The sequence below is a fragment of the Brassica napus genome, chromosome C3, assembly GCF_020379485.1.
Source record: "Brassica napus cultivar Da-Ae chromosome C3, Da-Ae, whole genome shotgun sequence".
Classification (NCBI taxonomy): Eukaryota; Viridiplantae; Streptophyta; class Magnoliopsida; order Brassicales; family Brassicaceae; genus Brassica; species Brassica napus.
In genome coordinates this window covers 34086796-34227249 of record NC_063446.1, presented here as the reverse complement: position 1 = coordinate 34227249, position 140454 = coordinate 34086796, and the positions used below count along the sequence as shown (strand labels likewise).

At 38.6% G+C, this 140454-nt stretch overlaps 17 protein-coding genes, 1 long non-coding RNA gene and 1 other non-coding gene across 22 annotated transcripts; 14 read left to right on the top strand and 5 right to left on the bottom strand.

Moving 5' to 3' along the window:
• The first annotated feature begins 11960 nt into the window (after positions 1 to 11960).
• Positions 11961 to 12067, top strand: LOC125584795. The gene has a single exon (XR_007321703.1). It is a non-coding gene; the product is annotated as a small nucleolar RNA R71 (small nucleolar RNA).
• Positions 12068 to 13746: 1679 nt separating this feature from the next.
• Positions 13747 to 16451, top strand: LOC106393282. Its single transcript, XM_048749562.1, has 3 exons — positions 13747 to 15890; positions 15977 to 16371; positions 16410 to 16451. The coding sequence occupies exons 1-3, from the start codon at positions 13769 to 13771 to the stop codon at positions 16449 to 16451; spliced, it is 2559 nt and encodes an 852-aa protein (XP_048605519.1). The 5' UTR covers positions 13747 to 13768.
• A 5-nt stretch (positions 16452 to 16456) lies between these two features.
• LOC125583700 lies at positions 16457 to 17554 on the top strand. Its single transcript, XM_048751115.1, has 3 exons — positions 16457 to 16513; positions 16611 to 16710; positions 16779 to 17554. The coding sequence occupies exons 1-3, from the start codon at positions 16479 to 16481 to the stop codon at positions 17355 to 17357; spliced, it is 714 nt and encodes a 237-aa protein (XP_048607072.1). The 5' UTR covers positions 16457 to 16478; the 3' UTR covers positions 17358 to 17554.
• A 1858-nt stretch (positions 17555 to 19412) lies between these two features.
• Positions 19413 to 21774, top strand: LOC111204595 (actin cytoskeleton-regulatory complex protein pan1-like). Its single transcript, XM_022699695.2, has 6 exons — positions 19413 to 19577; positions 19905 to 20323; positions 20419 to 20545; positions 20638 to 20943; positions 21059 to 21272; positions 21347 to 21774. Exons 2-5 carry the CDS (start codon positions 19905 to 19907, stop codon positions 21083 to 21085), a joined length of 879 nt encoding a protein of 292 aa, XP_022555416.2. The 5' UTR covers positions 19413 to 19577; the 3' UTR covers positions 21086 to 21272; positions 21347 to 21774.
• A 3644-nt stretch (positions 21775 to 25418) lies between these two features.
• On the top strand, positions 25419 to 28833 carry BNAC03G44070D. Its single transcript, XM_048751113.1, has 2 exons — positions 25419 to 26116; positions 26488 to 28833. Exon 2 carries the CDS (start codon positions 26589 to 26591, stop codon positions 28659 to 28661), a length of 2073 nt encoding a protein of 690 aa, XP_048607070.1. The 5' UTR covers positions 25419 to 26116; positions 26488 to 26588; the 3' UTR covers positions 28662 to 28833.
• A 9567-nt stretch (positions 28834 to 38400) lies between these two features.
• LOC106426704 (putative F-box protein At3g23420) lies at positions 38401 to 39987 on the top strand. Its single transcript, XM_022699693.2, has one exon. The coding sequence runs from the start codon at positions 38679 to 38681 to the stop codon at positions 39807 to 39809; it is 1131 nt and encodes a 376-aa protein (XP_022555414.2). The 5' UTR covers positions 38401 to 38678; the 3' UTR covers positions 39810 to 39987.
• Positions 39988 to 50072: 10085 nt separating this feature from the next.
• On the bottom strand, positions 50073 to 55589 carry LOC106426726 (zinc finger CCCH domain-containing protein 18-like). 3 transcript variants are annotated; one of them, XR_002657088.2, is made up of 9 exons: positions 54010 to 55589; positions 53769 to 53812; positions 53566 to 53642; positions 52280 to 53150; positions 51470 to 51894; positions 51228 to 51377; positions 51063 to 51165; positions 50838 to 50989; positions 50073 to 50748 (listed from the first exon to the last, which is right to left on the bottom strand). XR_002657088.2 is itself a non-coding variant. In XM_022699692.2 (8 exons), exons 4-8 carry the CDS (start codon positions 53116 to 53118, stop codon positions 50893 to 50895), a joined length of 1614 nt encoding a protein of 537 aa, XP_022555413.2. In that variant the 5' UTR covers positions 53119 to 53150; positions 53566 to 53642; positions 53769 to 53812; positions 54010 to 55511; the 3' UTR covers positions 50073 to 50892. The 3 variants fall into 3 exon arrangements, 2 of the variants coding, with proteins under 2 accessions (XP_022555413.2, XP_013722915.2); XM_022699692.2 differs by having other exon boundaries at positions 50073 to 50989; positions 54010 to 55511; XM_013867461.3 differs by having other exon boundaries at positions 50073 to 50989; positions 51240 to 51377; positions 54010 to 55505.
• A 6022-nt stretch (positions 55590 to 61611) lies between these two features.
• Positions 61612 to 62805, bottom strand: LOC106426709. Its single transcript, XM_013867447.1, has one exon. The coding sequence runs from the start codon at positions 62803 to 62805 to the stop codon at positions 61612 to 61614; it is 1194 nt and encodes a 397-aa protein (XP_013722901.1).
• Positions 62806 to 67507: 4702 nt separating this feature from the next.
• Positions 67508 to 72482, top strand: LOC106426761 (nuclear pore complex protein NUP133). Its single transcript, XM_013867492.3, has 8 exons — positions 67508 to 67805; positions 67899 to 67999; positions 68092 to 69864; positions 70087 to 70808; positions 70897 to 71049; positions 71197 to 71533; positions 71609 to 71676; positions 71766 to 72482. The coding sequence occupies exons 1-8, from the start codon at positions 67615 to 67617 to the stop codon at positions 72294 to 72296; spliced, it is 3876 nt and encodes a 1291-aa protein (XP_013722946.1). The 5' UTR covers positions 67508 to 67614; the 3' UTR covers positions 72297 to 72482.
• A 556-nt stretch (positions 72483 to 73038) lies between these two features.
• On the top strand, positions 73039 to 74132 carry LOC106426758 (chlorophyll a-b binding protein 2.1, chloroplastic). Its single transcript, XM_013867487.3, has 2 exons — positions 73039 to 73289; positions 73384 to 74132. The coding sequence occupies exons 1-2, from the start codon at positions 73144 to 73146 to the stop codon at positions 74033 to 74035; spliced, it is 798 nt and encodes a 265-aa protein (XP_013722941.1). The 5' UTR covers positions 73039 to 73143; the 3' UTR covers positions 74036 to 74132.
• Positions 74133 to 74974: 842 nt separating this feature from the next.
• Positions 74975 to 76469, top strand: LOC125583699. The gene is made up of 2 exons (XR_007320747.1): positions 74975 to 75382; positions 75509 to 76469. It is a non-coding gene; the product is annotated as an uncharacterized LOC125583699 (long non-coding RNA).
• Positions 76470 to 88669: 12200 nt separating this feature from the next.
• On the top strand, positions 88670 to 91876 carry LOC106426695 (altered inheritance rate of mitochondria protein 25). The gene is made up of 12 exons (XM_013867430.3): positions 88670 to 88919; positions 89154 to 89546; positions 89852 to 89938; positions 90129 to 90170; positions 90274 to 90318; positions 90648 to 90713; positions 90811 to 90867; positions 90947 to 91008; positions 91097 to 91217; positions 91333 to 91410; positions 91487 to 91593; positions 91695 to 91876. Exons 1-12 carry the CDS (start codon positions 88812 to 88814, stop codon positions 91723 to 91725), a joined length of 1197 nt encoding a protein of 398 aa, XP_013722884.1. The 5' UTR covers positions 88670 to 88811; the 3' UTR covers positions 91726 to 91876.
• Positions 91877 to 94317: 2441 nt separating this feature from the next.
• On the top strand, positions 94318 to 100330 carry LOC106439797 (histidine kinase 2-like). Of its 2 annotated transcripts, XM_013881312.3 has the most exons (12): positions 94318 to 94873; positions 94968 to 95304; positions 95387 to 95941; positions 96361 to 96621; positions 96698 to 97080; positions 97171 to 97357; positions 97444 to 97495; positions 97594 to 97823; positions 97909 to 98007; positions 98311 to 98942; positions 99280 to 99759; positions 99852 to 100330. In XM_013881312.3, exons 2-12 carry the CDS (start codon positions 95023 to 95025, stop codon positions 100063 to 100065), a joined length of 3375 nt encoding a protein of 1124 aa, XP_013736766.2. In that variant the 5' UTR covers positions 94318 to 94873; positions 94968 to 95022; the 3' UTR covers positions 100066 to 100330. The 2 variants fall into 2 exon arrangements, with proteins under 2 accessions (XP_013736766.2, NP_001302892.1); NM_001315963.1 differs by lacking the exon at positions 94318 to 94873 and having other exon boundaries at positions 95023 to 95304; positions 99852 to 100065.
• A 345-nt stretch (positions 100331 to 100675) lies between these two features.
• Positions 100676 to 103032, bottom strand: LOC106440932 (WRKY transcription factor 1-like). The gene is given in 5 exon segments (NM_001316238.1): positions 100676 to 101181; positions 101268 to 101423; positions 101492 to 101669; positions 101991 to 102604; positions 102994 to 103032. Coding segments are annotated over 4 exon segments (1311 nt in total). The 5' UTR covers positions 102547 to 102604; positions 102994 to 103032; the 3' UTR covers positions 100676 to 100760.
• Positions 103033 to 105538: 2506 nt separating this feature from the next.
• Positions 105539 to 108894, bottom strand: LOC106439799 (protein MAIN-LIKE 2). Its single transcript, XM_013881314.3, has 6 exons — positions 108658 to 108894; positions 108240 to 108345; positions 107504 to 108148; positions 107256 to 107423; positions 106789 to 107181; positions 105539 to 106424 (listed from the first exon to the last, which is right to left on the bottom strand). The coding sequence occupies exons 2-6, from the start codon at positions 108333 to 108335 to the stop codon at positions 105729 to 105731; spliced, it is 1998 nt and encodes a 665-aa protein (XP_013736768.1). The 5' UTR covers positions 108336 to 108345; positions 108658 to 108894; the 3' UTR covers positions 105539 to 105728.
• An 80-nt stretch (positions 108895 to 108974) lies between these two features.
• On the top strand, positions 108975 to 111264 carry LOC106426707 (pentatricopeptide repeat-containing protein At2g04860-like). Its single transcript, XM_048751111.1, has one exon. The coding sequence runs from the start codon at positions 109149 to 109151 to the stop codon at positions 111222 to 111224; it is 2076 nt and encodes a 691-aa protein (XP_048607068.1). The 5' UTR covers positions 108975 to 109148; the 3' UTR covers positions 111225 to 111264.
• A 287-nt stretch (positions 111265 to 111551) lies between these two features.
• Positions 111552 to 113607, bottom strand: LOC106439801 (cytochrome b561 and DOMON domain-containing protein At2g04850). The gene is made up of 2 exons (XM_013881316.3): positions 112822 to 113607; positions 111552 to 112349 (listed from the first exon to the last, which is right to left on the bottom strand). The coding sequence occupies exons 1-2, from the start codon at positions 113420 to 113422 to the stop codon at positions 111739 to 111741; spliced, it is 1212 nt and encodes a 403-aa protein (XP_013736770.1). The 5' UTR covers positions 113423 to 113607; the 3' UTR covers positions 111552 to 111738.
• A 111-nt stretch (positions 113608 to 113718) lies between these two features.
• On the top strand, positions 113719 to 115524 carry LOC111204594 (N-acetyltransferase 9-like protein). The gene is made up of 6 exons (XM_022699690.2): positions 113719 to 113975; positions 114280 to 114351; positions 114607 to 114694; positions 114826 to 114958; positions 115064 to 115102; positions 115194 to 115524. The coding sequence occupies exons 1-6, from the start codon at positions 113777 to 113779 to the stop codon at positions 115296 to 115298; spliced, it is 636 nt and encodes a 211-aa protein (XP_022555411.1). The 5' UTR covers positions 113719 to 113776; the 3' UTR covers positions 115299 to 115524.
• A 1008-nt stretch (positions 115525 to 116532) lies between these two features.
• Positions 116533 to 119798, top strand: LOC111204593 (threonine--tRNA ligase, chloroplastic/mitochondrial 2). The gene is made up of 7 exons (XM_022699689.2): positions 116533 to 116922; positions 117178 to 117324; positions 117405 to 117552; positions 117654 to 118285; positions 118694 to 119002; positions 119073 to 119273; positions 119355 to 119798. Exons 1-7 carry the CDS (start codon positions 116662 to 116664, stop codon positions 119613 to 119615), a joined length of 1959 nt encoding a protein of 652 aa, XP_022555410.1. The 5' UTR covers positions 116533 to 116661; the 3' UTR covers positions 119616 to 119798.
• The last annotated feature ends 20656 nt before the right edge of the window (positions 119799 to 140454 follow it).

The window sequence follows — 140454 nt, the reverse complement described above, 5'->3', positions numbered from 1 at the left end:
TTGCAGGCACGCCAGGGCTTCCTCCTACACCCTGAAACACAAAGAAAAACAGAGAAAAAGAAAGAGATAGTCGGATTGCATGATCCAAGACCAAGAGTGGTTTGAAGACCATAAAAAGGCAGTTTTGGGAGAGGTCAAAGAGGCTGTTCATGATCAGGATCCATATGATCCGGGTCGATTCATTGGATTCTGATTATGGGAATCTCTTAGTTGGGATTTATCATGAGTTTTCATGAATTTTAATTAATTTTTGGAGCATGTTTGCTTGAGGTCGTTTTTGTAGCTGCAAACTTCCCAAAGGTGCTTGGTCTATGGGGATGGTTGGCTAAATGACTAAGTACCAAAGAGAATAGTTTATGCAGGTATAAGAGAGCTGTACGAGTAGATGGGGAGCTGGTTGAAGCTACCTCGCATCTCTATCAGCTGGAAGAGAGTAGATGGAACCTCAAGTGAAGTGGTTCAGCTCAGCTAGCTGGATGAGCTAGCTAAACAGCTAAGTTAGCTGGGGAATGAGCTAACAAGCTCCGTGGATGTGGCAAAGGTAAGATCTAGCAATGTTGCATCGATCTAGATAGAATGGTTAGGGGGATGGAACCTCAGATTTGTATGACTTAATTTGGGTTCAGGATCAACCTTGAAGCTAGCTGGTAGTTGAGTATACTAACCATTAGCTGAGGTGATTCGACCAGACAAGTATTATATTGGTTGTAGACCAATGGTTAAGTAGAGAATATCCACTGCGTATGAGTTGAAATGATCTAAGCTAGGAATGACTAAGGTAGTCTTAAGCTAAGGTCTAAGTTAGCCTCGCCTTACGGGCGACATTATAATAAAGCGCAAAATTTTGAGAAGTTCGGTCAGTGTATGGACCGAACGACGTTAGGTATCGACCACGGCTTAGGCAGCCGGGTCGGGACCTTACATGGACTAACCTAATATCAGATTCAACACATCACGAATATAAAACATACTTTATTTCATATATATAAGACATGAAGTTCACAAGCCCAAAATATTATACATAGGGTCCATGGACTCAGCCGAAAGTAAAACATACATTCATATATCTTGAAAACGAGTCTTTAGCAAAAGATGTCAAATCTACACGAGTTCCTACAGTTCCGCGAGCGCTATGGTCCTTTCTACTGGTCACCAGTAAAATGATGTGAAGAGTGAGTGAACTAGTTTCACTCAGTGAGTCAGGGTTCCCTATCTAGCATATACAACTACCCGTCATTCTAAACCCAACCCCAAACACAAACAAGACGGGTAGTTCAACAATCAATATTCAAGATCATAATGCAAGACCGATTTAAGCAATAAATCATTAAACCATAATAAATCAAAACACTCTTTATGAGTGTCAGCACATCAATCAAACATATATATATATATACTCCTAGGGCCCAACAAAATCATTCTTCCTCCACATAAGGGACACCGGCAATCCCTTCACTATTACACCACATAGGCGTAGGCGCTCGGGAATCGCTCGATCACGGTCCTCAATCGGAATCGCCATGCCCTGGTCCACTCTCAGACTCGCCGGGGGCTGACACATCCACGTGTGACACTTGGCCTTGGTGATCAAGCCAAGTTAAACCGAGCCCACCACTTTCCGAACCACGACCGGCTTAGTGGTACCATTTGAGGAAGCAATGACCTGAAAACTACTACTAGAACCACCACGAGGTTCTCACACAACAGTACCAACACGAGGTACAGACTATAACAACATATAATAATCACACAATCACAATAATCCGGGTGCTTAGACTAGTTTTGCTATCCACTTAGCCCAGACATCGTCTCAAGCCTCGGATCTACAAACTGACACCTAGACTGGTCCGGCTATCCTAGCTCGGAAGCCGTCTCCGATGTCAGGATCCTACATTAGAATTTCGTTAACAAAAAATTAACTGTGACTCACAGTGATTAACCGACGTGGCTTGACTTTCTGATTCCGGAAGTTGACCAAACACTTTTTATCCCCTCCAAATCTTCGTCTTGGTACCGTGATGTTAAATCCCAAAACCCAACACCAATGTCTTGAATGGACTAGTCTGGGCCGATCAGAACTCAGAAAGAACCTTCTTTCACTTCTGGACAGTCTTTCGGAACTTCCCGGCAGTTTATCAGTTTTCGGAAATGTCTATACTTCTAAAGCACATCACTTCTCTCTCTCCTCTCTCTCTCTCTCTCTAACCCACGTTTTGGAGTGTCCTTGGTTTGACTGAATGAGTAAAAATGAACCAAGGTAGCTGGGTATATATAGAAGTTGCCGGCCAATAAGAATGAGCCACCCGATCACCTGTGTGTCGTCTTGCATGCTTCTGGTCGCATGCGTGGCAACACATGGGCGTTCACATGCCCTGTTGCATGCTCTCTAGCCATTCCAGAAGACACCTCCACGTCCACTTGCCCTTCAGCATGTCTGGTGTTCATGCATCGCGACACACGGGCCTCTGCATGTCGGTTTCCATGCGCAGATCGCAGGTACTACGACACCTCGTGCTTCTGTGTGTCAAGCTGCATGGAACTGCTTCATGCACTACTACACCTCCTTCTTGTGTTGAAACTCAGGAGGTTAAATGGTTGACACCACGTCCTGATCCCTTAGATCAAGCCACCTCGAGCTTCTCGATCGATTTGCGCGATTTCGGTCCTTCTGGTGAATTTTCGTCCCGCGATCAATCCCGAATATTTTTCCGTTCCCAATCTGATGAGCTGAATATTTTTAATAAACTCCAGACTGACTTTAACCTTGAGGATAAATATTTTCCGAGCCCTCGGCTTCCCCGAGAAATTCCATAAAACCGAAATTAGGGGTTTTTTTAAAGACGGGGTATTACATCCTCTTCCCCTTATTAGAATTCGTCTCCGAATTCTCTAAGGATCCGGTGACCCCCCTTCTTCCATCACTACATCTTCGTGGAAGAACTCTGAATGCAACGCTTTGAATCTTGATTCATCCTCCCAGGTCACAACTACACGGTTCCGCTTACCCCAGAAAACTTGGACTTGGGAAATTTCTCGATTCTTCAATCTTCGTATCCGACGTTCACCTATTCGGATTGGTCCCTCTGGATAAGTGAGGTTAGTTTGCAGGTTTTCGATTTGTTCTGTCTCAATAGCGTTGGGATCATGAACATTTTTCCACAGCATTGATACATGAAATACCGGATGTATTTGCATCTCTCCAGGTAGGTTTAGACGATAAGGTACCTCTCTGATTCGTTGTATAATCTGGTAAGGCCCAATGAATCTTACCGCTGGTTTTCCGACCTTCCCAAATCGGTCTTTTCCTTTTTGAGCTGACACTTTCAGATAAACCCAATCACCAATACTGAACACCATTTCTCTCATTGATTGATCAACGTACTTCTTTTGTCTATCATGCGCTTTCTTCATATTGGTTTGAATGATCTCCAACTTTTTCATCGTCTCTTCTACAATTTCGGGTCCAAACTCTCTTCTTTCTCCAACTTCGGTCCAACATAAAGGTATTTTGCATGGCCTCCCATAAAGCGCCTCATATGGTGCCATACCTATGCTAGAATGAAAGTTGTTGTTGTAGGAGAATTCGATTAATGGTAAATGCTTTTCCCAGCCTCCCGCCCAATCCAAGATACACATCCGTATCATATCCTCTATGGTGCGAATGATTCTTTCGGTTTGGCCGTCCGTCTCGGGATGATACGCAATGCTTATGAATAACTTAGTTCCCACTGTTTCTTGTAACGCCTTCCAAAAATTTGTGGTGAATCTATGGTCTCGATCGGAGACTATATCTGTTGGCACACCATGCAACCTTACAATTTGGTCCACATACATCTCTGCCAATACTTCTACCTTATCGGTTTCCTTCATATGTAACAAGTGCGCCACCTTCGCCAGTCTGTCGAAAATCACCCATATTGCGTTATTTGATCTACCTCGAGCCGGGGGTAACCAAGTGATGAAATCCATGGATATGGAATCCCATTTCCACTGAGGTACTGGAAAGCTTTGTAACAACCCTCCTGGAATCTGATGCTCGACTTTGACTTGTTAACAAGTTTGACATTGAGCCACCCATTGCGCCACTGATTTCTTCATTCCTGGCCAATGATAATACCTTCGGATATCTTGGTACATTTTCGTACTCCCGGGATGGATCCTGAGTAACGAGTGAAGCGCAGACTTCAAAATCTCATCTCGTAGCCCTTCTCCTTGTGGTACTGATATCGTCCCATTAAGTAATAGTCTATCATCTGCCGTCACATGATAGCCACTTGCGTTTGGAGCTTCTTGATTTTTAACTTTTGCGATAATCCCTTTTAACTTTTCATCACGTTGTTGCTCCTGCCTGGTTTACGGTACGTATGCCTAAAGACTCACTTGGCTCCCCTTCAATTGCCCATAAAGTCATCAACTTGAGTTCACTTGATAAAGCTTCCACTTCCTTTCCAACATCAGATGCCAACTTTCTACTATTTAGTGCATCTGCGACCACATTAGCTTTGCATGGATGATATTGAATCTTCAGGTCGTAATCTGCCACAAACTCCATCCATCGCCTTTGTCAGAGGTTCAAATCAAGCTGTGTGAACAAGTACTTGAGACTCTTATGATCTGTGAATACTTCCACGACTTCTCCATATAAGTAAGATCTCCAAATCCTTAACGCAAACACCACTGCCGCCATTTCTAAATCGTGTTGGGTAGTTCTCTTCATGTTTCCTGAATTACCTTGATGCATAAGCAATTACTTTGCCTTCCTGCATCAACACACAATCCAACCCAACCCTAGAAGCATCTGCGTACACAGTGTAAGGTTAACCTTGTTCAGGTAATGCCAATACCGGTGTTGTGGTCAAAGCTTCCTTCAGTCTCTGAAATGCTTCCTCCTTTTCTTTTCCCGAGATAAACGGAACTCCTTTTCCAGTCAACTTCGTCAGGGGCTTAGCGATCGAAGAAAATTTCTTGACGAACTTTCGATAATACCCGGCTAAACCGAAGAAACTTCTTAATTACCTCGGTTACCGTTGATGGCCTTTGCCATTCCTCGATGGCTTTCACCTTTTCCGAATCTACGGAAACTCCTTCTCCAGACACTCGATGCCACAAGAACCCGTCTTTCTTTTCCAGAAAGAACACTTGTTGAACTTGGCATACAGCTTCTGGTTTCTTAACCGTTCCAACACTAGCTTCAAGTGTGCTTTGTGCTCTACCTCTATCTTGGAATATATTAAAATGTCATCGATGAAAATTATCACGAACTTGTCGAGATAATTGTGGAAGACTTCATTCATCAATCTCATGAAGGCCGCACGTGCATTAGTAAGGCCAAAATACATTACTACGAACTCGTATTGTCCATAACGAGTTCTAAACGCAGTCTTCATGACATCACCTTCTGAAAATGTAATTTGATGATAGCCCGACGCCAAGTCGATCTTCGAAAACCAACTTGCTCCTCTTAGCTGATCCAACAACTCGTCTATCCTCGGAAGAGGATACTTATCTTTGATGGTGATATTGTTGATTCCTCGATAATCAACGCAAAGTCGCATGCTACCATCCTTCTTCTTGACAAATAAGACCGGAGCTCCCCATGGTAAAGAGCTAGGTCTTATGAAACCTTTCTCCATTAAATCTTCAAGCTGTTTCTTCAACTCTGCTAACTCTGCAGGTGCCATGCGGTAGGGAGCCTTTGCCTTAGCTCCAGGTTCCAAGTTAATTGTGAAAGGGTTACTCCGAGGTGGAGGTAACTCTTTTAACACCGCAAACACATCCACAAACTCTTGTACTACCGTAATATCCGTAATTTCAACTCCATTGCTAGTGGGTCCTTCACTAGCAGTTACTGTTACCAGATACGCTTCTCCATCCTTAAGAAAATCTTCCACTCTCAAGGCAGCTGCTAAAGACACTGACTTGCTTGGACTGATCCCGTAGAACACTATTTGCTGTTGCCCTTTCTCCTTGAACAAAATACGACCTTTTCCACAATCTAATTGTGCCCGAAAGCCTGATAACCAATCCATGCCCAAGATAACTTCATATCCTTTTAAGGGCACCACCAACAAATCTACCAAGAACAACAATCCTTTTAATGACTAACGGAACTCTTCTGAGGCATTCTTTGGCTTGGAGGGTTTGGTCTCCGGGAGTCATCACAGCCACATCCATCCTATCAATCACAAATGATCCCACAAACTCGGCAGCTACCTCAGGCCACAATGCTATGTGTTGCCCCCGAGTCGAACAATACATGTGTGGGACTCCCCGCAACATGTAAAGTTCCTGCCACAACATCAATATATATCAATAACATAAAAATTATCCAACAGAAATTAACCAATTCATCACAAGCAATCACACGACACAAAATCAATCTAGTAAGGTTAAAGAACCCAAATACATGTGATGGGACCCTTAGATGGGCCTGGAGGTTTAGTATCCTCTAGTTCTAAAGCGTAAACTCTACCTCCTATAGCTTGCCTTTTTGGCGCTGGTGCGATTGAGGAGGATGAACAGTGATTGGCGTAGCTGGGATAGGACGATTGACGCTGCACTGGGTAGAGATGTGTCCTTTCTTTCCACACGTGTAGCATGTAAGATTGTATGAGTTAGACTGAAAGGATCCAGGTTTCTTCCTGAAGCATTCACTTGACTTATGGCCTATCTTGCCACAGTTAAAGCACTTTCTTGTGAAAAGAGATCGTCGACTTGGCCCTCCTGATTCCTATTCCTTATCTTTACCCTTAAATGATCTTTGGTTTCCACCATACTTTCCTTCTTGATGTTATTTGGATTTCTTACTTGCCGCCTTCTCAGCTTCTAATCCGATCTCTACATTCACAGCCTTTTCCACTAGCTCGGTGAGACTCTCGTAGTTCCCGACTGCCAATCTATTTTCTAACTCAGGTTTTAGACCAAACATAAAGTTAGATATCATGGTTTCTTCATCATCTTGTCCTTGCAGCATGTGTCGTCGCAGTCGCATGAACTCAGATTCATATTCTCTAACTGTCTTGTCTCCTTGTACTAGGTTAGCAAACTGACGTTGAAGCCTTCGCTTGGAATCCGGAGTGAAGTACTTGCGTTCAAATTCTTTTTTGAATGCCGCCCAAGTTGTGACCAGATGTCACACTTGGCGATCCCTACTCTCCCACCATTCTGCCGCGTCTAAGTAATATGATATTACATGTATACGCACACAAATTAACCTAATGTGCACACTACCACAATCGAATGGTATGTCGATGTAGCACTATAGGATCGAATCTACAGAGACCAACGATTACACTTTGTCTTTATGGGATCAATACTTAGCTAAAACAATGATGGGGTTTTGAGATTAAGGTTTCGTAACAAGCAAGTAATAAGATTAATTAAAGCTTTCAGATTATTAAAATGCTAGCCTAGGGTGGTTTGGTTGGGTGTTAAACAAGTGTGAGCCAACACAATTATTCAAGTTCGATTAAAGACCAGTCTAGAACTCGAATCACTTAAGATAGATCAGCCCACTGTCGTGGTGTTTCACCTTTTGTCAATCGATCTCAGTACCTAAACTGTCGTTTGGACTGAGATGCGATGACAAACATTAAGATCAAGTCCGATCTGTTCACAAAACACCCTAACATCTACTTTCGCTGGTTAGGGATATGATGCTCATTCAAGTTATGTCTAGCAACCTATAACACTTTTGATGAATAGATTAAACCTAGAATCAGGCACTAAGTGGTTAACTTAATGCAAGCCTTAAGAACAACAGTGAATGAAGACAATCGATTTATAACTTATTTATGTCAAGCTCACAGATCTAACACCCTAACACCCTAGACTAAGCAAGCTGACTACTCAGCCATGAAACAAGAAAACACAGAGACAGAGATATAAAGCAACATGAAATATGACTGAAATAAAGTAATAGGGTTCAGGGGGTTCTTCTCTAAATCGAGAGAGATGGCCTTCTCCCTTTACAAAGTAGCAAAATCTCAAGTATCCAACTCTAAGGTCTGGTTCCTTGTGTAAAAAGTAGCGTAGAATAGTCAGGAGAAACAGAAAAAGAAGATATATCAAAGCCACATGCGGCTGGGAGAGAAAATATAGAGATTAGGGCAAATCACGAAATAGGTTGTAGTTTCCTTAAAAATCTCTGCCGCTGGAACAGGCACTCGGGTTGTTCCGCTCTATCCAGAACAGTCACTAGGGTTGCTCCGCTATCCGGAACAGTCATCAAGACTGTTCTGCGTGAAAATCACCAAATTGCATTTTTTCTGCCTCTTTTGTTCCAGCTGGTGCATCTCCCATCCAATGCAACTCCAGACCTGTAATGACTCGAAAAGGACTAGGAAGACTCGAAAAAGATTTGAAAACCAATTGAAAAGCATATATACAAGATGTATAAAACACCATATATAAATTCCTCCAGACTTAGATCCTTGTTTGTCCTCAAACAATGTCAAGTATCAAGAACAGGGAGAAAGATTTGAAAGTGTGGGAACTCTCCTATTCTCAGCAACCATACTTTAACCACGAATCTCTGAACCATACAAGCAGTAAAACTAGGACAACACACCCTTACCGGAACCCCACTGACTGTTGTTCGAAAATCAGTTCCATACTCTACATCTCAAACCTGAAAAAGCAACACTATCGAGACAGAACTCCCTATATTCATTTAAGAGTAGCGTGAGCTTCTCATCACATGCACTATTCAGGGTAAACGGTCTAGGTGTGGAACAAGCTATTTAATGGTGGAGTTAAGAGTGTTTAGGGGCTACCATTTCATTGTAGAGGATGCAGGATATCACACAAAATGGCAAGAGAGGATAGATCCATTGATGTCCACAGCCTCTACTCGTTTTTATATCTGGTGCGACTGTTCTGATGACGAAGCAGGCGACTGATTGTTCTGCTTTCCACTTTCCTCTACATACTCTTCAATAATTGGTACCAATTTCTTGCTCGACCTTTCCAGTGGCTCCATGTTTCTTTTCTTTCTTCCCCTTCTCCATCACATTATTCTCGTTTTTTCATATCTTTTTTTCTCTCTTTTTTTTTTTTTTTGAAGACTGATATGGTGATGTGACGAAGAAGGAGGTAATACATGATCGTTCTGAGTGCCACTGGTGGTTCTGATTTCACGACCATTCTGGTTCTCCACCCCTGCTCTTGCGCAGTTCATTGGTTATGGAGCGGTTGCTCCCTTAATCTGCTTGTTCTCCTTTCTGACTGAATTTCTGCAGCAGTAACGAGTAAGAGGCTGCGTTGATCCTTTCCTCTCCAACCTTTTTGCACATATCTGCACATATGACACTGAAAAACAAATGCATGAAGGTGGAATAAAGGCTAAGGTGCAGGGTGGGAACTAGCTAAAGATGAGCTAGCCACTCAGGATCAGCAAGATGGACAAAAAGGATAAGAAGTCCTGAGTGTGTTCTCATTTCCCTGATCTAATGCCCATAACAAGAAGAATTTCAGTCAAGATTAGGTTCAAGTTAGGTGGAGTTAAGTCTACCCAGTGTAACCTGATCAGCTGAGAACTTCTGGAGAATCAAGTGAGGTATGTCAGGGTGTTCCAGGTCCACATGTGTGTCTTTCATCACTGCTAAGGTCACTGAATAAGATAACTAAAGCACGAGGTGGTCAGTGATCAACACGGAATAAGGTCCTAATTCCCACAAAGTTTTGACTGACTCGATCATAAAAACTGACTCAAATTGACCCAAAAGAAAAACAAAAGAAAGAAACGAGTTAGTAAACGACGAAAACCCTCCCCCAGACTTACTTCACAACGTCTCTGATGTGAAAATAAATCAGAGAGAAGGTGAAAACAAGAATAAACATTTTTTTTTTACTGAATTTTTTTTTTTTGGTTGAGATACTTACCTGAGTGGAGCGGGCACTCCATGAAAATTCTGGGTGTTCTATCGTCAGATGGTCGCCTGGAACAGACGCTCTTTTCAGAGGGCAGGTTGTTCCATTGCTGCAACCCAGAATTTTTGAAGTTTCTCGGGTTTTTCTGCTTTGTGATCTGAGACTCAATAAACTAAAACAAAAAATAAGTAAACAAAAACAAAACGAACTTATATGTACACTTACCAGTGGGTTGCCTCCCACCAAGCGCTTGGTTTAAGTCACTAGCTTGACTTGGTGATAAGGATCAATATGGTTGAGCAAGAGGGCCTGTTCCAAAACAAGCTCCACAATCAGACATGTTCAGCTTCAAAACCCTGCTCAACAACCCTTTCACAGCAGCTTTTCCTTTCTCCTTTAGGTCATGTGTGAGAATGGCTCTAACTTTAGAGAACGGTTTGGAGGTACCCTTGCACTTTACCTCATACTCGATGGAGTTCTCATCACACTTGAGAGGTATCAAAGTCATTGTAGGATCTCCCTTGACCCTTTTCTTCTGGACTTTCTGTTTCACCCTTGAATTCCCTCTGAATTTAGTAGGATCAGTGCTAGGATCTTCATCAGAGAACATCCTTCTCTCACCCTTATCACCATGCTCCTTCTCTGGAACAACCTTCAGCTTTTCTACATCAAACACTGAGATGCAAGAGGCATGTGATGAGGAAGATCTGGTGGGTACAGCCTTGTAGAAAACTTTCTTGTTGATGTTGGAGAAGCAGACTCTCTCGTTGGGCATATCGATGGTTGTTCCAACAGTAGCCATGAATGTCCTTCCAAATATCAAAGGCATCTCATGATCCTTATTCATCTCAACAACTTGAAACTCAGCAGGAACAACGCATTCTCCTACTTGAACATGAAGGCTGCGGATGGTTCCATATGGAACTGCTCTAGAAGAGTTTGCAAAGGTCAGGGCCAGCTGAGAATGCTCAACATCAGCAAGACCCAAATCGTCTACAATAGCCTTTGAGACGAGATTCACATAAGAACCAGAGTCACAAAGAGCGTCCTTGAAGGTTGTTCCTGCGATGGAACATGGGAAAACAAATTTTCCAGGATCATCAACCTTAGGCAATACCTTCAGTGCTGGTGTAGACAGTGCTTTGGTATAGAGGACCTTGATCTCCTCTTGAGTCTCTCTACAGTTTTTAAAGAACTTGAGCAATGGACGAATCTGCAGAGCATCTTCGAATGCAAGTTCTTTAGGAAGCTTTCTCACCATCTTGTTAAAACCTATCAGCTGCTCTTCACTAATGGGATCCATTAGATGTCTAGGTGGAATTGGATAGGGAACCTTGGGAACATAGACTCGAGATGGTGGAGTCTCAGCAGATTCGTCGGGAGCAGTTACTGCAGAGCTAGTAGGCTGCTCTGCTTTCTCTTCTGCGCGTGGAGCAGTCTCACTGAACGGCTGCTCTATTGCATTACAGTGCTCAGTCTTAGGATTTTTATCAGTTTTTCCAGGGAGCGTCCCTTGTTGCCTCTTGACACTCTAAGCTGTTTGAGCAAGCTGAACATCGATCTTTCTTATGTGGATCGTAAGAGTGTCATACTTGTTATTCAGCTCAGTGAACATGTTGCCCATCCTGGTGTCCATTTCCGTGGTTACCTGATTCAACGCCTTGGCCTGAACCTGCTGACCCTGCAACAACTGTTGCATCATCATACCCAGACCCTTCAGCTCATCTGGTTGACTGTTCCCGGTAGCTGGAACAGCTTGCTGATTGCTCTGCGGTTGTCGCTGGTTCTGGTTCTGAATATGCCCGGCCGTAGCTTGCTCCATGCTGATGATGTGCCCTTGGTTGTTCTTCAGTAGCTGATCAACCTTGGCAGTCAGCTCATCTATTTTCTGGGTATCGGAGCTGTTCCCTTTCATGGAGCAATCACTCTCCTCTTTCTTATTAGCTGAGCTAGCAGCCATGTTCTCAATCAGCTTAAACGCTCCATCAGTGGTTTGAGTCATGAAGTCTCCATTGCTCGCAGAGTTTAGAGCACCTTGGTATTTCCAGTCCACTCCATCATAGAAAATGTCCAGAAGGTAATCATCATCAAATCCATGGTGAGGACATTCTCTGCGATAGTCATTGAAGCGCTCCCATGCGTCGTAGAAAGGCTCATCAGTGAGCTGTCTGAAGGAGGTGATCTTGTTCCTCAATGCAGCTGTTCTCGCCTTAGAGTAGAAATGGCTGAGGAACGCTGATCGGACCTGTTCCCATGAAGTGAGAGAGCCGGTAGGGAGAGAGTTCAACCACCGTGCAGCTTTTCCATCAAGAGAGAATGAGAATAACATGCACCTGATGTAATCTGGTGGAACACCATTCGCGCGAGTGAGACTGCAGACTTTTTCGAAGCTCTCAATATGCTCCATTGGAATTTCTGTAGAGAGACCAGAGAACACCTTTCTCTGTACTAGACCGATCAAAGCAGGCTTGATCTCGAAGTCATGCCTGGTGCAGGGTGGAGGAACAATGGCAGAGCGCGTAGTAGGGATGTTACGCGGAAGGTTTCTCTCACCGATCGGAACAGTCTGTGCATGTTGTTCCTGCCGCGTGAGAGCAGCCTGTTCAGCAGCATCCTGCTGAGCTTGGATGGTCTGCTGCATTTGAATCATCGCTGTTGCATCAGTTGCATTGCTGCAGCGAGATCATCTTGATGGCCTTGATCACCCATGTTGGTGTTGTTTGGCCTTTGCTGTTGTCGATTTGTTCTTTCTAACCTTGCTAGCTCCTGGTTGGTAAGTGTAACCAATTCTACTTGTGCGTTTCTCCGAGTATGTCTACTGATCATACACCTGGAACATTAGTTACAACAAAAAAAGATAGAGCAAGTTAGAGGTCTTAGACTAAATAAATAACCGAAAAATAAAGGTAAAAAATGGTCCCCGGCAAAGGCGCCAAATTGATATTACGTGTATACGCACACCAATTAACCTAATGTGCACACTACCACAATCGAATGGTATGTCGATGTAGCACTTTAAGATCGAATCCACAGAGACCAACGATTACACTTTATCTTTATGGGATCAATACTTAGCTAAAACAATGATGGAGTTTTGAGATTAAGGTTTCGTAACAAGCAAGTAATAAGATTAACACTACAAGAAAACATGCCTATTGCAACATAAATTTGCAACAGAAATATTCCCTCGCAAAATTGCAACGGAACTACGAGTGAATAGCGACGAGAAACAATACCCTCGCAAAACGCTTGCAAATTTGCAACGAAATAAGTTCCTCGCAAATTTGCGACCAGTTTGCGAGGGAAATATGACAAACCGACGCAAAGCCGACGCAAATTTGCGATGAAAAGTCTTGTCGCAAAACCGTTGCAAATTTGCGAGGATTTTGCATTCGAAGAGCATTTCAAATTATTCTCCTTGCAATTTTGTTGCAAAACAGATAGGTTTTATAATACACGTTTTTTTTTCGTGTAACTAATTTATTAACCTCGCAAATTCCGTCGCAAAACGGATAAGTTGGTGATACACGTTTTTTATATGTGTAACTAATTTTTGCAAGGGAAAGAATGCCCACGCTAATCCCTTGCAAAGTTGTTAGAATTCCCTCGCTAATCCCTTGCAAATTTGTTAAGCATTGCAAAACCGTTGCAATATCTGTTGCAATTCACTCGCAAATCCCTTGCAAAAACCTTGCAATTATCTTTTAAATGTCTATATATAGCAGCTGTGATCAGTTAGTAAAACATAGAAGAAAAAAAACGAAAAAAAGTTGTGCAAAGAAGGAATTTTTTAAAAAAAAAAAAAAGAGTTGAGAGAAAAATATATTAAGAAAGAAAAAAGAAAAAAAATTGAGAGAAAAATGGGTCCAGAAATGATATATATGCGTTACGGGCATGGATGTACAATCATAGAGATCCGGATACCGGTGAAGTGACGAGAGAATATCGGGCGGGGCTACGGGGTTTCTTACAACAGGCAACTAACCAACCATTTGCAAGGGAAAATGGTAAAATATTATGTCCCTGTGTAAAATGCAAGAACGAACCATATTTAGAAATTGATACTGTGAAGAAGCATCTATATAATAGAGGATTTAGACCACAGTACTACATATGGTTTTTGCATGGGGAAGGTGCATCAAGTAGTAGTACGGGTCAGGGATTTGAACTACCAAGTTATAATGCTAATTATTATGATCCTCGTGAGTCAAATATGTTTGGAAATAATGCGGGTGATGGGTATGAGCAAAATATGTTTGAAAATAATGCGGGGGATAGGTATGAGCAACATGGAAATAGATATCACAATATGGTTACAGATGCATTGCATGAAGCTGCTATTCCTGATAGTAGTAGGGAAGAACCTAACATAGACGCACAAAGGTTTTATAATATGTTAGATGCTGCCAATGAACCTATCTACGAAGGATGTAGAGAAGGGCTTTCTAGATTATCACTAGCATCTAGGATGATGACAATTAAAAGTGATCATTCTCTAAATGAGAAGTGCATGGATTCGTGGGCTCAACTCATTAATGAGTATTTACCGGAAGGTAATCTTGCTGCCGATAATTTTTATGAAATTCAGAAGCTAGTTGCGGGTCTTGGTCTACCATCTGAAACAATTGATGTGTGCGTTGACAACTGCATGATTTTCTGGAAAGATGATGAAAATCTGGAGGGATGCCGATTTTGTAAAAAGCCAAGATATCAAGAAACCACAGGAAGGAATCGTGTGCCTTACAAACGTATGTGGTACTTACCGATCACAGATAGATTGAAGCGTTTATATCACTCAGAAAGGACAGCCGCGTGGATGAGATGGCATGCCCAACATTCGGTGAAAGATGGCGAGATTACACATCCCTCAGATGCTAAGGCATGGAAACACTTTCAAACCGTATATCCCGACTTTGCGAGTGAGTGTAGAAACGTTTATCTTGGTCTATGCACGGATGGATTTAGTCCATTTGGTATGTCTGGAAGACAATACTCTTTATGGCCTGTCATCTTGACGCCATACAATCTCCCTCCGGATATGTGCATGCAAAGAGAATTTTTGTTCTTGAGTATTCTAGTGCCTGGTCCAAAACATCCAAAGCGAGCACTTGATGTATTTTTGCAACCTTTGATCCATGAGCTGAAGCTGTTGTGGCATTTTGGCGAGGAGACATGGGATTATTCGCAGCAGCAGAACTTCAATATGCGTGCAGTGCTTATGTGGACCATAAGTGACTTCCCCGCATATGGAATGTTATCGGGGTGGACCACACATGGAAGATTATCATGTCCATATTGTATGGAGAAGACAGATGCTTTTCAGCTGAAAAATGGGAGGAAGTCATGTTGGTTTGATTGTCACCGTAGGTTTCTTCCGCCGCATCATACATATCGTAAGAACAAGAAATTGTTTAGGAAAAACAAGGTGGTCCATGCTCCTCCCCCAATAATGCAATCAGGAGCATCTTTGTTAGAGGAAATTGACTATTATGGTGCTAACGAGACATGTAAAGTTGGGGGAAATTGGCACATTCCAGCTAACATGCCAGACGGGTATACGACATCTCATAATTGGCATAAGAAGAGCATATTTTGGCAACTTCCATATTGGAAAGATCATCTCTTAAGGCACAATCTTGATGTGATGCACATAGAGGAGAATGTTTTTGAGAGTATCATGAACACTCTTTTGAATGTGAAGGGAAAGAGTAAAGATAATTTGAAATCGAGGTTAGATTTGCCGGATTTATGTGCAAGACCAGAGCTGCATGTGACAAGAGAAGGAAAATTACCAGTTCCGGATTTTAGATTGTCTGGGGTGGCAAAGCAAAAGTTGTTCGAATGGGTAAATTCAGATGTGAAATTCCCAGATGGTTATGTGTCAAAATTCTCGAGATGCATCGAGAATGGACAAAAAATTTCTGGTATGAAGAGTCACGATTGTCACGTTTTCATGCAACGACTCCTACCATTCGCAATGACGGAGCTATTACTAAAACACGTCCATGAAGCAATAGCGGGTAATAAAAGTGACTTTTAAAATTGTATATAAATTTATTGTATGTGTTAATTGAAATAATATTTTTGTTTGATGATGAATTTGTAGGAATTGGAGCATTTTTCAGGGATCTATGCACCCGAACATTAACAAAGGATGGGATCGATTTGTTAGCCAAGAATATTCCTGTTTTGCTTTGCAATCTGGAGAAAGTCTTCCCCCCATCTCTATTTGACGTTATGGTACATCTCATGATTCATCTACCTCTTGAAGCGGCTCTTGGGGGTCCTGTACAATTCCGATGGATGTATGTATTTGAAAGATTCATGGGATTTCTCAAAAAGTTTGCCAAAAATCTTGCCAGAGTCGAGGGTTCGATAGTTGCAGGAAGTCTTACGGTGGAAACTTCACACTTCACATCCTACTACTTTAGCCCAACCGTTATAACGAAGAAGACCGCTCCTAGACGATACGACGATGGAGGAGTTGCACCTTCATATATTGTTAAAGACATTCCTGACATATTTTGTCAGATTGGAAGACTTGGTGGCAAAATGAAAGAAGTTTGGTGGGAAGATCATGACATGCTCGTGCGGCTCATGTTTATATTATGCGAAACATTGACTACTTGCATGAGTTTGAAAGGTACTTATACAAATTGAACATATATATATATATGTTGTTGGTTACTTTGGTTTTATATTTACATATACGCCTAACAAATAACCATTCTTATTTGCAGTATATTCAACTTACAAATTCGAGAACACTATCCTGATTTAGAAGAAAAGGATTATGAGCAGTTGAACGAACGAGATTATCCTGGGTGGTTACAATACTATGTACGTACAACCTTTAGTCTTTTAAATATTAAGATAAATTATTTAAAATATTTATATATTTTGAGCAGGTGAAAAATGGATGTCATGACAAACCAATTCCACGATGGTTGTATGAATTTGTTGACGAACCGGTTGCTAAGATCACTACTGCTCCAATGTACTTTACTCGTGGATACACTTTTCATACTTTCACACACGGCTCGAAGAGATCAACGGCAAATTTTGGAATCCAAGTCCAAGGTGAAACTGACTTCTACGGTGTATTGCAACAGATCATAGAAATCACTTATCCGGGAACCATCAACTTAAAATGCGTATTATTTAAGTGTGATTGGTATGATCCAGCGAATGGCCGAGGAGTCCGAACAAATAACCTTGGGGTGATCGATGTCAATGCAAATAGAAGCTATGCAAAATTCGAACCCTATTGCCTTGCATCACAAGCAGATCAAGTGTGTTTTCTTCAATATCCTAGGATTAGAGAAAGACGTGAAATGTGGTTATCAGTGATTAAAGTGAATCCGCGTGGACGTATATTTGTCGGAGAAATTGAAGATGTCGCAATGCAGGGCGAAAGAGTTGTTGAAATGTCCCAACTGAATCAACAGAGAATATCATACACATTGATCCAAACAACCAAGAAGTAGAAGTCATTGTTGATGATTCCACAGAAGGGTCTGTTTCGGAAGAAGATGAGTTTGATGCTGAAACTGAGGAAGATGACACCACAAACGATGAGGCTGAAACTAGTGATAGTGAAAATGTATCTGGAAATGAGTCTGATTAAATAAAATGTCGCATGTATGCTGTAATTTCTTATATATTTTTTTTCTTTAGAATATGATTTTGCAACGGAATTGCGAGCGAAATGCAAGAAAAAACATAAAATCTCGCAAAGTGCTCGCAAATGTGCAACGGTTTTGCAATGGTATGAAAGTGAGTCCTCGCAATTGCACTGCAATTTGCAACGACTTTGCAACGGTATCCACTTATTTGCTCGCAAGGTCGTTGCAATGTGCAACGGTTTTAGCTTTGTAGGGTTTCATCAACCTTTTAGTGTTATATAACACTTTTAATAGAAACATTAGATATTTTAAATGTAGTACGACAAATAATTTAATAGATTTACTTGAGAAAGTATATAAAATCCCAATTTCGGAGATTTGAATTAATGATACGGAAAACATATACCATAAACATTGGAAACACTTAATATCAAAACTAAACTTACGAAATACGTTAACAATAATCCGATACAAAAAAAAAATAGATATACTTTTTGCAACGGTGTGAAAGTGAGTCCTCGCAATAGCATTGCAATTTGCAATGAGTTTGCAACGGTACGCACTTATTTGCTCGCAAGGTCGTTGCAATTTGCAACGGTTTTGCAACGGTTTTAGCTTTTTAGGGTTTCATCAAATTTTTAGTGTTATATAACACTTTTAATAGAAACATTAGACATTTTAAATGTAGAGTAGGACAAATAATTTAATAGATTTACTTGAGAAAGTATATAAAATCCCAATTTCGGAGATTTGAACTAATGATACGGAAAACATATACCATTAACATTGGAAACACTTAATATCAAAACTAAACTTACGAAATACGTTAATAATAATCCGATACAAAAAAAGATAGATATAGTTATTGCAACGGTTTTGCAATGGTGTGAAAGTGAGTCCTCGCAATAGCATTGCAATTTGCAACGACTTTGCAACGGTACGCACTTATTTTCTCGCAATGTCGTTGCAATTTGCAACGGTTTTGCAACGGTGTTAGCTTTTTAGGGTTTCATCAACTTTTTAGTGTTATATAACAATCTTAATAGAAACATTAGACATTTTAAATGTAGTACGACAAATAATTTTATAGATTTACTCGAGAAAGTATATAAAAGAGTAAATCTATAAAATCCCAATTTCGGAGATTTGAACTAATATTATGGAAAACATATACCATTAACATTTGAAACACTTAATATCGAAACTAAATTTACGAAATACGTTAACAATATCTGATAAAAAAAATTAGATATAGTATTTCCGTTAACAATTTTCAATATCAGAATATAGGATATGCGTTAAACTCTCCGGAACACTTGCCAAACCCTAAATGAATCCCTAAAACCCACTAAATTAAACTTTTTGCAAGGGATTTGCAAGGGTTTCATCGTAAAAGCCTCGCAATATTGCAAGGAACTTGCGAGAACACTTCGAAACCCCTGTCTAAACCTCAAACGAAACCTAAAGACATTAAAAAAAGATTTTGCAACGGATTTGCGATGAAACACGATAAGTCTCTCGCAAAACACTTGCAATTTTGCAAGGGATAACCGTTGCAATTCGCTTGAAAATTGCAAGGATTTTGTGACGGAAATTAGGTTAATATATAAACACACTTAACCTTTCCTCTCCATTTCACTCTGCCGTCAAAGAAAAAATAAAAAGAAAACCTCTCTGATCCGATCTCCTCTCTGTCTCCCGCCTCTCCTCTCTTTCTCCCTGTGGTCTCTCCTCTCCGCCTCTCCCTCGCCGTGTCCCGCCTCTCTCCGCCCTCTCCCCGCCCTCTCCCCGCCTCTCCTTCTTCCCGTGGTCTCTCCCCTCCGCCTCTCCCTTGTCGTGTCCTCTCTCCTCCGCCTCTCACTCGCCGTGTCCTCTCTCCTCCGCCTCTCCCTCGCCGTGTATTCTCTCTCTCCGCCGCTCCCCGCCTCTCCTTCTCCCCGTGGTCGCTCCTCCCCGCCTCTCCCTTGCCGTGCCCTCTCTCCTCCGCCTCTCCCTCGCCGTGTATTCTCTCTCTCCGCCTCTCCTTCTCGCCGCTGCCTCGCCGGATCTTCGCCTCAGCCTTGCCGGATCTCTCTCCTCAAGGTTGCTCTATCTGACTTCATTATTTTTTTTTTAGGTTTTAATTATAGTTTAGGTTATGGATTTGTGATGATGATTCTGTGGTTAGGGTTTTCAATTTTTTAGGTTATGATTCTGTGGTTAGGGTTTGAATTATTTACATTATGATTCTGTGGTTAGGGTTTGATTATTTAGTGTTATGCTAAGTATTTTTGTGGTTTTTGGTTATCACTTTAGGTTATTGTTTTTTTGTGTTGATTCTGTCCTTGGCAGAATTTAATTTTTTTGATTAATTACAGTTACTAAAAATTTTAAATTATTGTATTAATCTTTATATTTATTTCTTTGCAGATGTCAGGAAATGATTATACCCGATATCTGTCTGCTGGTAGTAGGAAGAGTTATGGCAGTAAGAAGAGTTCATCCCGTCGTAGCAATCCGGGAAGTTCTTCTAATTCTCAGATGGCTGAGAGCTCGGCTGTACCTAACAGCCAGACACAACCTTCCCCTCCAGCTCCCGCTCAAGCTTCCCCTCCTGCTCCTGCTCCTGCTCAAGCTCCTCCAGCTCCCGCTCCCTCTCAAGCTCCTCCAGCTCCCGCTCCCTCTCAAGCTCCTCCAGCTCCCGCTCCTGCTCAAGCTCCTCCACCTCCAGCTCCCAATGCTGCCGCAATGACGTTGGAAGATTTAGCGGCAATCAATATGATTCTGGCTAGTCCTGGACATCATCTTCTTCCTCACCTGCATCCAAATCGCCCTCCAAATACGGTTTGGTAAGTTTTTTTTAATTATATTTCATTGTAATTAATTATAATATTTTCACTTTTATAATTTAATTCTCTCAATTGCCTTTAATTTTCTGTGATAGGTTTGATGAAGATGGGAGCGTTGCTGCATCGGTTCGTCAAATCTTTGAAAGAGATTTCAAAGAACCGCATGCTAGTTGGAAGCAAACCCCTGGGAATGTCGTGAGACGTTGGTTTGAATCCTTTGCGGTAATTCATTTAATTTTTTCAAAGTTTAAAATTCTGTAAAATAATCTTTTTATGTTCACTACTAATGTCTATTAATTTTTTTTTTATGTCAGCAAATGTATCATTGGGATTCTGGTTTCACTAGCCTGGTTCGCGATTCTTTCGAGGCCAAATTGAAAGTCCAAATGAATCGCCAAGTTTGTCGGTGGAAGAAAGTGTGGCGGGTAAAAGGTGATGCAGCTATGCCTGTTTGGTTTGACCCAAATGTTTGGGCTGGTCTCGTCACTTATTGGCTAGATCCAGGCACTGAAGTCCGGAGTTGCAATAGTCGGGCAGCCCGTTACTCTGACCCCGATGGACATGGGCCGTCTAAGCATCGTTCAGGTCAGACTTCTTACAAGGCCCGTGCGCGAATTATTGTAAGTTCTCCCTTTTTTTTTCTTGGTTCATTTAAGTTGCGATGTGAAGTTGCCTATTATCTCTTAAGTTGTGATCTCAATTTTTAATGATTTGACTTAATCTTTTTAATTTTAGGCTGAAGAAACAGGAGTCTATTCCTGATTTGCTTGGGGTTCTCGAGATCACTAAACGAAAGCCGGATGGGTCTTTCGTTGACGGCAAATCTGAGCAGCTCTACAATGACATGACATCTAAATTTCAGGAGTTATCTCAGGCAGCTAGTGCTGATCCCGAGAGCACCGGTTCTGTTGGTCTCACTCCAGCAGAAAAGAACAAGATTTATTGTGAGGTAATTTTTTATTGCTGTCAATCTCAATTTTTTTTAAGTCTTCTTTGATATTGATCTCTGATTTTATTATGTAGCTTGCTCCCCGCAAAAAGGGACGAATTTATGGAGTGGGTTCTCTAAATCAATCTGTAGGATCCGTTTCTGCATCTTTTCCTTCTTCTAGCAGTTCTGAGGACCAGTCTTTGAAGAAGATCATCAAGGAACAAGCTCTTGTGATTCAGAGCCAGGGAAATGAAATCGGGAGGCTGAGTGCTGCTGTTCGTTATCTAGCTACCAAAGATTCTACCTTGGCGAACATTCTTCAGTCCGAAGATGTGCCTTCTTCCCACAACTCCGAGGGCATGTCTCATGACTCTAGAGATGATGAATCTGATGCTATTTAGTTTGTTGCTATCTTTGTTATGAATGTTAAAACTTTGTGTGTTTGTATTTCTTTGTATCGAATCTTGTATTTTTTCTATTTCAGTAATATTTTCGATAATTTAATAATTTTTTTTTATAATTTTTTCTAAAAAAAAAATTGTTTTAGATTTTGCTAGAAAAAACAAATACTCGCAAAACGCTTGCAAAAGTGCAACGGAAAAGAACACGCAAATTTGCAAGGAAACAAAATACCGTTGCAAATTTGCAACGAAAATATTGCTTGCAAATTTGCGAGGAAAGGAATACCGTTGCAAATTTGCAACGAAAATAGTGCTTGCAAATCTGCGATGAAAACAAAACGCTCGCAAATTAGCGAGGAAAAGGTTCCGTTGCAAATCTGCAATGGAAACATTTCCTCGCAAATTTGCGCGTGTTTTGCAAGCGACGTCGTTTCCGTTGCAAAGTACGACGATTATATTTTCGTTGTAAATTTGCGACGAAAGTCATTCCGTTGCAAATTTGCGAGCGTTTTGCAAGCGAATTCAATTTGCGACTAAGGATTTGCAAGGGAATGTGTTTCCTCGCAAATAGCTCGCAAATGACGATTTGCAACGGAATTGCAATGCATTTTTCCCTTGCAAATGACGTGTTTTCTTGTAGTGTAATTAAAGCTTTCAGATGATTAAAATGCTAGCCTAGGGTGGTTTGGTCGGGTGTTAAACAAGTGTGAGCCAAACAATTATTCAAGTTCGATTAAAGAACAATCTATAACTCGAATCACTTAAGATAGATCAGGCCACTGTCGTGGTGTTTCACCTTTTGTCAATCGATCTCAGTACCTAAACTGTCGTTTGGACTGAGATGCGATGACAAACATTAAGATCAAGTCCGATCTGTTCACAAAACACCCTAACATCTACTTTCGCTGGTTAGGGATATGATGCTCATTCAAGTTATGTGTAGCAACCTATAACACTTTTGATGAATAGATTAAACCTAGAATCAGACACTAAGTGGTTAACTTAATGCAAGCCTTAAGAACAACAGTGAATGAAGACAATCGTTTTATAACTTATTTATGTCAAGCTCACAGATCTAACACCCTAACACCCTAGACTAAGCAAGCAGACTACTCAGCCATGAAACAAGAAAACACAGAGACAAAGATATAAAGCAACATGAAATATGACTGAAATAAAGTAATAGGGTTCAGGGGGTTCTTCTCTAAATCGAGAGAGATGGCCTTCTCCCTTTACAAAGAAGCAAAATCTCAAGTCTTCAACTCTAAGGTCTGGTTCCTTGTGTAAAAAGTAGCGTAGAATAGTCAGGAGAAACAGAAAAAGAAGATATATCAAAGCCACAGGTTGCTGGGAGAGAAAATATAGAGATTAGGGCAAATCCCGAAATAGGTTGTAGTTTCCTTAAAAATCTCTGCCGCTGGAACAGGCACTCGGGTTGTTCCGCTCTATCCAGAACAGTCACTCGGGTTGCTCTGCTATCCGGAACAGTCATCAAAACTGTTCTGCGTGAAAATCACCAAATTGCATTTTTTTCTGCCTCTTTTGTTCCAGCTGGTGCATCTCCCATACAATGCAACTGCAGACCTGTAATGACTCGAAAAGAACTAGGAAGACTCGAAAAAGACTTGAAAACCAATTGAAAAGCATATATACAAGATGTATAAAACACCATATATCAATTCCCCATGACTCACAGTGATTAACCGTTGTGGCCTGACTTTCTGATTCCGGAAGTTGACAAAACCCTTTTTATCCCCTCCAAATCTTCGTCTTGGTACCGTAATGTTAAATCCCAAAACCCAACGCCAATGTCTTGAATGGACTGGTCTGGACCGATCAGAACTCGGAAAGAACCTTCTTTCACTTCTGGACAGTCTTTCGAAACTTCCCGGCAGTTTATCAGTTTTCGGAAATGTCTATACTTCTAAAGCACCTCACTTCTTTCTCTCTTTCTCTCTCTCTCTCTCTAACCCACGTTTTTGGAGCGTCCTTGGTGTGTCTGAATGAGTAAAAATGAACCAGGGTAGCTGGGTATATATAGAAGTTGCCGGCCAATAAGAATGAGCCACCCGATCGCCTGTGTGTCGTCCTGCATGCTTCCGGTCGCATGCGTGGCGACACATGGGCGTCCACATGCCATGTTGCATGTTCTCTAGCCATGCCAGAAGACACCTCCATGTCCACTTGCCCTTCAGCATGTCTGGTGTTCATGCATCGCGACACACGGGCCTCTGCATGTCGGTTTCCATGCACAGATCGCAGGTACTGCGACACCTCGTGCTTCTGTGTGTCAAGCTGCATGGAACTGCATCATGCACGTCTACACCTCCTTCTTGTGTTGACACTCAGGAGGTTAAATGGTCGACACCACGTCCTGATCCCTTAGATCAAGCCACCTCGAGCTTCTCGGTCGATTTGCGCGATTTCGGCCCTTCTGGTAAATTTTCGTCCCGCGATCAATCCCGAATATTTTTCCGTTCCCAATCTGATGAGTTGAATATTTTTTTAATAAACTCCAGACTGACTTTAACCTTGAGGATAAATATTTCCCGAGCCTTCGTCTTCCTCCGAAAAATTCCATAAAACCGAAATTAGAGTTTTTTTTTTTTTGTTTTAAGGACGGGGTATTACAATGATGCAATAAAAAATTTCAACGAAGAATTCATTAAACAATATAACATGTATATATCATAATGGTTACATGTTACACTAAAGATGAAAAAGCTGTGTGACATACTAAATGATACGAAATGTCTATTAAACTCAATCCAAGTTTTGTCGAAAGCAAAAAAAGAAACAATTTAATTCTTAATAGAGAAATCTTACGATACTATAAAATTGTACCAATACCGTCTTGAAAATGACTTCAATCACAGTTCTTGCTCAAAGCTAGTGCATTTGAAAACAAAAACAAAAAGGTATAATTTGCATATATATATGATAACTCATATCTTTGTTTTTTCCATCAAAGAGTAATGTTTGATGCTTGTATAAAATTTTATCACTGCAATAGAAACATTTAAAATGGGCTTGGAGAATAATCTACTCAATAGTTATCTCTCTGACGATTCTTCTTCTTCAGAGTCTGCTTCTTCCTTGGATGGCGATCTTGATTACATACTTGAACTTGAAGATGATTCTTGCTTAAAGTCTATGCTGATGTCTATGAAGACAAAAAATGTAAATTGTTATTTTGTCCTTTTCTTGAGATGAGTTTTGCTTAAAAGTCTTGTGTAACATTTACGAGACACTAGGAGTTGATCACACAGGTTAGACAGGGAGGTATGAGTAACCTTAGCAAGCATGACTATCCAGAAGCCATAAAACACTTCGGTGGAGTGTTTATCAAGCATTTCAGTCATAAATTAAAATGCACCCTAATAACCCAACAATAAGATTTTTGTTGAAGTTTCATCAACTTGAATCATTCTCAAATGACTTATACGGATGTTTTGTGTATTATAAGTATACACCAACAGATCTATCTGATATATCAAACTTGGGAAGCTCGCTCAGGCACTAGTATATATTGAGAAAGCTCTTTGGCTATGTCCTACTTTTGTAGAAGGCTTCTTTAGAAAATGACAAGTAGAGATGCTAATGAAAAATTTTGATCGTGCCATTGAAACATTTGTATTGGATTAGCGCATGATCCAGTCAGTAACTCGATTTTGAGATGTGTTAGAAGGTATATCATTTTAACTATTTTATATGTTTTTATGTGACAACTATTTTCATTAACTAAATTCTAGATGTCGTGTATGCAGATGTAAGATTAATTAAATTTCTTTAGTCCATACTTTTATTTTATAGTTTCAGAGAGGATTAATTAAAATTCAACATAGATAACTCAATTTTATTTACATGTTAAATGACAAAAACAATTAATTAATATTCTCCTAATCAGCCAGAAATAGTTTTTTTTTTCCTAACTTTCAGCCTATTTTACTTATTTCTACAAGAAGTTTTGTAAAATGTTTTAATTATTTCAAGTCATTTTAACAATTTGACATCTTTTTCAATTAAATCGTCACATTAAAACATTTTTTTTAAAAAATTATAAATAAAATAAAATATGCGCACTACTCATCACAATGCACGTAGATAAAGTCATCAAGTTATTAAGAAATTAGCACCGTTTACTTTCACTCCAATATTTACTTTACAACCAACAAAAAAAAAAAAAAAAATCCCCGAAATTATAGATCGCCGTTCAACGGCAAATCTCGAATTTTTTTCTCCCCCGGCGATTCACTCCGTGATGACTTGAATCGCCGATTACCTAGCAACGTTCACCGACACCACAAACCCTAAGTTTACTGTAGCATTGATTCCAAACCCCCGCTTGGGATTCGTGCTTTCGCTACCTCGATTTCGTTCCCGATCCGCTCGAGCTAGGGAAGAAGAACCTTCAGCTATCTATTTTAAAGCCTTGTTTCGATTTCCCCCGAAAAAATCTCAGTAAGATCTCGCTATCTCTATTCTCTGTTTAATCCTCCCTGAAAATTAGGGTTTGTAATTAGTTCAGTGTTGTTAGGGTTTCTAATTTGAGAAATTAAAGTTGGGGCTTTTAAGTTAAATCCACTGAAAGGGGTTTATCTTGATTCATTGAAGAAGTTAATAGCTTCAATCTAACGCCTTTGGTGGAAATTTTGAAAATGTAGCTCTTTTTTTTTTTATTTCCATTTACTTTAATTATCCAAATCTATTTGTTTATTTGTTTGATTCTTTTCAGATGTTTAAGTGCAAGTGCTGTTTTGTTTAGTTTTTTTTTTTTCGTGTGAAAATGTTAACTTTAAAAGAATAATGCTGTTCTCTTGAAACGCTTGCAGATAAATGATGACCTGTTGGTGCTTGCGAGAACGGTCTTAGTTTCCTATTTAGCAAGAGTTGGTTTTTATATATTCGACTCTGCTTCTTCCTTCTATCAACAATGGAAGCATACAGAGAGGAAGCTCTTAGAGTGAAACAGGTCGCCGAGAGGAGATTCGCGGAAAAAGATTTCGCATCCGCCAGGAGCTACGCATTGAAAGCTAGGTCCTTGTCTCCTGATTTGGAAGGTTTGGCTCAGATGATTGCCACGTTCGAAGTTTACTTGGCTTCTCAGTGTAGAAGCGGCGGCGGTCAAATCGACTACTACGCTGTGCTTGGACTGAAACCCTCTGCTGGGAAAAGAGACGTGAAGAAACAGTACAAGAAGATGGCAGTCTTGCTCCATCCGGACAAGAACAAATGCATCGGAGCTGACGGTGCGTTCCATCTCGTATCCGAAGCGTGGAAGTTCTTGTCCAATGAGTTTAACAAAAGCACTTTTTATTACAAGAGAAAGAAGCATATCGAGTCCTCCACGGTGGTTCAGAAGCACCGCGCAGAGTACACGCCGGGAACTGCAGCGTTTGATCGGTTTCCACCATCTTCATCATCGGAAAGACTCGACACTTTCTGGACTGTGTGCACCTCTTGCAAAGTTCAGTATGAGTACCTGAGGAAGTACGTGAACAAGAGGCTTTCGTGTAAGAACTGTCGCGGAGCGTTTATAGCTGTAGAAACAGGTCCAGCTCCCGTTAGTGCACCTTTTCATTACACGCATCCATCTCATGCGCCTCCTCCTCTTCATAGTAATGGCTATAGCTCGCATAGCTACGATGCACGCATGCCCACGAATTCGACCTATCTCTTAGGCCACCACTATCCCGCGCAAGGACATGGTTATGAATATGGTTCATATGATTGGAGCTCATCGTACCCTGAAACGACCTCCCCAGGGAATCTTGATTTGAAGCGTGTGTCCTCTGTGTCCAACGGGTATCCATACAAGCACAGCAAATCAGTAGCTAGCATGGGGATAATAAATAAAGTTAAAGACGGTTCCAACGGGACGAGCTCGGTTAAAACTAAACCGGACGGTCTGATCTATGCTAACCCGCCCGACCTTTCTACTCACACGGCTGCAGTTAAGGTCGGCAGACCTGAGAAGAAGAGCAGAGTATTTATTGAAGCGTCTGTTAATGGATTTGTTGAGAACCCTTTGATGAGATCTGCTCCAGTGTCGAAGACAACGAATGCAGATTTCAAACTTCACGGCCAAAGCTACGGTTCAACTAGGCGGTGGTCTACTGCACCAGTACTGGATACACGGAAGCCATTACTTCAAAAGGCAAGAGCAGATATTAAGCAGAGACTGGATTCAATAAGATTGGCTTCAGAGGCGGCAGCAGCAGCAGCGGCTGTTGAAGAAGACACGACACCAGTTGATTCCTGTAAGTTGGGAGATGTTACGGCGGGGCGCAAAACCAGTGGGCCTATAACGGTTCCAGACTCTGACTTCCACGACTTCGATAAAAACAGATCGGAGGAGTGCTTTGAGCCAAGACAGATATGGGCAATCTATGATGAAGATGACGGCATGCCGCGTCTGTACTGTGTGGTCAGGGAAGTGCTCTCTCTTGAGCCCTTTAAGATTGACATAGCCTACTTAAGCTCCAAAACCGACATCGAGTTCGGGTCCATGAAGTGGGTACAATACGGGTTCACAAAGTCCTGCGGACATTTCAGGATACAAAACTATGACGTAGTCGAACAAGTCAACATCTTCTCGCATCTTTTGAGAGGCAGAAAGACAGGGAGAGGCGGCTGCGTCCGAATCTTCCCCAAAACCGGGGACATTTGGGCTGTCTACAAGAACTGGTCGCTAAACTGGAACAAATCAACGCCTGACGAATTGAGGCACGAGTACGAAATGGTCGAGATCCTTGATGAGTATACTGAACAGTATGGTGTGTGCATTGCGCCTCTTGTTAAGCTAGAGGGATATAAGACTGTGTATCACAGGAGCGCGAGGGAGGACGGTAAGAAATGGATACCGAGGAGTGAGATGCTGCGGTTTTCGCATCAAGTGCCGTCTTGGTTTCTCAAAGGTGCGACTAGCGGCTTCCCCGGAAACTGTTGGGACTTGGATCCGGCTGCAATCCCCGAGGAGCTGCTTCACGTCGGAGCAGAAGCCTGATTGATGATTCCAGTGATGAAAAGGAAGGTTTCAGATTTAGACCCAAGTGTAATAGTTGTATCAGCGAAGACTAGACTGTTGACACGCAAAAGATTCTGTTTGGTCACTAAAGCTTATTGTATTAGGTGATGTTCAACGAGTAAACAAAGCGTTGTTGGTTTTTGTTTGCTCTCTTCGTTTCCTTCTTTACATTATTGACATTAGCGATGACGGAAATTTTACAGTGCAGTTACTAAAACTAGCAATTTATCTTTCCATTTCTTACCAATTTTTTTACTTAATTTAGTTATGGAATATATTGAAAATTTCCACAGACCGAACCCATTTTAGATATTTCCACTATGTATACCTTCTAAAATCATCAATTTTAATATTTTCAAGAAATTATGTAAAAACTTTTAAAAATAATTAATGTGGAGAGGAGGGTATAGTAAGGTTTAACTAAGGTACGTGTGGACAAATATAGTATACGGGAAAAATATATTTTTCATAAAATAAACGGTGTTGAATAGAAATAACAAATAGTGCATAATACAAAATGAGTCCATATACTAGATAAATAATGTTTTTAATGATAAATTCCTCAATTATTTTTGAATCGTAAAAAAATCATTAACTAAATTTTTAAAGTTTTAATTCTTTAACTTATAAACTATGTCACTCTATATCTATAATTATGTGATGGAAGTTGACACACGTTAATGATTTGTAAATTGAAGAATTTAAACATTAAAATTTAGTTTGAATTTTCTTCCGGTTGAAAAATAGTTAAGTTTTATTGATATTTTTTTTTTAATTTGGTTTAAAAATAATGAAGTTAATATTTTTCTAAGTTTTAAATGCTTGAACACATTGGCTTAGACTTTGGTAAGGGGCGATAGTAGCCTAAATACAAAAAAAGCTCGTAAACGTAAATCCAATTAAGAAAATTCGGCTATCGTATAATGCGGATACCAAATAATACCGATTGCTCATGATATTTGGGTTTCCGCATCTCTCGTTTGGTGACAAACCAAAAGAGAGCCCCTTATCGGATTTGAACAGATGACATTTGTGATCATGCTTAGAAAAATATATTTTAATTTTATGTGTTTTGAGGTAAAACTAAACATTACATATGAAACGGATAGAATACATTTTATTATCAATTATCTATGAGTTGTCGGGTGAAAGTATTCCACTTAACAGGATTCAGCAGGTGGATAGAGATGGATGGCACTTTACGAAAAATGGTAAATATACGGTCAAATCAGGATATCAAGTAGAACGGATTTATCCAGATAGAGAAAGACCATCACTACTGATTGGGCCAACAGTTGATGTCTTGAAGGCTTACTGCTGGAAAATACGGTGTCCACCAAAGCTAAAACATTTTCTATAGCAATTAGTGACAAGGTGTATAGCGGTGCAGAAGAATTTACAAGCAAGAGGGATTCGAGGGGATATTTGTTGTGTAAGATGTGGAGCTCCTGAGGAATCGATAAACCATGTGTTTTTTTAATGTCCTCCAGCTCTTCAGGTTTGGGCTCTTTCGAAGATACCATCAAATCCAGTTTTTTTTCCAACGAGTTCCCTCTTCACAAACATAGATCATCTTTTCTGTAGAGTTTTCCCGCAAATGGAGGATCACCAGTTTGCATGGATACTATGGTACATCTGGAAAGCTAGGAATAATAAAGTTTTCAGTAATTTGGATATGGACCCTATGGATACGCTAAAATTGGCTGAAACAGAATCCACATTGTGGGCTGAGGCACAAGTAGGGAATGACCAGAGGACACCACCACCAATAATAGATACGGTACTGCCGTCGATCCCAGGAAGATGGTGTTTCACAAATGGCTCGTGGAAAGAGGGCGTTAATTTTTCAGGACAAGGTTGGCTCAGTACTTTGGAAGGTTTTGATGGATTGTTGGGGGCGAAAAATGTTAGGGCTAGTCTCTCGCCTCTTCATGCAGAGATGGAAGCACTATTATGGGCAATGAAATACATGAGGAATTTACGTCAACTTCAGGTTACGTTTGCAACGGATTGTTCTCAATTGGTGAAGATGGTTTCGGAACCAGAGGAATGACCAGCTTTCGCAAATTATTTGGAAGATATCAAGATCCTGAAAGAGGGTTTCACCCGATCAGAGATCATCTATGTACCACGGACGCAAAATTCAAAGACGGATAGTCTAGCACGCAGTGCTAGAAAGCAATCGTCTTTCGTCGTTCACATGGATGCAGATCACCCAGTTTGGTTTACAGAGTCAGTATGAGTCTGTATTGTTGATGAGCAAAAAAAAAAAAAAATCTATGACTTGTCAATAAAATAAATCTCAATTTCTTTTTAAAATGTTTTAACATTTAACTTACAAACCGTTTCTTAACTTACAAACCATTAACGTACTCATCTTAACACACACCTCCTCTTCTCATCCTATAATAAATTATCTTTTGCATTTTTTTTATGCACTAAAACAACATACAAAATGTATTCTATCTGTTTCATATGTAATGTTTAGTTTTACCTCAAACCAAAAGAGAGCCCCCTATCGGATTTGAATAGGGATGGCAATCATGGATCTGGACGGCGGGTCTGGCCCGTAAAAGACTGTCGCGGGCCTCGCGGGACGGGTCTTTGCGGGACTGGGTCTTTTGCGGGATGGGCCGAAACAGGTCATGCGGGATTACGTGGACCCGCATTTTTTTTCTTCATTTCTTATTTTACCTGAAAAAACGAGAAAAAGAGTGAGAAGAAAGCGATTCTTGGGACTTTTTTCCTAGAAAACATAATGAGTTCTGGCAATGATGCATGATTCGAGCTCCGGTGATGATGATTAGAGCTCCGGCGATGACGACTACAGCTCCAGCGATGACGATTCGAGCTCTGGTGGTGTTTTGATTTGGTTTTCTCTTTTTATTACACAACTATGAATTGTTTTATTACAATGTGATATTTCTTGTTTAAGTTGATTGGTTTTGTTTTCAGTACTGTGAAGTGGTGTTTTTCTTAAATTAAATTTGGTTACAATGGTGTTGTTTAGGAGAAAAGTCAGTTGTATATCACGTCACTTGTATAATTTGGCAAAGTGACTCACGATTTTTTTTTGCAATCCAAATAATTAAAAAGAGAGATGGTTTGATGAAGACATACAACACTTGAGCCAAATTATTACAAAAACAACAACTCAATCAGATTCAAACTCAACAAAAGCTTATGCTGATAACAAAAGAAGGCTTTTAACTCAAGAACGCAAGCACAAACGGAGCTTTGTGGCATTGATTTTGATAATGCTTTAGTGAAGCTTAATGAGCTCTCTTCAACTCTCTTACACAACTCTTCTAATTGAACATTCATGAAAGAAATTGTAGTAGGCGGTTTGATAAGGAGGTGTCCCGCGGGACGGCCCGCGAAGGCTTATATATTCTGCGGTACGGGTTTGGACCGGCATTTTGAAGACCGCAGTCCGCGCGGGACATACCCACTGTAACCCGCTCGACGACAAACCCGCCGTGGTACAGGACGGAACGGAATGGGTAAACCTGTTTGACATCTCTAGATTTGAACCAATGACATTTGTGATCATGCTTAGAAAATTATATTTTAATTTTATGTGTTTTGAGGTAAAACTAAACATTACATATGAAACAGATAGAATACATTTTATTATCTATTATCTATGAGTTGTCAGTGATAATATTCTTCAACTATTTTTGAATCGTAAAATAAATCTCAATTTCTTTTTAAAATGTTTTAACATTTAACTTACAAACCGTTCCTTAACTTACAAATCATTAACGGACTCATCGTAACACACACCTCCTCTTCTCATCCTATAATAAATTATCTTTTGCATTTTTCTTATATCAATATTATTTCTATTCGTATATTTTTTTTGTCTTTATATCTATTTTCAGATACAATCAATTAAATTATAAATATTATTATAATACATTGTGTATTTTCTAATCTGTAATCACAAAGAAAAAGGAAATTCTTTTTTTTTTCGGGGTTTCAATGTTATAGAAAAGGAAATTTGTATTCGCCACAGATCCATTATATTTTAAAGGAGAAGCATTGTAATAAATGTATTCATACTAAACTGGACACATGTCACATGTAGAAACATTGTAATAAATTCATTCACAATAAAATGGACACATGTCACATGTAGAGAGCTTCTCAGCCAAACTCTACATAAATATGTTCACACTATGTATTTTACGTTTTTTTTTAATACAAAACTCATATGCATGGTGCTTCTTTACGTTATTTTTACCGTTTATGAATAGAGCTGGACAAATTATTCTTAAATTTTGATTCGATTCGTTATGCGTTTTGATTCGAACCAAAAAAATCTGGATATCCGTTACTCTACGAAGCAAATCAAATACTAAAATGCAATCTCCGTTAAAAAAAAAAGCAAATCACAAATATCAATATTTACAGGAACGGATATCCAATTTGATCCATTATATGCCTATATATATACATATATTTAAAGAATTATATATAAGTTATATATTATAGTTTATATAAATTTTACAATATTTTTGTTTTTAAATAATTTCATTTTAAGAATTTTATTTTTCATGTATTATTTTTGAACAGTATCTTTATATATTTATCAACCATATTTATATACTTTTACATACACATAAATGTGCACATTGACGTAAACACCTTATAACTAAGTATTTACCACAACTGAAATATCTAATTTTTTTGGAAGTTAAAATATTCTTTTTCTTAATGTTTTTTTCACTATCGACCAAATTGTAGTAAAATGATTTGTCCTAATAAATTTTTTTTTTAACTATTATCTGTTTAGAAACTATAATATGAAACCATTGGTTCGACATCACGACTATCTAAAATTCATAACATGAAAACATACAAATAATAGTAATTTTTGATTATCACAGGAAAAAAAAAAACAAAAACATCAAAAAATTTAACCGAACAAACCAAATAAATATTGATTTAAAATGATAGTTATATTTTAGGAGATTAAAAACCAAAGACAACTTAAAACCGAACCGATATCCAGATTAAACAGAATAATGTTTTCTTATTGAAAAATAACGAAACTAATAATCACATTCCGCGTAAGTCGCGGGTTATTACCTCGTTGTTATATATATTTAAAAAGTCTCATTCACAGAGGCAAAGGAAAGATAGAGAGAGTCTCGTTGCCTCGTTGAGAGTTGAAAACAATGACGAAGATGTCGAATCTTCCAAGGGATTTGGTCAACATCCGGAATCAAAGAGTCGAGCCACATCGCTTAACCACTGTGAGTCACGGTTAATTGATTGTTAACGAATTATTAATGCAGGTTCCTGACATCGGAGACGGCTTCCGAGCTAGGATAGCCAGACCGGTCTAGGTGTCAGTTTGTGGATCTGAGGCTTGAGACGATGTCTGAGCTAAGTAGATAGCAAGACTAGTCTAAGCACCCGGATTAATGTGATTGTGTGATTATTATATATTGTTATAGTGTGTACCTCGTGTTGGTACTGTTGTGTGAGAACCTCGTGGTGGTTCTAGTAGTAGTTTGCAGGTCATTGCTTCCTCAAATGTTACCACTAAGCCGGTCGTGGTCCGGAAAGTGGTGGGCTCGGTTTAACTTGGCTTGATCACCAAGGCCGAGTGTCACACATGGATGTGACAGCCCCCGGCGAGTCCGATAGAGGACCGGGGCACGGCGATTCCGATTGAGGACCGTGACCGGGCGATTCCGATTGAGGACCGTGACCGGGCGATTCCCAAGCGTCTACATCTGTGTGGTGTAATAGTGAAGGGATTGCCGGTGTCCCTTTTGTGGAGGAAGAATGAATCTGTTGGACCCTAGGAGTATATATATATATATATATATGTTGTTTGATTGATGCGACACTCATAAAGAGTGTTTTGATATGATATGGTTTAATGGTTTATTGCTTAAATCGGTCTTGCTTTATGATCTTGAATGTTGCTTGTTGAACTACCCGTCTTGCTTGTGTTTGGGGTTAGGTTTAGAATGACGGGTAGTTGTATATGCTAGATAGGGAACCCTGGCTCACTGAGTGAAACTAGTTCACTCACTCCTCACATCCTTTTGCAGGTGACCAGTAGAAAGGACCATAGCGCTCGCGGAACTGTAGGAGCTGGTGTAGATTGGACATCTTTTGCTATAGACTCGTTTTCAAGATATATAAATGTATGTTTTACTTTTGACTGCGTCCATGGACCATATGTATAATATTTTGGGTTTGTGAACTTCATGTTTTATATATATGGAATAAAGTATGTTTTATATTCGTGACGTGTTGAATCTGATATTAGGTTAGTCCAACCTAACACAACTCTATGATTTGGTACGGGTTGCAAAGCCTTAGGCCGAAGATTAGAGGAAACAAGTTTTGAATGGATATTCTGGGTTACAGAATTATGTTTGTGACTTGAAAAGTCTATTCTCAACCCGTCGTAACACTTTCGGACTTGGCAGAGGAAGGTCGTTCGGGCATGTTCTTGTTTGATTGTTGCCCGGCTGATTGACCGATGTCTAAAATGGTTCGGGGGTGTTACAGTGTCGATCTGGCATCAAGCTTGTTAGATGCATATGGTCTAAGCCATGGAAAACACAAGCACCCAAAAATCCTTAGTTTTTCATAGTTTGGAACATGTCCATGTAAACACTGAAAAGGGTTTTGATATTTTAAAACCGGAGTTGGCATTCTATTGATTAGATAGACAGTCGTAGCAAATGCATATGTCCAAAACGATCTAGGCATTGATGCATGGGATAACAGAGCAAGACCAGTTTCGACTATATGTCGATGTCGACGCTCCAATATACCATTATGTTCAGGAGTATGCGGTGGACTTGTCATATGAGAAATGCCATGAGATGCTAGAAAAGCTGTTAAAGCTATATACTCACCCCCATTGTCAGTGTATAGAGTTCTAAGTTTGGTTTGAAATCGATTTTCAACCAATACTTTGAACCTAGTAAAAACATCAAAAACTTGGGATTTTTGTTTTAATGGATATAACCACGTATAGCGAGTAAAATGATCTACAAATATAACATAATATTTGAAACCATCTTCTGAAATGATTGGAGATGTCCAAACATCTGAGAATACTATATCAAGTGGAGAAGAAGATTTTAAAGTGGAGTTTTGAAAAGGCAACTTGTGCATTTTATTAATAGAGCGAGAAGTGCATGGAGAAGCCATTAAAACACTAGAAGTAACTGGTAATTGAGAAACAGAAACTAGTTTTTGAAGAATTGGAAAAGCAGGATGGCCAAGACGCGAGTGCCAATCAGACATAGTGGTCTTGACAGCTGAAGAAAAAGCAAGAGATGGAGGTTTTGAAGTTTTGGAAAGCGGCCATTCATAGGTACCATCTTTAGGTTTGCCTTCCAGACGTAGAGCCCCCGTCTGCAAGTCTCTGACCTGAAAGTATGTGGGAGTAAAAGTAACAGCAACTCCATTAGTTGAGCATGATTGAAACACAGAGATTAAATTCTTTTGAAGTGATGGAACACATAAGACACTATTAAGAAAGAAAGGTTTAGTATAAGAGGGAAGAGATAAGGAACCAGTGTGGGAGATGTTGAGGCCTGACCCATCACCGCGTAAGACACCATCACCTCCACTGTATGGATTGTGTAGAGACAGGTTGGCCAAGTCCGATGTCATGTGGTGAGAGGCGCCGCTATCAAACAACCATGTAGATGCATCAGACATGATAGGTTGGTTCATTTGAGATGGCATGATCACCTGATTTGCATGAGGGTACCACGCCATATTTGATTGTGGAGTGTTCCAGGTCTGCTGAGGTCGCGGTTGATGCACTGGTGTAGTCATCGCTGCACCTGGAACAAGGCGGAACTGTGGACAGTACTTGGCACTGTGACCTTGAACCCCATAAGCTTGACATCGTCCTTGATAAGGTTTGTTAAACCTCGGTTGAGATACTCCTTGAGTGCCTCTGTTCTGGTGATAGTTGTTGTTGTTGTTGTTCCTTCAGTGATTGCGATGTTTCGTATCTGTGGCATGTGCCACAATCGGAGTGACCGCGGAAGATTCTTTGCATAGGAGCATAGCTTCACGGTTGATGAGTCTCTCATACCACTCATGAAACGAAATCGTAGTGTCACGACCATGGATAGCATCGATCTCTGGTTTATACTCTTCAGGGAGTCCATCAAGAATTCTCTCTGTGACATCTTCAGGATCCATTGGTTTGCCAAGTAATGCAAGCTCATTGGTCTTTGACTTAACCAGACGCAGATATTCCCTGATGGTCTTGGTACCCTTGACACATGATTCAATCTGCTTCTTTATTTGTCGAACATGACCACGAGTCGGATTGCCAAAGGTCGATGAGAGTAGATCCCATACTTCTTTCGTTGTTGTTGCGCTGGAGACGACGGTCTGGACTGGTAGGGTGATCGCACCGATGATGGCACTATAGAGAAGCCGATCATGTCGCCTCCAAGGAGCAAAGGCGGGATTTGGTTGACGTTCACCATTGACGAGAACAATATTATCTGGTGTTCTATCATTGGTTTCGATGAAGTGATGTAGTTCATGACCCTCAAGGAGTGCACGAATCTGACGACTCCACATTAGGTAGTTCGTCGTTGTAAGCTTGGTTACGCTCGACATATTGACCGAGAGCAAGGTGTTTACGGGATCATTAGGGTTGAAGACAACCGTACGCTCAGCTGTGTTTTCAGCCATTGATGCGTGAAAAAGAAGTTAAGAGATAAGAACAAGAAACGAGATTTGGGAGAAGAGAGAGGCGGAAGAGAAAAAAAATAGGTTTTCACCTATGGAAGCTCTGATACCATGTTCGATATTGGAATCGAATGATATTATTGTATTGAGGAGCTCTGTTTCTTATATGTACAGAGTAAGTTACAAGTAAGGTAAGGCAATATTCTAGGAGATATTATAACGTAATTACATAATATGTAGCCGTTGACAGACGATGATATTATGTACTTTCCATACTCTTACAGAATTTCCAAGTTCACTTATGCCCTCCTCCTATACTCCAACGATTCAATATCTATCACTTGCACATTTACATAATTTAAGAAATTTTGTAAGCACATAAAGAATCAGTTACAGGGTGTAATGGCATATACAAAATCGGTTCTTTCTCTGAGAAAAGTTCTTTGTTCTTCATGAGGTTCGTCATGCTCAAACAGAGAAGAAATTGTTGTTTTCGTCAAAGGATTTTCCGGAATGAACTCTCCAATTATCGCCAAAATAAGTTTTAGGGTTCACTGGTTTTTGATTTGGGACGAAATGGGGGAAGAAGATGATTAAAAAGAGTGATAAAAGATTAGGATAATGTTCTCTGTTAAGTCTTAAATGTGGACTGATTACGAGTTTAATTTCGTTAAGTCAATTTGAGGCATTATTTTGCGTACCCTTAGTTGGGGTATTAAAGTGTCAATTTCAAATACTTGAGGAATTAAATGGTCACTTTCCCCTAATTGGTATCATCAAAATGATTCCACAAAACCAAGTTTGGAAGTAATGAATCAGACCATTTTAAAGTTAAACAAAAAAAAAAACGGTATGCAACATAAGCATTCGTACAGTAGTCTACGGCCCAGCATCAATCCATTGGGTATTGTCCGAATTAATTACGTTGTTTAGTGGGAATATCAGCATATTTTTTCTATCATCGTATTGACTTTGTGTTATCGTACTACGGCCCATCATTAAGACATTGGGTATTGTCCGAATTAATTACATTGTTTAGTATTTTTTCTCTTTCCTTTTGGTTGTCACCGAATCCCTTTCCCTAAGGATTTCTTCTGCGTCTGCAATTCCATGAGGAGGCGGCAGAAATCTGTAATCAGACAGAGGAAAAGGAAAGTCTATTTCTTTTTGATGTTATAGAAAAAAAAATTTGTAACCGCCCCAGATTGTTGTATATAGATATATAGAAAGGCACCGGTTCACAGAGGCAAAGGAAAGATAGAGAGAGTCTCGTTGCCTCGTTGAGAGTTGAAAACAATGACGATGATGTCGAATCTTCCAAGGGATTTGGCGGAGGAGGTGCTCTCTAAGGTTCCACTGACATCTCTGAGAAAGGTCCGATCTACTTGCAAAGAGTGGAAGACTTTATCCAAACGCAGGAGCTTTGTGAAGAAGCACCTTGGACAAGCAAGCGTAGGAGCAGCATCACACAAGGTGGTCATGATGATGGATTTAAGAATTTATTTGATGAGCATCAATCTTAACAACAAGAACGATGAATCATGTATCAAGCATGAAGGTAAACTTATTTCGGGTTCAGATGAAGTCGATATCTCTCGAGTCTTTCACTGCGATGGCTTATTGTTATTCATCCCTAAAGGCAGCACTTGTGTCGTCGTTTGTAACCCGTATTCAGGGCAAACCCGGTTCATCGAGTCCACTTTCGCTTTTCGCAACTGGTGGAACTATTCATATGCTCTCGGCTACGAGAAGAGCAGCAGCCGCAAGCACAAAGTCTTGCGGTTTATCACTGTTACCGATTTTGTTGAGTGCAAAATCTACGACTTGAGCTCTGATTCATGGAGGTTTCTTGATCCCCCTGGAGGCTGGAGGGTAGGCCATTACGACCGTGGCCTTTCTCTCAAGGGAAATACATACTGGTTTGCTAATAAGAAGCGTTCGGACAAAAGCGATGGAGACCGTAGTTTCTTAGTCTGTTTTGATTTCACAAGAGAGAGATTTGGGCCGCCTTTGCCTCTGCCTTTTGAGCCGTTTGATGAAGATACTGTGAGTCTATCCAGTGTAAGAGAAGAACAGCTTGCGGTCTTGTTCCAGCGCTGGGATTCGTTAGAGTTGGAGATCTGGGTTACCACCAAGATTGAGCCGGAGAGTGTGACGTGGAACACCAAGGTCTTCTTACAAGTGAACATGAGCCTTCAGTTTCAGTTTCAGTTTCTACTTACTGCCGCCAGCTTCTTCATTGATGAGGAGAAGAAAGTAGCCGTGGTTTTCGATAAAAACAAAGAACGTTCATTAGTTAACCGCAACGTAGCTTACATCATTGGAGTGGACGAATCCTTGAGAGAAGCCGATCTCGGAGATTCTAATGACAAAAATTGCTATCCACTGGCGTGCTCTTATGTTCCAAGTCTGGCAAAACTTACTTAGTCCACCTATGGTCTGTATCTTTGCATATTTACTTGTTCTTGTTTTCTCTCTTGTCTAGTACTCTCTTTTTATTAGTTTAGGAAACTCCGTAGCTAGTATTATCATTGACGTGAGAATATGTATACAACACATTAGATGGTTCTAGAGAGTATCTAAGTGTATCACAAAGATATTTACATATCTAATCGTATATTCTCTAACACTCCCCCGCAGTCTTAGCGTCAGATGATCGGACGGTGAGACTGTTTCTGAAGTCCAAGAAGAGTGGAGATGGGAGACCTTTTGTGAAGAGGGGACATGGTGAACCTTGACATGACCCATTTGAACCTTTTCGCGGACGAAGTGTATATCGATCTCAACATGTTTAGTTCGTTGATGTTGAACCTGGTTGGAGGAGAGATATATGTCACTGACATTGTCGCAGTAGACTATTGTGGCCCGGGATATATGGATCTTCATTTCGAACAGAAGGTTGCTCAACCACGTAGCTTCGGACCCGGCGTTAGCGACGCCTTGATACTCAGCTTCAGCCCTGGACCGGGAGATTGTTTGCTGGCGTTTTGACAAACAGGCGACGAGGTTCTCTCCGAGGAAGACGCAATAACCGGAGGTGGAGCGACGAGTGGAGGGACAACCTGCCCAATCAGCATCCGAGTAAGCCGTAATGGCGAGAGACTGAGAGCGTGTCATCTTGATGCCGTGTGAGATAGTTCCTTTGACGTATCACAAGATTCTTTTGAGTGGATGAAAGTGAGCGTCTCGTGGATCATGCATAAAGAGGGAGACCTGTTGAACCGCAAAAGCGATGTCAAGACGCGTGAATGTCAAGTACTGGAGTGCACCTGCGAGGCTCCGATAAAGAGTGGGATCAGAGACCGGTTTGCTGCCATCAGCGGAGAGCTTTTGTTTGGTGTCAACTGGAGTGAGGCAGGGATTGCAGTTGGCCATGTTTGCACGGTGTAGAATGTCGGCTGCATAGTTTTGTTGATGTAGCATAAGGCCGTTGGCGTCTCTCTTGAGTATAATGCCGAGGAAGTGATGTAGAGGACCTTGATCGGACATTTCAAACTCGGAGCCGAGACACTTGATAAGGTGGTGCGGGAAACTGGTAGATGAGGCAGTAAGAATGATATCATCTATGTATAGGAGCAAGTAGGCAAGGTCTGAGCCAGAGCAGAGTACGAACAATGAGTTTTCTGAGGTGCTCTAACGAAAACCAAGACGTCTGGCGTATGAGGCAAAAGCGTGTGTTCCACGTTCGAGGCGCCTGCTTCAGTCCGTAGAGAGAGCGCTTCAAGAGGCAGACATGGTTGGGTTTACTCTTGTCGACGAAGCCGGGTGGTTGGTGCATGTATACCGTCTCTTGAAGATCACCATTTAGGAATGCGTTTTTGACGTTGAGTTGATGAGGTGGCCAGCCGCGTACGAGAGCAACGTGGAGAACTATGCGGATCGTTACAGGTTTGACAACAGGGCTGAACGTCTCATCACAGTCTATGCCCGGTTGCTGCGACTTGCCATTGGCTACGAGACGAGACTTGTGGCATTTGAGGCTTCCATCTGCATTGAATTTATGCTTATATAGCCACATAGAACGCACAATGTTAGTATCTTTGGGACGTGGCACAAGAACCCACATTCCCTTTTTAATATGAGCATCATGTTCTAAATTCATAGAATTATTCCATAATGGATCATTTGCTGCCTGAACATGGGAGATAGGTAATGGAGAGATAGAATTATCAGTGTGAAGACACACGGGAAGACGTATGATACCGTTTTTACCTCGAGTTACCATGGAATGAGAGTTTTGAGGAGCAGGAGCAGAAGTAGGACGTGTAGGATCGATTTCTGGAGATGGAGGCTAAGGTGAGAGAACATGAGGCAAAGGTGGTGGAGAAGGAGGTTGAGCTGTAGGAGTTGTTGTGGGTCGAATGATAGGAGAAGGAAGAATTAATGGAGGAGAGCAAGCTGTAGAATTAGTAGAAGGAAAAGAGAAGGGAAATACCATTTCATCGAACACGACGTGGCGAGAGAGTATGATTCATTTGGTCTTGAGGTCAAGGCATCTATATCCACGATGGTTTTAAGGATACCCGAGGAAGGCACATGGTGTTGACCGTTGCGCCAGTTTGTGCTTCGCTGTGGAGATTAGATTCGGGTAGCATAGGCAGCCAAACGTTCTGAGATGTTGATAAGTTGGTTGCGTCTTGAACAGGCGGGTATGAGGAGCATCGTTGTCGATGGCTGTGGATGGAAGTATGTTGAGAAGATGAGCTGCTGTATGTAGAGCTTCAACCCAATACTCCAGAGGGGCAGATGCCTGAAATAACAACGTGCGAATCATGTTGTTAATGGTGCGAAGCATACGTTCGGCTCGTCCATTTTGCAGCGAAGTGTGCGGACAGGAGAACCGGAAGAGTGACCCAGTTGATGCTAGTGCTCCTTGAACAAACGGTTATCATACTCTCCGCCATTATCGCATTGTAGCGATTTTATTTGTCGGTTAAACTGAGTGTGCACATAATTAGAGAGGTGCAAATATTTGCTCAAAGTTTCAGTTTTTCGATGAAGCGGATAGACCCAAACAAAGTGAGAATAGTGATCAAGAAAGATAAGATAGTATTTCATCCCACTAATGCTAGAGATAGGAGATGTCCAAATGTCTGAATGGACTATTTCAAATGGAGAAGTAACAATAGTTTTAGAATCAAAAAATGGTAACCGAGTTTGCTTCCCAAGCTGACACGCTTGACACAATGTTGTCAAGTTGGTTTTGGGAATGCTAGAAGAAAAAGAAGATAAGATGCAAGTAAGAATAGAGTTGTTGGGATGACCGAGCCTTTTGTGCCAGACAGAGCTATCCAGGGACGTGATGGAGAGAGCGGAATGAGAGAATGGTGGTGGAGAAGGCGTCACTGAATAGAGAGGGCCTGAGCTATCACATCGGAGCAGAGTGTTCCGAGTCTGCAAGTCCTTTATACAAAAACCGAAAGGATCAAATTCAATGGCACAAAGGTTATCTGTAACAAACTTGCGGACTGATATAATATTTTTAATGATAGCAGGACACACTAACATGTTACGAAGAGTAAAAGCACGAGAAGGAGAAGCAAGAATACCATGACCCGTGTTCTTTACGGCAGCTAAGGAACCGTTACCGACGGTAACAGGAGGCATGGTGCTCGTATTAAAGAGAGATTGTAGGTTACCTGTGTTGCCGGTGATATGTGTGGATGCACCAGAATCCATATACCACGCTTTGTCAGGCTCTTGCAAGGTCATCGTATTGAAGGCATGGTTGAAAGCAGCAGGGAGCTGTGTCATTTGTGGAGGAGCCGCCTACTGAGCCATGTTTTCCTGATGAGAGGGTATTGATGGGTGAGACCCTAGAATTCCATAGTAGCATGTGTTGCCAGGGCGTGGCTGGTGCTGCGTGAAGTATGGAGAGTACGCAGGATACGCCGGATATGGGTTGAAGGGAGGATAGCCCGTAGGTGGTTGTTGGTAGTACCATGGTGAGGCGTAGGGATTCGCCTGTTGTTGTTGCCAATTGTTAGAGGACCTGCCTCTTCCTCGAAATCAACCACCACCACGATTGCGTCCTTTTTTACCACGTCCAGAGTTGTTGAAGTTGTTGTTGGAGTTTCGTGGATTGCCGTCAGATCCGGCGTAGAGAACCGTTGGAGAAGAAGAAGTGTCATCGTGGCGAGCAGTTGGTTTCTGTTGTTTGAGAGACGTGTCTCTTCCATCTGTAGCAATGATCTTGCTTCGAGGAGAGTCGGGAACGGTACCTTGTGTTGTACGACATTAATGATGGAGTCGAACTTGTCAGAGAGACCATTCAAGAGGTGAGACACCAAGGCGCGTTCAAACACATGAGCATCGATATTGGCAAGAATATCAGCAGTGGTTTTCATCTTTTGGCAATACTCATGAACAGAGAGATCACCGATGACCATTGTACGAAGCTCGTTTTCGAGTTGGAGTGCACGAGCTTCCTTATTATCGCGGAACAGGCTTTTGATGGAGAGCCATAGCTCACGAGCAGTAGCGTTCTTCTTGAGAACGGTATCGATGATGGAGTCGGATATGGTTCCGTAGATCCACATCTTAACGAGTCCATCGCGCTCTTTCCGCTCCTTTTCAGTTTCCGGAGTCGGGAGAGAAGAGCCGTCGAGATGTTGGACGACACCAAAGCTTACGCAATGTGTCTCAAAAAGCTCACGTCACTTGTCGTAGTTGAGTTTGCTCATGTCAAGAGTGATCGTGATGTAAGCTTTGATTTGTGATATCCCTTAGGGCTTGTCATTCGCAGAAGCAAGGGCGGCCATGTTTGTGAAGAAGAAGAAAGAGGAGAACGAGATAGAGAAACAGGAGAAGAGAGAAAGAAAGAGAGAGCGGAGGCTGGATCGATCGCTTTAGCTTGGAGGCTAGGGTTTAGGTTCTGATACCATATTAGTTTAGGAAACTCCGTAGCCAGTATTATCATTGACGTGAGAATATATATACAACACATTAGATGGTTCTAGAGAGTATCTAAGTGTATCACAAAGATATTTACATATCTAATCATATCTAATCGTATATTCTCTAACACTTTTAACAAGAAGGATTATTATTATACCTTTGTTTCTGTTTTGCTATATTTGCGTTTTGTTAGATGCATAGTAAAAAGGGGAATTTGCCAAAAGTAATCTACAATTTGATTTTAACCCTAAACCTATACCTAAACTTGAATCAAATGCAAAACTAACTTAAAAGCCTTGTGAAATTACAGTCCAACCTCTTGTGACCAAACAAAAAACAGAAGTCATTTTTACGAATATAGCCCCAGTAAGTCCTCTGAGATGTTGGAAGTAGTCTGGACGACTTACAAGTAAGTCGTCTGGTACCAGTTTATCTTATAAATAATTTATAAATTTTGTAAAAAATATTTTGATGAGTGAAAAATAAAAATCATGTAATTATAAACAGTTTTAAGTGATATAAATTAAGATATGATAAAATTGATTTGTTTTCAAGATAGATGAGTGGAAGCAGTGAATCATGATATTCTTTGGTTTAAGGGTTTGGCAAACATATGTTGTAGTATTGTATGTATTCTTATGGTTAAATTTTGGATAGCAGAAATGTTTTTTTCAAAAATTAATTTTCACATATATGTGTTTATTTCTGTGTATAGTAAACACTTTTCAAGTTTGATTTGATTTTATGAAGTGTTTAATTAGATAATTAAGTTTAGGGGTTATGTTTAGGGTGTGGACGATTTATATTTCAGTGGTCTGAAGAATAATTTTACCCAGACGACTTATATTTCAATCGTCCAAATATTCCCGCCTAAAATTAAAAAAAAAATTATTTTTCCGCTTAAATAATTTAAACCAGACGACTTAGAAGTCTTCTATTTTAGTTTTCCGCTAAAAATATTTTAGTTTCCCGCTAAAAATATTAAAGTCTTCTTGGTGACTTACAAGTACGTCGTCTAGGAAGTCGTCTGAATCAAAAATATTTAACCTAATTGAATTTTTTGTCTCTCTATATAAAGAAAAAATTACACATTCTCTTTCATTCTCTCAAATGGCTGAAACAAAAATGTAATATTCATCATTCTAAAACTTTTCAACCTCTCTATAATCTCTTTGAACTTATAAACACTAAGCTTTATATCAATTTATTGTTTTTGTCTCATGTCTTTCTCACTAATTTATCTTGTTTTTGTATGTTTTTAATCAGATGGTTCTCATCTTCCACTCGTTTAAAGGTAGATCTATCAATTTTAGATATGTATTTTTGTGTGTTCTATAATGGTAGATTTATCTAATCTTCCACTAATTTTCTCTGTTTTAAGTCATTTGAACGTTTTTGGATATGCAGGTTTTTCATATCTGGATTTGGATATGCAGGTTTTTCAGATCTTGAAGACGTCTGGGACGACTTACATGTTAGTCGTCTAAAATATAATGCGCTAGATGCCTTCCAGGAGATCGTCTGGACTTCCTGGAAGTCGTCTCACAGAGTCTTCTCCCATGTCTCTCCCTTTCATAACAGATCTGAGCGTTTTGGTAAGTTTTTATGTCTGATTTTTCTTCATTTGGTAACTTTTTGTTGTATAAAGGTCTTACTTTTTTTTCCAAACTAAAACTCTTCAAACCCAGTCTAATCTCTTTGACTTCAAAACACCAAATTTTATATGATTTTTTTCAATTTTGTCTCATGTCTTTCTCATTAATCTATCAGTTTTTGCACGTTTTTAATCAGATGGCTCTCATCTTTCACTCATTTAAAGGTAGATCTATTAATTTTAAATATGTATTTTTGTGTGTTCTAGAAAGATAGATTTATCTAATCTTCCACTCATTTTCTCTGTTTTTAAGCCATTTGAACGTTTTTTGATATGCAGGTTTTTCAGATCTGGATTTGATATGCAGATTTTTCAGATCTGGAAGACTTCTGGGACGACTTAGGCCTGGGCATTTTAACCTGGACCCGAAGACCCGAACCGGAACCGACCCAAAAATACCCGACCCAGAACCGGACCGAAAATTTACAAGTACCTTTTGGGTCTAAATTTTTTTTACCCGAAAGAACCGGAACCGAAAAGGAACCAACCCGAATAGATCTAGACCCGAAAAGAACCGACCCGAATAGACCCGACCCGATAAGAACCGATTTGTACCCGACTTAAAAACATGTATATCTAAAACTATAATGTTTTTGTGTTCTATTTTATATATATTATTTTATGATTTAGTTGAAATATCTTTTGTTAACAACATTTGTTATTATTTTTGTAACATTTTTAAAGTAATATAAAGCTTTAAAATGTAAAATTTAGAGTTCTAAAATGTTTTATTTTAATTATTAATAGTTTCATTTAAGTTTTTTTGTAAAATTTTAGATATATATGACAAATATTCAACTAAAGTTGATGAAATTGGGTATATCATGTCCTTTTCAGATCCTAAATACCCGAACCCGACCCGGACCCGATATGAACCCGAACAATTACGGGTATTTTATGGGTATTTTAATTATAGATCCGAACCGATCCGGACCCGAGAAGAACCAACCCAAACCCGAACCGAAAATTTCTAAGTACCTATTGGGTCTAAATATTTAGGACCCGAAAAGACTCGGACCCGAAAGGAACCGGCCTGAACCTGGCCCGAAGACCCGAACGCCCAGGCCTAGGACGACTTACTTGTTAGTCGTCTAAAATACAATGCGTTAGACCACTTCCAGGAAGTCTTCCAAACGACTTCCAGGAAGTCTTCTAGACAACTTCCAGGAAGTCTTCCAGACGACTTTCAGGAAGTCTTCTTCCATATCAAGTGGAGTCCAAGCTTGTCTTTGTAGATGAATGATCTATAATAGTTTTGTTTGTGGTATGTTTTGTGAATTGCATGTCTACTCTTTTATTTGTGATTTTTTTGTAAAATGAGTAGTAATATTTCCCAAGATGTAATATATGTGCTAACAATGTGTTTACACATTTACAAATCAATGAAAAAATATATTTCAATAGTCTTTTCTTATCTTTGTATCTCCCATATGCAATAATAATCTCCAATGGCCTTCTTCTCATCTTAATAAACAAGAATGTTGGTAGCCTCATATTGATATAACATTTTAAGAAGCATTTTAACCCTTCTTCCAACTCATAACAATAATTATTATTGGTGTCTATAACAATAATACTTAAGAGATGGAAACAAACAATAGTAATTAGTCAAAGCATATCACATTTTTTACAAGTTTGTGTTGAAAAACTTAGTCAAATTTAGTAAAACTTGGTTACCCAAAACGTTTTAGTCCTATGTTTCACACTTGCTCTGACCTTCTATTGACAACCACTAACACGACATGTTGCCACAAAGAGAGTTTTCGTTGACTTGTATATTCCAACATCCATCTTTCAACAACAATTCTCCATACACTGCATGTAACTGACGCATCTTCTAAAAAGGTCAAAATAAAACACATTAGCAAACATAGAACAAAGAAAACGAAAGTTTACTAAAGATCGACGATGACGACTTTAATCTAAGTCATCCTGACGACTAAAATATAAGTTGTCTGGTCAACGCATAAGTTATTTTTGCAATTGACTTTGAAATTTGTTATCTGAGACAACTGAAAAATAAGTCTTCTACTTTTGTTTGGTTAAAAAAAACTCCAAAAAGCTAGAAGACTTACATTTCAGTCGTCATAGGTTAGTTTTGCATTAGACTGGATTATTTCAGAAGTTTGACTTTTCTGGACGACTTACATTTCAGTCGTCTAGTGAAAAATTGAAATATCAATATTTTATTATAACACGAAGACTTACAATTAAGTCGTCATAGGTTAGTTTTTCAATTGAAAAAAAAAGCTTTAATATTAAATTATATATAGACGACTTACAATTCAGTCATCCGTCTGACGACTTACATGTAAGTCGTCCAGGATTTACGAGGTTTGACCAGAATGTCGGAATAAAATTCTTGACGGCTTACATGTAAGTTGTAGGGCGGACGACTGAATTGTAAGTTGTTTGGGTATAATTAAATATTGAAGTTTTTTTTCAATGGCAAAACTAACCTACGAGTCGTCGGATTTTAATAAAATATTGATATTTCAATTTTCCACCAGACGAGTGAAAAATAAATCGTCCAGAAAAGTCAAAATTCCGACAAAATCTAGTCAAATGCAAAACTAACCTATGACGAATTACATGTAAGTCGTCTAGGTTCTTTGGAGATTTTTTTGTAACCAAACAAAAGCAGACGACTTATCTTTCAGTCGTCTCAGAAAACAGATTTCAAAGTCAATTGCAAAAATAACCTCTGCATTGACCAGACGACTTACAGGTAAGTCGTCTACAGCCAGACGACTTACCTGGGAAGTCGTCTGGACGAACAGATCTGGAAAAAAACTCGATTTCATACCTTAAATTGGTGAGATAACTTCCTTAGCACACATAAGCTTCTCCAATCACACATAATCTCAAACAAAAGTGACCCACCCAAAATCGTTAGCTTCTATGACTCTATGAACCATAAAAAATGTGGAATCAAAATCTTGGGTTTTTTTAGCTGGACGTGGAGAGAAAGTGAGAAAGATGTTGTGTTTAGTTTATAAGAATGGAGAAAGAAGAAGGGTAAATCGATTTTGAGAGCATTAAGAGCTTCAAATTGGTTGTTCATGGTGGTTGGGGTATTGATGACAATGACAATCATGTAATTACTTGAAGATGATGAGGGTGAAAGAGTAAAAATGTCATTTTCGAAAAGAAAAAAAAAAGAATTTGATAGCATTTTCGTGAATTATATGAACTTGCGAGGTGAATAGGGCAAAACTAATTTCCAAAAAAAGAGGTTAGTTTTGTGTTTGAATTTGAGTTCTAGGTCAATTTTGCAAAAAGCCCTAGTAAAAATAGAAAGGGATTTATTTTGACTGATTTATGCAGAACAGGTTGCCAGCTACCTTAAATTAGCATGCATTGTTTCATTTGAGTTTCCCTTTGCTACTTTTCACTAGAACATTAAGACTACTTTTCTTACTCTTTAGCTGATTCTTTATGACCATATGTATGTTTTTTTTTTTTGCTAAAAGGTAAATATCATTACGAAAATGAACGTTTGAGGTTTACAAAGTTTAAAACTGTAAGACCTCTATGATTGATTACACGGCAAAAAAGTTTAAAAAACATGTAATCAAAAGACAATTGACCTGAAGCTGTTCTGCCTTGGAGCAAAGAGGACAACGAGGATCGATACAACACTTGAAGAGTCGGGAGAAAGAGCACAAACGAGATAGGCATATGGAGAGACCCAATAACCGGAGATTGAGGCACACGACGCTAGCACGAAGTTGTTTCATACAATTTCCTGAACCAATAGTTTCCTCTGAGACACAGAGACAAGCCCGCTCAAGGACCGCCCTCTAAGTTCGGGCTGGGCAAGAACTGATCCTAAATTCCAGCATAGACAGGACAAAACGAAACCACAGATGCTTAATAGCGCTCAACAAACCCAACCGAACTCGTCCTCTAAGTCGGTTAAGGGAAAGGGGCAGCATCACCACCTCCTGGGTCTTACTCCCTCCTCGAGCTGCAAGGTGTGACCCCAATATTTAAGAGACCAAGAGACGCCACTACCATATTCGTTTAAGCGCACAAATCATACCCATTCTCACAAGCAACGCCAATCAATATCAAAGGGGGAACGAAGAGCTAACTAGAGCATCGACTCAATAGCAAGAACGCTTAATCTCGACCCGTAAGGAGAAAATCTAATATTTATGTTTGATCTCTCTAATTCAATGCACAATACATACAAATCAATTCTCTCAAATAGTCCATTTTAAGTTTTTGTCATAAAAATAGCCTTCAAAAAATAAAATAATCAAAATAGCTTTTTAATTTATTTTGAAATACTATTTATTTTTTATTTTAAAATTTTGAACTCATCTCCAATACTCAAACCCTTAAAAACTCTAAGTTTTAGATTTAGTTAACCCTAAGGGTATAAATGCATATTTACCTTTCAATAAAACTTTTTTGGTCATTTTCATACTTTGATGTCTATTTTTGTGAAAATAAACAAAAAGGGGCTATCTATCTAAGGGAATTTCTTATACATATATTTATCATAAATTTCAGATAATCATATGGACGAGAGCTACGTTCACTGATGGAGACAATTTCTAAAATTTGTAGAAACTAGCTAGCCACATACGTTAAACATTGTTTCTTAAAACTAGAATGATTATCATAATGTACAATGGGATACGATCTATCAGCATAATAAAGTTGATAAGAGAGAACAGGCAAATTAAACATTTTATGAAGTTTTGAATTATTATTATAACCACTTTTACTTTAATTGTCTCAAGCTGCTTGGCTCATGTTGTTGAAGCAACCTCTTTTTCTCTTTGGTTGTTATTGCTGAAGATTCTAAAGTTGCCATGCAAGAACGTTATTAAAAAAAAAACTCTTTTTTTGCTGACTGATGATTATTTGATCTTTGTGAAATTTCCTCTAACCTTTATGCTCCTATCTTCTCTTCTCTCTTTTGGTTAGGTATTAATCTCTTCATCTCTACGTAACTGTCGAAATCTCCTTCCCAGAAAGGGAAGAAAACGGACTCTCTGGTAGATTCAAGACTTGGTTGTCCATAGGTTCACAATGGATTCTCCTGAAAAAAAAAAAAACGTCAAATAATACAAGTCTTAAATCTGTGTTCGTTAAGATCATTTTTTGTTGCGTACCGATCAGTGTCTTTGTAGTTAGTGGATATGTTCAGGACGTTGTCTTCGGTGTTCAAATACTCCAGCAGATAGCTCAACCGTCCTGCTTGTTCCTCTAGCTCCGCTACAAATTATGAACATCAAGCAATTGATTGTGTATTATTTTATATATTCAGTTAGTGTTACCTATATAATTACCATCTGCAGTTAGTTTAAAGTCATCGGAGAAGCCGAGATAGGAGTAATTAGTAGGCAAGGACTTTGAAACCGATTGCTCATGTTCCTCAAGAAACTGCTTTCTCATTAGTCTTGAGCTCTCACTTACACGCGCTGGCACTTAAATGACCACAGAAAAAAAAAGTTAAATGAAACCGTAAAACCCAAGAGTGTTGTATATATATAATAAACTGATTTTGATAATTACTAACATGTGTTCATCTCCATGTCTCTGTCGATGTATTGGGAGCCATACCGCATCCCGTGAAGAGGCTTGTTATTGTCAAGATATCGACTAGAGCGTGATTTTTCCCGGTAAGGCTTGACGAGAACACGAGCCCCACAGATGAAATGAGGATTGCCTTTAGCAAGAATGTGTTTGACGGTTTCGGTGTAAACAAATGTTACGAATCCAAACATTCTCTTCTGTTGACAAGGAATCCTCACATCTTCCACGAGTCCAAACTTGGAGAAGTAGTTTGAGACATCATGCTCGGTGAAACTACTCTCTGCTGGGAATGTCAGGTAAATCTGTTTGGAACCAGCAAGGATCGCTCCGTGTTCGTTTCTCTCTTCCAAGTATTCCACAAACTTTGGTACATCTTCTGCTAATATAACCGAGTGCTGCCCATGAGGCCTGAAAATTCAAACATCATTTGTAAAGTAAATTAACACTGAAACAAAACTTTAGATAGACTGGACGACTCGCAATGTGACAAGCCGTGCGGTCCGAATTCGGTCTCTGTTGTCCCCGTATTTCTTAATAGATAACAATTTTATTTTTTTTAATTACATGTATTTTATATTAAAACAAAAAAGGGTCTAATTTTTTTTTATATAAAATTATTTTTAATTTTTCACAGTTTTATTTTAAAAATATTTCTAATATTTTGAGAAAAAACAAATATCTGTCAGAACTTTTTTTTTAAAAAATATTAATTTGAAAAATTAAATTTGTTTTTGTCGGAAGGCTCATGGCATTATTGAGCCGGCCCTGACAACTAGCCATGTAACAAACTAACCTGTCGATGAGACGGATGGTGTTCTTCAAGCGAGCAAGAAGCTTGGTGAGGCTATAGCCAGCTTTGCCATGTCTTTGTGACTCTGTGAGATATCCTTCAGCTTGAAGGGTCCTACCGTATTTTTCGAAGTACATCATTGGCAACGAAGCTATGGAAATTGGAGCGCCTCTTCTTGATTTCAGCAGTTCGATGATCTCTCCTTCAAGCTTCTCTAGTGATCCAGGAGAAACAACGTGCTCTTCATCACTTACGTTGTTTGGATTAAACATCTGAGAGAAACTCTCTCTCTCCGGTATGATCTGCCCGTGGAAGTAGCGGCAATTGTTGCCGTGCTTGCAGTGCCCTTTGCTGAAGTAGTGACATATTTTCACCGGGAACTCGGGTAAACTCGGTGATCTCCTGCTCGTTCTCAAAGGCAGACATTGGTGATCCCGAGAGAAGAAGCCACTAGAGAACTCAGGGCTCGTCATTGAATCGTCAAAGTTCAAGAACTGGAGTGAATCAACCTCAGTTGAATTCTCCCAAACACCGGTTCTCAAAGGAGGAGAAACCGATGCCGAGTGAGGCTGGATTGATGAACCGGCGAAGGTTCCGAAACTATTACGAATAGGGAGGTGATCAGAAGGAGGGCTGTGGTAACGAGGATCTTTAGCTAGTTCGCATTTAACGAAGTTGATCATGGAACGCATCACAGAATCAGGGCAGAAGGCGAGACGGATCATGTCCCGGTCGCCATGTTCTTGCATCAACAAGAGATAACCAATGATTTTCGAAGCATTTTCTGGTTCGAGTTGTTGGATTCTGTTGTGCACAACGTTCATTGATTCTGTGAAATTCATCTCTAATAATAACGTCTTATCTCAAAAGTCCTCTGCAAAAAAGAAAAATCACTCAAATTGTTATCTACACTATTATTCCACAAGTTAGTAGTCAAACACTTTATACGGATGAATCAAATGTAACAAAACAACAAGTTGAGAACAAAAAGATCGTAGAAGCGTGAGACTCACTCAAGAACGCACATTGTACGAAATTGGAATTTACATTTTAAGTCAAACAAAGAAAATATACAAAGATATGGATAAGAATAGCAACGAATTAGATCTGAGTCATGCTTATACAATCAAAACAATATTAGACCCCAACATTTTAACCAGTCGTTGGTAAATATATAACAGTGATTCAAAAAGCAGGAAAATGGATTACCTTAAAGAAATAAGGAGAAGTCTTCTTTTCTTAAGACAAATGATGAAGAACAAATCAAAAGACTTAGATATATGTGTAACCTTTTAATGGATCTGTTCGTGAATTTCCTCCATGTTCATAGACTCATATACTTTCATCGTTTCTCATGGACAAGTTTCTGGTAAAACATTGTGTCAGATAATAAATATGTTTAATACAATCCAAACAGAGGTAACGATCTTTGTTCATATGAGAAAAAAACAGTAATATATTGAAAAACTGGACATAAATTAATAATAATTACCAATGCTGATGACAATTGTGGCCAGTGCCGGCGCTGGGACAAACCTGGATTTAAAAAAAAAAATGAAATATGATTTGGTCTCTGTTGAAGGAAACTGAAAGGCTCAAGACCGTGAGAACCACCAACGAAAGAACACTTTTAAAAACAAAGGTAAACAGAAAAGGAAATAGAGAACGTAGAAGACAACAAATGGGAGATCGTGCAATTTTTTAATTTATCATTTTAATCTTTGCAGACTTACAGTAACTGTAAAACAGATAAGATCTCTCAGAGACTCTTGGATTGTTAGAGAGAATAAACGATAAGTCCTAGGTACAACTTAATTTGTTTTTTTTCTCTAATAAACAAATTCTTGTTGCGAGTTGTTTTTTAAATAAAGAAAAAAAACTTTTTGAATTTTTCTTCGTTTGACAACTAGTTCCATTCCATATCGTTACAGCAAATATCGGAACTCAGTTGGAAGAATATTTAAGTTGGGGATTTTAAAACTTTTTAATTACGTGATATAACTATTCAAAAATAAAGTAACGTTATACCCGGCTTACGCTCATGTTCATTATTTAAAATTATTTGCTAGTTTAGTTTGACAAAATTGATATCATGATAATATTAGGATTTTTTATATTTAAAAATAATTTTATATTTTATATAATATGAAAATTATTATAACTACATTGTTTATTTTTGGTCATACATAGTCCTCCGTTCTTAAAAGATAGATTTTTTAGAATTTTCACATATATTAAGAAAACACACTAAACTATCATGTATCGTTTTCTGTAATTTTCAATTTTCAATAACTTTTAACCGATAGTAATTCAATAAAGACAATTAATTTTCTTGAAATTTACATTTTTTTCATAGAAAACACAAAAATACATCATTCTTAAACAAATGTTTTTTCTAGAAAGTCTATCATTAAGGAACGGAGGGAGTATAGTTCAAGTGATCGCTAACTTAAACATAATTTATATTAAATAAAATTTGGAATAGTTTATTACATTTTTTGTTATATACAATTCAATTTTTATTCATCAGTTTCTCTTTGTGAAACTAATAAAATCTAATATAGTTGTTGGACGAAATCTGACATCATCACAAGATCCTAAGGAGATGAGCCGCAAAATAGTAGGTCTAGTTACGAATTTTTGGGATAGCAAAATATTGAGGGAATGAAGAGATGAAGTAGAACACGAGGTAGATGAAGGCACAAGAATCGGTCTCGCACAATTGGGTCCCGGATTTGGCAGAAACATGTAGAAGGAAGGCGAGAGGATATGACGTTCATCAACACACACACACGCACATTAGACATTGGGATCGCACATAAAGTGTCATAAACATTCATCGACCTCTCTTTCTCTTGCTTACATTATTGTTTACATTTATTGATCTTGTAATTCGATAATATCTATATTAATTCATTTTTAATTTATATTTAATTATATCGGTGTTGTTCTTTTGAGTTTGTACCCTAGTTATTTCTATCCTTTATTTACAAAAATATGCACTTTCAAATATTTAGCGTGGAATTCAAAATCCACATCTTGGACCTGTTTGTGAGGAAGAAAACAAATAATTAAGATCCTAAGAAACTGATCTAAGCCTCGTAAGCACAAAAATATATGCATCTCATATGACTTTCAGCATTCCAGAAAATGAGCAAGCTCACCGTGATGCTATCAATCTTACGAGAAGATTAAGAAAAACAAAACTTTGTTGGCTCGAATAAAACGTATCTGACACATATCAAAAATAATATGGCAAATCTCCAAAATAGCACATTTCTAAGTTTATATCACAAAAATAGCACTCAAAAACTAAAATGACCAAAATAGCACCTTTCTAAGTTTATCCTTTGAAAATTTTAATTTTTTTATTTTTCAAAATTTGAAATCTTATCCCCAAAACCTCATTTCTCAACTCTAAACCCTAAACCCTAAACTCTAAACCCTAAACCTTAAACCCTAAACCCTAAATCCTAAACTCCACCTTTTAACTCTAAACCCTAAATTTGTGACTTTTGATAAAACATTAAGTGCTATTTTTGTGACTTTTGACCTTGAGTGCTAGTTTGAGAACAAAAACTTGATTTAGTGCTATTTTTGTCTTTTTCTCTATCGAAATCACAAACCAACCCGTATTACAAAATTACCATCCATGAGTACGAGATCGCTGATCTTTGCAACTGATTACGTATTAGATGTTTTTTACTTGAGGATACCAATATCGATTTCGACAAAATTAAATCAACAGAGTTGAAACAATATATTTATAAAAATTTGCCAAAGATGTTGAAACAATATATTTATAAATCAATAGAGTTGAAACAATATATTTATAAATCAACATCTCCTAAAACAATATATCAGGCAAAAGATGTTGACGTAAAGTAGCTGGTATTGAACGGGAACGTATCAGAAGTTTACGATCTGAAGAAGCAGCCATGCTCAGCAGCTATAGTGTTGTAGCCCTAAAATCCGTGGTTCAACCAGGGTCTCACCAAACCTTTCAAACCGGCCACGTAAGAGATACCAGCAACAGACGTTCAGTCCAATGAGCCTATCTCGACAACCAGAAAGAGTTTGTCTATGAAACAAAATTTTCCTTTTACAAGTCAGAGGTTTCTCAGCCTGTCCATCTGCGAGTACCCGACTTTAGAAAGAGATTCAAGCCAAAGGAAGGAGCGGCCTGAACCAAAGCCTATCATAGGATTCCGGAGGGATCTCTCATCTTTCCAACAAGCCCAATTTGAGGAGAAATGGACACGGAAATCAGAAGTTATGATCCATTCTCTAGAACCGGCCAAACCAGTTTTACACTCGCCTCAATTGGAAGCTAACCGGTTCAATCAGCTTCAAACCATACATTGGCGACCAGGAGATCATTTCAACCAATCATGAAACATCATACACGGCCAAGAGGAGTTCTACAATTTCATACCGTGCACCAGCCAACATAGGATCAGGAGGATCCCCATTAACACCAACTTGCCTTATTTGGAGATTCTTGCCATCCAGCTCCAACAGCTCTTTTTCCATCATATTAGGCACGACCTCAGCACATTTCAAGCAGTCAAGAAGGTTCCCAAGAAGCTTAGTTATCCCCTAAAACCGTCCAGGTTCAAGAAAGATCAGATTCTTTACTTGGAGCCAAAATCCTACAAAAGGCTCCAACGGCTAGTTTTCGATTTCTTTCTTAGTTTTGATTTGTTTCCTTTTCTAATTGTTTTAGAACGTTAGGACCTTTGTCTCTGATCATTATATAAGCTCCTAGACGTCCATTGTAAAGAACATCCCTCAATCATCTAAGAATTTATAAAAGTTATTCAGTTTTTATCAAAGAGTGTTCTTTGCATAAAATATCGGTCTTTAGGATTCAAAGAGTGATTCTTTGTTGTTCTATTGATTTCGTGAGTCTAGTTTGTTTGTGAAAATCAAACAAGCTCAGTACACAGATTGAGAGAGTCAATCACATCATTCCATCTCACCATCAGATTGAGAGATTCAATCAAACCTTCATCTGCAAATCCACTTCAATCCATTATTTGATCAAGCTGAGAGTGATATACATCCAGCAGCTTGATTCCACCTTATCTATCATTTTTCTTTCATTTCATTATTCTTATTATTGTTATTATCATCATCATCATCTCATTCGTTTTGCATTTGTTTCAGGTTTACAACTTGATTTCAATCATATCGCCCACCCGATCATCTATTTGGTCGATCTATCCAAACCTCAGGCCATCCATCCTACCAGCCTGAATCTGTGCCTACGACATATAGCTGGTAGAAAATCTCTCTTGGGTCCTTCTTTAACTTGATATGTGTTCTTGCCCGTAGCTTATCCCATTATGTGAAGAATATAAGTAGATCTATGGGGCCAAAGATAAGACCATCCATTGCCACTTTGGCTGCCACTGTGCCACAAAGCGTGTTGACTTTGGTAATATCGAAGCTTCAGTTTTATAAATTTATCAAGGCCTCCGTACCTGCGATACCGCAAGTATAACAGTTTTGCTGGATTAGGTGAGATGCAAACATGAGCATTTATAGCTAAATGATTATGAAAGAAGCAGGAAAGAAACCAGAAGTGACCAACATTACCAGCAAAACCAAGTCCAAACATGCTTGTGATAGCTACTCGCTTCCAGTTGAGCTTGAAATCTCCATCTTTATTTGTGTCCTGTTATATGTAAACATAGATTAGCAATATAGTAACAGATCTATTCATCCGGCAACCTATATATATGTCAATACTTTAGCCACAAAATCAGAGCAATATATAACAACCGTAAATATATTTTTTTCCCTACCAACCTATATCCATAGACCTTAGATACAAATAGGAATAGAAGGTTGTGGCCGAAACTATTATTAAAATATTTTAGAAATATCTTACCAAATCCTACCAATGTCTCCTTCCTTTTAAATCTCCATCAAAATCCTTGAATTCAACAAAACCCTCCATCAAAATCATATAATTCAACAAAACCCTCTAAATCTTAAAATCTTGAAAACTTTCTCAAACCCCAAATTCAATAAGCCCCCCTAATTGATTTTAGTGGTCAGAATTAATTTGGAACTATATTAGTAATTATCTTTTTCGACAAAATCATACATTATATATAGTTTGTGAGTTTCACGATTGTAGTCTCAAGAATCACAATATAAAGAATTTTCTCTCTTATTAGTGTTAAGGAAAATCCTCTCAAAACCTTAAGCTATCTCTCACACAATCACAAAACTCTTAAGTGATGCAACATGCTTTGCAACTCCTTATATAGAACTAGATAACTCCTAATCCTATTATTAATAGTAACTTTAGATATATCCTAATCCCTTTAATAAACCCAAACTCAATAGGATTAGGATAACTTGCACCTTAAGTTATTTCAAGCTTATCCAACATTCTCCCCCTTAAGTTTGAAATCATTTCTCAATAACTCTTCAATGCCAATCAAACTTCTCATCTCTGAAAATCGAATCCTTGCAAGAGCCTTGGTCAGAATGTCGGCTCTTTGCTCGCTCCCTGCTACATGTTGAACCTCGATCAATCCTCTATCAATACACTCTCGTATGAAGTGATACCGTCTATGAATGTGCTTACTTCGCCCATGAAACATTGGATTCTTTGTGAGAGCTATAGCCGATTTGTTCTCAATGCGAATCATCACCCTCTCACTCGATTCTCCAACTATCTCACCAAGAAGTTCTTGTAACCAAATAGCTTGCTTGGCTGCCTCCGTTTCTGCCATGAACTCCGCTTCACGAGACAATAGCGCCACAGTTTCCTGTTTTTGAGAACACCAAGTAATAGGTGAATCTCTGAAGTAGAAAACATGTCCAGTTGTGCTTCTCCCATCATCCTCATCAACATTGTGACTTGCATCACTGTATCCGACGAGTTTGGAATCAGTTCCCTTCCGAAACACGAGTCCACTGCAAAGAGTTCCCTTTAAATAACGTAACACTTGTTTCATAGCGGCAGCATGCGACGTCTTTGGTTCAGCCATGTATCTGCTCATCACTCCAACCGAATAGGAGAGGTCGGGTCGAGTGTGAAGAAGGTATCTAAGACTACCAATAACTCTTCGGTATTCTCTCTCATCTACGCCTTTCTCTCCTTGAGCTTTGGAGAGCTTTAAACTCGGATCCATTGGTACATGAACCATATTACAGTCATGTATCTTTGTTTCCTCTAATATCCTTTTAGCATATCTCTCTTGCTTCAATGTTATCCCTCCATCATGTTGATCAACTTCAATACCTAGGTAATACGTAAGTTTACCTAAATCACTCATCTCAAAGCGCGCAGACATTCCTCTCTTGAAGTCGTCAATCATCTCTCGGTTTGTTCCGGTCACAAGCAGGTCATCAACGTACACGGATACAAGAAGAACATCTCTGTTTTGCTCTTAACGTCGATACAACGCAGGTTCCTTGTCACACTTAACGAATTTCAACTCTCCTAGCACTTTGTTTAACTTCTCGTTCCATGCCCTTGGAGCTTGTCGCAATCCATAAAGAGCTTTATTTAGTTTGTATACCTTGCTTTCCTCTCCTTTTGCTACAAATCCCTCAGGTTGGGACACATATACCTCTTCCTTCAAGTCACCATGGAGGAACGCAGTCTTGACGTCTAGATGGTGTACTTCCCAGCCTCTTGCCGCCGCCAAAGACAATATGAATCGAACCGTTTCAATGCGTGCCACAGGCGCGAAGACTTCATCAAAGTCAATTCCATGTCGTTGAATATAACCCATTGCTACTAGTCTGTCTTTGTATTTGTTTATGCTTCCATCGGAGTTGCGTTTGACTTTGAAGATCCATTTTAAGCCGATTGCTTTAGCTCCTGCAGGCAACTCAACCAGATTCCATGTCTTGTTCTTAATTATAGACTTTATCTCATCGTCGCAGGCGTCTCTCCAAACTTTCTTCTCTTTAGCTTCTTCAAAATCCCACGGTTCATCATTTATATTCAGCAACAGGCGCTCTCCTTCTACCTTTGCGAGTAAGATATAGTCATCTAGATAGCTTGGTTTCCTTGTCTCTCTTTGAGACCTCCTCAAACCCGCGTCCTCAGCTACGCTCTCTTCTTCTTCTTGGTTCTCAAGGTCGTGATCAGGCGCTGTTGTATCTTCTTCCTCGTTTTCTTGCTTAATATCAACTTCTCCCTCACCGATGCCATGATTTCCATATTCCTCAATCTCAACACTGAATGTTCCTGTATCTTCTTTATCACTGCTTTTCCAATCCCATCTCTTGTTTTCATCAAATATTACATCTCTGCTGACTGCTACCTTTCTATTTATTGGATCAAGTAGCCGGTAGGCTTTTGATCCAGGTTCCGTGCCGAGGTGTACCAACATCCGTGATCTATCATCTAGTTTCCGAAGGTGAGGGGTATCGACCTTTGTATGAGCGATGCATCCAAATATACGAACATGCTCGATGTTCGGTTTTCTTCCTTTGTATGCCTCGTACGGCGTTTGTAGCATGAGTACACGAGTCACCACTCGATTGATAATATATGTGGCATGTCTTATTGCTTCACCCCATAGATAGTTGGGTAGATCCATATGCTTCAAGATACTTCTCGTCATGCCTAAAAGAGTTCTGTTACGCCTTTCGACCACCCCGTTCTGTTGAGGCGAGTACAGAGCTGTAAGTTGCCTTGCAATGCCATTTGATTCACAGTAGCTTGAGAATTCGTTTGATGTAAACTCTCCGCCTCTGTCGCTTCTGAACGTACCAATAGTTTTTTTTGTTTCCTGCTCGACGATGGCTTTAAATTTTTTAAACTTCTCAAACGCTTCCCCCTTCTCCTTTAGAAGTATTGACCACATGTAGCGAGAATAGTCATCTATGAATACAAATATATACCTCTTCTTTGATGGCGTGACGGGTGTGATCGGCCCACATAAGTCTCCATGGATGAGTTCAAGGGCTCTCTTTGCTCGGAAAGTAGTAGCGTGTGGGAATGGAAGCCTTGCTTGTTTCCCAAGCAAGCACGATGAACAGGTATCTTTCTCAATTTCAATCTTAGGGATTCATGTAACAAGCTCCTTATTGATCATTACGCGCATTGATTCTCTTCCTATGTGCCCTAATCTCGCATGCCACTTTGCTGAATCACTTGTTGCAGTAAGTTGTAAGCATCTCTCGCTGACTATGTCCATTAGAACCTTATACAGTCGATTTTTTTATCTCTTTGCCTTCACTATTAGCCTGTCATCCTTGTCCCTCAGCGTGAGAAGATCATCTTTCTTCCTTACATCACAGCCCGACTCAGTAGCTTGTCCCAAACTAATTATGTTACTCTTCAAATCCGGTATATATTAGACATCGCTTAGGATTTTCTTTCCTCCGTCTTTGCTGTAAAATAATATCGAGCCTTTTCCCTTTATGTCTATACGGGAGTCATCGCCAAATCTCACTTTTCCAGTAATAGTTTCATCAATTCTTTTGAAGTAATTTCGATTTCCGGTCATGTGATTACTTGTCCCGTTATCTAAGTACCACACATTGTCCTTCTCTGAGTTTGATTCAAAGTCTTGAGGCTTGATATTTTTTTCGTTGAGATAAACCACTTTGTGCACCATCAATTCTTCAGCTTCATGTGTGTTAGTATTGGTGTTGTTGTTGTTGTTGTTGTTGTTGTTTGTCTCTGTGATCTCTTGTAACTTTAGAAGTCGGTCAGGACATGTGGATGCATAATGTCCGTTTTTATCACAGCGGAAGCAAGTGATCTTTGAGAGGTCGAAGTTTTCATAGTACCTATCATTGTAATATCGACCTCGCCCTCTGCCACGGTTGTAGTAACGTCCTCCACGTCCACGACCTCTATAATAGCTATTGTTGTCACGGTTGGAAGGGTTTGAGGATTGCTGTGATTCCATATTTGCATACATAAGCTTGTTCTGCGTATCTGGCTCTACTTCTTCCTCCTCTTTCACTCGATCTTCATAAGCTTTTAATCTTCCGATGATATCCTCGAAACTCGTAGTCTTTAGATCAAGAACTTGTTCCAACAACACAACAATGTGTATAAACTTGTTTCGCGGGAGATTTGACAAAAATTTATTGACCAGCTTTGTCTCCTCAATATTTTCACCTAGAGCGGTTGACTTGGCTACGATTTTGGATAGCTTCCCGACGAACTCATCAATGGTGTCGCTATCTTTCATCTTCAATCTTTCGAACTCAGCCATTAATGTCTGTAATCTTGCTTCACGAACACGATCTGCCCCCATGTGTCGAGATTTAATTGCATCCCAAATTTTCTTCGCAGTATCCAATTCTCGCACTTGTAGTATGAGTGCTTCGGGTATAGATTGAAAAAATAGAGTTGTGGCCATATTGTTCTTCTCACTGTCATCAGATTCATTCTCCACCGTTTCCCAGACTTTGTGAACTTTAAGCAGCACCTTGATTCTGATTGCCCAAATAGTGTAGTTCGTTGCCGTAAGCATCGAACATGTTATCTTGGAGGGTCCTCCTCCTTCCTTCCTTGCCACGACAATATCTCCCATTATCAAACAATCGCCAAAGAACCTTGAATGCTCTGATACCAAATATAGTTTGTAAGTTTCACGATTGTAGTCTCAAGAATCACAATAATAAGAATTTGCTCTCTTATTAATCTTAAGGAAAATCCTCTCAAAACCTTAAGCTATCTCTCACACAATCACAAAACTCCTAAGTGATGCAACATGCTTTGCAACTCCTTATATAGAACTAGATAACTCCTAATCCTATTATTAATAATAAGAGAAATTAGGTGGTATATACACAGGAATCGTTGAAATTAGGTAAATACCCTACTATTGTAGAAAGCACTGTTAGAATTTTTTTAATACAAAACGACCCCTATATACCTAAGGCTACGCTATCTTGCTCTATCAGATTATGTGTCAGAGTCTGGTATATAGGAACCACCTATTACACGCCATTATCTGTACTACACTAGCACTTGTAAAAGACGGCGAGGGCAAATAGAGAGGTATCAATTACAGTTTTTTTGTAAGTTTATTTGTTCAGTGAAAAGTCACACCTTTTCGTTTGTATACTTTCATAAACCCAAAGAAATCTATATTTCTTTTCCCCGGTGTGATATTGGAAGTTTATCAGTCTGCGATGGAGAATTTGCAGCTGCCAAAAGGCATGTTTGCTGCTTGTGAAGAACCCCCGACGATGGGGTTATTACCTACGACAAACAGAAGAGGACTGAATCTACTGTCGTGGACGCTCTAGATCCAGAAGAAGATGCGTTCTTGCGGAGCACACCGGTTGGGAAAAATCATATCTCAAGCCGAAAATCCTTCAGTTTTCGAGAGTTTTGGCCAGTTTGTCGTGGTCCGTATTCTCAGAGTGACGAAAAAAACGAGATCTGGTTTCTATTTTTTGCCAGGAAACCGGTTAGCAATATTTCAGAATCCGTACTATCTATCTAATTATGTTTTTGTTATTAACAGTCTTTCTTGCTAATAGTCTAAACTGTCTTTAAAGTAAATTTGGTGGGGGTGGTAAGTGTATTTATATGGAGGCTTCTAGTCAAGGTAACATGTACGATATATGGTAGCTGCTACTAATAATCACCCCTTTCTAATACATGAAAATGAAGTTTAGTAAATTATTCCCTTGATATTAGTAACTAAGTACAAACTTAACAGATAATATTATTTGTAACGCTTAAAAGTATATATCAAACAATACGATTGAGAGATAAAGCTTTGTTGATGTTATTGGTTATGGCTGCTTCTACCCGAAGTAACATGTACGAGGCCTAGTAGCTACTAATAATAATAACCATTTCTAATACATGAATTTTAGTAATTTATACCTTTGATATTAGTAACTAAGTAAAACCTTAACAGATAATATTATGTGTAACGCTTAAAGGTATATATCAAACAATACAAGTAAGAGATAAAGCATTGTTGACGTTACATGAAAATGAAGTTTAGTAAATTATTCCTTTGATATTAGTAACTAAGTACAAACTTAACATATAATATATTTGTAACGCTTAAAAGTATCAAACAATACGATTGAGAGATAAAGCTTTGTTGATGTTATTGGTTATGGCTGCTTCTACCCGAAGTAACATGTACGAGGCCTGGTAGCTGCTAATAATAATAACCATTTTCTAATACATGAAATGAATTTTAGTAATTTATACCTTTGATATTAGTAACTAAGTAAAAACTTAACATATAATATTATGTGTAACGCTTAAAAGTATATATCAAACAATACAAGTAAGAGATAAAGCATTGTTGACGTTATTAGTGTACGTTAACCAAAACACCAAGCGTATAATACCCTGCTAAATAGTTGCTTGTATTATGCAGACTGAGGTGATATTCATTTTAGAGGATGATAAAGAACTCCTGTGGGATGATGAGGTCGATAACGAGGCCTTGGGCAACCTTGGTCCGTCCTATCCAGGAAGGTCATGTATTCAAGAAAATAATGTGTGACAGAAGCCTTACTGCCGCCGACCTGGCGCGTTTGAGAGCTGAAAAAAAAAAAAAAAAAAAAGGAGGTGAAAGAGAAGAAGGATAGAGAGAGCCAAGCTGGAATATCATATTCCGCCATCTCACAACCACCTTTACGTCTTTTAGGCTATTTTCCCTCATGTTTTTATGAATTCGGTATTTGCTTGTACTCTCCTTTTTCTAATGTAAACTTATCTTATCCAGTCCCCAATGACTAATATAAATTTTTATGCCTATTAGTAGTCGCTAACTAACCAATGCTTTTACATAACTAATGCTTCTACATATCTTAGTTTGATTGACCTTTATATTGTCCCCGTATGTACAATTGTTGTTAACTGAAACCATCGTAGGATAATGCTAACTATTTTGCTTACCCCCTAATAATAAATCGTTTCCTCAACAATGTTTTCATTTCAAAATCCGGTCACATATTTTTCCAGAATCATAAGTTGACTTAACAAGTTTTTCATTCCGAAATGGTTTCAAATTTTTCTTTCAAAATCATAAATGAACTCATTTTCCTTAGTGTTTCTATATGTTTAGCTTTAATGTATACACTTCATCGCTAACCCTTTTCAAGGTATAGTAAAAATTTGTTGTGGAGATTGTGCATCTAGCAAAGAGAACTATCTCTAATAATCAAACTAACGCAAAAATTTTCTATTTGCAAGTATTAATCAAAGTTGTCACTAACCTATCGATAGCCAATGCCAATTGATAATGTCAAGTTCTTCATATTAAATTGTGCACATATGTACGAGTGTTGTTAACCGAAACCATCGTACGCTGATAGCTAACTATTTTGCTTACCATCTAACAATAAAACATGATTTGTCTCAACAAGTTTTTCATTTGGAAATGGCTTCAGTTTTTTTTTCCAGTAAATACACAATCAGAAACCCTAAACTTTTTTTTGTGTACCCTTTACATCCATTCTGTTCTCTGTTACAATCAGATATTCCCTTGATTTGTAGAAAAAAAATGTAGATTTGCTTCTGAACTTTACACGAGTTTCAAACAAAACTAGTGGATGGGGAAGAAGATAGCTGGAGACCTATTTGCCAATAGAAACCTAGGAAGTACTTAAAAAGATCTAACAAAATCTATATCTGGTCACTTTTTTTGGCGGACGTGTCCTCACTTAGGGGCAAACCGGGCAAGTGGTACACAAATTGCTACAGTTTCTTTGAGTTTATTTTACAATCGGGTAGTTTTCTAATTTCACCTCTATTAAGGTATATTTGGCCAATAATCTCTAATAATAACTTTAGATATATCCTAATCCCTTTAATAAACCCAAACTCAATAGGATTAGGATAACTTGCACCTTAAGTTATTTCAAGCTTATCCAACATTATAATGAAATCAAAAGTATTTTACAAGGAACAAACACACAGTAATAGAGTGTAATGTAATACAACCATTGATCCAAATATAGGAAACTGAAAACAATTTTGATGAAAGAGTGAACTTTGAAAAAAACAATAGTATATGAACTGAATAAAAAAAAATATTTATATAAAAACCAAAATATGAAATTTGTGACTACAGTATACATAAACATTCATGTTAATATAAGTGCTATACTCTAGGTGAAAATATGACGAGGAATGGTGTGATTAAAGTTTTCATGGTGAGAGCCATTTTTAAATATTTTAATCTCTCATCAAGGTTATCAAAATAAATAAAAATCTCTCACAATGAAGACTTTAATCACCATTATTTAAAAATGTCATTCACAAACATTCTCGTTTTCTTTTATCTCTCGTTGATTGTATGTGTAATCTCTTTTAATTCTCCGAATATTTTTTTTGCAAAACATTGAGTTTGTTTTCATTTTACGAAAATTGCTTTGCAAAAACTGCTTATGTTTGTTTTGTAAAGCTTTGTCTGATCGAGTTCAGTTCTTTTAAAACTTAATCGAAGTTAGTTTTGTAAAAATTTATTTCATAAAAACCATTTAATCTTTTTAAAAAAAATATATACTTTCCGATAGCATATATAAAATTACAAATTACAAATTAAATTAATAAAAAAAATTACAGAATCAAGATGACAAATCGTTTTCCTAAATTTCTAAGGGCATCAATGAGATTCAGACAATACAACTGCGGTAATTCTATCTTCCAACACCAAAGATAGAATTTATCAAACAAAAAAATCTCCAACTACCTTTAAAAGGAAAAAAAAAACGAAAGAAAAACAAATTGTAACATTTGTGGTATCGAGAGAGACATATTACTTATCCTAATGTCTATTTCAAGTGATCCTACATGTCCAATTATTAAGTTATTAATCATGTTTCTATTAACCATTGAATCGGTATCCATTTGAAAAGCTCAATTGTCATTTCTGAATCCGATAACACATCAAAATATGACCATTGTTGACTGCAAATTTTGCATTGTTACTTGGATAACCATCCGAACACTTGCCAAAATTGATCATTTTGTGAACGTTAAACCGAACGAACGAACGAACTCTGGCTGGTTCAAAAACGGTATGATCCTAGCTCAACTAGAACTATCGATTCATCCAGTTTGATGCTAATAGACAAATCTGGCTCATCTTTCACTCTCAGCATTTTCTTATCATCATCTCATTCCAATCGACTTCTCTAAACCGTCTAATCCAAATCCTTAAGACGGTTCCAAAAGAAACATATCGTCTAAACCATACCAAAACCATAAACCGAACCGATCACGAAATTGAAAATTCATTCGACTCCGTTTTTTCTAAACTACAGTATCGCCGACGCCGAGTGTCAAACGCAATTCAAAAACAGTTTTCTCCACATAAACCCTAAACCCCTTTCTCGCTCTCTGCAAATCATCGAACATGTTCTCTCCACTGACGAAGAGGCCTAAGCAAAGCTCTCGCACTCCGCTCCACCGAGCCGCTCCGCCGGATTCTCCAGTAACTCCGGCATCTCACAATCGCGAATCGGCTAACCGCGACAGTTTCATCTCAGATCGTCCCGCCACCGGAACTCCTGCGCCTTGGGCTCCTCGTTTGTCTGTTCTCGCTAGGTATCCAGATCCCTCTCTCTCTCTCTCAAAATTTGCGACAGTTTCCCCAGATCTCGTATTGATAACACTGTCCATCGTCGTTGTTGTGCGTAGAGTTTCTCCTGTCAATGATGCAAACCAATTAAAGCCTGTGTTCGTTGGAGAGTTTCCCCAATTGGTTAGAGATGAACAAATGAGGAATAATACTCATCCTGGTTAGTACTGCTCTTTGCATTTTAATCGAAACGAGAGAGAGTATGTGCTCTTACTTAGTTTTTGACTCATTCTTCTTCTTCTTATTCTCCAGGTGACGTTTGTGTATCAGGTGGAATGGATAAAGAAACCTGCCTTTCTTGGTTTATCTCTGGAACTAAACTTTTTGTTTGGAGTCACTTGACAGCCTCACCATCAAGAAAATGCGTTGCTCTTGAACTTCCTTTGGCCAATCGAGAGTCTGTTAGTAGTAATTTACAAGATGCTAAAAGCTGGTTGGTTAGTGTTGTCTCTTGGGATACTTCTCCTGGTGCTGCTGCTCGATCTCGTAGTCCTATTGGTATTGTGATGGTTAATAGAAAAACTCGAGGTGTTGTGTTTTGGTCGGACATCTTTTCTAGTCAGGAAGCTTCTCCTGTTACTAGTCTTGGATCTTTTGACGAAATTGGTATGTATAGTTCACCTAAGGTTAGGAAAAGCTCGCGACTAAGCAATGGGATAAGAAGCAATAGATCAGGATATAGTGATCTTAACGCTTTGATTACTACCTCGGTTGATGCAACAGAGCGCGTTTGTATTGCTGTCGCGTGCAGTTCCAGTGGTGAGCTGTGGCAGTTTACTTGTAGCCCTGCAGGCATTAAAAGTAATCAAATACACTTGGACGTCAGCTCTTCCTCCGTGAGTGAAGGTTACCCGAGGTCTCTGGTCTGGCGGTTTTCGCAAGGATTGGCTAGAGAGTCTTGCTGTCAATTTTTCATGTTAACAGATTGTGACATACATTGTTTTGCAATTGAGCCTGATCTAACTGTTTCGGAAGTCTGGCGTCATGAGATTGTTGGCGCTGATGGCGATTCTGGTATCAAGAAAGATATAGCAAGTCAAAAGCAAATCTGGCCTCTGGATTTGCAGGTGGATGATCAGGGTAAAGTGATTACCATTCTTGTTGCTACTATCTGCATGGACCGCGCCAACAGTTCAAGCTATACACAGTATTCGCTTTTAACCTTGCAACAAAAATCTGAGACGAGATTGGCAGATGGAAAAGAGGAAAGGGTTCTTGAGAAACAGGCTCCAATCCAAGTCATTATCCCAAAAGCAAGAGTGGAGGATAAAGACTTCTTGCTCTCTATGAAACTCAGAGTTGGTGGTAGACCTCAAGGGTCAGCTATGATTCTTTCAGGTGATGGAACAGCCACAGTCTGCTACTATCATGGTAACTCCACCCGGCTCTATAAGTTTGATTTACCTTATGATGCTGGCAAGGTCTTGGATGCTTCCGTTCTTTCCTCAACTGACGAACATGAATGTGGTGCATGGACTGTGCTAACTGAGAAAGCTGGAGTGTGGGCTATACCGGAGAATGCTGTCGTACTTGGTGGAGTTAAACCTCCAGAGAGAAGTTTGTCACGCAAAGAGAGCTCAAATGAGAGATCACGAGATGAGACAAGGAGCACACCATATGGTATTGATAGAACTGCTAGATTGGATGATTCAGATTTACAAAATAGTGAAGACAAAGTTAATGCTAAAATGGGAGTTTTTCGTCAAACAGCCCGTGATGAAGAGTCAGAAGCTTTGCTTGGTCAGCTCTTTGAGGATTTTCTGATATCTGGGAGAGCTGATGGTTCCTTGGGGAAGCTTACTCAATCAGGTGCATTTGATAGAGATGGAGAGACCAATGTTTTTGCTCGCAAAAGCAAATCTATAGTTGACACATTAGCTAAGCATTGGACAACAACTAGAGGGGCTGAGATTGTAGCCATGACTGTTGTATCTACACAATTGATGGAGAAACAACAGAAGCATGAGAAATTTCTACATTTTCTTGCCGTATCCAAATGCCATGAGGAGTTGTGTTCTAAACAGAGTACCTACTTTGATCTCTGACTGTTTCTTTTTTAACTACTATAGCATGATTTCTGTTTCATCTATTTTAGTTTAAAGCTCGAAGATATATCTCTACGTTAGAAGTAATTTGTTCCTCGATATCAGATGGGTAGTTCATGTTTAATGCATACTCTGGAGGTGTTATAATATTCTGGCTGACAAAAAATCTGACTGCTGTGCTAATGCATCTCTTTCATGGTAGGGCATTCTTTGCAAATAATTTTGGAAAATGGTGAAAAACTTGCTGCAATGATTCAACTCCGGGAACTGCAAAATTTGATTAACCAGAGCCGCTCAGGCAGATTTGGCTCGCCGCATACTGTCTCAGAGGACCAGGTTTCATGTGCCCTTTGGGATCTTATTCAGTTTGTAGGGGAGAAAGCCCGGAGAAATACAGTTCTGTTGATGGACAGAGATAATGCTGAAGTTTTCTACAGCAAGGTATCTGAAATTGAGGAAGTATTTTATTGCCTGACCAGGCAGCTAGAATACATAATCAGAGCTGAACAACCACTGGGAATTCAAGTTCAGAGAGCCTGCGAAGTCTCGAACGCATGTGTTACAATTCTTCGGGCTGCTTTGGATTACAAAAATGAGCATCAGATGTGGTATCCACCACTTGAAGGTTTAATACCTTGGCACTCTCAGCCTGTTGTTTGTAATGGGCTGTGGTGCATTGCGTCCTTTATGCGTCATCTGCTAACTGAGGGATCTAGGATTGATATCTCTGCTAAATCCGAGATATACATGCATCTCGAAGTGCTTACTGAAGTTTTACTAGAGGCTTGTGCTGGTTCTGCCGCTGCTAAATTGGAGCGAGAAGAAGAAGACAAAGCTTTGCTTGATGAGTACTGGGCACGGCGGGATACCATTTTCGACTGTCTTTATGAACAGGCCAAAGAGTTCATGGAAGCAGATTTCCAGGTTAGCATGTTCTTCTCATGCAATCATGCTGTGCACTGCATATTATTTTTGCTGTTAGTAACATCGTGATCTGGTTTTGTATCTGTAGAACGTCAATGAAAGAGCCGAAATGACAGATGAAGACATCTTCAAAAACCGTTGTTCAGATTTGCTTTCTATTGCAAAGCGACATGCAGGCTATAAGATTATGTGGAGGATATGTTATGATCTCAATGATACTGGTCTGCTCAGAAACTTAATGGTATAATTGAGCCAAGTCTTATTCTTTCCATATTTCTCGAGTTTCACAGTAGAGTACCCAATTTGTTGTAGTGTGTTGTTTCTTGTGGCATCATTAGAACATATTCTGCGTTCCTGCCTAGTTAATACCCTTGATTTGTCTGTGCAGCACGAAGGTGTGGGACCACAAGGAGGCTTCAGTTACTTCGTGTTTCAGCAACTTTATGATATGAAACAGTTCTCTAAGCTTCTAAGGCTTGGAGAAGAATTCCAAGACGAGCTATTGATATTTCTGAAACGCCACTCTGATCTGCTGTGGCTTCATCAAGTGTTTCTTCATCAATTCTCATCTGCCTCTGAAACTCTTCACTCACTGGCTCTAGCACAAGATGAAGAGTCTATGACAGCTACTAATGAAAGAACGGTGTCAGAATCTGAAGATGTACAACCAACATTTGCAGACCGCAAGCGGTTCCTGAACCTTTCAAAGATAGCCTATGTGGCAGGTATAATAGCTTATTTTCCTCGGTGTTATTGACTATACCTTTTTCTTACTTTTTATGATGAATATCACGTTGCAGATAAGGGTGCTGATTCAAAATCGATTGTGAAGCGCATTGAAGCTGACCTCAAATTACTGAAGCTGCAGGTTAAGAAATCTTTTCAGCTGTTGATATTTATAATCAGCTGTGTTAATATTCTCTATAACTAGTTTAATCGTACATTGTTTTTTTGCAGGAAGAACTAACAAAGGCTCTTCCAAGCGATGAACAAACCAGAAACCGACTGTTTCGACCAGAGGAGCTCATCGAAATTTGTTTAAGCATCCAGGGCCGATGGACAGCTATAAAGGCTTTCGAGGTGTTTGCATGGACGAACTGTTCGTTCCGTGAGAAGCACAGGAGTCTCTTGGAAGAATGCTGGAGAAACGCTGCGGATCAAGAAGACTGGGACAGGCTCCATCAAGCCTCTGCTAACGAAGGCTGGAGCGACAAAGAAACATTACAGAATCTAAAGAACACAGCGCTTTTCCAGGCTTCGAAAAGGTGTTACGGACCAAACCGAGTCAACGCTTTTGACGGGGACTTTGCACAAGTCCTTCCCCTGAGACGAGAGAACCCTGAGGATAAAACTTCTTCTGTAGAGGACTTGTTGATGAGCCACAAAGATTTCGCCGAGGCGGGGAAACTAATGCTAACTGCAATCATGCTGGGTTGTGTAGAAGAAGAAGGTATCGAAGCAGAAGATCTTTCATCTCCGATGGCGTAATTGAATTGTCTTTTTTCAAGGAAAAGTGACGGTGTAGATGATGTTGAAGAGATGCCATTGATTTAGGATGATTTGCGTTGCACCTCTGATGGTTCTGTATTTCTGTTTTATGAGTTCATATTGGAATTTGGACTCTCAGGTTTTGTAACAATGTTTTTCTTTTAAACGCCACGTACGTTACAACCACAGAAGAGAAACCATGTTCGGTCTATAGATTATCTATAAACCAATTCGAACCAAACCAAAAGATATCCTTGAACTGTTTCAGTTTTTCAAAACCAAATGATCCTATTGTGTGAATTTTTTTTCACTTCACAAGTTTTCTTTACATTTAAACTCATATTTCCACCTTTGCATTATAATTGTATAAAGTATCTATAATTATTTTAAGTATATTTTTAAATTGGAAGTAAATACAAGGATGCAAAAGTTAGTCCATAGTGATCATGTCGTTTTTCAGTACTATGCATATAATTTGGGACTTGCAACTCTGGAATTATAAACCAGTCAAGTTCTAATTATGATATATAGAATAAGAAGATAAAGGTAAAATAAATGAAATCCAAAATATCAAGAAAGAACAGCCAATAAAATCTGTGAAACAATATCCTCTCACTGAGCCAGAAGATCTTCCACTGCCAGGTGGTATCACCAGAACCTCTACATTCTCCTCCAAGGACCAAGCGAATCTAAATCCAACTCTTTTCAACCAATCAGATGTCGCTGACGTGTATATCTGATCATCCCCAAACATTACCTTCTCCGTTATAAAACCCATTTGGTTTCACTCCTTTCTCAACTCACACTCTCTCTTCAATCCTTCTAGTTAAGAAGACTTGGATAAGAAATGGCCACGTCAGCAATCCAGCAATCCTCCTTCGCTGGCCAAACGGCCCTCAAGCCCTCCAACGATCTCCTCCGCAAGGTCGGTGTCTCCGGCGGCGGCCGCGTCACCATGCGCCGCACCGTCAAGTCCACTCCTCAGAGCATCTGGTACCAAATCTAATCTCCTCTACTTTAATTAACTTAATTAATCATTAATTCTTGAGATCTGTCCGAACAACTAACAATATGATTATTGTAACAGGTACGGACCAGACCGTCCCAAGTATTTGGGACCGTTCTCCGAGAACACACCATCCTACCTAACTGGAGAATACCCCGGAGACTACGGCTGGGACACCGCCGGGCTCTCCGCTGACCCAGAGACATTCGCTAAGAACCGTGAGCTCGAAGTAATCCACAGCAGATGGGCAATGCTGGGAGCTCTAGGCTGCACATTCCCCGAGATTCTCTCCAAGAACGGAGTCAAATTCGGAGAAGCCGTGTGGTTCAAGGCAGGATCCCAGATCTTCTCAGAAGGAGGCCTCGATTACCTCGGAAACCCTAACTTGATCCACGCGCAAAGCATCCTAGCCATCTGGGCTTGTCAAGTTGTTCTCATGGGCTTCATCGAAGGGTACAGAATCGGAGGTGGTCCTCTCGGAGAAGGTCTTGACCCGCTTTACCCCGGAGGTGCGTTCGACCCGTTGAATCTGGCGGAGGACCCAGAGGCCTTCGCTGAGTTGAAGGTTAAGGAGCTCAAGAACGGACGTCTTGCCATGTTCTCGATGTTTGGATTCTTTGTTCAAGCCATTGTTACTGGTAAAGGTCCCATCGAGAACTTGTTTGATCACTTGGCAGATCCTGTGGCTAACAACGCCTGGTCTTACGCTACCAACTTTGTCCCTGGAAAGTGATTAATTATCGTATGGATTTGCTTCACCGTCTTATCTACTTTGTAAAACCCATTAATGTATTGTTCGTGTTTATGTACTTAGTGACTGGCTCTTTTCATTGAATGGGTATCAAACAATAAGTAAAAGGATCAGCTAGCCTATCCACGTATGCAGATTAAATCAGCATATCAGAATGTAGTTTATTGCCACATCATTTATATAAAACAAACAAGACATTCTACGTATGACAATATTATAAATACAACAAAAGAAACAAACAAAAATATACGCAGCACTTCTTACGCAGAAGCCCAAATTCATCCATAGCTTAGTCTTTTCGTCTTCCACCAACCTGTAACTCTTCCTACGTTAAGATTTTTTCTTCCTCTTCCAAATCAATCGCCACACAAATCTCGAATTCAATCGATAGTCATCGTCGGTTTCGAACACTGACCAATCATAAATCTCCACAGCCTTTATCACTCCACCTTCTCCTACTTAAACATATGCTATATGGAATCTGAAACAACCCTATCATATTAAAAATTCCCGTCACTATCCTATTTATATCGTCTCCCATCCAAAGAGAACCAGAATAGATTGGTAAGAATTTCAATGTTATTTTGTTTCTGAAAAGCTCAACATTTTATATGATTTTTGAGTATATTTTTTTGCAAGATCCACCAATAATCCAAAATCACTCGAAGATCATGTATTTGTGTCCTCATCTTCATACTTAAATGTTTCCTTCTGTATTGTCATGGTCATCTAAAATTTAATTTATTCACATACAGTGTATGGTGAGCTCCTGGTAATCTAATCTCTTAAGAATATGTTATTACATATGAGATATAGCGAATACATTAGATATTCATGTCTCTCTGCTTTTTGTTCTATAGGGCTGCCATGAAGAGAGAGTGATTCACCAAAGCTTTTGCAATGGTATGTTTAGACCTTATTTTACTGGTATTGGAGTTTTTTTTTCAATGGTCCATTTTACTCAAACGAGTAAGTTTGTTGGTTTTATTCTAGAAAACCACCATGGAAGATTAATATATATTATGTTCTCCTATTAGTAGACTAATTTATGAAAAATCCTAGATCATGTTAATTTTTTTGGTTCACCTTGACAAATATATGCAATGAGTTTGTGATGTTCCAGTTAGCTTTTAGTGTTGCTTCTTTGCCAATTATATTCTTTGTAATGATTGGAAAAGTATCTCCAAGCTCTAGATTGGTAATGAGTTTATAAGTTCTCGCTTACTTGAAACGTGTTTAATCTTCTTTTTGTTGCGAAAAGCAGCTTCACGGTTGGTATGGGAGCTATACAGAGGCAACTTCAACAATCTCCGTATTGAATGAGATATAGTAAGTCTGTTCCGATAAAGTTAATCTGTAACCCCCTAGAATTCATCACATTATCAAAGTGTACATCTTTCTATTACTGTTTGTTCCTTCGGTGATACATGTTTTTGACACCCTGAAATGGTGCAGAAAAATCTCACGGAACAGCACTACTGCAATTCGTTTGTTTAAAGCAGCACTCAATGCAGTCCATTATGGGCATGCCGGACTCCAGGTAACCTTTTTCAACTACCTTGCTTATTTGTAGTGACAGACTCGAGCAGTGCATCGGTTTAGAAATTAAGTCTTTGCTGCTAAAGGAATGGATGTCTCGCAGCAGTGCATTGATTGTTGGAGGCGGCAGTAAGTTCATTTTCTCTATAGGAAACTCCATCATCTTGGGAGCTACCGAGTTATTCAACTTTGTGTCTCAGCTAATGGTTTTCAGTTCGGTTATGTACATTCTAATCACATCAGAATCAGGTGGTAAGACTGAGTAATTCATGAACATGCTCCCGATCAACCACTCCGCTAGCGTCAGATGCGTTGAAGTGTTGGGCTTTAGCCATCTCTGGCGTCCTTTTAGCCACAGCGGAGATCGCATTCTTCCAAGGATGTCTCGCTTGGCTATGGTTAGGCTAATACAATATACATTCCCTTTATCGTTGGACTGACTATGTTTCCTTCTACTCTCGAGGTAACAAAATAAAGATTGGATCTTCAAGAATTTTATGTTGGAGATGTTATAATGTCTTTTTGGTGTTTGTTTTATTGGAGGGAGGAATAATGAGACTGTTGAAAACAACGGTGGTGATTGCGTTGAAGGATCTGTAAGCAGAGTTTGTTTTGAATGATCCTAAGAAGACCAATTAGCTGTTGCTTTCAAGTGATGCCATGGCTGCTGCTTTGTATTGTGAGAAGAATCATGTAGATTAGTTGAGAAAGATAAAGATTATAAATTGTTTATGGTTTTAATCTAGTCTTTTTTTTTGGAATGTTACGTAGTGTGCAGCGAGAGATGTGTAGCATGAAATTTCAATTGTTATGTTATACTTATATTGTATGTGATCCGATTCATTAAGGAAAACGTGTAAAAGTGTTTGCTGATTAATTGTTTTCAAAGACGAAAACATTTTCTAAAATGTAAAAAGTTGTATCAAATTACAATAAACCATGTTTTAGTATAAGTGAAGTTACGAGTCAGGGGAGCATATGGTCAGCTGGTAATGGATTTTAGTAGTCTTGGAGTTAGGTAACGATGTAATAAACGTGTCTGTGTGGTTAAGGATTATGCAACAATTGCTTTTACGTTGCTCAATGAGAAGAGAGATAAAAATATGCATGCATTATATTAGAAACGGTTTAAGTTTAATTAACCTATAAATACATATTTTTTTGGCTGACAAAAAAAAACAGAATTTTTGATATTATCATAATCTCCATATTAACATTTTTGAATATTTATTATTTTCCTTCTATTTTTATTACTTATACCAAAAATATTTATAAATGTCATATCAATAATAATATTGTTTACTAAGTTAGCATAATTATTAATTCTAAATTTTAGAATAACATGAATAACAAGCCTTTATTTTTAGTACTACACAGAAATTAAATTTAATATAAAAATTAGAAATATAAATTATTATTAGATTGAAAATCTTTAATTTCAACATGAAGAGGCATGGAACAGGAAATAAATGAACATGTGAAATTACTATATATTTTATTATTATTGTTTCTAATTCATAAAATTACATATGATCATTATGTTTATCTACTGTCAGAAACTTAAATATTCTAATTATAAGTGAAACTATACAAAAATTAGAATTTAAAAAAGTATATAAAATTAGATACCAAAAAATTAGGGTAAATTTATAAATTATATAAAATTAGATAACAAAAAATTAGGGTAAATTTATAAATCGCAGTCTTCACAGCTCGCGGACGGATGATAACAAAAAAATTAAAATCTTAAAACATAACAAATATTAAAAAAATTATACTCAATACAACATAAAAATGAAAGTAACTAATATACCAATATGCAAACTATAATTAAACAAAATATAGTACATAATTTGCGCGTAGCGCAGAAAAATCTCTAGTTTGGAATAAAAACAACCAATCACAACTAACTTAAGACTCAAATTTTATTGAACAACCAACCAACGCAGGTCCGTAACCATATCCATCCAGCCGACGCAACATTGCTTGTCGCCAACTTAACATCTTAGACTTTCATATAGTCAATCCGCACATGGGCTTGAATGAAGCTCGACAGAACAAAATTCAGTTTTGTACTGAAACACGTTTGACGTTTCCAACTTCGATTTGAAGGACCGATCCACTTCTCTCGTACACTTGCTTCCCCCATTCTCTCAAAGATATACAACGATTCGTATAGATCCCTGTAGAACCGGAAAACCGGATTGACATAAACGAAAAAGAGACATGGAGTCGAGATATAATCTATTTCCTTAACTCTAAATATTCGCTCCGTAGTAAGACGGGACTGTACGAATATGACGATTCAGGATAAAACCATGGCAGACGATTCATGCTTCACTCATGAACGCCCTATCGAACTAATAATCAACGAAACACTCTCTGACTTATGCTAAGGGATTTGTTGGTTTTCGCTGTGTAAAATAAACGTTCCAAAATGAATGAAGAGAGCCGGGTTTATTTAAAGAAAGGAACGAGAGCCACTTCCCACAATAGTTGCTGCACGTGTGCGGAGATCTCGTGAAGTTAAGTTTCGAAAACTTATTCCCTAAGATTCTCTCTTATCTCATTTAAAAATTCGAGAAGATAAAATGCATGACGTTTTTATTTTCTAAAGTCGTTTTTTCCCGAATTAAATGGCAAAACGTTGAGCTTTCTTTCTGTGTTTTTTATTTGATTATTTTTCGCTGTCATAGCTAGAGTTATAATAAGTAAATTAGATTTTGACTCGCGCTTTAAAAACGCGTAATTTGATTCTTTTGTAAATATTTTATTTAATAGTCTATAAATTTTATATTATATTATGGTTTATGAATCATTATTACTATTTTAAATTTGTATGAAAAGAAATATTGATGTATTTTATATTATATTATGATTTTTATTTACTATATTGAATCAATTTTTCTATAATATTATAATTTTTATATAATTGTTTCTCAATATTATTAATGTTTTTGGTAGTGTAATATTTTTTACTTATGAAACACCTAAATTATAAAAGGGAAAACTGGGAAAAATAGACACTTTCAACTTTTGTTTGTTAAAATAGGACTTTTGATATTTTTGGTAATTTTGGACATGTTTTACCCTTCTGTAATGGAAAAAATAGTAAACTAAGTTTTTAAAATATAAAAAAATATGTAAATCATTGGAAACATTAGTATGACTATTTATATGTTTAAATTTTATTTTTAACAATAGTGGAATCATGTATTTTTTTATGTTCTAGGAGAGATATAATATTCATTCTAGCCATCTACTTAGTCTGGAAATTGAATAGTAAGTATTACACACAGATTTATCATGGGTACATAATACAAATAAAATTTTCTTCAATATTCTATGCTAGCTAGATTTCGTCAGGTAATATTCTAACAAGATATCTTTCCTCTACTTATAGTTTTTTTACAAGTTATAACCTCGACTCTGTGAAATACCTTTTTTTTATGTGTCATAACCTTTTCTGTCTTTTACGTTATCAAATGCGTAAGGAAGAATAAACCTCCCACCCTCTCTTCAGCGCTCCGATATATGTATATTACATATTATAGGTAAATCACGAAAAATATGGAAACTTCCATATTTCAATAAATATTTCCTAAATCTAAACCAAATATACCCTAAATCTCTCATAGTATCTTCTCTGCCACGTTTTTCTCCTCCCACCCCACGATATTTCTCTCCTTCGTTCTTTGTTTCTCTCTCTTGTTCATCGACATAACCATCTCTTCTATCTATCAATACAACATGGTTCTAATCTATGTTAAATCTGGTGAATGGATATCAAGTTGCGGTGATCAGTGGAGTTTCTTGGCAGGCAGAACAAGGGGTGGTCGAATGGTAACATTAGAAACTACTACTTTGTTGAAGCAGCTCAAGATCATCGTGTGTGAGGATTATGGGGTCGACCATATGCTCGTTAATGTCGAGATCAGTTATGAGATGGTGAATCAAAGAGGGAATCCTCCCATTATTATCAGCAATGATCGACAAATATCTAATTTTGTGAGCTACACGAAGAAGAGTTCGTCTACAACCTTGTGTGTCACGTTGTCTGCTACTGGTGCAAAAGAAAAAGAACAAGTCAATATCGATTTGAATAAGGAGCTGTTTGACTCAAGCAATTTTGAGGACGAAGAAGTTCCTGAAACAAATCAAGGAGACTTTGCCATACCGTCAAAAGAGTCGACTCATAAAACGAAGAATCATGTTGCTAAAGATGGTTTCGGTGATGCTGGTTTAAGGAGTGAAAACAATGGAGAGCGTGAAAACAACGGCCAATCTGGAATCATAGATTTCGTGAAGAAGGATCAAATTTTCAGAAGTAAACGTGTTCTGAAGGTAACAATGGAAATTTGGGCAATGAAGAATAATTATGATTACATTGTTCTCAAATCAACGAGAAAGTGGTGGTATATTCGATGTAAGGATAAACTGTGCAACTGGACTCTGCGTGCAGAATGTTTGGATGGGTCTACATACTTCATGATCAACAAGTGTGTGGAAATACATTCATGTGCTCCTTCGAAGAAAAGCAAATTCGGAAAAACGGCATCGGCAAGAACAATTGGGAAGCTGATACAACATCGATTTGATGATGCCAATGATGGCCCAAAAGCAAACAACATCATTCAGTTCATGAGACTGGAGCATAGTTGCGAGATTACTTATTGGCAAGCTTGGGAAGCTCATGAGTATGCAATTGCAGCGGCTCGAGGTATACCAGATGAAAGTTATGCTAAAATACCAAAATATTTGCATATGATTAAAGAAGCTAATCCTGGTACCCACACACACTATGAAACAACTGAGGATGGGAGATTCATGTATCTATCTATGTTGTTTGGGCAACCAGTTCGAGGATTCTACAATGCAATGCGTAGGGTGATTGTTGTTGATGGAACTTTTCTGAAAAATAAATACAAAGGAGTGCTACTTGTTGCTACAGCTGTAGATGGTAACTCCAATTTGTATCTGATTGCTTTTGGAGTTTTTGATTCAGAGACTGAGGATTCATGGGAGTGGTTCTTAAGACAGTTGAAAGTGGATATTGCTGATAGTATATATTTAGCTTTTGTATCAGATAGGGCTGCGTCAATAGCTAAAGCGCTTGGGACTGTTTACCCTCGTTCAAGACATGGAATTTGCATTCACCACTTGTTGACCAATGTGGTAAAAAATTTCAAGACAAAGGGGTTGTCCGCCTTGGTCGAGAAGGCTTCGCGGGCATATAGGTTCTCTGAATTTCAGGAACGTTTCACTGAAATTGTTGAAATGTGTCATGTGCTTGGAAGATATCTACAGGAGGCTGATGTGAGAAAATGAGCTCGTTCTATCTTCCATGGAGCCAGGTATGACATTAGGACCAATAACCCTGCAGAGTCCATAAATTCAGTTCTGAGATCACCTAGACAATATCCAGTTATTCTTTTGCTGGATAGTATAAGAGAAATGTTGACCCGATGATTCTATGAGCGTCGCATGTTAAGCTCGAAGAATATTGATCCTTTAACTGTTAAGGTGGAGAAAAAGATTGATAGGAGAATTGTGAAGGCAAAAGGGTTTCAGGTTTACAAGGTTGACAACTACAGATCACTTGTTAATAGAGACAAATATGATTGTTATGTTGATTTGGAAAGAAGAACATGCACATGTGGGAAGTACGAGTTAGGAAAAATACCATGCAGACACGCCATTCCTGCAATTTATTCACGAGGTATGGAAGTATACTTAGATGATCTTGGTGCCTAATTTTATTTGGGTGTTTTGGCAGCATATAGACATTACTCTGTCTCCGTTTTTTTGACACATGTATGGAAGTACACAGATTTACTGATAGCGTCTACACCACTGCAACGTGGAGAACTGTCTATGCTAAATCCATTAATCCAATAGCAGTTCCAGAAGTAGATTGGAATGTCCCAGCTGAGGTTAAGCTTGCAAAGGTCCTACCACCAGAGGCAAGAAAGATTTCCGGTAGACCAGTAAAGAGAAGGTATGAAACAGTAGAAGACAAGATCAGATCTTCTCAAGGATCAAAAAAGAACAAAAAGCACAAGTGCAGCCGCTGTGGTACCGAAGGACACAAGAGAGGAACATGTGATTTACCTATTTAGTATGTTCTGTGTGTTCTCAGTTGTCTTTATTTGCTTATTACTTTATTGGTATTCTTGAGACAAGTTGAACTTGGTATTTGACAGTTTGTTTTTTTCAAAACTTTTTGGATTTTTTTAACGCTTTGTAACTTCTTCATAACATAAAACTGAAGCAAAAGTGAACGTGAAAACAGTAGGAGATGGTAGGTACCAAGAACAAGAAACATATTCTTACACTTATTTGAGAAACCAAAAACAACAGATTGAGTTACACAATGACCATCATGCATAGATAAGGTACATGCAGACCATCACCAAACAAAACACAAACAAATCTTTTATGAACCTTAATTCCCTAATGCATTCGATGGTTTTCTCTTCACAACGTCCGATCACATCTTCCATTTCTTCAATTCTACTCTCCTGGCGTTTCAGCATGGTCTCACAAGCTGTCAATGAATTTTGAAACTGGGAATTGTCAATGAGTAGCACGTCAACCAGTTTCTGGAAGTCTTCAATTTCCTCAACAACTGACCGATCAGTCCATTTGAACAAGTGGGTTTTGTCCTTCATCATTATCATCAAACAAACGGTTAGAGTGAAACAAAGGAAAGGTTATATGATTACACGACTAACCTTCTCAGATCCCATCGGACAAGAATGAAATAATCTTCCCGGATTTTTAACTGTTTTTGAAGTGAAAAGAGCCGCTGCCTCACCGCAATTACATCTTGTGGGAATTCCGCGCTGTTTGGTGATTCCATCTCTTGATCCGGACGAAGAATTGACCAAAGACATGATTGATTTGGTCGCCAAGTTTTCTCCCCTGGGTTTCTCTCCGTTGTGAAAGAATGAGGAACAAAGGAGAGTAGGTCAAAATATAAACAAAAACGACGTCATTTCAATAATTAGATTACATGTATTTTACCTAAAGTAGATCGATAAAATGTGCCAAATAAGCCACGTAACCCTACTACTAAACGTTGGTGCTTATCACTCCTAATCCTCTAAATTACTGTAAATACATGAAGCAAAAAAAAGAATAAAATTGTACACAATTGGTGAATCTCAATACATTGTCATCACCAATGATAAGAGTTTAGAGTATAAGGATCTTTTATGAAGGCTTTTGTCAGGGTTCGTTTATGGTTTAGTGAGGTTTCGTTTAGGGTTTTGTTAGGGTTCGTTTAGGGTTTAGTGAGGTTTCGTTTAGGGTTTAGGTAGGGTTCATTTAGGGTTTAGTGAGGGTTCGTTATTTCTCAATTTGATTAAAGCAACTCTTTCATGCAAAAGCAAACCACAAATTGATAAAAAAAAAAACCAAGTGTTTTGTCACATAATTCCTAGAAAACCAATCAAGAGTTTTGTCACACAAATCTTAGAAAAACAAAGACAAACACACATAATCAGTCTTCTTCGATGTCAAAGACATCAGAAGTCTCATACTCTGGAGGCACATGTTCTGCCATAAGCTGAATTAACATGGGATCTTGTGCAGCCTCCCATATATCCAGAGCAATCTTCTGGCGGCAACCCTGCATGATCTCATCATCTACTAAACTGAGGTCGAGACCAAGCATCAAATATTCCAAGTGTTTCAGTGCGTATACCCCACAATCGGCACAAGACATGTTCAATCTGGACTTCATAGGTACATCTACGATAGAATATGGTGAGAGGAGTAGTTGCTTCTTGCTTTCAGGTGGCGCAACGGCCTTCACTATCCTAGGAATCATAGTAGCAAACTTCTCTACGTATTGCCTATTCCTTCCCCGTTGGCAATCAAAGGCTTCCACTTACATTTCAATGATGTTGACACAGACATAAATCCAATGATTACCTACGTGTGACATTACTAAATTTGCAAATAGAGATACATAACTGTGGAGACGTGTATAAGAAAAGCAAGGATTCTTACCATTTACAAACAGACGAAAGTAGAGACGATCAATATCAACACCCAAGACTTTATCAGTTCGGCCATGAGACGGAAGCTCTCCTCTCCCGTAAGCAAGAAAAAGATTCGGCAATTCGTAGGTTTTTTTGTTAGGATGAAATTTACGGTATGCATTGTCGAGCTGGAGGCAGAAAAGGGCGTTCATGAAAGCAACACGTTTTATATTCCAACGCCTCAAAGTTGTGTTCTCTCTCCACATATACATCATCGCGTCCATTTCCTGAATATTGACAAGGACCAATGTCACAATCAAAGATATGTTAAGAACCTACGACCACTGAAATTGTATTAGAAATATATACCTCATTTCCCAGCCACTTCCCAGGAGTTAATATCCTCTGAGCAACAATCAAATTAAAGGTTGTATGACCAATCCTTAAAGGTGTTGGATTCAAAGCCCATTGCGTGAATCTATTCCATGATTCTTCGTTGAAGTAATACAATAAGGACTGCAGAGAACCATCGTCAGCCATTGGTGAATCACTAAGCTCAAGTTTCTTGCTTGGTCCTTTACACCATCTCTCCCACTTAGTCGGTGATGGAGCTGCGGTTTCTTCCATTGGTTCAACTTTTGGTAGTTTTCGGACAGTAGTCATTGGAGTCCACCAATCACGTGCTTCGTTGTCCTTATTGGTCTGCGATGGATCAAAGTCGGGCACATACGAAGACTGAGAAAGCCCTTCAAGGCCTTGGGTACCTATGTCTTCGTCCATATCATCTGCTTGACTCAAATTCACGTCCTATTAATTCAAAAATACACAAGCAACACATAAAAAACTGATACAATAACATCCATTCCATGCATATCTTATACAAAGTTCACATAACAAACCACACTTCCAAAATGAGACTACATTAAACACACAACATTTCACGCCGATACATAGATGAAATTATCACAAACATACATGCAAACTAAACAAGTCAAAACAACATTGACGAGAGTGGTGAAGACTAGGGGTTCTTTACCAAGCGTTTGGACCTCCTTGGAGATGGAATGCTCGGTGGTGGCTTCCTCGACGATGGCTTGCTCGGCGATGGCTTGATAGGCGATGGCTTGCTAGGTGATGGCTTGCTCGTCGATGGCTCTATATCGTCAACTTCAACGCTTGCATCCTTAAGTGAACCTTTAAGCTCAGACTGCGTTTTCTCAAATCTTTCACCCATCTGTTTATGTAGCCTCTCTTCCATTGCAGAAAAATTCTGCTCAAACAACTGCGCCATAAAGCTCTTCATATCTTCATTAAAAGGTGCATGTTGTGGTATAGAAGAGAGAATCTTTTGCTTCCTTTTTTCTATTCCACGATCCGGGAGCCTCTTCTTTCCCTTTCTATCTTCGGAGACTCTGTTCGATGATCCTCTTGGAGTTCGAAAGTCTTCATCACTCCCATCTTCTTCATCATTCTTGGGAGCTTCTTCATCATTCTCAGCTACTTCATCATCCTCTCCTTGTTTGTCATGAAGACCCCAAGAAAACTCTGGTGTCTCTTCAAACTCCCAAACGTGGTCACTGAAGTCATGCTTAGTATGTATCATCTTCATGAGAACCTTGATTCTATCATCCTCCACCCATCAGCTCTGCGAAAAGCAGCATTCACAACCACTTCATAATTCCCACTCCACGAGATGTATGGATAGATGTCATCCTACATATAAAACGTAAACAAGGTTAGATTTAAACACTCATTAAAACCGGATGCAATCACCTTAAATTGAATATTTACCTCGGATGTAAAGATGTTCTCCAACCTACTGAACTCCCCGTATGTAATCTTTGCATCTCCCATCCAGTTTACGCATCTAGGACCGTTCATAAAACCCTTGTCCAATTTTTTTCCACAGAGCTTTCCAATCTTTGGTACTGCTTCCATTGCCCAAATCTGCAAGGCGTAGGAGAACTCATCTAACACGTAACTAGTAGTCTTTTCCTTCAATTTGTCCCGTGTTTTAGCTATTGACTCGCAGAGAAGGTCAAAAGAAGCAACTCCCATGGGATACTTTCGAACATTCTCAAGATCCATGACCAAATTGATATACTTGAAGGGGATATTAGCCTTCTCATCTCTCGCGTAAACCATAGTCACAATGATGCACAGATACACCAGTCTTATTTGATCAGCATTACTCCACTTCTTAACAGCTTCATGGTGATTCTTCCAAAGGTCCAAGATAGTTACTCCCTCTTTTCTCCTCACCACTGTGCTCCAGAAACCACCATCATCCTCGAAGTCAACCAACTCCTTACGTGATAGACTAGTATCGCACTGAAGGCCGGTAACTGCATGGTACTCTACCAAAGAAAATCGAAGTGGTCTCCTCGCAAACGCAAACCAGAGCTCATAGTTTTTGTAAGTCACCAGCTCTCTACACAAGAAGCTGTGTATCACTCTCGCCGAGTAACCCAAACCATTCTTGTACAACTTAAAAATTAGAGCAAAAACCCGATCTTTCTTCACTTCTTTCAACTCCTTTGGCAGCCATTCCTCCAACCTTTCCCTATAACATACCATTCTGCAGTTGTTATTGATCTGAGTCACTTGGGTCTCCTCACCCTCCTTAATAAGCCGCTTTGGTAACTCCCCAGACATACCTACAATCAAAGATAAAAGATTGAAATGAGAGCAGAAACAAAAGATAAGAACCAAAATATACTTTCACTTCTACAATCTACGTACTTTAAAACACATGTTCCACCTATATCTAACTTTTCACAGAACAACAACCATTACATACAGACATCAACGAATCTAATTGTGTAACATTATAATCGAACGACAACTAGTATAATATTCCGAGACACAAAAATTTCTCCTTTCCAAAAACCTAAATCAATACTCTTTACAAATCAAAAACAGTAACATGCATGGCAAATCGGTTTTAAGATGATTAATCAACCCATAAAACTAAGGGAACTAACTTAGTTTAAGAAAGATGACAAATCGGTCTTAATCAAATCTAGGGTTTAGAGAAGGGATCTATTAAGAGAATCAATAGAAGAAATCACATACTTAGTGTGAAGAAACGTGAGATTTTGATGAAATTGACGGAAGAACACTTCGATTTTGCAAAGAACCGTCAGACGAAACTCGTTGAGGAAGAAGACTTCGATTTCGTTGGATGTAGTGTTTGAGAACGAAGAGGAAATTGACGAAAACGAGGTTAGAGAACGAGGTTAGAGAGGAAAGGATTCACAGAACCATGATGAAGAACTCTTAACCCTAAATCGCCATGGAAGGAGTGAAGAAAAACGGCGTAGAAGACAGGTAAAAAAAGGGTTATTAGATTTACCCTAAACTCTTTAACCGTATTTCTTTTTCCCTTGTTTTTACTTGTTTTTTTTTTTTACTTTTTTAATTAATATTAAATCAATTACGGAAATTATAATTTATATTTAAAATTCATATTATTTGGTTAATTATAAGGGCATTATAGTATTAACAAGAACTAAAATCCTAGTTTCCCAAAAAAATTTCAAAAAATCTTATTGAGACAAATCAAACTTGAAAGTGTCTTTTTTCTCAATTTTCCCATTATAAAATTCGAATCGAATCGCTTAAGTGGATTCGTCTAGAAAGCAAAAATATCAGAGAAAAAATAGATCAAAATGGAATAATCGTCTAACCTAGTTCAGTAGACTAAAACCCACATGTTGACAAAAAAAAACCCACATAAAATATAAGTTCTCTAAGCTAAGTTGTTGATGTGTAGATGTCCTAGGCTGCTACATAAAGGTCTTTCATGAGGAGCTCGATTAGGAGAGGATCATGATGAGGTTTGCCGATCCCGATTGTAACCATTTCTTCGAATGATACTATGTTATTTGAGAGATCGAAGGAGGAGATAAATTAAGTTTTACGCTTGTTTCTACACTCCGCTGATATACTTTTGATTGAGGAAACCGAATTGTGACAATTTTGATCATGGTGATCATGTTTATTTTTCTCCAATTGTTGTTACGGTTTTGGAAATTTGTATTTTTGCCCCAAAACTTTCATATATCCTTTAGTGCTGGCCAAGTCTTTTTTTTTGGTCAACTTTTCGTTTTATTAAACGAAGCCCAAAGGACAATTTACAAACAGATTCAACTATAATATTCTGCCCAGAACAAAGCCCATACAAACCAAATAGATAAAGATGAAAATATGGCTGACACGTGGTCAATACGTGGTTAATACGTGGCTGTGTTTTCTCCATCGAGAAAGAAGAAGACGGTGCCGGAACCTTTCGCCGGAAACTTACAATCTCCGTATCGAACATGCTTGAATCTGCTTGTATGTTCTTTCACCTTCAATCGCAAGATCTTCTTCTCCAATTGTTAGATTTTATCACAGGGAAGAGCTTTAGAAGAAAAGGATAGAAACTTGTCGGAACGCTAACCCTTATGGCAGCTCCAACTCATCTAGAATATGTCCTGAATCTCCGAAGCTTGATCCAAACTTTGTTTCTTGACCTTCGTGGAGACTACAGCTGACACGAGTGAAGCTTGATACCACCTCTGAATCAAGATCCAAGCTTATCTAACAAAGAGGAAATTTAACTTTCCAATCGAACGGTTTAACACTTAACACAGAAGGAGAAGAACTCAACCATAGTTTTATTTATGTTCAACATGTCAGAGAAAGATGAGAGTGAGAATCAAGTTCTCAACTTGTTGAACTTTATACTTCAAAATCGCCAACGCGAACAAGAGAATCGCCTATGCGAATAGAAAATCGCCGAAGAGAACAAAAGAGATCAGCCTGTTGACTGAAATATATTACAAACAAAAGTTTAAGATCTTTGTCCCTCTGAAAGATGAAGGTTTGGTAAAGAGGGAGAAGAGTCAGTCTTTATGAATATGGCCAAGTCTAATAATGCTCATTAGAGAGTGTTTTATCGATTCAAAATATGCTATTATATTTATTGTTTTATTAATTTATAGAATTTTTATCGTAAGAAATTAAAAGAAAATACCAAAACACAATTTGGTGTAAGAGTTGGAGTTTAGCCACTAACAATAGACGACTGATCCATTGTATTTGTCATTAACTAAATTAAAATAGTTTTTTTCTTTAAAGCTGGATAATTTTTGCAGATCATTTGTAAACATTGTACTCGAAACCCAGATAATCAAACCAGAGGACGAATGTGGCTTCCTTCCACTAATTAAATCTGCGAAGTCGTCATGCTCTTCCTCCTCTCCAAGCGCTCTCTCTCTTCTCTTCTCCTCCGATCCACTTCCCATCTCCGCGGCGATGCTATCTCCTCCTGCGCCTCTTCCTTCTCTAACCTGGTATTCACTTTCTCATCCCAAAATCAAATGCCATCATGGATTCAAAGATCAGAGCTTTCTTTTGTCGCCACATAAAAAGACTGCACCTTTGAACTGTTTATGGGTTGACAAGTTTTAACCTTTTTGCATCTTAGGAGTGTAGTAGATTAGGGATTTTTTACTCTCTTTTTTTTTTTTTTTGCAGCTTAACCCTCTGAAAATCTTACGCAGCTTAACCCTCTGAAAATCTTACAGGACGGAGTAGGACGCAGTGGGATCAGGACGTTGCATTCTCTATCTATGTTACTGAGAAATGGTCATCTCTGTTGTTCTAAAGGAACCTTTCTTGATCAAGAACGAGTCTTCTTGTTTTCCATTTTTCGACGCTTCAGCGACGCCAGTGGCAGTGGTGGTGATACTCCTCCACCTCGCTTGGACCGGAACTTTCTGGCTAAGCTATGGGTCTCTGATATGAAAAAGCTAAAGGAGAGGGAGAAGCGATATGGGAAAGCTTCTACTACTAAGCATAGAGGAGATAATGCAGTTTATGAGCAGTCTTCTGATGAAACCCATTACAAGCCTACCCTGCAGCAACCGCCTGTTAGCCAGTCTATGTCTGGTCCTCTCAAGCCTAAAACTTTAGATGAGGTGACTCTTTTATCTTTCTTTTGGTTACTATACCATACAAATGCTTTCTTTCTTTTTGCTTGAGATAATCTTTATATGTGTATTAATTGGATTTGTAACTTGCGTTTATTGCTCAGTGTATCTCTGTGAGATTAGTATGGTCTAAGACTGAACACAAACACTGTTGTTTTGTTACTTGTATAGATGTATGGAACCAAGTATGAGCTTTCTGATCAATTTCTATATGAAAGTGTTATCTGTGTTTAATTGGTTAGAATATTGAAGCTAGCTCATGGTATTTTTCATCTTCATGATTTTCTTGTTAGGCCAAAATTGCAACGCTGCTTGCTCGGTCTAATTTGCTGATTACAAGGGACATTGAATGGGCAAATCTGGTTCTTGGTTTCGAACAGGTATATTTTTTTCTGCCACTTCTCCTGTTCCTCATAGGACTATGTAATACTGTTTCTGGTTTCTGATGAATAAGCTTTACCATGTTTGTAACTCTTACATATGAATTTTCCCTTCAGTTCCATCCCTGTCATCTTCTCTCTCACCACGTTTAGCTGTCTAGCTTTTATACCACTCGTTTACCCTCTGCAGGAAAACCGCTATGCTGTAGTTGATGTTTGCTATCCTGAGGCGGTAAGTGATACAAAAGTTTTGAGCGTGCTACTGATACCTGAGACCTTGAGTTAAAATCAAGTTTTCTGTATTTCAAACCTCTGTTTTCTCTCTTCTTTGACAGCCTGTGGGGTCTATCAGGGAGCAAAGTCATGTAATTGCGCGGCAGGTTACATTATCACTCTGAACTTGTAGTTGTTTTTATTTCGTGTCTCCTTACCTCAACTAATATCATTATGTTGTAACACTCTAATTCGTCTGTCACCAGTGAGCAGTGTTTAAGTTCTGATCTATCAGTTTCATTATACCACATAATTCATCACTCACTAAAAGCTTGCATTGCGTCTATTTGGTATTCTGAAACGACTAAGACTAGACCTGTGTGTATATTCCTTTGTTAGCTTAGAGAGGTTGTGTACGGTCCACTACATATCTTGTTAAGCATAGTTTTCATGTGTGTCAGTCCAAATGATATTATGATCTTTGTAACATCTGCAGCTGCTTCGTACCAGGCGACCATTTGTTGCTTCCATAACTGATGCTTTGGGTAACGAGCTTTTCCGGGTGAGGTTTCTTGGATTCTCTACTGTGTGAAAATTTGCTAAAAGATAAGTCTTCAAATTTGTTTGAGCTGAAGTAGTTCTCATCTTCATCATTTTAGGTTCGTAGACCTTTCTGGTGGATCACAAGTTCAATATATGCTGAGATTGATGGAGAGGTACGCTTGTGTTATCACTTACAAAACAGTGATGCGATGTTAGGTCGTCACACTCTCGTGTCTGCTACTTGGTGTGTAGGAAATTGGTGTGGTTCACCGACGATGGCATCTATGGAGAAGAATTTATGATTTATACCTCGGGTAGACTTCCATAGTAATTTCATTTTTTTAAACTTATCAACTTCGTTGCACGAACCAAACATGTGACATATACAGTATGCTGGTGCAGGAACCAGCAGTTTGCAGTGGTGGAGAATCCTGGGTTTTGGAACTGGACATTCACAGTGAAGGATGCTGATGGAGAAGTGTTGGCCCAAATAGATCGTGACTGGAGAGGATTCGGCTTTGAGGTTTGTCTTCTCTTTAACTGATAAGCCTTGAAATGTTTTCTAGGGCAATCCATGTATAATAGAAGAATGATACATAGTAGATGAAAAGCTCCTTACATATATATGTGATACACAGATATTAACAGATGCTGGGCAGTACGTGATCCGATTTGGAAAATCTGACGCTGCATTCAAAAATGGCCCTGCTAAAATGGTAACTCGGTGTATTTTTTGATTTTGGTGGAGAATATAGAGAGATTTTTGATTGAGAGCTTTTCAACACATGGCAGATAGAAGAGTTACTTGTGAAACGGCCATTGACCTTGTCGGAAAGAGCTGTTGTCGTTGCTCTTGCTATTTCTCTAGATAATGATTACTTTTCAAGACATGGTGGCTGGTAAGTACTCTGTAGGAATCTTTTTCTTCTTTTTTTTGGCTTATTCAGTCTCATGAGACAAAGAAGCTTTTTATATCTGAAACCATTGTTGTTGGTGGCAGGGGTATCCCGTTCATGGCTGTGGGCGAGTAGCTTAGGTTTCAGCTTTGTCTTTTGGCACTTGAGAGCCGCCTTGTGTTGTGTTTCTCTATCTCTCTCGTTTCAACTCTTATGAATATCCAAGACTAAATGTAACTTTGATATATAATTTGGGTTTATTTATATAGTGATGATCATTTTGGAAGATGATGACCAATGGGTTGAAATATTATTTGTATGAGATACAAAGAAGCCAACTCCACTTCGGCTTCTATATTTTTGTTGTTTATCTTTTTTTCCTGTGTGAATATATTGGCTTAGAGTCATAATTATTATATTTGAGAATGTTTTCTGCCGGCATTATGTCATATTTTTTCTAAAATTTTAAAAGGATAGCTTCTTAAAATGCTGTATAAAAGATAACAAAAAAAAAAGTACGTTTTTGTAGTGGACGTATTGCCCAAAAGGGGAGTCGTAAAGAAAAAGAAAGACTTAGCAACCACCGAACTTAGTTATATTATTAACACATCCTTATTCCTTTTTTTTTTCTTTGTAACACATCCCTTATTCCCTATTATTAGTCTACTGAACAAAAGTTGTTGTTGTGTCAATCTTCGTCTACACATAACTTCTTTTCTCTCTTCTCCACCAATGAAACTCATTACTTTTTAGTTTTATATGACGACTTTTCAATCTAATAATACAACCACAATTTCACAATATATATGTATTTGATTCTCTCTCCTTGTTTTTTTTTTTTTGGTATATTCAAGACACAAGAAGGCCGGCTAATCTCTTACCTGTAAAGTTTCAATGTCTAATCTCATAACTTTTAAGGTTTCAAATTTTCAATCGAACTCAAGCGTGGTGCTACTGCTAGCCATTTTAGCATTTTCTTTTACAATCCTGTGCGTCCATTAATAACTTCTCATTTCTTGATGCTTGAAATGCTTACATTCATCCCTTCCAAATCTATAACATATAAAAGTTTAGACTTCTTGAAAGATCTGTTTTGAGTTGACTCATTACATATAAATATCTAAAAATAAATATTTGAGATTGTAAATGATATGATGATCATGAAACAAAATATCTATAAAAAGTATAAATATGTCAGCAAAATAGATGTCAATGTATGATGGTATGTAGTTTAATATAAAATATCAAATCCCTTTTATTTAATAATAAGAGAAATATTCTAAATTGTAAAAATATTGTGATACAGGAACAAATTTTCTTTTTTGTTCCCTTACATTTTCAATTAATCTTGGTTTTGTTTTTCTTATTAACTGTATATATTTAGTTGTTGGTAACAACTAATTGTTTTCCTTACCATACGAACAACATCAAAAGTGTATAGTTTAAGCTAAATTTGTTTAATTTACTATTAAAATTTATATTAATTAGGCTTCCTGCAAATACGATATAAAATTCTTAATCAAATACAAATATAAAAATTGGCGTCTTTTTTTTTCTTGCGACCGCATGTGGATCTCCATTTATTTCGTCGGCGGAGGGAAAGGTGTTGAGGCGTTGTAGTGGCCGTAGCAGTGAGGACATTTAGTTTGTTTGAACTACTGGAGGCTGATGAGTAGCTCGTTGTGTTGAGCTACTCATCCAGGTCAGAGTTGGTTCTTGAAAAGAGCTTCAGCGACTAGCTACGGCAACGGTTGGTTCCCGGTCGGATTGGCATTTCTTTTCATAATCCTACTTTTTATACTCCATCGAAGAGTCTCTCCTTCATAGTCTTATGTGTTTTGATATTGTAATTTAATTCTATCAGGTGGTGGTCTTGTCGGCGTGCTTTTGTATTCGGTTCATGAGAGGCTTGTCTAATCTCTGCCGTTTTTGGTGGTTAGTTGTCGATCGGAGTTTCCTGGCATTTACTTCTCTTCCGATTAAGCGGCTAGGATTTTTTTGTTACTCTTAAATCTTTTTGTAGATATTATGTGCTTTAGGGGGCGTTAGTGGGAATGAGATTTATAATGAGTGTTAGAATTTTTAAGTCTAGTGTTATTGGTTTATAGATTCTCACATTCTCATTAAAATACAGTGTTATTGGTTTGATGATTCTATAATTCTATACAAAATCATTTGTTATTCAAAAAGTTTAGATTTTAATGATTCTACAAATCTATTAAAGTAAGTGTTATAGGAAGTTGAATTCTTAACATTTTAACTCACAAAACAAGATTTTGAGAATATTACATGCTTCCCTTGAATTCTTAGAATCATTACATTACTTTATTTTCATAGATATTCACAATATACAAAATTCTCTACAATTCTTTCCAAATTTAACAAATCTCTCAACTTTTTAAATCAACGAACTCTATAACACCACCTTAGTTTCTCCTATTAAATCAGGAGTTGGATCTTTTAAATCTTTTTGTTTTACCAAAAAAAATAAAGTGTTTTAATATAAAATCCCTTAAAAATAATAATAATTCAATAATTGTGAAAAAAAGATGGGGTCAGACTTTTACATTATTAAATTGATGCTTCTTTAGGAACAAAAAAAAATTGATTGTTGGAATGGCGTTGCTCTGTGTAATTTTATTCAAACAAGTCGGTCAAATATTTACTTAATTAAAAAAAAAAACATTTTATGTCAACAGCACATATGAATGTAAAACATGGATTCAAATCCATGTCTTGATTCAGTTTCACACTTAAAAAAAAGGTATTAGATTACATGTCATGATTTTAGTTAATTAGAACTAATTGTGTTTTATAATGTTTCAGTAATTACCTTCCCCGCGCAAGATGATTATTATTGATGAGATCAGCATGGACCCAAAAACCACAAAAATATCAACATTGAGTGCATCAAAAGAAAAGAAAAACCAAAAATAAAAAATAAAATGATCAAAAGAGAATTAGAAGTCTAGAGAGAAGTGACGTTCTTTAAAAAAAAAAAAAAAAAAAAAAAAAAAAGGAATATCATTGGCAACTTTCTCATCTCTTTGTCCACAAAGCCTCTGATTATTGAGTTTGAGTTCGTCCAGTTTGGTTTCTCAAGGAGGGGCACACACCAACTTGGTCTTCTTCTTCTTCCCATCTTTCTGTTCCAAAATAAAAAAGACAGAAAGATTTTATCTTTTTCTCTCTCTCTTTAGTGAACCATGTTGTTTTGCTCAAAGCTTGGCCACGAAAACGACTGAGTTTTGGCTTATCTTGTCTTCTTTGGCTTCATCACTTAGTAAAAGCTTCCACCTTCTCTTTCTTCTGATTCTTCTCAAATCTTGATTTCTTGGAGAATTCTGAAAAAAGATCCCCCAAATTCTGAATCTCAGATTGAAAGGAGTGTTCCCCCAAGAATCGGTAGATGTGGTTTTGGTGCCGGCCGACATGTCTATAGCTTGTGAGCTCTCGAATCCCAATTCAAAGAAGACGAAAGCAGAAAAACGGATAACAACCAAGATTCTGCTTATCCGGGTTTTATGTGGCTTAGTGGTTCTCTGGCTCTGCTTAAGCTTAAGCTTAGGCTTCTTATGTATATGCAAGAAGAAAGAGGCTGCTTCTGATGATGAATCTTCTTCTTCTGCTAAAGGGATGTTGTTCAGGAACCAGAAGAACGTTAGCAGAAGTGAGATTGATGCTATGCTTTCTCTCTTCTTTGATTCAAATCAGGTTTCCCACAACTTCTTCTTCTTTCTATTATTTGTTTGACAAATTTTTAATTACTTGAAGCTTTTGAATAATTGGAGAACAGGTAACATCTTTTGAATGTCGCAAGGAGAGTGATGGTATTACATGTTCCTTGTCAACACGTTCCGAGAAAGAAGAAGACGAGGAGGAGGAGGCTAAGAGACATTTTGTTGCAGAGCTTATGTCATCATCTGATAATGAAGAAGAAGGAGGTGTGCTGCGTGAGGTTGTGCTGTTTTATGTAATGAACAAATGGCATTGGTGGTTGGTCCTTTGTGTACTACTAGTTGGCGGCGGCCGTATGATATTTGCAAGAAAAGAAGTTTCTTCTTTCGTACAAGACAAGCAGCAACAGCAGCAGCAATGCAAAAGAGCTGGGAAGTGGAGTAAGAACATGCTTCTCCTCTGCATCATCGCGGGAGTTTCTTTGTCTGTGTTATGGTTTTGGGATACAAACGAGGAGATCTTGTTCCAAAGGAAAGAGACGTTAACCAACATGTGTGAAGAACGAGCTCGAGTGTTGCAGGACCAGTTCAATGTTAGCATGAACCATGTCCACGCCTTGTCCATTCTCGTCTCTACCTTTCACCACGGCAAAACCCCTTCTGCCATTGATCAGGTAAACTTAATTGAGGTGTTGTTCTAATAGTAACAAAAATGCATAGATACATGTGTAAATCTAAAGATTTTTTTTAATCTTAATTGCGGCGTGGTTCTAATAGTAACCAAAAAGTATCTAGAGATTTTTGTTAATGTTAATTATGGTGCAATAGTAACAAAAACGTATAGATACATGTTTATATCTTGAGATTTTTGTTAATGTTAACTGCGGTGCAGTGCGGTTTACAAAAAAAGTATAGATACACGTGTAAACTAGAGATTTTTGTTAATGTTAATTGTGGTGCGGTTCCAATAGTAGCAAAAACATATAGATACATGTGTAAATCTAGAGATTTTTGTTAATGTTAATTGTGGTGCGGTCTGGTTAGAAATAAAATTTCATTCTTAAGATTCTTAGCTGTTGATTTGTTGTTTCAGAAAACGTTTGGTGAGTATACAGAGAGAACTAATTTTGAAAGACCTCTCACGAGTGGTGTTGCTTACGCACTGAAAGTAACTCACTCTGAAAGAGAGAAGTTCGAGAAGGAACATGGATGGTCGATAAAGAAAATGGACTTTGAAGACCAGACTCTCGTCCAAGGCTTCGATCCAGCTCCTGTTCAAGACGAATACGCACCCGTTATCTTCGCTCAAGAAACCGTCTCTCATATTGTCTCTGTCGACATGATGTCTGGAAAAGTAAATCCCACTTAAGCTTCTTGTTGTCATAGTCACAGACATGTGATTTTAACCAATCTTAACTCTTTCCTTGTAGGAAGACAGAGAAAACATCTTGAGAGCGAGAGCCTTAGGGAAAGGAGTGTTAACATCGCCTTTTCAGCTTTTGAAATCAAATCATCTCGGCGTTATATTGACTTTCGCTGTGTACAACACCAACCTACCACATGACGCTACTGAAGAAGAGAGGATCCAGGCGACAATCGGGTACCTTGGCGCATCGTACGATATGCCGTCGCTCGTGGAGAAGCTTCTCCAGCAGCTTGCGAGTAAACAGACCATATCTGTAAACGTTTACGACACAACTAATGCCTCGTCTGTTATTAAAATGTATGGCTCGGAGGTTGGTGATATGAGCGAAGAGCACATTAGTAGCCTTGATTTTGGTGACCCCTTTAGGAAGCATGAGATGCACTGCAGGTTTTGTTTCGTTCAGTCCCTCTCTCTCTCTCTCTCTCTCTATGATGATGATCATTCACTCATATCATTTGTTTTTTTTTTTTTAAACAGGTTTACACAAAAACCACCCATTCCTTGGTTAGCTATATTGCCACCAGGCTTCGCACTGGTTATCACTTTTCTTCTTGGTCATATCTTTAATGGAGCCATTAATCGAATTGCTACTGTTGAAGAGGACTATCAGAAAATGATGGAGCTTAAGGCTCGTGCAGAGGCTGCTGATGTGGCAAAGTCACAAGTAACTTTCTTGTTTCTTTTTTTTTTCACTTATACCTAATCAAAGTTCTTATGTTTTGATCAAAATGTTTATTTGATGATTGGCAGTTTCTAGCCACTGTTTCTCATGAGATACGTACGCCAATGGTTGGTGTTCTAGGTAAAACACGGAAGAAACTTAATTATGATTTTTTACCGTTTTTGGATTTTTGTTTCTCTCTGGAAACTGAAACATGTAAGGGATTGTTTTTTATACAGGGATGCTGAAGTTGCTGATGGACACTGATCTTGACGCAAAACAACTGGACTTTGCTGAAACGGCTCATGGCAGTGGGAAAGATCTCATATCGCTGATAAACGAGGTTCTTGATCAAGCGAAGATTGAGTCAGGAAGGCTTGAGCTTGAAAACGTGCCTTTTGATCTCCGGTTTCTTCTGGATAATGTTTCATCACTCCTCTCTGGCAAGGCTGCTGAAAAAGGAATCGAGGTAAACACAAACATCAACACCAAGTTTGGCCTTATTGCATGCAACTCTTCTCTAATGAATGTTGCTTGTTTTGTGTCAAGAACAGTTGGCTGTTTATGTTTCTAGCAATGTTCCAGCTGTTATAGTTGGTGATCCTGGTCGGTTCCGACAGATAATCACAAACCTTGTTGGAAACTCAATCAAGGTATTTACTTCTACCTACTAGCTCTAGGCATTCGGTTCCGGTTCGGTTCTTCGGTTCTAGAGGTTTAGCATCCGTTCAGTTACTTAGAAAATTTGGTTCCGGTTCGGTTTCTTTCGGTTCTCAGTTTGGTTCGGGTAATAAAGTTAGGAACGTGCTCATCTCCAAATAATTTCAGATCCCATTCGGTTTTTCCGGTTAATTCGGATTAAAAAGTCGGAAAATTCGTACAGTACAGTAGCTAACTTCTTTAAGAACCAACATATAAGTCTCTCCTGATGTTTTCTTCTTTTCCCATAAATAAAGTTCACACAGGAAAAAGGACACATATTCATCTCGGTGCACCTAACCAATGAGGTGAGAGAACCGTTTGAAACAGAAGATGAAATACTAAAACAAAGACTTGGTTCGGATGAGACATCATGCAACACGCTCAGCGGCTATCCAGCTGTGAATGCAAGTGGAAGCTGGAGGAACTTCAAGACATTTCAAGACCATAGCTGTGATAAAACCGAGTTGCTTGTTACTGTGGAGGACACAGGGGTTGGCATTCCCGTTGATGCACAATCTCGGATCTTCACCCCGTTTATGCAAGCCGACAGTTCGACATCACGGACTTACGGTGGGACAGGGATAGGTTTAAGCATAAGCAAGCGTTTGGTTGAGCTCATGCAAGGAGAGATTGGGTTTGTAAGCAAGCCTGGTGTCGGCACCACTTTCTCCTTTACCGGAGTTTTTGGAGAACGGGAAAGGGATTCATCAGTGGCTGCCTTGGAGCTGTTCGATCAATCTATTCAGGAGTTTCAAGGATTGAAAGCATTGGTTATTGATAGCAGAAACATTCGAGCCGAGGTTACTCGTTACCATCTTCAGAGAGTTGGCGTATCTTCTGTAGACATTGCTTCAAGTCTTGCAACTGCATCTACTTCCTGTGCCAGGTACTTTTGCTTTACATTTCTTGTTGGAAGTGTCTTAGAATCTCGGTACGGTAATGCCTTTTAGGATTAGGAAAAGTACTTTTAATGGGATAAGATGTTTTCTTAAAGGGAAAAAGAAATCGGGTTTTGAAGTTACTATAAATAAATACGGGTCTACAAGATTGTAAATTATTCATTTTCACATAATCAATAAATAAGTATTTGACTCAATAGCGTTTTGCTTCTCTCTTAAGTTCTTTTGCTTTCTTCAAAGTTAATTCGCGTTTGTTGCTTATTAACAACACTTGTAATGAGATTACTTCATGTGTTACTCAAAAATATTAAAATTGTTTGGCAGTAAATTAGTGAACTTGGATTTAATTCTAATCGACAAAGATGCATGGAACAAGGAAGAGTATGTAGCATTTAACAGTGGTCAAGAGACCTCTACGAGACCCCCAAAGATTGTACTTTTGGCTACTTTCACAACTCCAGCAGAGCTCAGTGAGATCAAATCATCTGGTTTGGTAGACGAGGTGGTGATGAAACCGCTTAGAATGAGCGTCTTGATATGCTGCTTGCAAGAAACCATGGGAAGTGGTGGCAAGAAGAGGCAGACAAATAGAAAACCAAAAAACCTTGGGAACTTGCTTAGAGGAAAACAGATTCTGGTGGTAGACGATACGATGGTAAACAGAAGAGTGGCAGATGCAGTGCTTAGGAAATACGGAGCTCTTGTGACTTGCGTTGACAGTGGCAAAGCTGCAGTTGCAATGCTTAAGCCGCCTCATGATTTTCACGCATGCTTCATGGATCTGCAGATGCCTGAAATGGATGGGTAAAGTCTTTTGCTGATGAATGCAACTACTCATGGATATGATGATGAATGCAACTACTCATGGGTAATCTCTTTTTTGTTTACTGGTGCAGATTTGAAGCAACGAGGAGAGTACGTGATCTGGAAGAAGAGATGAACAAGAAAGAAGAGTCAAGGAAGTGGCACACACCAATATTAGCTATGACGGCTGATGTGATTCAGGCAACAAATGAAAAATGCATCAAGTGTGGGATGGATGGTTTTGTATCGAAACCGTTTGAAGAGGAGGAGCTTTATTCATCAGTGGCAAGATTCTTCGACAAATAAATAAAAAGAACATATATTATTATTATCTATAGTTTAGGCAAATCCATGAAGTTTGATGGTATAGTCAGATTTGTCTATTGTAGGAGTTTCGATTTTTTTTTCTTTAGTGTGAGAAGAATGCAGATTATCTTTGTATAGATATATATATATATATATATATACATGAAATATAATATAGGTGTATAGATTCAGGGCCAAAGGGTCTCTTTAGCTGTAAAACAGTTTGCTTGTTGTGTAGTTAAAAGATGAGTTTAGTTGTTTGAAAGATTGTTGTGTACTTTTCAAGCATCATTTAAATTGAATTTGTCTACATCAATACAGAAAACAAAAAAGCTGCCACCATTTTAAAGATTGTAAAGCTAAAAAAGTGGAAGTAGTAGATGGTTTTGTCTTAATATACCATTAATAAAAGTTGGAACAAATCATATACAATATCCCCAATCTACAACTATTACAACACAGGCTCCATCAACAAAGAAAGACATTCTCTTGTTGTGCTACCCAACTCTTATTTGAACCAAATCGAAATGGCTTAATGGCGCATGCTATATAATATAAAGGGTCATAAGCATACACTATTCCCATCATTATACACTAAATCTAATCCGGTTCCCACCTGAAACACCAAACTGTATGCCTGTACTAATCTCTATGTTAAGCATCTGTATATCATTTTAACACCGATACATATGCCCTTAGCTTTGACCAGACTCTGCTTTTGGTTTCTGTTCCTCCTCACTCTCCATAGTTTTATAATCTGACTTTGTTTTGGCAGCTTCATCTTTTATTTCCTCCGTAGGTTTCGCATCCAAGACTGGACCTTGATCAAGACTTTTCTCATGGCCATTACTCTTAGCTTTCTTTTTCGAGTGATGTTCTTCTTTTGTAATGACAGCTGAGCTCTGTGGAGTTTTGTTGACTTCAGTGTCTTTAGCACTCAGTTCTTTGTCATCGACTTCAGAGTCCAGCGTGTTGTTATGAGTGACAATCCTTCCTGGTGGCATATCGTGGTCGTGGTTTCCCTCGTACGTCATTATAAGCATCTTCGTGTCACGAGATGACCTCTCCACGTGTTTCTTGACTGGGCATCCAGAACTTGAACATCTATAGTAGCTCCTAATAGCATCATCAAATAGAGAAAAACAATGTGACTGAGGGAGAGAAGTATATGAAACTCAAAAGTTTTAAATCAAATCACTTACCTTGGATATGGACTGCCTTTCACAGACTTCTGACCATATTTACGCCACCTGTAGCCATCGTTCACAATATCAAACAGTGTCTGAGTGTGAACCACGTTGCGTGATTCACTGTTTGGCCTCTCCATTGGAATCTGCTCTATGCTCCCTCCTTTCTTCCTGGTTTTAGTAACATCCACATGAGAAGAAAACACAAACGAACATAAATGAAATGTGATTATCAGTACCTTCGCTTTGAGGCAGGACTAATGTTATCCTTGTGAGTTATGTCGCTCTTTATCCTACTTGATGGTGAAACATCAGTTTTCACATCATCGGCCAAAGGAACAACAGAAAGATGTAATCCTCCTCCATGGACCTTTGGTGGTTGATGTGTCTGAACACTACTAGATCCAGATGATTTCTCTGCAAACATAAACCAACATCATAAGCGGCAAAGATTTGTTTTATACTCCCTCAGTATATACAAATAATTGATGGTTTAGCTTTTTTTTTGTATACCAAAAATTGATGTTCTAGCTTTACTTAATGCATTTTGCTTAAAAAATAAAATACAAATAAAAAAAAAGTAAAAATGTCAGTGGTTAGATTTTATTGGGAATCAAATAAAACTTTACACTAATAACCAGAAAGTAATAGACAAAAATAAATATTTAATTTTTCTTACTATGTGTGAACAACCTTAAACATCAATCTTTTGTATACAAAAAAAAGAAATATTCATACCTTTACTCACAGCCGTCAAGACATCACTTCGTCTATCTTGATTCATAGGAACAGCAGCAGCACCACCAAGAGGCTTAGGATGATCATGCTCACCAAAGTAAACAGTATCCACAATCTGTCCACCCGGAGACCGTTCCAGTTGCTTCTTGGCTTTGCAGTTAGGGTGGGTGCACCTGTAATAGCTCCTCACAAACTCATTCCCTTTAACAAGTTTCTGTCCATACTTCCTCCAGTTGTATCCATCTTCCATAACTTTCTCCCGGATAAACGGGCTACTGCTCCCTTCCGAACCAGACTGCAAGGTTAAGACAGTACCACTTTCCGGAATCTTTGGTGCTTTCTCCGAAGCAACAGCTGCTTCTTCAGACGCTGAAGCTGGAACAAGCTGTAGTAGCTTCTCGCTGTCCGTAGATTCCGGAATCTCGGCTGAACATTGCTCAGTTTTAGTAGCCACTGGTGTAGCCTCCATTTTATCAGGGGAAGCAACAACAACATCAGGTGCTTTTTTAGTCTCGCTTGAACTGTCACTAACCAAGACTTTTCCCACCTCAGACATTAAAAGAACCAACAAGAATCTCTAACCAGCAGATAGTAATTTTTAATCAGACGTTAACCTGAAAGAGACCACATGATCAATCAATCAACACAAAAGAAAATACTAAATTATTTCAGCAAATTCAAAACACAAAAAAACTACATAACAAACATAAAGTTCTATGCTTTGGTCAGACGACAACATTCTTAAGAGTCAGCCTTAAGGTCTACATTAAAAAAAAAGTGTTATTAACCAAAAAACAAATGATTTTTCGAGGTTTGATCCCTTATATGATCTACTAAGTTAATCTACCATCTTGAGAGAATCATCGTTTGTCCTTAAACCATCAATAGCATCTAAATTTTTTCCTTTTATTCCCCTCAAATACATTTAATATTAATAAGCATTATTAAGTTCTGAATTAAAGAGCTTTACTAAAAAAACTAAAAGAAAAGAAAAAGTAATCACCTAGCACAGACATCGAGAAGATCACCATCCGACCAAGATTTTCGAAAACTGAAGCTTCTCAAATTCCGGTAAGAACAAGAATCTGCAGATCGAAACCGAACAACCTCAAAATTAGGGTTAAACTAAAAGCCAGAGAGAAAAAGGGGGTCGTGTCCGAATATCAGATTAGTTGGACTTGAGAAGGACTTTGGAGGAGAGAAAGAGAGAAGTGGGAAGGAGGGGATATTATTCGGTGCGGTGCGGCACACTGAAAGATATGTGGATACAGTTTGATCTGAATACGTTTGCGAAGTCTTGAGATGACATATATTCTCTCCCACTCACAACCTGCAAGCCGACAAAATTAAAGTATGCATTGGGACCCACTCAGTGCATAATAATCTCGTGTGTCTCATTAGTATTGTGCCTGGTGGCCCCCCAGAGGGTCATAATGTGGGAGTAATACAAAAATACAGGGATCGATTTTTGCAAATAATAAATCATTCAAGGAACAATGGACTTTAGTAGCAACATAATTTAATTGATTTCTTAAAAGCGAGTTTATAAATATTTTTTACGATTTTAAAAAGATGCGAAACAGGAAAGTAAAATATTAAGTCTATATTGATTGATATGCAGAGCAGCCTCTCATGGAATTTTCATAAACTAAATTAATCAAATGCTGAACCGAACCAACTTTTTGTTTGGTCCATTTCAAGATTGCCAACTAACCTAACAGAAAATCGATTTTCCTAAACCGAACTCACCGTTTTAACTAAATCCGCATGCTTACCTACAACATTGAAACGTTGCACATGTGTAGCCATAAATATACACAACTTTTTAACATTTGCACCAAATATATATATATACACACAACTAAACCAAAATTTTGAAACTAGAGGTCACTAGTTAGCAATAGGCCTGAGACTTTTATCCGAGATCCGGATTTGATCCGAGATTCGATCCGGATCCGATCCGAAAATCCGGATATCCGGAGGGATTGAATCCGGATCCGGATAGTAAAATGTTGGATCCACCAAAACTGGATCCGGATCCGGATATTTCGATTTTTTAGTCCGGATATCCGGATCCGTAAGTTTTATTAATAATTATTTCAAAAATAGTAATATCTATATATAAAAACTAATTTTATTTAATATATTTTCATTTTTATAATAGTATATGTAAATTTTATGTAAGTTTTGTAATTTTATACATAGAAATAATTCAAAACATTATATATTTTTTGTTTTAAATTATTGTTAATATTTTATATATATTAATATTATTTATTTATTTATTTATTTATTTATTTTAAGGATCCAAATCCGGATCCGGATATCCGCCGGATATTACAATTTTTAGAAGGATATCCGACACCCGGATATCCGAGAACCCCGGATCCGGATAAGGATAGTAAAATTATGGATCCGTCGGATAAGGATCCGGGTCCGGATACCTTAAAATTCCCCGGATACCCGATCCGTCTCAGGCCTAGTAAGCAATATAAAGTATAACTACAAAAGAAAAACAAATATTTTTAATCTTTACATTGCAAAAATTCAAGACTGCAATGGGGGGGAAATGAATTGAGATTGCATTTGTGATTTGAGTTTTACATCATTAAAGTTTTATGTATAATTGTGCTTTCTACGTTGGAGGTTCTTCAGATCATTCAAAGGACGGTTTTCTTATGGAAGTTGAAGCTACTAAAGGAAGGAGACCTTTTAATCTTTTGCAATTCTATAATCATTTTATGATGTTTGAAGAGAAACATAAGCATGCCAAACACAATAACTAGGGTTTATTCGATAAATTCATAAACTTAAACACAGAAAACATATAATTAGCCCACTTTCGTGACTCGAAATCGTTTAATAGACTCAACTATTGGTTATTATAAATTGAAAGTATAAATCAAACCACTTTCTCCGAGGAACAAAGCATCGATTCTCACACAACTTGACCTTTTTTTGGAGAACTACTTTTATTTAGGACCTCAAGTACTTTTGTAAGTAAAGTTAGTAAAAGAGCATTTTCAAGAGTCAATTTGTTGAACCACCACTGATCCTCAAACACTTTCGAATTTAGGTAAACAATTTTGTTAATTTGTTCAAATATTCACAAAACTCCAAACGCGAAATTGTAGTGATCAACGCTAGCTACACTCTTTACAAAGATTAATAGAAAGTGAGAGAAAAGAGCATTTTTGTTGAATAAATTAACTAAATTTTTCCAAAGTGAATGAACACTATTTTCATGGATAGTTTAACAAATATTTATATAGTAACACAATCATTTTGATTAAACTGTCTGAAACAATGACACTAATAGGCCATCTGTTTCAAATATGAAAAATGAACTATTGTTTCAAATATGAAAAATGAACTATTGTTTGTGATTGGTATTTTGAAAGTTAGTTTTACCATTTGACCAACTCAAATGCCTCATCTAACCTGTTTCATGCTTCTTTTATCTTTATTCTGTAACCTTACATGTATTTTAATAAAAAGATATATAAGTTATTTTAATCATCTAAATCGAAGTTGGCGTTGACCAAAAATAAAAATCGAAGTTGGTTTTTGTCACCTACCTGTTTCATGCTTCTTTTATTTTACTTCTGTAACCTCTTCTACAGAAAAAATTAACATACTTCTAACAAAAAAAAAGACAGTACTTCAACAAAAAGAGGTTTAAATAAACAAAACAAACCAGAAAAACTAATTCAACTTCCTCTCTGCAGCCTTTCTTTGTCAAGCCACGACAGAGTTCTCTCCTCTTCTTCCAAGTGAAGACGATTCTGCAACATTTTCCCCCATGTCTATTCCATCTTCTTCCTCTCTGTTCACGTTTTCTTCATTACTTTCCTTTGCTGCATCATTGTCTTCTACCTTTGATTCTCTATCTTCTCTCTTCACATCATAGCTCTCAGGCAGTTCCCCTAGGCTCTCCTCGCCGGTCATGGCATTGCTTGTACCAACAACATCCAGCGATGACGACCCACCATCGATCTTGTTCATGTCTTGAGCCTCTGGCAACTGAGGTATCTCGTCGCAAAGCTCCATGTCATCCACTTTGGTCACAGGATCGTACATATGTGTTCCATCGTACACCGAGTTCCCATGATGGGTAAGTGGTAAATGCAACTGATCAACCTCAAGGACAGGTCCTCCAAACTGTGATTCATCTTCACTACCTCCGTAGTCTTCCATTGGATCAATACCTTTCCTTCTCTTCCCCATCCCTTTCCTTCTCACCCTCTCTTTACCTCTCATCCTCTTCCCAAGCTCTATCTGCTGCTGGCTCTCCGTTGGCGTTACTCCCACTTGATCTCTCAGACAATCTTGCGCAAGGCTGATGATCCTTGCCATCATGTTCCCTCTTTCAAGGTCCAAATCATGCGTTGGAAAATTCTCAGCCAGCTCCAATATATCCCTCACATTTGCAATCTGCAAAGGAGGAATAAAAGTATTAAGATAATTACTTGTTATGAACAAACACGAATCAACTATCAACTTGAAGAAAGCAAAGAAAACTTAAGATCAAAAACGTATTGAGGCAAACACTCGTTTAGGGTTTGTATATTATTATGTGAATGAATACATTTACAATCTCTTAGACAACATATTTATAGTATCCTCAAAACCCGATTTTCTTTTTCATTTTAGGAAAACATAATCATCCTAGAAAAAATAATTTTTCTAATCCTAAAAGACAACGAATGCTGGCATTTTTAATAGTGCTCAGAGATTTAAGACACTTCCAGAATATACAGTACTGAAAACATAACTGAGTGTCAAGAAACTATATTACCGTTCTTTGAAACTCGCTTGAGAGAGAGATTGGTCTTCCCACAACTTTGCGGGTGATTCCTAGATACCATCTCATGTAGTCCGCTTCATCAACACCAAGAACGTCATCAGGCACTATATTGTCCCAACGCATCTCCCATTCGTTTAGCTCTGCTTCCATTTTACTTGAAAAGTTCACACCTCCGTCGACTCCACGGGACTTTCTTACCCACTTGTGCACATCCTCCGGGATGCCTTGGACCAAACCAAACTGTTTCAGACAGCGATCAGGTAGGTGTCTCTCCGCCTTGTCGAAAGATATCAGCATCGTCCTCGATCTACCTAACTGCAGAGAGTTTCTTATGTGTTCTGGTATGTATCTACCGTCCATGTTTTCATACGGTAGCCACTCCACCTTAAAAAATTCACAAGGAAAAAATATAAATCAAAACAAGTATGCATACACAGAAGAGAACAAATAAAGCTTACATCAGATGGCTTCAAGACGTCCAGTGCTTTCCGGTAAAAGATCACATCACGGTTTGCTGTTGGACCGTTTTGTTTACCCTTCCACCTAAGCACAAACGGGAAATGATCATGGACTGGCTCACGGTTCAGCTTTGGCCGTCCAATGTTCAAGTGATAGTAACTCCAACACTACACAGTACACAACAACAACAAAATGAATAAGAAGAAACTGTTTTTGGGAGACAAGAAATGAAACTAAAGAGAGCCACCTGTAAGAGCGTCAAGCAACCACAAATGGTGCTTTGGGATTTAACAGAAGCATTCCCAAGCGCTCTATACAAGAAAGCCAAAGCAGCTGCACCCCAAGCAAACGTTCCCGCATCATCAAAATCCTCGAACAGCGGGAGATACATAACAGGGACCTTGTTCCCAGTTGTCGTAGAGAAGATGGTGCTCCCTACCAAGTACAAGAGGTAAGCCCTCGTACGCCTCTCAACTTCTTCGAAAGAAGCGTCGTCAGGACAGAAGGAGAAAGTCTCTTTCAACCAGCTGAGCTTCACCATCCCGCCGCTAGCGTAAGTAGAATCAGGTGCCTGGCCTAAGTACCTCTCGCAAACCGAAGAACAAGTCGTGTACGTGAATCCGATCACAGGCTTGCCGTCGATCCCTAGCCCGAGTAAGAGGGCGATGTCCTCGAGAGTCACGGTCATTTCACCGACGGTGAAGTGGAAAGTGTTGGTCTCTCTCCTCCACCGCTCCACCAAGGCGGAGATGAGAGGGTTGTCGAGACTAATGGCGGGGATACGTCTCAAGTACCCGAAACCGGCTCTCTCCACTAACTCAATCTGTTTTGAGTTGAGCTTCCACTCGCTTAACTTGGAAGTGTGCTCGTGACACCTCAACGCACCTCGCTCCTAAACAGTTTTGTTTCCAAAATCATTGTCAGTAAAAAGGAGACATCAACTCTTATATGAAGCAACACAACAGGGAGAAGGATGTTGAAACCTGGCCATCCCAGACAGCAGAGGAGACATGTTTCTCTTGATCATAAAGGACAATGTCCTTGAGTGGACCAGGATTCGTTATAACGTCCATCAGCATCAACACTCACCTGGGATAATGTTCCACAAACCAAAATAAATCTTCAAACTTTACCATTAAAAATTTAAACTTTGATGAATTGAGAGATGCCCAGATGATATTCAATGTCATGAAAAATATCGAAACCCTAGCAATAAAAATCGAATCTTTCAGATGAGGCCAGAGATTTTTTCCCGAATTCAATTTGATTTACAAAGGATAAAAGAGAAAGCTTTGATTTGGGATTTTTTCGATTGTAGAGACAAGGCAAAGGAGATGAGATACGGAATGAGACATTGACGTTACGAGGGGGATGAAACGACGCCGGAGAAGGGAGACTAACCTGAAAACAGCGCGGAACAGAGATGAACTTTGAATGAATGAATCAAAACGACGACGGATCGAGAATAGGGAGCCTTTGAAGAAGATCTCGTGGGAGATTGAAGGAAACGGTGTGCCAAGAAAATAAAAACCCTCAAAACGACGGCTTCCTCGTCGTAAGGGATAATACCTCTCTACTTCTCTCTTTTTCTATTTTCCAGATTTTTTTCCTAACAAAAATAAAGGCATAGTTTTAAATATGGGCCTTAATGGCCCAAACACTAAACTGCCTAAATTTATATAGATCAACCGGTTATGTGAGTATATACAACCGGTTGACATAACCAACCAAGATATAAAACATATCTAAAACGCATACCGACATCATAGAAATTAGAAAGCATCAGAGACTTCTTACTTGATCAGTTTGTTGCGTCGCAAACCTTCTCATACTTATTTGAGTAAAAATTAGGATTCCGACAAGAACAGAAGACTTAAGAGGAATCAGACATTATGCGAATTAGCAAACCCATAACTCTTTTCACTAAAGACATTTCTTTCTACCATTCTCTCCTCAAGTCTTGTGTTCATGGTGATAACTCTTCTTCTCCACTCACAGTCTTTCGTGACTTACTTCGTTCCTCTCTCACACCAAACCATTTCACAATGTCCATCCTTCTCCAAGCTTCTTCTACCTCTATCGGTTCGTTGAAGTTAGTCCAAACCCATCTCAAGAAATCAGGCCTTGATCGTTTTGTATATGTGAAAACATCCCTTCTCGATCTCTACTTGAAGATGGGTTTTGTAGCGACCGCAGGCAACCTGTTCGACGAAATGCCTGAGAGAGACACCGTTGCTTGGAACGCAATGATCTGCGGGTATTCGCGCAATGGCTACGAGCGTGACGCGTGGCACCTCTTTATAGTAATGCTTCGACAAGGGTTTCTACCTTCCGCAACTACGCTTGCGAATTTGCTACCCTTTTGTGGACAATGCGGATTTGTTTCTCAAGGGAGGTCTGTTCATTGTATTGCTTCTAAGTCTGGCCTGGAGGTTGATTCTCAGGTCAAGAACGCGCTCATTTCGTTTTACTCAAAGTGTGCAGAGTTGGATTCAGCAGAGGTTTTGTTTACAGAGATGAAAGATAAAAGCACTGTTTCTTGGAATACGATGATCGGTGCTTATAGCCAGCGTGGTCTTCAGGAAGAGGCCATCGCTGTTTTCAAGAACATGTTGGAGATGAGCGTTGAGATTAGTCCGGTCACTGTTATTAATCTTCTTTCTGCTCATGTTAGTCACGAGCCGTTGCATAGTCTTGTTGTTAAAACTGGAATGGTGAATGATAACTCTGTGATTACTTCTTTGGTTTGTGCATATTCAAGGTGTGGGTGTTTGGATTCAGCAGAGCGTCTTTACGCATCTGCTGCTCAAGACAGTATCGTTGGTCTGACTTCGATTGTTTCAAGCTACGCCGAGAAAGGAGATATGGACTTAGTAATTGCTTATTTTTCTAAAATGCGACATCTGTGTATGAGAATCGATGCTGTCGCTTTGGTTGGGATTCTCCATGGATGTACAAACTCTTCCCACGTCGAGATTGGAACGTCGTTACATGGTTACGCGATTCAAAGCGGATTGTGCACACAAACGCTGGTTGTGAATGGACTTATAACAATGTACTCTAAGTTCGACGACATCGAGACCGTCCTGTTTTTGTTTGAGACACTGCACGAGACTCCTCTGATTAGCTGGAACTCAGTGATATCGGGGTGTGTACAGTCAGGAAGAGCGAGTACAGCCTTTGAGATCTTTCATCAGATGAGTTTAAGCGATGGACCTGTGCTTCCTGATGCTATCACCATATCGAGTTTACTTGCCGGCTGCTCCCAACTTTCGTGTTTGCATTTGGGGAAGACGCTTCATGGTTATATTCTTAGGAACAGTTTCGGAAACGAGAAGTTTGTTTGTACTGCTCTTATAGACATGTATGCTAAATGTGGAAACGCAGAGCTATCTGAAAGAGTGTTCAAGACCATTGATGCTCCGTGTACAGCAACGTGGAACTCGATGATATCAGGATACAGCTTATCAGGTTTGCAAAGCCGAGCTCTTTCTTGTTACTTGGAAATGAGAGAGCACGGATCGAAACCTGACAAGATCACCTTTCTGGGGGTTCTGTCCGCATGTACACACGGAGGTCTTGTCGATGAAGGGAGAGTATATTTCAGAGAAATGATCAAGGAGTTTGGGATGTCTCCAAGTTTACAGCATTATGCACTAATGGTTGGTTTGTTGGGTCGAGCTTGTTTGTTTAGTGAGGCGGTGAATTTGATTTGGGAGATGGATATGAAGGCGGATTCTGCAGTGTGGGGAGCTCTGCTTAGTGCTTGTATTGTGAACAGGGAGGTTGAGATGGGGGAATATGTAGCTAAGAAAATGTTTATGTTGGATTACAGGAACGGAGGGTTATATGTATTGATGTCAAACCTATATGCAACAGAAGAAATGTGGGACGATGTATCAAGGGTAAGGAGGATGATGAAAGATAATGGCTATGATGGTTACTTGGGAGTTAGTCAAACATTATAGTTTTTCATTATGAGAAACCAGAAAACAGGTTTCCTTAAAATCCTTTTGAAGAATAGTCTTATTAGGACCATTGATAGCACTGAAAACGACAATAGAAACTAGTGGTGGGCTGTGTTTTAGATGGCTTCTTGTGAGTGCGAGTGCTGCAAATACATAGAACATGCATGGGTTGTTATAGCTAATCGGGGGGGGGGGGGGGGGGGGGGGGGGGGGGTGGTTAATGAAAATGTTCAAGAAATCTCGGTGGTTAAGTTATAAAAGATTATTGTTTAGACACGGGCGCATACACCGATTTTTTTAACACCTAGACCGATTTAAAAAAAAAAATTGTTCTGAAAAAATTGTTTCGTTTAGAACACTGTTCTTTAGTATATGAAAGTTTAAACAAAATCAAGATCTTCTAGGAACAGTGATGTAAACACCTCAACAATGTATATAACCAAAGCAAAAATACATAAAAATTGGTGTTGTGTCTTGCTCATTCTCTCTCTTATAATTAGGACACAAGAACTAACTATGAATGAATCCCACTGCTGCATCTATCATCAGTCAAGCCCTCTCTCTTCATCTTCTCCTCTTTCGCCTTGCGGCAAAACACAACCCACGAGTTAACTTCCATCGCCACACAGACACCGACCAGCGTGGACAGACACATACAGTAACCAAGCTTTGCGTACGATCCTCCTTCCCTCAAAACATCAAACCCTTGAAACACATTCACCACGCCCATCACCACGCAACCGTACCCGACAAAATGATGGTAAGACTTCCAGTACCTCCTGAACTTGTTAGTCGTCTTTGGTCTGAACAGCAAAGCCAGCGTTTGCAGCGCCGCCAGCGTGAACGTTGCTATCCCGAGGCTCCGGTGTAAGCCGTAGGTCACTCCGGGGGAGTTCCGGCCGAGCACCATCCCGAGTGAGAAGCCGACTGTTCCGAGGAGGAAACCGGTTAGCTGTATGGCTGCGTGGATGTAGAACCAAGTTGGTCCTATTGACTGCATCTGACGAAGGTATCGAGCTGTTACTGCTCCCGCCGGGAGGAGGAAACCCCACGCCACCGCGTTGATCACTCCGTGTGTCACTTTCAAAGCTCTCGAACCGCTGTTTCTTTTAACCGTTGCAAAACCTGTACAAAACAAAACAAACTCATGACTGTTGTGACAGAACTAATTAGCCCTGCGGATTTTGTCTAAACCGGACTGAACCGAAATTTTTCGGTTTTTGGTTCGGTTACGGTTTTGAGTTAGGTATGATTTTGAAAAAATAATTTGGTTTTTGGTTCATTTTGGTTTGCGATTTTTGAAAAAAAAAATTAAAAAACCAAAATACCAAAAATAACCAAAACTATCCTAATTTTGTAAATAATTATACCAAAATCTACTAAAATCCCAAAATCGATTATTTTTGGAAAAAAATATAAAACCGAACCGAACCGATTTAATTTCGGTGGGATTGTAGCTGAATCAAATTAACATGAACCAAAAATACCTGAACCGAAATAACCGAAACAGCATGCCTAAAACTTTGTGGTTTCGGTCGTGGGAGATTACGGGTTTCGGTCACGAATCTCCTGGTATTAAAAAAAGAAGTGTGTATACCTGAAGTAACATCGAAGGTGGAGAAGGAGGAGAGATCAGTGGAAGTGGTGGGATGGATGGTGGGAGAGTAACCTTGAACGTAAAGACCTCTGTTCCAAACATGGTGGATCTTGGTGTTGTTCGAGGAGAGTTTCACCGATGCGTAAATCTGAACGGAGGCGCCGTTGCGTATAGTCGCCATGTTCCCTCCGTACAGAGAAGCGGAGGAGGAGGAGAGACGGAGGAGGTCAAGGGGACGAGAAAGCAGAGGGCCTTTCTGGAGCTTGACAGAAGAGTCAAGAACGTAAGGGAGGAGGATGAGCTGACCCGAGTTAGGATCCGGAAACGCGATGAGGACTCGAGAGCCGGTCATCTGGGAGGGAGTATCCGGGTTGATCCCCCACCCGACCCACCCGGAAGGCGAGATGAATGTTCCGAAGAAGCAGAGGTCGAGGGTCGCGTTGTGTGGATGGTATGTCCACGCGATTGAGGCTTGTTGTGTGGGAAGAGAGATGCATTTCTCGAAGGTTTTTGTGGATGTGGTGGTGGTGCACTTGCCGGAGACTGACGGCGAGAGAAGGAGGAAGAGAAATGTTAGAGTCAACGTTAAAGTCGTCGTCATTGCTCGATCATCTCCCGTTTTTTTGTTGGTTGAATCAAAGACTATATGTAGTGAAGTAATATGGTTACCAGAAAAATCAATGAAACCTTTTTTTTAATTTAATTTGTATATTTTTGGAGATGGAAACAATGATTTTTCCATTGAAGTCTTTGCTTTGAAGCCAAGTGATCACTCACAGTTGGTTGGTTGTGTAATGTTTGGACATCTTTTTACGATATCATTATGATTCTCATGCGGATAGATTTAATTAAATCTGACGTGGATTAATGACGACATGAAAACGACACCGTTTTGGTTGATTCGTGAAAAGTAACTATTATTCTCTGTAAAGAAAAGGAGGAGAAGACGAAGAATATGGGGAAGACGACAACAGTGACGATGAAAGTGAGCTTGGAAGGGAAGAGAGTGGTGTTGGTTCCGTACATGTCGGAACATGTCCCGAAGTACCACAGTTGGATGCAGGACCCTGCGCTTCTCGAAGCTACTGGATCTGAGCCGTTGAGTCTTGATCAGGAGTATGAGATGCAAATCTCTTGGACTCAAGATCCCAATAGTCTGAACTACCTCTTACCTATTTCAGTTTCTTTTTATATAAAGTTGATCACTTTCTTGTGTGAAATTCAATATTAGGGGTTTAGGTTTTCTTTCCAGAATCTCAATGTTGACTTTGTTTTCATCTGGGTTTTGATTATTAGACCATTATACTCATGATTCTGTAGTTCGAGTTTGGTACTCTTTAGTCAGTTTGATGTCACCAATCCTAGCTTCTTGTGAAGTACACTGAGCAGAGTAGATTAATGAGTTATGTACATGTTTAAATTCATAATGCTTCTGCTGTTGGTTTGATACGCTTGCAGAGCGGACTTTCATTGTGTTGGACAAGGATTTCATGGAGGGAGACTTGGCTCATGGCGAACCTCATGTAGAAGGTTTGTTTCCTCAGTTACTTCACTTGAGGAACTGGTGAATAAAAGGAGATTAATTTACCATGCATTAGTTTGGAATCTTTTACACACACTCTCTCTTTAGTTTATATTGGATTTGTTCTAATTAAAATGGAAATGAGAACATAACTACAAGTCTGCTCCTTTGTTAGTGGTCTCGATCATTAGTTAATGGTTTGGCTTGATTGTTTCAACGCTGAGTCATTGTAAAGAAGTAACCAAAGCTTTATTTTTTTGCAGGCATGGCAGGTGATGTGAACATTTACATGAACGATGTGGATGATCCTAAGGTTGCAGAGGTCGAAATAATGATAGCTGAGCCCAGAAGGTAACTTTCTTCTCTTATCACCAACATTTTTCCTGCTTTGAGATTCGAAATCGACGTGTAGTTATGCTGATGTTATTTCTCTGCACACGATGAATCTTCTTTTTGGGTACACGACCGTTGGTGTAGAGTAGCCGTGGTAAAGGAATAGGAAAGGAATCTGCGTTGATGATGATGGGTTATGCTGTCAAGAACTTGGAGATTCACAAGTTCACAGCCAAGATTGGGGACTCAAACACAGCGTCCCTCAGCTTATTCCGCAAACTGGTACAATTATAACTCACTCTCTTGTCTCAAAAAATGTATATGTACTTGATACCTGAATGTTACAAAGGAAAACAAATGACTAAACACACTTGTTTGTGATTGTAGGGTTTCGAGGACTCTTCTCACAGTGAAATCTTCAAAGAGGTAACTAAATAGTACACTCTCTCCAACAAGGATGTTCTTCTGCTCTTGTGTTAAACTTGACTGAGTTTCTCAAGTCTTCCTTACCCGACAGGTTACACTAGAGTACACGGTGACAAATCTCCGTCGAGCTGAGCTCGTGAAGTCTTTGGAGGATGTTGTCACGCACACTCAATCTCCGGACAACAAATCAGATTAGCTGCTGACAGGAGAAGCTATTGGATAATGTGCTTATTATTGTTAGAGAGTAGAGATCATGTATCGTGCCTGAGCCCAAACATGTGATGGTAGCAGGGACTTTATGAACCATAAGTCCATAATATGTGAGGTTATGAACAAGAGAAAACTATATTTTAAAAGCCATAAGAAGCTTAAAACAATTGCAAACAATAACTTTTATATCTGATCTTTCATTTCAAGGTCTTGATCAGGGGTGATGTATACTTGTAACCGAAAAGTCAAAACAATATTAAATGATTTTCTACAAAACCAAACCGAAATCAAACACAGTAGTCAAAACCAAAACATGTTCTTATGTTCTCCAAATTAGACCTGGGCGTTCGGTCGGGTTCGGACCGGTTTTTTTCGGGTCTGGATCTTTTGGGTCCTAAACATTTAGACCCAATAGATATTTAGAAATTTTCAGTTCGGATCGGTTCTTCCCGGATCCAGGTCAGTTCAGGTCTATAATTAAAATGCCTATAAAATATCCGTAATTTTTCGGATCCATATCGGGTTCGGGTATTTAAGATCTGAAAAGGACATGACATACCCAACTCTATCAAATTTAGTCGATATTTATCATATATGTATCTAAAATTTTACAAAATAACTTAAATGAAACTATTAATAATTAAAATATAATATTTTTAAACTCTAGATTTTACATTTAAAGCTTCATATTATTTAAAAAATGTTATAAAATAATAACAAATGTTGTTAACAAAAGATATTTCAACAAAAGATATTTCAACTAAATCATAAAATAATATATATATAAAATAGAACACAAAAATCATAGTTTTGGATATACATGTTTTTAAGTTGGATACAAATCGGTTTTTATCGGGTCGGGTCTATTCTTGTCGGTTCTTTTCGGGTCTGGATCTATTCGGTTCGGTTCTTTTCTGTTCCGGTTCTTTCGGGTAAAAGAAATTTAGACCCAAAAGATACTTGTAAATTTTCGATTCGGTTCTGGGTCGGATATTTTTGAATCGATTTCGGTTCGGGTTTTCGGGTATATGTTAAAATGCCCAGGCCTACTCCAGTCCAAATCAATCCAGAGAAGCTTCCATCACAGACTGAATGTTGAATAGAAATGATAGATGTGGAGTGCTACCAGGGTGAGAAATACTAAACTGAATTTCATAAATGGTTTTCTACTTTTCTATAAAACCGAACCGAAATCAAATTATAATATTTTTTTTTATTTAAAAGAAGCAAAAACGTGGCCTTGTGTTCTCCCCAACTTCAATCCATTTTATCAGACAAGTTCCACACCACAGATTGTTCCCATAATCTCAAAATCCCTGCGGAAGCCTCGCAGGCTTCTTCTCTGTCTAATGGCCTCTTCTCGTTCTCTTCTCCTTTCCTCTTCCTTCCTCTCCAAACCCTCTTCCTTCACTTCTTCTCTAAGACGCTTCGTTTACCTTCCCTCTCCCACCCCCAGATTCTATCCAAAACGTCATGGTTTCTCCACCGTCTTCTCCGTCGTCACCGAGCCAGCAGCTATCTACAGCACCGCCCCCAAGAAGTCAGAGCCAGCGACCGTCCCGCTTCCCAGTAACGACTCATCCGACAAGCTCCTCAAAATTCGTCACACGGTTACACATTCTTGCCCTCTGTTTCTGTTCTGCTATTCTGAGTTCAATACTAGTGGTTTTTCAGGACAATTTATGTAACATTTTGACCAGTCTCTCAACTGTTATGATGTTAGCCGAATTGGGTTTTGCAAAAGTCTATATTTTGATTCAAATCTCAGGAGAAATGTTTGAATTTTTCTTGGTATATTGAATTGCATTGTTTAGAGATAATAGTAACTTGTTGAGAGCTGAAGAGTGTAATTAATGTGAATACAGTGTGCACATGTAATGGCCATGGCAGTTCAGAAACTCTTCCCTGATGCTAAAGTAACAATAGGTCCCTGGATTGACAACGGTTTCTACTACGATTTCGACATGGAGCCTCTAACTGACAAAGATCTCAAGAGGATCAAGAAAGAGATGGTCAGTTTCTGATGCTGCTGATTAGTTATTCATTAGACTAGCATCTTTGATTTCCTCTCGGTTTTACATAATCTTTGTAGGATCGTATCATTAGTCGGAACTTACCACTTCTACGAGAAGAAGTAACTAGAGAAGAAGCGCAGAGAAGGATCATGGCCATCAACGAGCCTTACAAGATGGAGATTCTCGAGAGTATCGAAGAAGAGCCCATCACCGTTTACCATATAGGTAAAAAGCTGTAGCTTCTCTCTCCCTTCTCGAGTATCTCTAACTTTTGTATTTAATAGCTTGTCTCCATCTTATGATGCCCAGTTAAAATGCTCATCTAGGTAACGAATGGTGGGATCTTTGCGCTGGACCTCACGTCGAAACCACAGGGAAGATCAACAAGAAAGCCGTCGAGCTAGAATCCGTCGCTGGCGCTTACTGGAGAGGAGACGAGAAGAGACAAATGCTTCAGAGGATCTACGGAACGGCTTGGGAGAGCGAAGAGCAGCTAAAAGCGTATCTCCACTTCAAGGAAGAAGCTAAACGGAGAGACCACAGACGCATTGGCCAAGACCTTGATCTCTTCTCGATCCAGGACGAAGCTGGAGGAGGGTTAGTGTTCTGGCATCCCAAAGGCGCCATCGTTAGAAACATAATCGAGGAGTCGTGGAAGAAGATGCACGTCGAACACGGTTATGATCTGATCTACACTCCTCACATCGCTAAAGCTGATCTGTGGAAGATCAGTGGTCACTTGGACTTCTACAGAGAGAACATGTACGATCAGATGGAGATCGAGGACGAGCTTTATCAGCTCAGGCCCATGAATTGTCCTTACCACATCTTGCTTTACCAAAGAAAACGTCAGTCATACAGAGATTTGCCCATAAGAGTTGCGGAGCTCGGTACAGTTTACAGATACGAGCTGTCTGGTAGCTTGCACGGTCTCTTCCGTGTCAGAGGGTTCACACAGGTTAGTCCTAATCTTGTTTTAAGTAATTGGATCAATGTTCAAGAAATCTCTAGGCTGTAATTTTGCGCTCTCTAGAGAACTAGCAAGGGCCTAGGTATTAATTAACTATTGATTTATTATTTATATATATTACATTTATATAAGATATTTTAGTTTTGAGTGTATTATAATATTATTTTGGTGAATTATCAAATTAGATATACAAAACAAAAGAAATTATATAAATTTGTGGATTTTTATAATTTTGTTGATTAGTTTAACAGATTTAAACTAATTTAGACGAATTTAAACCAATTTGAATAGTACAAATCAAATTGTAAGAAAATCATTTCAGTCTAGACCGATTTTTAGAATCATGAATAGGATTTAACTTTAACTAAAGTTTTTTTTTTTTTTTTTTTTTGCCAGGACGATGCGCATATATTTTGTTTAGAGGATCAGATCAAAGACGAGATCAGAGGTGTGTTGGATCTCACGGAAGAGATATTGTCGAGGTTTGGGTTCGATAAGTATGAGGTGAACTTATCAACAAGACCTGAAAAATCAGTTGGGAGTGATGATATATGGGAGAAGGCAACGTGTGCGCTTAAGGATGCTTTGGATGATAAGGGATGGAGCTATGAGGTTGATGAAGGAGGTGGTGCCTTTTATGGACCGAAGATTGATCTTAAGATCGAAGATGCATTGGGAAGAAAATGGCAGTGCTCAACCATACAGGTTAGTAAGCTTTTCCCTTCTACTCCATCTACTCTTATATCTGTTAATGTGTTCTTGTTTGGCAACGCAGGTTGACTTTAATCTTCCTCAGAGGTTTGACATTACTTATGTGGACACAAACTCGGATAAGAAACGCCCTATAATGATCCACAGGGCGGTTTTGGGTTCCTTAGAAAGATTTTTTGGGGTTCTCATTGAACATTACGCTGGGGATTTTCCATTATGGCTCTCTCCTGTTCAAGTTCGGGTTCTGCCCGTCACAGACAATCAGGTTCCGTCTCTTTGAGTCTGATGAACGTTTTGTCTGAAAATTAGGAATCCATGTTCTGACTCAGTGAGTGGGGGTTTGCAGTTGGAGTTCTGCAAGGAAGTGAGTAAGAAGCTGAAAGCTTGTGGAGTGAGGGCTGAGCTGTGCCATGGAGAGAGGTTGCCAAAGCTCATAAGGAACGCAGAGACACAGAAAATCCCGTTAATGGCGGTTGTGGGCCCTAAGGAAGTCGAGACCGGAACTGTCACCGTTAGGTCGAGGTTTGGAGGAGAGCTCGGAACCATTCCTGTTGATGACTTCATCAACAAAATCAACATTGCAGTGGAAACAAGAACTGCTTTGTAACCTTTATTGTAAGACTAGGACCACAGATCTCTGTTCAGACTTTGTTCATTTATCCTTTGAATGCTTTAAAGATTGAAATGGCCAGCTAAAATCTTTGGTGACACTGAATATGATTTCAATCTTGTATAAGAGATTAACTACCTGAGGTAATGGCCATTATGATATCAACTTTGATTCAATTTATATTCTAGGGTTTGATTGGCGGATCATTGGTATAAACATTATGTTATCTATTATACAATTGTTATTAACATGTCAAAAGTTTCGGCACCGAATTTGACATGTTACATAACTTTACTTTTTCATTTCTATATAAACGATCGTTTGTAATACATACCATCTCTTCTTCTTCTAATAACACATTCTCTCTTGTTATCAGTGTTATCTTCTTCATACAGGTATAAAATTTTGCTTTATTTAAATTCATGCGATACAATAAAATTCCAGTTCTTTTTAACACGTTATCAGTACGATCGTTCTTCAATTTGGTAAAATTTATTTGTATCATTTATACCCTGCTATAATGGTCGGTATACCGCCTCTACTATTATTTATATCATGTTATAATGGCCGGAATACCGCTTATATTATTTATCAAGGTTCTAAAAATCGGTCTAGGCGGCGCCTAGGCCCCTGCCTAGGCGGCAACTCGGTCCTATCCGAAACGATTTTCTTAAAATCCGATTTATACCAATTTATATGATTCAAATTGGTTTAAACTGTTCTAAATCGGTTAAAATTAGTTAAAATCGATCTAAAATTGTCTATATATGTTAAATTTAGCAATAATATTATTACAGATCATCAAATTTGTCTACTTTCTTATGTTTTGTATATCTAATTTTGATTATTCATCACAATAATTTTATAATTAAACCTAAAAACTAAAATATATCATATAAATATATAAAATATATAAAATAAATCAATAATTTGCTAACGCCTAGGCCTCGCCTAGGCTCCGAATAATCCGCCTAGTCGCTAGTCCTCTATAAAACGCTTAGTTACCGCATAGCAATTTTTAGAACATTGCTATTTATTAATAATTTAATTAATTTATTGGTCGGCCGAGCCGCCTTATATTCTGTTTATTGTTAATTGGTCGGCCGAGCCACCGTATAATTTATTTATTACTCTGCATTGACCGGCTGAGCCGTCACATGATTTGTTGCCATATTTTTTACTTTTATTAATTTTTATGAAATTGTATAGATTTGATTGACTGTTTAATACGATATTTTCAGACTGATTTTTGGTGCACTCGATTTAACCCCAACGGTCACAAAGAAAAAATTTCAAAATTTTTTCCCTTTCCAAACGGCTATAAACAGTATTTTGATTTTCATCTATAAATACACTCATACTTCACTCATTTACTTCATCCAAAACATTTCATCTTCTCTCAAATATTTTCAAATCTCTCCATTCCGGTTTTTCATTGCAAGAAAGATGATTCGCATATTTTTGGTCTTATGTGCAATTTTTATTTTTACTTCTATGTATGGTCTTTTTATTGGAGAATTTGCTCCTGGAGAATTTTGCTTAATGTCGGTTTAATTTTCTATGCGTTGCTTCTCCTTGTAATTGCGTGTATTATCAATATAAATGGTTCGTTTTAAAATTACGAAATTCTAATAAAATATTTTATTTTGTGTTTTTAGAAATACAAATGACAAACATCGAGAAACTCCAGTTTCCGGCCCTGAAAATAACTGGCAAAAATTACGTCGGGTGGGTCACAAATGTGAAACCATATCTGGTGATGAAAAAGATAACCGAAACAATTGTAATCGGTAACAAATCACCACCCGAGCATATAGCCGAAACGATAATCTTCCTGAAGAAGCATTTAGATGAAAATTTAACGCACGATTATGCAAACGTCGAGGACCCAGCTGAACTGTGGCAAACTTTAAAAGAAAGGTTCGATAACCAAAGACAAATCAACCTTCCTCACGCTCTAGAAGAGTGGAAAAATCTGAGGTTCCAAGATTTTCAAAAGGTTGAGGATTACAATTTCGCTGTCCTGAGGATAGTTGCACTCCTGAAGTATTGTGGTAATCCTGTCTCTGAAGTAGAAATGATGAATAAAAAGTATAACACTTTCCACAAACAGCTTCACTTCTTGCCTGAAATTTACAGAAAATGCGGGTACACGAGATTTTCTGAATTGATGGTTGCGCTCATGTTGGCTGAAAAGAACAATGAGCTCTTAATCAAAAACCACAATTCCCGACCAACGGGAAGTGAATGCTACGGCGGTAGAAAATTCAGAAAGAAGGAACCAGACCAACCGAGGTTATGGTCACCGTTTCAATAATAAACGTGAAAAACTTACAATCCCAAATGGAAGGGATCTAACAAGTGGGTTAGATCCGAAACAAGTTTCTAAGGGTAAAGAAACTCAAGAAGACACCACCCAGAAGCGTGGGACAGTGTGTTACAGATGTGGATGTAAAGAACATTGGTCCTGTATCTGTCGTACTCCTCCACATCTCTGTAAGTTATACCAAGAGTCCACGAAAGGCAAAGTTAAAGAAGTGAACCTCACTGAAAACTTTGAAGGGACATCGTACCTCGATGCCTCCGACTTCGCAAATGAGCTGGACTAGATTACTCCTGAAGAGAGCCAAAATGCGTATAATAAGACTATTGAATAGTTTTCAGTATTGTCATGTATAATTATTACATTTCCTGTTTTAAACAAATAATGATGTTTTTAATGTCACCTTAATGTATACTTATTGTGTGTTTCCTTATATGATTATTATATGAATGAATTTTATGTTTTTTTTTTATTAATATTTATGACAATTTCAAAAATGGATCAGAATGATAATGAGGCAAAATCCAAGAAACGAATCCGTGAAATATGCATACCAGATAGTGGAACAACACACACTATTCTGAGTCAAAAGAGATATTTCTCCTATATAAAACCGACAAGAATTGTCGTCAATGCAATATCAGGTCCTGCAGACGTGATTGAAGGGACTGGTAAAGCAAACTTTACGTTGCCGAATGGAACAAAATTTTCCATAAAAAATGCTCTATATTCTCCAAGTTCTAAAAGGAATTTGTCGAGTTTTAAAGACATATATCTTCACGGATATGATACTCAGTCTGCAACTGAGGATGGAAAAAATACATGTATGTAACCTCTGAGAAATGTGGCAGAAAACACATATTGGAAAAGTTTCCAGAACTTCCTTCGGGGCTACATCACACTTATATCGATGAGATCGAATCAAATCTTGTAGTAAAACGGAACCCAGAAGAGTTCACATTATGGCATGATCGCCCTGGCCATCCAGGCACTACAATGATGCGTAAAATCATAGAAAGTTCACATGGTCATTCACTAAAAATCCAGGAGATTTCTCAAGGGAATAAAATGACATGTTGTTGCATGTTCTCTAGGAAAATTGATCGTAAGGCCATCGCCAACCAAAATCGATAAAGAATCACCAAAGTTCCTTGAAAGAATTCAAGGCGATATATGTGGACCTATGCACCCACCTTGTGGACCATTCCACTATTTTATGGTATTAATTGACGCATCCAGTAGATGGTCACACGTTTGTCTATTATCATCTCGAAATGTGGCATTTGCGAGATTTCTAACTCAGATAATCAAACTGCGAGCACAGTTTCCTGATTATACTATTAAAAGAGTTAGACTAGACAACGCTGGTGAATTCACATCCCAAGCATTCAATGACTATTGTATGGTAATGGGAATTGAAGTTGAACATTCGGTTGCTCATGTTCATACGCAAAATGGTTTGGCTGAATCTTTAATTAAGCGTCTGCAATTGATTGCAAGACCATTGATCATGAGATCAAAACTTCCAACCTCTGTACGGGGACTTGCCATTTTGCATGCATAAGCACTCATTCGGATCAGACCAAGTGCATACCATAAGTATTCCCACTACAGTTAGCGTTTGGTCGAGAACCAAACATTTCCCACTTTAGAATATTTGGCTGTGCGGTATATGTGCCTGTAGCACCACCACAACGTACAGACATGGGACCACAAAGAAGATTGGGAATATATGTTGGTTGTGATTCTCCATCAATTATACGATATCTAGAACCACAGACTGGTGACGTTTTTACGGCACGTTTTGCCGATTGTCATTTTGTTGAGAAAGTATTCCCAATTTTAGGGGGAGAAAACAAAAATATAAAAAATGACATTAAATGGAGTGTACCTTCATTACTATATCTTGACCCTCCTACTAAAGAGTCTGAACTAGAAGTTCGACGAATCATGCATTTACAGAGTATAGCTAATCAGCTACCTGAAGCATTTGCGGATACCAAGACGGTAACTAAATCTCATATACCAGCTGTGAATGCTCCTGCTTGAATCAAAATATCAAATGAGCAAGGGGAAGTGGACGATACACGAGAGTCTAAAACACGCCTGCAGCGTGGCAGACCTGCTGGTTCTAAAAATAAAAATCCTAGAAAACAAAAGGATGTCAAGATAAATGACACATCCAAAATAGCAGAAAGTATTTCGGAAGAAACAAATAATGAGGATACTGAGAAAGTTGAGCATCATGAGTCGGAAAGTAATCATGAAATTTCTATCAATTACATCCATAATAAAAGGATATGGAATGAACAAAATGAACTTGATGATGCTTTCTCATATATTGTGTCAAGTGAAATAAATGAAGAAGTCGATGATCCAGAACCAAAATCTGTCTATGATTGTCAAAAGAGACATGATTGGGAACAATGGAAAGATGCAATACAAGCCGAACTTGATTCGCTTAATAAACGAGAAGTATTTGGATCTATTGTGCTCACACCTGCAGATGTGAGACCAGTTGGGTACAAATGGGTTTTCGTTCGAAAACGAAATGAGAAAAATGAGGTTACGAGATACAAAGCTCGTCTACTGGCTCAAGGTTTTTCTCAAAGACCTGAAATCGATTATGAAGAAACGTATTCTACAGTTATGGATGCCATTACGTTTAGATTCCTGATGAGTCTAGCAGCTGATAAAAATCTAGAGATGCGTCTCATGGATGTTGTTACAGCTTATCTATATGGATCATTAGATACTGATATCTACATTAAAGTTCCTGATGGATTTAAAATGCTAGAGGCATTAAGTTCCAAACCTAAAGAGTTATGTGCAACAAAATTGCAAAGATCATTATATGGGTTAAAGCAATCTGGACATATGTGGTATAATCGTCTCAGTGATCATTTAATAAAAGAATGATATGTGAATGATCCTATATGCCCATGTGTTTTCATCAAGAAAACAATATCCGGATTTGTAATAATCGCGGTATATGTTGATGATCTTAACATTATCGGAACTCAAAAGGAAATACAAAAGGCATCAGACTATCTCAAAGGAGAATTTGAGATGAAAGATCTTGGACAGACACAGTATTGTCTTGGCCTACAAATAGAACATTCACAAAATGATATATTTGTGCATCAATCCACATACACTAAAAGAGTGTTGAAACGATTTAACATGGATAAATCAACTCCTCTTAGCACCCCGATGGTCTTTAGGTCACTTAATATTGAAAGTGATTCATTTCGACCACCTGAGGAGAAGGAAGAGATACTTGGTCCGGAAGTACCATATCTAAGTGCAATTGGAGCGCTGATGTACCTTACAAATTGTACACGGCCTGATATATCATTTGCTGTGAATCTTTTGGCAAGATTCAGCTCATCTCCAACTCGAAGACATTGGAATGGGATTAAACATGTTTTTCGTTACCTCCAAGGGACCATTGATTTAGGCTTGTTTTATCCTAAAAGTTCAAAAGGTCAAATGGTTGGTTTTGCAGATGCATGATATCTTTCAGATCCACACAAAGCCCGATCACAAACAGGATAAGTTTTCACGATCGGAGACACTGCTGTATCTTGGCGTTCTCAGAAACAAACGCTTGTTGCTACTTCTTCAAATCATGCTGAGATCATTGCACTCCATGAAGCAAGTAGAGAATGTGTATGGCTAATATCAATAAGCCGACACATCTGTTCAAGCAGCGGGGTTGACGAAAATACGGAGCCAACTATTCTATATGAAGATAATGCAGCATGTGTTGCTCAAACAAAAGACAGATATATTAAAAGCGATAGAACGAAGCATATTCATCCGAAGTTCTTCTCATACACTCAAGAGCTCGTGAAGAAGAAAGAGATTGAAGTAAGATATGTCCAATCATGCGACAATCCAGCTGACCTCTTCACAAAATCACTTCCGACTTCGGTATTCAGAAAACATGTTCGTAAAATTGGAATGCGTCATCAGATGGATCTATGAGTGCTCATTCAAGGAGGAGCTTACGTAGTTGTACTCTTTTTACCTTACTATAGTTTTTCCCATTGGGTTTTCCTAGAAAGGTTTTTAACGAGGCAACATAGACGGTAAGCAAGAAGCGATAGTGACACTGGTCTCCAAGGGGGAGTGTTATGAACATGTCAAAAGTTTCGGCACCGAATTTGACATGTTACGTAAATATAAATCATGTGGAGCTCACTGTCACTATGCATGCACAGTAATTTTACTTTTTCATTTCTATATAAACGATCGTTTCGATCGTTTGTAATACACACCATCTCTTCTCCTTCTAATAACACATTTTCTCTTGTTATCAGTGTTATCTTCTTCATACGGATATAAAATTTTGCTTTATTTAAATTCCCGCGATACAATAAAATTCCAGTTCTTTTTAACAACAATCAATAATTTTTCAAGAAGCATTTATAATAACATTTAGATGATGCAAATGTTTTCCGAAGCTCTCCATCTAATGTTTTCATATGAAATTTTTGGTAAACCATTTAACATTTAAAGTATTTGAATATTTAAAATAATTTAATATAAAAAACAATATTATCTAACAATATCACAAAGTTATTTAATCCAAAAACTATATTAACTATAAAACTATTTCAAATTTAAAATATAATTAATTAAATATAATTCCTTATTATCAATAAAAATATAAAAATTTAATATAAATATATATTATAAATATAATATATATTTATTATTCATAAAGATGAAAATTATATATCATATACTAGATCTATATGATAATTTTATATATGAATCATTTAGGGCTTTACAATCACTATATTAATTACATTATGAGAGTATACTATTTTTATAGCATACTGTCACTGTTTTTTTTATCAGTTTTATCTACCAATCAAAACATAGGAATAAATCATCAAATATTGTTATGATACAATAATCACAAGATATACATTTCAATTTTAGTATTCTACAAACTAAGGGGCATAGTCAATTTACTTCAAATCAGTTTGTGTTAATCTAACATGTTCCAAAATAACCGAACCAAAAAATGAACCTAATTTTGAAAATAATCAAACAATTCCTAAATCTTTACAACCAAAAAACTAAAATATCCAAACCAAACATCCATGTCTACCCATATTATACCGAGACAAAAAAGAAAATGAGGAAGAGAAAGAGAAAGAAAAAGAGAAAAAGGACGATAAGAGGAAAAAAAAAGATATTGTATACCTACCATAAAAAATATATATATCTATATATATAAAAAAATGTTTGTCTCTCTCCCGTGAAGCCACGTCATCAAGTCGTGCGTTATGGGAGTGACACGTGTCCCATTTTATATTTGGAGCCAAAATAAATGAATGCAGTCAGGGGTAATCGAACCCAGCACCTCTAGCACTGGTAATTTCTCTTAGAACCACTAGGCTGAAGTCACTTTTTATAAATATGTGGCCGCGAAAATACTTATTATCGTGTCGGCTGGAAGCCCATGCTTCTTCTGCTTGTGGCCAAGGCCAACACTGAACTGACGTCAAGATGAAGATCGTGAAGTTAAAAACTTTGCTCCAAACAGTTTTGCAATGTTTCCAACCTTTATAACTTGATGCATATAATATATATCAAAATACATTTGTTGTACACGTTTTTATTAGTTTTGCTTTTAAAAGAAGATATTTACAGTTATAAATGTTTTGTGCCAGTGAAGTAATGGTTGAAAAACCTCTATACATATGTCATTTTAAAATAACACCCAACTTCTATATATAGTCAATACATATGTCCATGTTATATTATAGACTAAATATTTTTTCTTTTAAAAATATAGAAAACAGTTTTTTTAGTTTACAAGCAAATGTTGTAGAGCAAGTATGCATTATACAAAATAATATATATTTAAAATTCATACGCAAAAAACATAAAAGTTGTTAAAGACCTCTTTCTGACACATGCACACTCCACTATGAATAAGAATTAAAAAGAAAAAACAGTATTGTCATCAAACTTTATCACAAATCCACATTTGTACATCTATAATTATGAGTTGGACAATTAGTTAATTTGATACAATACCAAAGCAAGAATAATCGAAAAACAACTATACCACCGCATACTAATAAGTAACACATAACAGATAACCAAATTTTTGAATCTTAAAACAAATTTCAACTCGAACATTTAGTGAATATCAAATTAACTAATATCCCGCCCGTAGGGCGGACCGACCCTAGTATATATATATATATAAAAGAGTTTGCTTCTCTCCTATTGTGCCACGTCAGATGACACATAGATAAGTCGCTTTCTGACATTGCGACACGTGTCCTGGCTGTATTAAAAGCAACACTTCATTTAAAGAAACATGGGTCGTCTCTCTTCTTCCTTCTGCAGCGCTTGGCAACGTCTGAACTTCTTCCCAAATCTCTGAAACGGTTCCAGTTTTGGCTTCTCCCTGTTAACTTCCCATTAATTCAATCGCCAGTGATGAGGTCTTCAATGCATTGTTTACGTCGGCGAAGTGGTGTGTTCTCGGGTATAAATATGTCAGTATTTCTCATCTCCAAATCATTCTTTTCATATCTCTTATCATTCCATTTTCTCACATTCATATTAATCTAAAAATTTCGCAGATTAGAATGGCAAAGTCGGTTCTCCTCCTCGCTCACTTGAAAGTCGGGCATTGTAGTCGGAGTTCATCAGATGCGGAAAAAATTCTCCCTTTAAGCATGTAGTCTTCGTTTACTTCTATTCTCTATTAATGGGTTCTTGCCTCAGATTTCGTGTTGAGCGTACGTTCTCTCCATCTCCTTTTTAATTTTCATTGTAGAATTTCCCAGAAATTATTGAGATTTTTAATTTCAAGTGTCTCTCTGCAATTTCGAATTTTTTATCCAGTAAAACCAAAGACGCGCTCTGAGGAAACCACGCGCCCCTAATCTCGCGACCAAGAAGGCGAAAACCTAACCAGTATCGACAAAGAAGTTCGGCGTCCTCCGGGGTGAGTCGTCGCAAATAGGCCTCACCCGAAACCTTACTCCTCCTCTTTGACCCTTCTCATGGCGTCAGAGATCGATCTTCCTCCGTTCTCGCCGCTTCGAAAATCGAGAAGCTTCAACTCTCTGTCTCTTCCTCCGTCTTCATCGGCTCTGTCAGTCGAAGGTTTGGAGATTGAAACTGATCAGACTCTGCCCTCGTCATTTTCGTTGCCACCGACGGATCCGGTGATAGGGACGAACACAACCTCCCTGCTTGAACCCGTGTTTCCTCTTTCAGAACCTGTGGCTCCTCTTTCTCCTCTGACTTCAGAAGCTGTTACAGTACATGTATGTGACTCTCCTTCAAAGTATCTGGCTTCAGTTAACACCGACAATGCAGGTGATGATTCGTCATCGAAGCTAGCTTCGCCAGTGACCTTTGGCTCACACAGTCACGTTAATAGCTTGATGAATTCACTTGCTAAAAACAGTGTTTCACCATCTGTCCTGGATGTGCTACCTCAGTCTGCTTCGATCCAGAAACCATCCTCGCTTGGGGTCAAAAAACTATCGCTGCCTGTCCCTGGATCAATACGATCAATACAGTTGCAGGAAACATCAATGCTGGAGGTTAATAAATCGCCAACAGATCCTTCTGAATACCTTGCTCAAGCTAAAGAAAAATTTATCCCATCAATGGGATCATGGGCCAAACCCCTTTATTTCAAACCTCCAGCCACTCCTCCTGATCCTAGTACTCTACGAGACTATGATCCTGCAGTTGTCGGGAATCAATTAGCCACTCTCTGGCCGACTTTAAATGACGAGATATTAAACAAGCAACCTAAGGGCAAGTATTCATCTCGTACTCTCCAGCCCCCGATTGAAAAGCTACCACCACCGGAACTAAAAGCGGATGGGAGACTCCGTTTCCCCTGGGCTGCGAGATTAAGCCCTCAATCGCGTAATCTCTATCGGGCAGCCACACCAACTTACCGCATTGATGGCACACCTGAGGTATCTATTCCTTCGAAAGTGCTTAAGCTAGGTCCAGAGAATAAGGATGAATATATCATTGGCAAGTTCCATAAATGTGCTCTACCGCCAGGTGGTTTAGTACATGCTGTGGTGAATAGAATATGGGGAAGAAGTTGTAAGATCAGTTGTAAGAAGCTTGGTGATTCATCTTTCATGTTCCATATCCCACACCAACCTACCCGTCAATGGGTTATTCAGCGTGGAGTGTGGCACATTGATGATTGCTAACTTTTTGTACTGCCATGGACCCCAGAAGGCTCCTTCAAAATTCCTGAAATCTCCACGCTTCCGGTTTGGGCCAATTTGAAGAACATTCCGGATTGTTGCTACTCAAGATTAGGAATAAGTCATGTTGCTTCTGGACTTGGAGAACCTATTCTTACGCACAAACCTCGACTTGATCCTACTAGTATGGGCGAGGCAAAAGTTTTAGTTGAGATGGAGCTGGACAGAGACTTTCCGAAGCTTATTGCCCTTGATGATAAGCAAGGTAACATCTTTCTTGTTAATGTTGAGTATACATGGATTCCATCTATGTGTGAGAGGTGGGGTAATCTAGGACACAAAGAAAAGAGGTGTCTGTTACCTTCTTCGACTGCTCAGGTTTCTATCTCCGCATCAACCTCGCAAGACACTAGCTCTGATGTTCCTATAGTGAACATTGATACTGTTATGCAGCAAAAGGATAATGTTGAATACTCTACACCAACTATCCAGAAAAAATGATCTACATGTTAATGAAAAAGCTTCCCTACCAACTGAAGATTATGGTGCCCATGAACCTGAGAAACGTACCATAGAGATTGAAGGTCTCTTATCTGAACTGGAAGCTACTCCTACCTTTCAACAGGAGAACCCGACTGCCTCACCAAACTTTATCCCCACTTTACCCACATTAGTAGATTCACAATCTACTCCCACTACAGCATCTATTATGTGTAAGAGATAAGAAGATATACGATGAAGATCTCACATTAACTTCTCAATATTATAGCTCCTCTGTTTTAGGAATGTTGTTAATATCTTCCCTAGAGTCTGTGATGTATATATTGCCTCTCTTGTACATTGTTAACGATGAGCTTAATACAATCTTTACTTGGTATCAGAGCGATATCGATTACCCTAAAAAAAAAAAAAAAAAAAAAAAAAATTTCTCTGCCGCCATCTCTTCTTCTTCTACTTCCTCCCTTCAACCTCGATCTGTCCCACCATACTCACGATGGCAACACCCGCTGAGATACTCGATACAACAAAAACCCTCTTCAACATCAACATGGTTAATGTTAACAAGCTCACCTCCACAAACTACATGACCTGGAGCATTCAGATTCACGCGTTGCTTGACGGCTACGATCTCGCAGGCTACATCGATGGCACAAACCCGGCTCCTGCTCAAACGATCACCGTCAACGATGAATCAGCAGTCAACCCTGACTATACCAAATGGCGTCGTCAGGACCGTCTCATTTACAGTGGCTTGCTTGGCACTCTATCTCCCTCCATCCAGTCTCTTGTCACCAACACAAAAACGTCTCAAGAGATGTGGAAGTCCTTAAGCGCGACATACGCCACCCCAAGCAGAGGCCACATACAACAACTTCGTCTGCAACTCAAACAATACACCAAGGGAGACAAAAACATTGATGACTACATGAGAGGCCTAACATCTCGATTTGATCAGCTTGCACTCCTCGGGAAACCTTTGGATCTAGAAGACAAAGTCGAGTACATCATTGATGGTCTTCCCGAAGACTATAAGTCTGTTGCAGAACAAATAGAAGGTCGAGATATCTCACCTTCAATCATCGAGATTCATGAGAAACTCATCAACAGAGAAGCAAAACTCCTTGCAGTCTCCACTCCAGTCTCCAACGCAATTCCCATGACGGCGAACATGGCTACTTCTCGACCTAAGCAACAGAACTATCATAACCGAGGCAACAACTCCAACTGGCACAACAACTCTAAGTCGTCTCCCCACAACACACAGAAACAAGAATACAAGACGACCAAGGGCTATCAAGGGCGCTGTCAGATCTGCAGTGTCTTCGGACATAGTGCCAGGAGATGTCCTCAGATGTTCCAGCAGACCACCAATGTCAGCTCATCACCGTTCCGCCCCTGGCAACCGAGAGCTAATGTTGCTATGGCAGGCCAATATCCACCTCAGGCGTGGCTTATGGACTCTGGTGCAACCCATCACCTCACCAGCGACCTCCACAACATGTCTATCCAACAACCTTATACTGGCGATGACTCGGTTATGATTGGTGATGGCTCTGGCCTTCCCATCACTCACACTGGTTCTATCTCTATGCCTTCACCTACACGCAACTTACTCTTAAATAATGTTCTATGTGTCCCGAACATTCAAAAGAACCTTATCTCCGTATATCGCTTGTGTAATGCTAATAAGGTTTCTGTGGAATTTTTTCCTGCATGCTTTCAGGTGAAGGATCTCAGTTCGGGGGTCCCGTTAATCCAAGGCAAGACCAAGGATGAGCTGTATGAGTGGCCAGCCCAACCTACTACCCTTCAAGCCTTCTTTGCTTCCTCAAAACCAAAAACTACTTTGTCCGATTGGCATTTCCGCCTAGGACATCCTGCTGCTTCAATTCTCAAAAATGTTGTTTCAAATTTTTCTTTACCTTGCACCCAATCTGTATCCCAAAACACTTTGTACCCAGATTGCTCTATCAATAAATCTCATAAATTACCTTTTCACCAAAACACTATCATCTCTTCTCGCCCTCTCCAATATATCTACACTGATTTGTGGAGCTCACCAATAGTCTCTGTTGACAACTACAAGTACTACTTGGTGCTAGTTGATCACTTCAGCCGCTACACATGGCTTTATCCTCTCAAATTAAAATCACAAGTCAAAGAGACATTTCGCGTCTTCAAAGCACTTGTAGAGAATCAATTCTCGACAAAAATAGGGACTCTATACTCTGATAATGGAGGTGAGTTCCTGACGCTTCGACAACTCCTAGCAGAAGCTGGCATATCCCATCTCACATCACCTCCGCACACGCCAGAACACAACGGAATTTCCGAACGGAAACACAGACATGTAGTAGAGATAGGACTAACTCTACTTACTCATGCCTCCATGCCGAAAAAATACTGGACATATGCCTTCTCAACCGCCACTTATCTCATCAATCGCCTCCCTACACCAGTACTGGACATGGACACACCGCTACACAAGCTGTTCGGAACCCAACCAAACTATACCAAGACAAGGGTTTACGGCTGCCTCTGCTTCCCCTGGCTCAGACCCTACACCAACAACAAACTAGAAGACAGATCAACCCCATGCGTATTCATTGGCTACTCTTCCAGCCAAAGCGCCTACTTATGTCTTCAAGTCAACACCGGTCGCATCTACGTCTCGCGCCATGTTAAGTTTGATGAGACAACCTTCCCGTTCACCAAACTCCCCACACCACCCCACACTCCTCAACCACCCGAAAACCCACAAAGCCATCAATCACCACCTTTCACAACAGTTCCCTTACCTGAACCACCACTCGTACAGCAAACGGGAACCTCGAACTCCGTCCCTCACTTGTCAGATCAGGTAAACTCTACAACTCCTTCTATTGGTGTTACTAATAGTGATCATGTGAGTGCAGTAATACCTACAGGCTCTGCCTCACACCATGGAGAGAGTGCCTCTACCTCCACTGAACCGCAATCTCGCGATCAACACACGACCTCTTCACCCTCGCATCCTGCTCAAGAATCAAATCAACAGAGGTCCTCATCAACGTCAACCTCCTCGTCCTCATCTCAACCGCCACCAACACCACCTCCTCCATCTGCTGAAAATCGTCACTCTATGGTAACAAGACGAAAGAATCAGATTGCCAAACCAAATCCCAAGTATAACTACTCTGCGGTGTTAAGCTCTTCACGCCTTGCTGAACCAAATACGGTTGCTCAAGCACTCAAAGACAAGGTATGGAGAGGATCCATGTCTACTGAGATTGATGCATTTGCTCGAAATGGAACCTATAGCCTGGTGCCCCGACAACCTCATCAAAACGTTGTAGGCTGCCGATGGCTCTACAAAAATAAATATAATGCTGACGGCTCTCATCGGAACAGCAAGTCTCGCTTGGTCGCTAAGGGCTACAACTAGGAGTTTGGACGAGACTACATTGAAACCTTTAGCCCAGTAGTGAAGTCTACCACCTTGCGTCTTGTGCTTGACATTGCTGTGAGCAACTCGTGGCCTATTAAACAGTTAGATGTCAACAATGCGTTCTTACAAGGCACACTCACTGAAGAAGTCTATATGGATCAACCACCGGGGTTCGTCGATGCAGACAAACCTCATCATGTGTGCCGCTTACACAAGGCAGTCTATGGCCTTGAACAGGCTCCAAGGGCGTGGTATATTGAACTTCGAACGTTTCTTCTCAGCCTTGGATTTCAGAACTCCCTCTCCGACACATCACTCTTCACACTCCAGAACGGTTCTCATCACATTTACCTTCTTGTCTATGTCGATGACATTGTTGTCACTGGCAACACGATGTCTGGAATTCAATGCATTCTACACCTACTTGCAGAGAGGTTCTCAGTGAAAGATGCTGAGGATCTGAATTATTTCCTTGGCATTGAGGCTCACCGAACAAAAACAGGACTCCATCTCTGCCAGCGGAAATACATACTCGATCTTCTTCACAAATACGACATGATCAATGCCAAACCGGTAACCACTCCAATGGCCTCCTCTCCCAAGCTAAATCTCAACTCTGGCGTCTCTTTGTCTGATCCAACAAAGTATCGTCGCCTCATAGGAAGTCTCCAATACCTTCAGTTCACACGGCTTGATATTGCTTTTGCAGTGAACAAACTGTCACAGTTCATGCATCTCCCTACTGAAGATCACTGGCAAGCTGCGAAGAGAATACTCAGGTACCTTGCTGGAACTCCAACTCATGGTATTTTCTTCTCTGCATCAAACAAACTTGTGCTTCAAGGTTACTCTGATGCGGACTGGGGCGGTGTCTCCGACGACTACGTATCCACCAACTCATATGTAGTCTATCTGGGAAAGCATCCAGTTTCCTGGTCATCTAAAAAGCAAAATGGAGTTGCAAGGTCCTCTACAGAGGCCGAGTACAGGGCCGTTGCCAACGCAGCATCAGAAATCAACTGGATATGCAATGTCCTGTCCGAACTTGGCATTTCCTTACCGACTGCTCCTGTTATCTTCTGTGACAATGTAGGTGCCACGTTCTTGTGTGCCAACCCGGTTTTTCATTCCCGCATGAAACACATTGCTCTCGACTATCATTTTGTCAGAAACCAGGTTCAACGTGGTGCTCTTGCAGTAGCTCATGTTAACACACGCGATCAACTAGCAGACGCACTGACGAAACCGCTCTCTCGAGCACGCTACTTGGAACTCAGAAACAAGCTGGGAGTGTGTTCCCCCACTCCATCTTGAGGGGGAATGTAAGAGATAAGAAGATATACGATGAAGATCTCACATTAACTTCTCAATATTATAGCTCCTCTGTTTTAGGAATGTTGTTAATATCTTCCCTAGAGTCTGTGATGTATATATTGCCTCTCTTGTACATTGTTAACGATGAGCTTAATACAATCTTTACTTTATGGAGTCATCTCCATCAACCGTTATCAACACTGAGGTTAGTGAAACTTTAGTCGTTGGTCCTCTAGCCACAACACACACCCTTTGCATTTGAGAGTCCTGCTCAGTTCAAAGGGTCAAGAGATGTGGGATTGGATGAAGATGGGACCGAGCCATCTAGCTCGCTCAGCTTGACAAGAGGTGGGAGGGAAACAAAACCCCCTAGTAAATACCAAGACATGGAATGGAAGACGGTTCGAGGGAGAGGGAAGCGTGGCCGCCGCGGTCATGGTTCTTATCACTAGTTATTGCCTTTCATTACAGTGTTGGTTATTCTAGTCTCAACTTTTGATTTTTCATTGGTTGAGATTCAATATTTCCATGAAACAAGTTTCATGTTTCATGCAAACTTTATCAAATTATAAGACTCATGTCTTATCTTTTAACAGTTAACGTTTTTAATATGAAAGCCTTTTTTTCAAAAAAAAAAAAAAAAAAAAAGTGTCTCTCTGCAAATGATAAGTTCCGAGAAAAGAAATGAACTCTGTGAGAATCTTCATGTGATCCAAGTAAAAAAGTCTCCACCTTTTTCAATTGTCCTTAGTTCTGACTTCAGTCAACTCTTTGTGTATGTGTCTGCATATAAGAGCAGTAGCCTTTACGACCTTCATCTTTCGAGTGTTCAATCATCATCATAGGCATCTCATAAGATAAAGAAGATATACTTAGCAAAGCGATCTTCAAGAGCTTTCAACGAACTCAGACTTCCAACCATAAACTCCAGATCAAACTCTGTTATGCTCTAGAGGTTCGATCGATGAGACTACTCTAACTCCAACTAGATCCATCACAGGTATTGCAGTTCCTGTCCAAGTGTCTTAACCCTGATGGATTTCAAGATCACCGAGAATGTCTGGTACACAGAACATTGTCTTGACTATTATATCACTCCAATCTCAAGTTTCCATGGTTTGATTCTCTGACCTGTTTGTGACATTTCTTAGAGATCAACTACTTGGTGCAGTTAAGTCACCCTAACTTAGTTAAACTGATTGGTTATTGCTTGGAAGATGAACAACTGCTTCTTTTGTACGAGTTTATGCATAAGGAGTCTTGAGGATCATTTGTTCACAAGTAAGTTCATAAATCAAAATTTATTGAAACTATCAGGCGATTGTTTGTTCTTATGTTTTAATAGTGTTCAAGCAGATGATGTGTAGTTAAAAACATCACGCAGAGATTTGGTGCTTCGCTGTCAGCAATCGTGGTGACTTTCGTTACAGGATCTCATGACTGCTCCATGCGACGCTGGGATCGTACTGAAGAACCGTTCTTCCTCGAGGTAAATGACCCACTGCTTGAAGCCTTGAAGTTAATCCATTAAATTTTGCATAAAGAGCCAGAATCAGAAATATATAATAGATGCAGAAAGGGACCACATGTGAAATTTGAGGAAGTTCTCAACTGTATATAAAAGTTCTTTTTTCCCTTATTTTGATTCTTAACACGTGTTAAGGTTGCTCTTGATGCAGCTAAAGAGCTTGCATTTCTTCATACGACCCTGTTTAAGTCATATACACCTTCTAAGATCTTGCTCTACTCGGTATTAACCCTCTTTCCGAAGTCTCAGTGCTGTCTTAATGAACTTAGAATGGTACTGACGTGGTTTTTTATGACAATCTATGACTACAATAGAAAACTATCAGACTTTGGTTTAGTGAGAGACTGTCCAAAGGGAGAAACAAGCTATGTTATTACAAGAGTCATGGGTACAAAAATATCTTAAAACATAAATGATGGGGTTATTTTCGGCTTTATCCATTTATGATAGTTATAATAAAAATCCACTATAAACTTATACACATAGTTTAAACCAAATAAAGTGTGATATTTTTTTAAAAAAATAAGAAGAGTGTGATAGCATTTAGGTCAGTACATTCTGAAATAAAAACATACAATAGACTTACACTAATCACTATTTTTTTTTATCAAATCACTATGTTATTTCGATAGAGAAAAGTATTAAATAATTAGCTATGTTTTGACCAAAAGATAAATAATTAGATATGTAGGCACACTTATACACACATAATTAAAAAATCAGAGAAATGCTCTGGTTTAAATGTTAACTAATTCGTTAACTAAACTAATTGGTTAAGCAAACCAAGTCATTACAGTTTATATAAAACATAAAATGATTCTACTCAAAAAAAATTTCTCATTGAGAAAGCTTCAGTTCAAAATTTAACTAATTCATTAACTAAATCAATTAGTTAAGCAAATCGGGTTAAGTAAATTTTGTTGGTGTTATATAATCATAAATTTTTGAAAATTTTAAATATATTTTTTTTAAAAATATACTATTGGTTGTAATTTTAAGGAGATAATCCATTAAAGTATTTAGAGACTAATTGGAAACAAACATTATAAATAGTTTTAAGTGAACTGAAACATTAAAACAATTTAACCAATTAAACACCATAACTAAAATTTAATTAATTTTGGATCATTCTTCTTTTCACCTTATATATAATTTTTAATAACAAAAAAATAGATACAATTTTTTTTGAATAGCATTGGACAAAAACATTGAATAATTTAAAATTATTTTATATAGCTACTTATATGTTTATAATAGTTTATAATATATATATATATATATATATATATATATTAAAATTAACATACTAAATATATAATCAAAATTTAAATTTAAACAAAAACCCGGGCGTAGTCCGGGCCGACCCTAGTAGTATTCTAAAATATTTACAAGATATGCTAAAAATTATGTGTATATTCAAAGTTGTATTGTTCTTGAAAAAATGTGCTTGCATTGGATCTAGAAGAATATGGTAGAGGTGCTAGGAAGAGCGAAGGGACAAAAGGAGTAAGCGAAGGTGAAAGTTCAGCTCCCTTAATTCCATTTATGTGGCAAGGAAGCGCAGAAAGTTCAGCTCCCTTATGGCCCTGTGGCTCTCATATGAAGATAGGATCCATTAAACTATAGTGAAACCTCTATAAATTAATAATGTTGAGACTAGACTAAAACTATATTTTTTTTATTAATTTATAGAGATATTAATTTATCGATATGCTAATTGAACCAAAAACTCGATTTGAGATTATAAAATTATATTATTTTATAAAGATTTTTATTGTATATTAATTTATATAATATTAATTTAAATAAGTTATACTGTAGTTACTCCATGAACTTATCATGGAGTTAATTGTATTGCCAAGTTGATTGATACATGTTTTTTTTTTGCTTTTTTTTTGCCAGGATATCTCTTATATAGGTTTATTGATTTTTGTAATCAAACTTTATATCTTAAATGAAATTAACATTCTCAGCAACAAAAAAGAAAGATGAGAAATGACTCTAAAAGCGACTTCCAGTTTAAAAAAATGTATGCTCTGCCCTGAGAAATAACTAGTTTTTTTACTCAAATATTTATTTTTATAGTGACTTCTAGTAAAAAAAAATGGTGTTGTCAAAAAAAGAAGTAAAAAAATGGTTGGCTTTGCCCTGGAAAATAACTAGTTTTTCTAATTAAATATCTATTTTAAAAGTGACGTCTAGTCATCTTCGACTTCGTGTCTTACGCTGACCGCCCCGAGCTCACTTTTTGTTCGTTTGTATTTTTTATATCATTAACATATATTAAATTAAAATTTTAAAATTGTAATAAAATGTAACAATATAATTTTAATCAAAAACAAATAAAAATGAATAAATTTGTCATTTATTTTTGGGCAATTATATCAAATAGTCATTTTAAAGTTTTTGTCACAAAAATAACACTCAAAAAGTAAAATGACCAAAATAGATTTTTTTTTATTTTGAAAATTTTAATATTTACTTTTTATTTTTTAAAATTTGAAACTCTATCCCAAAACCCTACCCGTTAACTCTAAACTCTAAGTCTAGATTAGTTAACCTTTGGGTATAAATGCATATTTACCCTTTAATAAAACTTATTTTGGTCATTCTCTTTTTTTAAATCTATTTTTGTGAAAATAAATTAAAAATTGCTTCTCTTACTTTTTTTAGTAGTAATTCAATGTTAAAATTAATGATTACATGATCTAAATTTTTTTTTTGCTCAACAGGTGCATGATAATATTGAGCCAGTCCTGCTTCCATTTAAAGCTTGTCATACGAAATGTTAATCCCCTATATATTAAAGGAGAAACATTTTTAAAACTTACCTTAAAAGTTTATTGGCAAAGAATGTGACGTGATGACATGGCTTCACGAGAAGCTTTTATTTAGTAAAACGCTTACGTGTCACACAAAGAACGTTTTTCACCAAAACTGTGAATTTAATGCGTTCAAACTAACATTCCTTTAAAAGAACTTTATATCATCTATACTTTTCTCGACGAACACCTTTATGTGATAAACTTTCAGCTTCAAGTTCGATTAGTTGATGTATCAATCCTCTCAATATATTCATAGCATCAATAAAGATTCATTATTCCTCTATACGTTTCTGTTAAAAATGGTAATCCATCTGATCTATCGCCTTTAAGTCCACAGATCAGTAGAGACGACAAAGCGATGAAACTTTAGTACGATGCCAAGTGTTAATGAAAGAACCCTTTTCTCTATGCCTACTTTCATGCATTTAGCAGAGCACTCACGTTTTTGAGAACCGCCTCTCATTGTTGGAAGAGGACGTTGAAAATCTATTTCTAGATAAATGTGTTGTACTCGGTTTTGTTACTGCTAGATGAGGTAATCTCTGTTTCGAGGAGACTGAATCACTGTAAATCGTCTCGGGTTAGTGTATTAGTCTTCTAGAGCAAGAAATATAAGCATGGAGTGTCACCACCTTCACCGCCGTGAGAGCTCTGCATTAAACGACCTTGAATATGAGAAGAAACTTCCAGGAA

Bases quoted from the DNA above. Each gene is read 5' to 3' on its own strand.
- LOC106439797 (XM_013881312.3), top strand. From the start codon at position 95,023: ATGTCTATAGCTTGTGAGCTCTCGAATCCCAATTCAAAGAAGACGAAA. The intron at 95,305-95,386 runs GTTTCCCACAAC...ATTGGAGAACAG, and splicing joins TCTTCTTTGATTCAAATCAG to GTAACATCTTTTGAATGTCG. The intron at 95,942-96,360 runs GTAAACTTAATT...TTGTTGTTTCAG, and splicing joins CCCCTTCTGCCATTGATCAG to AAAACGTTTGGTGAGTATAC.
- LOC106426761 (XM_013867492.3), top strand. From the start codon at position 67,615: ATGTTCTCTCCACTGACGAAGAGGCCTAAGCAAAGCTCTCGCACTCCG. The intron at 67,806-67,898 runs GTATCCAGATCC...TGTTGTGCGTAG, and splicing joins CGTTTGTCTGTTCTCGCTAG to AGTTTCTCCTGTCAATGATG. The intron at 70,809-70,896 runs GTTAGCATGTTC...TTGTATCTGTAG, and splicing joins TCATGGAAGCAGATTTCCAG to AACGTCAATGAAAGAGCCGA.
- LOC106426704 (XM_022699693.2), top strand. From the start codon at position 38,679: ATGACGATGATGTCGAATCTTCCAAGGGATTTGGCGGAGGAGGTGCTC.
- LOC106426707 (XM_048751111.1), top strand. From the start codon at position 109,149: ATGCGAATTAGCAAACCCATAACTCTTTTCACTAAAGACATTTCTTTC.
- BNAC03G44070D (XM_048751113.1), top strand. From the start codon at position 26,589: ATGGAAGCATACAGAGAGGAAGCTCTTAGAGTGAAACAGGTCGCCGAG.
- LOC106426709 (XM_013867447.1), bottom strand. From the start codon at position 62,805: ATGGGAGATATTGTCGTGGCAAGGAAGGAAGGAGGAGGACCCTCCAAG.
- LOC111204595 (XM_022699695.2), top strand. From the start codon at position 19,905: ATGTCAGGAAATGATTATACCCGATATCTGTCTGCTGGTAGTAGGAAG. The intron at 20,546-20,637 runs GTAATTCATTTA...TTTTTATGTCAG, and splicing joins GTTGGTTTGAATCCTTTGCG to CAAATGTATCATTGGGATTC. The intron at 20,944-21,058 runs GTAAGTTCTCCC...TTTTAATTTTAG, and splicing joins AGGCCCGTGCGCGAATTATT to GCTGAAGAAACAGGAGTCTA.
- LOC106426695 (XM_013867430.3), top strand. From the start codon at position 88,812: ATGCTCTTCCTCCTCTCCAAGCGCTCTCTCTCTTCTCTTCTCCTCCGA. The intron at 88,920-89,153 runs GTATTCACTTTC...AAAATCTTACAG, and splicing joins CCTCTTCCTTCTCTAACCTG to GACGGAGTAGGACGCAGTGG. The intron at 90,714-90,810 runs GTGAGGTTTCTT...TCATCATTTTAG, and splicing joins TGGGTAACGAGCTTTTCCGG to GTTCGTAGACCTTTCTGGTG.
- LOC106426758 (XM_013867487.3), top strand. From the start codon at position 73,144: ATGGCCACGTCAGCAATCCAGCAATCCTCCTTCGCTGGCCAAACGGCC. The intron at 73,290-73,383 runs GTACCAAATCTA...TTATTGTAACAG, and splicing joins TCCACTCCTCAGAGCATCTG to GTACGGACCAGACCGTCCCA.
- LOC111204593 (XM_022699689.2), top strand. From the start codon at position 116,662: ATGGCCTCTTCTCGTTCTCTTCTCCTTTCCTCTTCCTTCCTCTCCAAA. The intron at 117,325-117,404 runs GTCAGTTTCTGA...TAATCTTTGTAG, and splicing joins AGAGGATCAAGAAAGAGATG to GATCGTATCATTAGTCGGAA. The intron at 118,286-118,693 runs GTTAGTCCTAAT...TTTTTTTGCCAG, and splicing joins GTGTCAGAGGGTTCACACAG to GACGATGCGCATATATTTTG.
- LOC125583700 (XM_048751115.1), top strand. From the start codon at position 16,479: ATGCGAAACATTGACTACTTGCATGAGTTTGAAAG. The intron at 16,514-16,610 runs GTACTTATACAA...TCTTATTTGCAG, and splicing joins TACTTGCATGAGTTTGAAAG to TATATTCAACTTACAAATTC. The intron at 16,711-16,778 runs GTACGTACAACC...TATTTTGAGCAG, and splicing joins CTGGGTGGTTACAATACTAT to GTGAAAAATGGATGTCATGA.
- LOC111204594 (XM_022699690.2), top strand. From the start codon at position 113,777: ATGGGGAAGACGACAACAGTGACGATGAAAGTGAGCTTGGAAGGGAAG. The intron at 114,352-114,606 runs GTTTGTTTCCTC...ATTTTTTTGCAG, and splicing joins TGGCGAACCTCATGTAGAAG to GCATGGCAGGTGATGTGAAC. The intron at 115,103-115,193 runs GTAACTAAATAG...CTTACCCGACAG, and splicing joins ACAGTGAAATCTTCAAAGAG to GTTACACTAGAGTACACGGT.
- LOC106439799 (XM_013881314.3), bottom strand. From the start codon at position 108,335: ATGCTGATGGACGTTATAACGAATCCTGGTCCACTCAAGGACATTGTC. The intron at 107,182-107,255 runs GTAAGCTTTATT...GAATTTTTTAAG, and splicing joins ACGTCTTGAAGCCATCTGAT to GTGGAGTGGCTACCGTATGA. The intron at 106,425-106,788 runs GTAATATAGTTT...CCTCCTTTGCAG, and splicing joins CAAGCGAGTTTCAAAGAACG to ATTGCAAATGTGAGGGATAT.
- LOC106426726 (XM_022699692.2), bottom strand. From the start codon at position 53,118: ATGAATTTCACAGAATCAATGAACGTTGTGCACAACAGAATCCAACAA. The intron at 51,378-51,469 runs GTTAGTAATTAT...TGGTCATTTAAG, and splicing joins AGACATGGAGATGAACACAT to TGCCAGCGCGTGTAAGTGAG. The intron at 50,990-51,062 runs GTACGCAACAAA...TTTTTTTTTCAG, and splicing joins AACTACAAAGACACTGATCG to GAGAATCCATTGTGAACCTA.
- LOC106439801 (XM_013881316.3), bottom strand. From the start codon at position 113,422: ATGACGACGACTTTAACGTTGACTCTAACATTTCTCTTCCTCCTTCTC. The intron at 112,350-112,821 runs GTATACACACTT...TGTTTTGTACAG, and splicing joins CACCTTCGATGTTACTTCAG to GTTTTGCAACGGTTAAAAGA.
- LOC106393282 (XM_048749562.1), top strand. From the start codon at position 13,769: ATGTACAATCATAGAGATCCGGATACCGGTGAAGTGACGAGAGAATAT. The intron at 15,891-15,976 runs GTAATAAAAGTG...ATGAATTTGTAG, and splicing joins CGTCCATGAAGCAATAGCGG to GAATTGGAGCATTTTTCAGG. The intron at 16,372-16,409 runs GTTAAAGACATT...TCAGATTGGAAG, and splicing joins GAGTTGCACCTTCATATATT to ACTTGGTGGCAAAATGAAAG.